The 144,179-nt window shown below is 41.2% G+C and overlaps 2 protein-coding genes across 4 annotated transcripts; both read right to left on the minus strand.

The window, feature by feature from the left end:
* Positions 1–10,591: 10,591 nt before the first annotated feature.
* Positions 10,592–53,240, minus strand: SLC38A1 (solute carrier family 38 member 1). Of its 2 annotated transcripts, XR_010438644.1 has the most exons (17): positions 52,964–53,240; positions 44,155–44,367; positions 36,337–36,412; positions 35,653–35,768; positions 30,654–30,727; positions 28,877–28,969; positions 28,479–28,560; positions 27,240–27,322; positions 26,286–26,344; positions 25,452–25,571; positions 23,177–23,256; positions 21,913–22,013; positions 18,655–18,773; positions 17,977–18,118; positions 17,771–17,868; positions 16,544–16,731; positions 10,592–13,411 (listed from the first exon to the last, which is right to left on the minus strand). XR_010438644.1 is itself a non-coding variant. In XM_064701825.1 (16 exons), exons 2-16 carry the CDS (start codon positions 44,271–44,273, stop codon positions 16,630–16,632), a joined length of 1,464 nt encoding a protein of 487 aa, XP_064557895.1. In that variant the 5' UTR covers positions 44,274–44,367; positions 52,964–53,240; the 3' UTR covers positions 10,592–16,629. The 2 variants fall into 2 exon arrangements, 1 of the variants encoding a protein (XP_064557895.1); XM_064701825.1 differs by having other exon boundaries at positions 10,592–16,731.
* Positions 53,241–79,061: 25,821 nt separating this feature from the next.
* On the minus strand, positions 79,062–95,239 carry SLC38A2 (solute carrier family 38 member 2). Of its 2 annotated transcripts, XM_064701827.1 has the most exons (16): positions 95,099–95,239; positions 94,255–94,439; positions 93,904–93,985; positions 93,666–93,781; positions 90,761–90,834; positions 90,573–90,665; positions 90,296–90,377; positions 87,288–87,370; positions 86,228–86,286; positions 85,942–86,091; positions 85,139–85,218; positions 84,936–85,036; positions 84,408–84,532; positions 83,679–83,823; positions 83,464–83,561; positions 79,062–82,677 (listed from the first exon to the last, which is right to left on the minus strand). In XM_064701827.1, exons 2-16 carry the CDS (start codon positions 94,371–94,373, stop codon positions 82,579–82,581), a joined length of 1,506 nt encoding a protein of 501 aa, XP_064557897.1. In that variant the 5' UTR covers positions 94,374–94,439; positions 95,099–95,239; the 3' UTR covers positions 79,062–82,578. The 2 variants fall into 2 exon arrangements, with proteins under 2 accessions (XP_064557897.1, XP_064557896.1); XM_064701826.1 differs by having other exon boundaries at positions 83,464–83,823.
* Between the last annotated feature and the right edge of the window lie 48,940 nt (positions 95,240–144,179).

Below are 144,179 nucleotides of genomic sequence, written 5' to 3' on the forward strand. Positions count from 1 at the left end.
TGACCATATTTACTGATAACTGAATGAGGAGCAGATTTAATCACCTGGGGCTGCAAGTATATGTTGTATTACTTTTCTTTCATACTTGCATGAGAGGAACACATCAGCACATATTACTGCACGTGGTACTGGTGAATGTGCTGGATAACCAAGGAAGAAGATGCTGGCAGCATCTGGCAGTGTGAACAGCCGAGATGCAAAGGAGTAGAAGGGACAGTGCTTCAAAGCCACTTCTCAAATCATTGTACTGATCTCTGCAATTTTTCTCCTCAAGCTGAAGGCAAGAAGGCAGGGTTCAACACAACACTGGAACGAGTCTAGATTTCATTCATGATTGATTTTGCTGTCTTGCTTACATAACCCACCTAATCCTGCCTCCTAGCTTGGTAAATCACAGCTTGCAGTGCTCTTCTTAGCCATCAACCCAGAGGATCATGATGAAAAGCAAATCTCATTAGCTATCAGCAGTGTAAGACATAGAAAAAGGAAAGTAAAGAGAATTATAATGTTACCACCTCCTTGGAACCGGTTTTATCTTCATTTTTATCAGATATTACTTCTCAGATACACAAATACACTGTGCCGGGGGGTGATAAATGAGGTAGGAATTGGAGTACAGGATTTTCCATTTTAGAGGAGCCCAGATTTCAGGCTGAAGGTGTGGGATTAGTGGGTCAGGGGCCATGCTTATTCCAGTGTCCCCAGTTAAGCCCTCAAGTAAGTAGGCAGGATTTACAAAGAGATATTGAACTTTCCAGAATAGCACTCTCACTCACATATCTTGGCCAATAATATCAATGTGAGGCACTTAAAAATATGCTTTTATTTATTGATCTAAGCAGGAGATGAACTCTTCTGACAATTTATTCCCAGTGGGAAGAAAAAATATCTGAGACATCTGACCTTATACACCCTCCCTTGGTACTGGGGAGGTGCAGTCTTTCATTGTCTTTCATTCTTTTGTGCAAAAGCAAGGACAGTGCTGAAAATATATGGGGCAGGAGAGGAGGAGGAGGTAAGGCTGCCTCTAATTCAGTCACTTCAGTCACCAAGCTATACGAGTAACTTTGGTCTTGTTTCCTCAGACAGTTGGGCTTTTTCTTAGAGTAATTTGCTGAGATTGAAGAAAGATATGGCCAAACAGGCCCACAGGGAGGAAGGGGAACGGTGAGCAGAAGGAGCACTAGGGTGGCAGTCATTCACAGCAGCCTTTAATCCTCAGTGTCTGAGGAAGTGATGCTAGCTAAATATTGGCTGCCCTCCAACAATCTGCAGCTGGAAAACTACCCAGCTGGGGAAGGGCTGAGCTGGGTGTGCAATGCAGCCCCTGCAGGCCTCAAAGATGAAGTAAAGTAGGGTCTCCTAGGGACACAGCACCATCTTTCCCAGGCCTTCTTTCACTGAAAGCTGGATCCAGCCCTTGACAAAGCAGGGACACGGGATCATTGCTCCACCCTGCAAATGACAGACAGAAGCAATGCTGTCAGAGTGCACATGACCCATCTCTCTTCGACCAGTTCTGATTAGGAACCTTGTGTTTTGCAGCAGTAGCAGAACAAATGCAATCAGGAAGGCCATGTGAAATCAATTTTTATTGAATTATTCATTGCATATTTCTATGCTGTACTGAGAAAATAATTCCAAATCCTATAGTACCCAGCTACTTTCAGCTGCTTTCCTGAAGGCAAGCATGTGACTCTGGTTTCAATTGCTACTGTAAATATACAATTATTTATAAACTACCTCAGAGGGACCATATGGTTCCCTTTTGAATAAAAATGCACAGACGGAGCTGAAAAAAAATCAGTGAAAGAGAGGCATAGTAAATTGATATGTAGGAAACCATCTGCTTCCATGTGCAAGTGATGTTATAACAAACTGCAGGAGGCACAGTTCAGACAACTGCAGAGAGCCAACTCCTCCTTGATGTTTGCAGACCTGCTGGTCTTCTACCTAGCATCAATTTTGTGTTGTCTTTTGCTCCAGCAATATACCAGGAAAGCTATATTAGCTACCTTCTACGTGCCTGGGACTAACAACCCTCTGTGGTTTCTCTTGCATATGCCTACCCAGTGAACACACTTCAGTTTGATTTAAATTCCTCTGATTTTTGCTAAGTCTGTGAAACATGATGGGTATCACTAATCGACTGTACTAAAATTAACATTTTGAACAAGGTTATTTCTGTAAAGCAGTAAGAAAATTGATGTAGACCCAATTTATTAAATTTTTTCCATAAAGTTTTTCCAAAACTTACTATGAATTGCTTGGATGATGTCAGAGTGATATTTGTGTTAGGTCTCAGTTATTACAAAGGAGCTGTGAAAGCTGCAGAGATCTGGTTTATGTAATTTCTATCATAATGTTGAGACCATAACTACCATAAATACAGGTGCCAAATGGAAGCATCGCTGATGTTTCACTTGGGTTACACTGCAGCAATGTGAACCCTTAAATGGGTTGCTGGCTCCTCAGGGAGAGAGTGGCTCAGTACCAGCACAAGAGCAGCAGAGTTGGTTGTGGGTGTGGGTGGGTTGTCCCATGCTTTGCTCCATTCAGTGTTGGAGGAGCTGGGCTGCTGGCAGTCCCTTGAAAGCACAAGGGCAGTGACTGAAAGCTAAGGGTTTGTTATGGCAAGAAAAGAATGACAGGCAGCACCAACCCCATGAGTTTGGAAACACTTCAGTGAGCCTGTCTGGCACATGCAGTGAGTTACTTTTGCTCCCCATGGTTTGTGAACTCATCTAGGGGCCAAGAAGCTGTGTCAGCCCTTCCTGCCCAGCCTCTGAGAGCAGGCAGGCAGAGATTGGGGATCACCTCTGTGCAGAGGAAAGGAAGTCTCATGTCTGAACTGCCCCCATGAAAATCCAACTGTGGCTACACTACCTGGGCAAGGGGTAGAGGGGAGACACCTGAAAATACTTTGGATCTTTATAAAAACACAACAAAAATGTCATTTTCTTTAAAAAGGCAAATGGAATGAACATTTAAGGAATACAAACAAAGCACATGTTCTGAATTATTATAGTTATCCTAATGTAACAATATTATGAATAATATAAGGACCAATATTACTAAAATTCATTCAAATGGCTTGTGGTTTTTTGACATGGAAATTCCATCTATGGGGCAGAGACTGAGTCAGACAGAAAAGGACAGAAGCATTAAGAAGGGAATTATAAATAAACTGATTTGCCTTATTCTCTTCCCCAATCCTCCCCAGGGCCATCAAACACAAGAGCACAGTCAAAAAAGCCATCGGGCCAACATCTCCTTGCCTGACCAACTCTGAGGAGATGTTGAGTCTCCTGGGGGCACTTCCTTCCTTTGCAATCTCTTTTGTGCCTCTCTTCAGAGCACACTGAACAGGGACTTCACCATCTTGACTGTGTACTGGGGGACAGCTGGAGACTGTCTCATGAGAACCTGCAGCATAGAATGCTGAGATGAGAGAGCAGCACATTAGTAAAAATAAAAGCATGGCTCATCTAGAGACCTACATTTCCGCACAAAGCTTTCTGTCCCTCTGTCCATCTTTCCTTACTTAACCAATAGTAAAATTGTGTATGTGCAACCTTGTCTTCCTACTCACCTTCTAGGCTTCCCAGGTGAGGTGCAGCTTGCTGGAGCATCTCTTTACAGGGTTTACCAAACTTCTTTGGCTGTAAGTCAGTCCTTCTAAAAAACATAGTCCTTCTAAAAGCACTATCTTCTGACTTGATGCAGAAAAAGCAGTAGACATACAGTGTCTGGCAGAGAAGTTAAGGCTGTCACAAGCAATGTCAACTGGGCTGCTAAATGACATGCACATATTAGTGCAGTGGTATGGCTAATTTTTTTCCAGCTGTTGAAGCAAAACATGTGACTGTCTTATCCCAGCCCTAATGGTTTGAAAAATTATTTCCAGTGGAGCTTGTGTTTGCCCTTCCATTAACTTGGTTGGGTGAGATAGATTTGTTTCTTGGGTCATCAGAAGCTTGAACATCAGAGTTTACACATGCACTTCAGTTTCTGTGTGTTCAGATGTAAAACAATGGTGCAGGAGGAAATACTTTTGATGACCCAGTTTCCCTGGAGCTGAGAACAGATAGATGTATTTTCTGTAGCATGCAGTATTGCTGCAAAGTGGTGAAATGCTAAACTGCTCGTGTCTGTGCTGATTTGCCTCCTGACTTAGATATGAATGACAAATTTGTGTGAGGGATTAGTCTTCATGCGTAGCCTGCAATGACAAATCCTAAAGGCAGTGATGGTTTTGCTCTGCTGACTGTGGAGATGAGGAAAAATAACTTCAATAACTAAGGACAGACTTATAAATACGTGTGTATGCAAAATACTGTTTGCCACAAGAACAGAGAGGATTTTGGTGCAAGTTGTGCAGTTCTCAGCGGCCATCACTAGCCATGTTGACTACCTCCTCACAGCTTGGGCCTTGTGCATTAAATGGTGTTTCATTGAGTTTTATTACCACCCTTGCACTTACCTTTAATTTTTTTTTTATTCTCAGTAGAGATTTGAAGTAATATTTTCCTAAGAGACCTGGAGTTTATGCAACTCCAGTGAATTTTCATCTAAAGATATTTTCCTCAGTAGTACTGTCTGTTTTCCTGGGGTTTTGTTGATCCTCTGCATTGTTTACTGAGTCAGTTTAGATACTTCTTCATTTCTTACCAAGGTTGAAACAAATAAAATAAAAATCCTTTATCAGCACTAAAAGAGACAAAGGCTTGAAGCTTATATAGCATTTCTCCTATCCACTCCAACTCCTCCAAGCAATTAATATATAACTTAGTAGGAATCCATTAAGGCAATTCTTCAGAAGTCTAAGATATTTTATCAGGTTATATAAATTTAAAGCTGATTCCATTGATCACAGACGACCTCAACCATTTCACAGCAGGGTGTGAACCTTGGAAAGTCTGTGGAAATAGTGCCTGGAAATAGCTCTGTCTATCTAATTAGCAAAATAGTCTGGCGCGCCTACCACTTAGTAGTGCTTGCTAGTATCCTTCAGTGAAATAAGCTCTGTACCAAAGCAAGATATTTGTGGCTAGATTTCTTTGCTCATAAAACTTGGCACTTGAAATTCTTGTGAGGCATTAATTAATTCTTTAAAAAATACACAGCATTTGTATATGGGTGCTATATAGCTCATCTGGCCTCTTGTAACTAGGCTGTGGGCTTTCTGTCTTGGACTCATCCATATCTTCCTGGAAGGCCTCTGGGATTGAAAATTTGCTGAGATGATCTATAGGAAGGATACATGAAATCTCTTTTGTGGCTTTGAGCCATGGAACATCCCGAAGTTGGTACTTGCCCAGCAAGGCAGCAGAGGTGCTACCAGCTGTGTGTTGGGACAATGCCGCCCTTGCTGGAGGCCACTGATGCAGCACCTATAAAGGCAAGTTGGAAACACTGCCTGTTCTTGGACAGTGGACAGGCAGGTTGGAAACACTGCCTATTCTTGCAGGTAAATGCCCTCATCCATAAATGCCCTCTTCCATGTCCCATTATGAAAAGTACCTCTCAGAGCTGGCTTCGATGAATCCTGCTCTTTGTGGGTGTTGTTTTCCTGTCTCAACTGTGCTAACCACGTTGTTTCCTCAAGGGTAAGTGGGTAGGTAAAGAGTGTGTTGCAAGACTTCTTTTCTAGCTACTAGTTTTGACCTATTTTGTTTATTGGTATCTGGACTGTTTGCCAGATGTAAGTAAAATAAAAAATACCCCAAAAAAGATGCTTTCCAATTTTAGACAACTGTTTTGAGACCTCTGAGATATTCAGTTGTCTGAGAGGAAGTATTACTTATTTCTGCAGTAAACAGAACTAGTGGTCTCTTGTGCTTGACAGAGGGTTATAATGTAAATATAGAAATGTTCTTGCTTGAATGAACTGATTTATTACTGTGCTCTCTTTTAGGATAGTGAAATTGTCCGCAGAGAGGTTAAGGTGTTGGTGATGTGCTTGCCTGAAGTGCTGAGGTGAAGCCTGACTTGCTCTGTGCTTTATCTGCCTGTGTGGGGTTTGCAGACTGCACAGAGCACATCTGCTCTGGTACACCTACTCATCATGGTCTATCTAAACTCATACCCTGGTCATCCACAGAGACAAGCTTTCTCCTCCCAGTTGTCCAGAGCATGAGTCCTACCAAGAGCTGAATTTGCCTTGGTGTGATTTGGAGCAGGCAGGGACATGCCAAAACACTACATGAAGGACAATAATTAGATGGCATGCATTTATCTGAGCACATTTCCTACTCCTTAGAGAGCACTCTGCATCTTGGTGGGCACTGGCAGCTTTGTACAAAAGATTTCAGGCTGGTTTTTATTCTTTGGCCCAGAGAAGGGGTGAGAATATCATTCCCTCTCTGGGTGAGACTGGTCTGAATGGTACAGCTGGAATCAATCACATGTTACTTTAGAACATCAGCATCCCGTGTGAGGATGACATGTCTGCTTTTGTAGTAATAAGGAATATGTTTTGAAGCCATCAACACAGCTAGGACTCATTTATTTTGTCTTTTTTTGTCAACTGAGTTTAATTGTTTCACAACCAGAGCTCTTTGAGAAAATAATTTCTGCATCTCCTAGTACCTGCATTCCTAGTGTTTATTCCATTAACTACAGGGATTGTGGATTCTGGTTAAAATAATCTGCCTCTGGACAGGGAGAAGTTGACCCTGCTTGTTCAGCACAGAAAGATGACAATTAGTTCTCTACTCAAGTAAAAATTCAACAAAGACTTGAATGTTCCTGTGCCTGTTGCTTTACAAGATTGTTTATCAGTTTACAGGGAGGCCACGCTGCCTTTTCAAAGTGCTGCTGGAGGGCTGCCAGCAATAGTAACAGAAACTGTGCTCATTGTTTAAGTGCCACTGGATGCAGGAATAGCAGACTGATGCCTGCTTTCCTTTCATTTTGTGATGATCTAATTGCAAGAGATATATAATTCCTTGTTATGTCAGGGAAGTTGTTTCTCCAGCATCTGGTACTTCTCTGATTATCTACAAATGGTTTCTGAAAATTAATAGGAAGTCCAGCTATTATGTAAGAAGTACTACAGGGAACTGCTGCTGCCTGCACTAAGCCTGAGAAGACTTCAGAGACAGCAAGAACTGGCTGTGTCAGTGAACATATAATTTTCTTTTTTTTTCTTTTCTTTCTTTTTTTTTTTTTTTAAACATCCTAGTAAATTACAGCCTTTGGTTATGGTTTGAAGAAATGTGTTCTACAAATGTTGTAGCATCTGTATGCTGCTGTTTTTACTGCAGCCATTGTACAGGTCATTAATCTGATCCCACATCATAAAAATTTCTCCACCCTCTTTGTGAGTTTCTTTGTTATCCTAACATTTTCCAATACCTTGACGCCTGACTCTGCTATGTTCCCTTATAATTACCTGGGGTAGCACAACAGGTTTTTTATCCTCAATGCACTTGACTCCTGCAGTGGTGCTCCCATCTCTGTAACAGATGGCACATCCAGCTCTGATGGGCTGGAGCTGGTGGCCAGGGAGACATCTGAGCACCAGACCCTCCTCTCTCATCCCCATCAGCTGCTTACCAGGATGAGCTCATGACAGGAGCCTGAAGAGGAGAAATGGCAGCTGCAGATGCTCGCATGTCTGATACTTGGTTTTACCCCTGTAATCACTGTCAAACAACTCTGTGCAAGGGTTGTTGCCATCCAGTGATGTGCAAGGGGAACGGTTAAGCAAACCCCTCCTAAGCAAGGTGAGGGGAGCTGGCAGGTTTGCCTGGGCTGTGGGGCAGGTCTATAGTGGGCAGCAACAAGGATGGTCCAGCTGTTGCAAAGCTTAAAGTGAGCACTGCTGGGAAAACAGTAGGGTTTGGGAATGATCTCCACCCAAAGCTAGGTAAATTTCACCAGCTTTTCATAACTAGCCAGTGGATAGTGCTTCAGGTTTGCTGCCCAATGGGCAAACATTCTCCCAAGGGTACATGTGTCCTAGGGCACCCAAAATGCTATTGTATCCCATATCTGTCTGTGTCCAAAAAATCACTACTGTCTGTTTATGGCCCAGCAGCACAGCCAGAAGTGCAACTGCAGTACAGTCAAGGGCATGAATCCCTTTCAAAGGGTCGGGTCTGACACTGGTTTCCCTTTGTCTCCCCATTTGCAGTTGGCAGTGGGGGCTGCTATCTTGGAAGGGGGCAGTACCCTGCCAATTTGAATGTCTTTTTGTTCCTGTGGAGCTTGTGATTTAGCAATTTTGTATTTAGTTATTATTCACTGCTATTTGTTCGCCTGTGGCTGTTTCACTTGTTAGTAACTCAATTTTTCCACTTGTATCTACTGGTATTAGTTCTTTATTGGTGGAAATAGATTGATTTGAACTAAGGGGAGGTAACTCATTTTTAGAGTGTCCACTTCTTTAAATTGTCTTAAACCAAGAAAATATGTCAGGGAGGACGAAGGGGATCTGGTTACCTCTGGGAAAAGGACCTGACATTTTAGGCCAGGTGGCATTTTTAAGGAGGAACATGGTTCTTGTCGCTGGGGTGCATTCTGACTCATGTTGATGATACACTTTCCTGCACTTTTCCAGGACAGCAGCTTCTGTGGGCCCATAGCTCAGGGAATTCCCAGTGTGGCTTTATCTGCAGATTGACTCTCTGACAGAGCTGGCCTGTGCCACCTCAGCCTTCACAGTTTACTTTTCCAGGCATATTATCTCAGCCTCAGCTGATCAACAGTAGAGTACCAATAACCTCACATTTTTCAGGCAGCAAGCCGTGACAAGGTTGAGGCACACTATGTCAGCAGCACCATCCCTTGCTGGTGCCATGAAATTTAATAACACTGACAGCTTAAAGAGTCTCCATTTTCCATAACTATAAGCTGAAAGAGAAATTCATGGAACTTAATATTTGCAAAACACAGATGCTGAGTTTCCTGAAAACTTCTAACCACACTGGGATTTGTGTTAGGAAGTCAGTATTTCAGCCAGAGGTCCTTAACACAACTGACTGCGAAAAAAAGGGTGCTGCTGTCCTGCATGGGGCTGAGAACAGGGAAGGAAGCTTCCTCACAGGAAACTAAACCCATATGAAGTTTGTGGTCAGAAAGTCTTAGAAATGGACTGATCATTTGTGCCTGTTCCTACCATCTCCTCTTTCTCCACACTTTCTGAAGTTGGCATGAGTTCTTACTCCCAGCGCTTAGTGTAGAGGAGAATGAGACATCTTAACAGTGGCTTGAATTTGGGCTTCAGCTTGAAGACTAAATGCAATTTTACATGAATTTAAGTCAAACCAACACCCCACCTGAGCAATATGGAGGAATGTCTTCCTTCAGATAAAAGCATTGCTTGCCCTAGGAAATAGGAATTCTTCTTCTTTTTTTTTTTTCCACTCACAAACAGGGACTGGTCAGATGTACTCAAGAGATGATGCTGACTTTGGGGATTCAAGCCAAAAGTAGAAGCATGTGGCTGGAAAGGAGATTGGTGTTTTTAACTTTGGCTGCATGGTTTTAGGTGAACTTCAGGTGAAGCTGTCAGACTGCACTGCAGAAGGCAACAGATATTTGTGGCAGTCTCTGCAAGCAAGGAGAAAAAAGAACTATAGCTTCTCTTTTTTTCCTTTGCTCCATTAATTATGTTCCTATGTCTTAAGATATAACTATGAGAGGATTAATTTTGGCTGGGTAGAGAAGTATGTGCAAATGTATGCCAAACAGAAGAGACTATTAGACCAGTCCAGTGCAGAAGCTTGTTCCTCTGTGCTCCCAGGTTTATGGCTTTAGGATACATCCCTGGGCCTGGGGACCAGACAATGGCTTCCAAGGATCCTCTGATACACAAATGGTCTCATCACTTCTGCAGAGGAGCCTGGGGAGCTGTACTCATCCCGTGCAGTCAGGTACACTCTTCAGTTGTTTGGACTCTAGCCAAGAAGCCGTTTTGTACGTGGTCACTATAATCTGAACACTAGTAAAATTAGTGGTCAAAGGCAAAAAAGGTAGCACTTTCCAGGCCCTTTAAAGCTTTGACAAAGGTACTTTGGCAGAAACAGCTGCCTAAGACATTACTGTCTTTGGGTATCCTCCTCATACACCTGCTAATGGCTTCTGCTTCCATAGCTGACAAAAGTCTGGCAGGGGTTCGGTCACTTCAGGCACCAGTTTGACATCTTAAACCCAACTTAACAGCAGCCCTTTAAGTTAAATTACCTGATTTGACCTTGAAAATGACTGGCAAGCATTCAGACAGTCTTCTAGAAGCTGGCAGAAACAAGTGCTGGCCTTGAGGAATGCTGTCATCTTCAGCAACCGCAGGCTATAGTAACCATCTGTCCAAGTTTCAGGCCCCGCTAAAACTATTTCAGAAACCTCACCTTAAGTTTCATAGCTTTTTGTTGGTGCTTTGCTGTGTATACTGAACCAAATTTAATGCTTTGCAAGAGCTGCATGCCCTAAATTCAGTGAAAATACTTGGATAAAGAGTAAGAGAGCATTTGCTGTTCAAGCCATTAAAATGATACATCGTCATCCCTTTGGAAGAATGAGTATGGTCCCAACATGAATTAAGATCCCAATTTTAATGTTTAAAAACCAAGAGGTAACAGAGAGATCATAGAACTTGATACATTTTATTTACACATAGAAACTGAAAAACTGTGTCTTTTATTTGGATATGAGCAGCACAAAGTTAACAGGTGTTAAAAAGAGCAAAATATTACCGATGACTCACTTCAACAATCTATTAGACATGAGCTTGTATGAAGCATACATCATTCAAACAACATTGTTTATACTGGATCTGTGTGAGCCTTAGCATATGTTGGGACACTAAAACCAGGTTTCTATAAACAATGAAAAGTTCAAGTCTAGTGGAAAAATACCTTTTCAGTTTATATTTTGTTGGCTATAACACTGAAAACAAAACATACACTGGTATTAATTTGAAAAGTTCTGTAGAACTGACTGTATATAGGGTTTTCCCCTCAAATTTGTGCTCATGATAAAAGCAAATGTTATTTCAAGTTTCATTTTCATCCAAGCCCATAAAGTAAACTTGGAAAAAACCCACAATTATTTTTAGATCCATTTCTTAACCTCCATTTTTCAGCAGTCCCGAAAAAACATTTCCATGCTTTACCAGTAAGAAAGTCTATGCAAGGCCTCTGATGGATGCCTGATGGGTATCTCAGGAGATACCCAGCCCTCACCCCTGCACACAGCTATCCAATGACCTCTGCCTGTTCACAGGGTGGGATGTGCGAGTAGTCCCTGGCCAGGGAAGCTCTTGGCAGCCTCAGGTGCCAGCATTTTGGTTGCATGAGAGCAGCAGAGCGTGAGGCAGACCAGCCACAGGACTCTGCAGGAAGGGAGGGGGCTGGAAATGGCACCAATTGCTCTGGTTGCTGCTGAACCCTGGCTTGCCATACTTTTTTTTCTGAACTACTGGCATTTCTGGTGGCTGAAAATGGAAATGCAGAAGCTCTGCCCTGACTTCTGTTTGTACTAGTTGGGTAAATACACGCCTGGATACAACACAGCATAATGCTAGGTCAAACTGCTGGCTGCAGTTTGCCATGGTTTCTTCCATAAACCCTTCTCAGCACCTTACTCCCAACTGACCCCAGCTGAGAAGGTAAGAGGGATTTGGGTACCAAAAGGGCCCTTTAACAAGGGAGATATTTTACCCAACAGGAAGACTGGTAGACTTGCTGTTGAGAAAACAGGGAGTCATGCACTGAAATTAATCCTGGCAATTTAACTGGACCTTTTATTTCTCTTTTTACTTTAGGGATGTAATTATAATTTCAAGTTTAGAATTTAACTTGTGAACTCTTGGGAGAAAGAAAAGGATATACATTTTGCTAAGAAGCTAAAGTATTTGTATTTCTATTAAAATTATTCTTAATATGCAGAGCCTATCTTAACACTTCCATTCATAGGGGATAACCAACTGCAAAAATATACAGCATCCTATTTATTTACAATATATATGTACATAAAAATGAAATTTCCTACAACACAACTGCATAGATTTGTCTTCAGAAACATAGGTATGTGTACAATTTGTGAATTCTAGACTTTCCAGCCCAGTACCTTTTATTAATTCATTTTCTTTTTTTTTGTTTTTCACAGTTCATTACAGAAATCCTTACATTAGATACAAATAAAACATTCTTTGCTGTACGTTACAGGAAATAAGGATTTTCTGACGCCAAGGGCTCTGGGGATTTGTTTATGAAAGCACCGTGGCGCCAGCTGATAAAGCCATCTCATGGAGCTGCTGATGGAGCTGAGTACATTCTGTGGTGCCTTTCTCCTACAGGCACTGGGGTGGGGCAGTAGGACTGGAGGTGGGACACCACCACATGAAAGTTTTGTTTTGACCAAGGTGCTCTTTAGCCTTAATGTAAGGTTCAAGCAAAGAAATGTATAAATTTATAGATAAACTAGACATACCATTAATTGTTACTGTTTAATACTCCATATCAGAGAGCTGTGTTGCGCTTATGCATTGTAAGGCAGATGTACAGACAAAACCCACACACCATCCAACCCACACTTGCATGTGTGACCTATTTCAGGTGGAGCACAGGCTTGGGGTTCATATGTGGCTCAGAAGAGCAGCCCTCAGGGTACATGAGCATTCTCATCCCTGACCTCGCAGGATGACACCAGCTCTTGTGCCCTAGGCTTGCACATGTGCCAGGCACCCCTTGGTCTGTGCCAGCTCTACAGAAGGTCTGTGCTGGTGCACAGATTTGGCACTGGCCCTCTGGCCAGGAGCACGCATCACCCAGAGAGGTCACTGCCCCGAGACACTGCTCCCAAATAACAATTTACTGTGTTTTACTACCTAGGCATGTTTGCCATTGGACAGAGAAGGGCAGCTGTATTACGGCTGCTGTAAGCCCATAACTATTTTCTTTGCAATGTGCTGTGGACTAGGAGAGGCAGCAAGGCTGTCTTTTAAGTGTAGGATTAACTCTTACAATCTTATTAGTAATCCCTGCTTCTAATTAGTCCTTCCTTGTCCCTCACCACTCGATTGTTGCTACTACACAAATAAGAATTTTAAAGATTTTTGTTGCAGTTATTAGGAGCAATTTTGCATACAGTCTATGACATTTGCAGTGCTCACAATAGTGATAAACTCTCTATGAAAAGAAAGCATGCTATCACCTACTAAGTAGATATGGTACTCTGGATCCTATTAATTTTACAACAGAGAAACTCCTACAGCATTTCACTGTGCTCTTAAAATCCTAGCTAAAATGTGGGACTCATACAATCGCGGCTACAGGTTCACTATTCCAAATGAACTGAATAACAGCAGTACATTTTACAGATAACCTCATACAAATATTGTCATCCATCACTGATGTTGACAGTTACAGCAGGGTCTATTGCATTCTGTTAAGAATGTATAAACCTGATGAGAAAACAAAAAGCACGTTATTTCACGTTCATTACCACAGACATCAAAAACACATGATTCCTTTCCATAAATATCTATAAATATGATGCCAGTAAATCAGTCTAAGCAAAATTCCTTTTTTTTTTTTTTTTTTTTTTTTTAACGAGACCCAGAAACAAAGTCTGTTTAAAGACTTAATATTTTGGGTATCTATTTTTCAGTATATAAAACATGCTTTGGTGGTTCAGTACCTTGGGTAATTTCATTTCTATGCACACTCAGCTCATTATCCCTATTTATTCAGTAAAACTCCAGTATACAAATAAACTGGGGAAAAGGAGAAGGCAGAATAGCAAAGAGGAGAGAGAGGAATGGTGATGGAGGAGATTTAGGAAGATGAACAATCACTGACCCAACAGCCCTTCAAGTCGAAGGAAGTTGGGTGCCAAAACTCAGTGGTTCGTATTTCAAACAGCAGACTACAGACTATTGGGGGGGTGGGGGGAAGGAGGAGGGAGATGTCACATATGAGATCTTGCTGGAATCCTGTGCAGCAGATCAGACCTCTAGCTCATGCCTGGATACTTGAAAATCTTTCCCAAGATCTTGTCTCTCACAACCCCCCAGTGCACAGCACTGTGCTGCTCATTAATCAGTAGCAGAAGAAAGACAAGGGGAGACGAAAGCAGAAGAGCCTGATAGCATCTTAAGGATAACACTGCACAGCATTCTTAGGTCTGAGTTAGGTTTTTAGGATAAGATCCAGAGAGATTATAAGGCACCTCAAAACCTGAAATGCAATCTCAGCAAGCTGAGTCAGAGAATGAGATGCTGGGCTTCTGCTGCAGTGACCACTGAGGGTTCGGTGCCTGCAAAAGGAAAACCATAAATTTACATCCCAAGCTGAGAATATGCCTGGAATGAGGCACAAAGAGATTGGAACAAAGCACAGGCTCTTCTCCCTAGAGCTCCCCAGCCTAACACCTGGTCTTGTAGGCTATAGTATGGGCTTCTCTGTGAATAAGGGCAGGGATCAGTCCCATAAGGAGTACAGAAAGAACCAGTGACCTGCAACATCACAGATAAGGGTCTGAGACCACCCACAGGAAAGTACAAGGGATCTTAGTGAATGGGCTCCGGGTAGCTCAGCTGTTTGTATGTCAAAGGCTGAGCTAGGGGGTGCTTGGGAGAAAGGATGATGCACCAGAGACCTTGCTGAGAGGTTTCCAGTTTTGTTCTTGCTGCTGGGCCACTCCAAGTAGTTTGGAAGCTTGTGGAATCCACTCTGCCTTATTTCTGGATCACAGTGAAGTAGCATCAAATGCAAGCACCTCACTGCCTGTGCTAAGGTATAGATCTGGCAGTCTGAGTTTAGTAGGTTTAGTTTCTGCAGCATGAATGATCTGCAACTCAATGCCCAAATTTCTAAGAAGGCCCCAAACTAACCTCTCTGGATGTTATCTTTAGAAACCAACTTTCAGGGTCCTGAGATGTGTTCTGTGATCTCAACTCTCAGTGATTTGAAGTGATGGTAAGGTGTTACATTACAAGGTAATGGCAAATGGGGCAATTCAGTAGCTCACAGAAATCCCTAGATCCCAAATACTCTATCCCTAACCTTAAAAAAGAGTAAGTTGCAATGGCAGGTTCTTCACAGCTGATGATGGTCTGTTTCCACAGTTACAAAGGGAGCTGTCAATGAAGCAGCTACTGAGAACAAGAGGGTCGCTGCATACTGACAGGTATGGTCTGAGCATACCAAGGGCATCACAGCCCTTGGGCATGAAGTGGGGCTCCCTCCAGCTCCCTCCAGAATATGAACGTGGGAGCCATGTTCATATTCTGAGACACTCCTTAGCTCACATGGTGAATGACATAAGGTGAACACGTTTATGCTGCTGGCAGTGCACTAATAGAAGATGCCTGCTCAGGACCGTGAGTGATCTGCTTAGCTTTTGAATCTCTACATGTGGTTCTCTACACCAGCTATAAGGCATTAGGCAAATGCTTATTCCGTGGGCAACTGTTCCAAGTTACAGTGTTTCTGCTAATAGAATATCTTCTAATTGGTATGCAGAACTAATGAAAAATGTAAATGAAATCTTTTAAATATAAAAAGTATTTCTGTTCAGTTAAAGAAATGTTGCAGATTTCAATTTCCATTAGAAATCTAGTAGTGTGAATCAAATCCTGCTCCCACTGCTGTCAAAGACCCCACTGACTTCAGTGGGAGGAGGGTAAGACATACGAGAGGAGCCAGTCCCTACAAGGTATGGAAAAGGCATGAGGTATGATGAAATGCGTAGGTTTTGATAAAACTGGAGCTTGGTATATTTTTTCTGAGACCAATGGGGCGTTGCTAAATAATTTAATGCTGAAGAAAATGCAGACTTCTTATGGAAATTTCCAAATGTCTGCTTCTCTTCAGACTCAAGTACTCATGGTTTGGGGACAAGTTCTGGTCAACCTCCAGCTCCAGTGTGCCAGAGGAATTGCGGCTGGTGGTGGTGGCTGTCCTTCTCCGGCTCCCTGCTCTGCACCACAAAGACACACACACACAGACACACCCAGTCTGTTCCCCAGAGCCATGAATGGACCAAGCCCCAGGCCTGGTTTGCCCCCAAAACATCAGAGAAGCACCGGATTTAGGACCTACGCTTACACAGCACTTGCTACGCTCTCGTGGTGCTTTTCATGCCTGTATCCAGAATGCTACACTTAACCCAGTGAGGCAAATGGTGCCTGGAACAGCAACAGAACAAACAAACAAACCAACAAACCAGATACATACAATTAGAGAGAAGAGTTTTGGCTAAAAGAGGGGGGAAGGATGTGAACGGACAACACTCCAGTTGGAATTGATAGCAACAGGCGCTGCTGCCCTAAAGGAGCAGAGCTTGTGGCTGGAGGGCTAAGGAAAAAAATGGAACAATGCAATTCATGGGTGGAAGAGGGAAAACTAATTGTGACGAATTTCTGTAAGTGATGCTCTATATAATATCATGGACAATTAACACAGACTTTTTGCTGATCAGAGAGTGACACGCCTGCTGGAAGAATGGGTCTGTTTTCTGCAAGAAAATACTCCCATGACAGTATTTTCAGTACTGGATAATCATTATTTGGATTTGATTTGAGTAAACTCACAAAAGGTGGAATAGACAACAGAACGGATGGTTGCGATTTTGGTGTGTAGCAAACAGGGGTATCTTCTTTTGGGAAGAAGGTGAACTTCAGTGGCCTTCGGCACTGCCTCCTGATTGTACCCAGTCATAGATGACCAAGGGAATGCTCACCAGGGAAAACAATACCCCCAGTGCCAAAAAAAGATAAGCCTGAAACAAGAAAAAAAAAGAGAGAAGATTAGCAAATAAAAAGAAAAGACAATTAATTCAAGTATGTTAACTTCTCTTAAGAAGGTGTACAAGGTGATGTAATAAAGTTATCAGCTAAAATGAGCTAGCACTTCTGGTAAAGACAAGACCAACAGGTAATTAAACAGATTAGTGCCATTACTAATTTCTTGCTGAACATGAAACTAATTTTTTTCTCCTTTCAATTCCCTTCTTAAACACTGATCACCTCTAAAGATGATTAAGTGAGTCTGTTTTTAGGACAGATCAGCTCTGCTCTTTCCAAAGCCCCACAGAAATCAGTATATTCTTCCCACTGGATATGTGTTCATCTAAGTTCAGCCCTTCCGTCATGGGATCTGTGGATGCAGCCAAAGTGAAACAAGTTTCCTACCTGTCTGCTCACAGAAGAAAAGTCTAACTGTAAATGCATCCAGTGCATGCCCCATTAGACTGGGAATAACAGGAATGCTGCATCTTTTCAGCTGCAGCACTCTCTGGAGCTCACAGGAAATCTTTCCAAGGTCCATTCCTATTTGCTCATGCATGCCAAATGGCTAGCATAACACTTCAGCTGGCTGCTTCGTGTGGAACCACCCTAGGTCTGACTCAGGTCCATTAAAACCATGAGGAATACTGCAAATGGAGCACTTTGCATGCTTTCTGGATCAACACACAGAAGCAGAGAGAGCTTGCTGCACTGAAGGGCTTGTTGAAGTGGGCTGGAGGGCTTCCTGCACCCTGCTGACAGCTGCTGCTGCGTGCCAGCCAGGGAAGTACCTCATCCCACAGAGAAGGGTCTCCCCAAAACACAAGATGCTGTGCATGGCACGGCCCCTCCACCAGGGGACTCCCAGGGTGAGCAAAGAAGGGCAAGAACAGCTGCCAGCTGACTGAGGTACAGAGGGAATGTAATGTAAAGGAGCTCACACATATGTTCAGACTAGGTCTGCTTTGCGCCTAGCACATTAAAGAGAATGACAAGATGGAGGTGTTGCATGGATGGGAATGGAATTCATACCCAAATCCTCTGAGTCAACTTTGATCCATCCTGCTGTGTAATTTTTATATACAATGACGAAGGAAGAATGAAGATCAGCATGTTGGCAGAAGTGACCCCTGCAAAATTCAAATGAAAGAGTTTTGTTAACTGTCAGCAACAGCTAATTATTGCGTTGCTGATTAGCAACTGTTTTTTATTAGCAGGACAAAACCAGGATACTCTACCTACAACTCCAAAAATATCCTTCATGGATGGGATAAAAATGACTAATAGGTTGATGATAACCAAAAGAACCAAAGTAACCACAATATGACGGCATAAATCAAATTTTGTTTTTCTGGCCATCTCGAATAATGACGAACGCACCTGTAGGGGGAGAGAGAGAGAGGAAGTTTTCCGTCAAGATCAGTCTATGAGCTTCCTATGTTTATTTTAACTGGTTATTCATGTGACAAGTGCTGCATAGATCTGTCTGAAATTTTGGGTTGCCTGAGGTAATGTCCTTTGAAATACCCCTTAAAATTAATTTTTATTTCAGAACTGTAGGGACATGTGCATGTGCAGTAGGATATTCCTCTCTTTCTAACATGCCTTTTTGAATCCTTCTGCACTTTAAAAGGAACTTCACCTCTGAGCCTGCTCCAGTAAAGTGATGTGACATCAGAGAGGATCCTTGTGGATTCAATTTAAAACAGATTTACCAAAAGTGATTTATTTATTTACTATATAGAGAACTTCTCCAGAAGTTAGTGGGCATCTGGCATGAGAAAAGACTAATCCAAGCTCAAGCTCTTTTTGTAGCTGCAACACTGTAGTCTCAGCCACCACTGGATTGTGGTTTGAAGAAATGTGCTGTGCACAGCTGTTACCAACTTCCAAACCATGCAGACCTTTTTACTTACAGTGAAAAACAGCACTGGCACAGTGAGAATCACTGCCACGATCACAGCCAAGCGCACAGTCAGGATGAGGATGTCATCTTTGCTCTGGTATTTGTGAAGCAGATCTGACTGCACATTCTCTATGGGAAAGACAGTAAGGTAAGTGTTCTGGCAAAAAGGCAATTAGTCCACAAAAATCATTGCTTAACAACAGCCTTCTTGAACAACAAGTGATTTATCTGTAAACAAAAGAGTATGGAATGAAACATCCTTGAGTTAATACAGCACTTTAAACAAAATCCCAATGATCCCATTATTCCAGATTAATTCTTTGGAGGCCTGATTTAGAAATGCATCTTAATTCATGACAGCACATGCCTGAGTCTAAGGTAATTTTCACTGTAGAAAAGACAACAGTGAGACATACACGAAAGCTTGCTTACATATATACATTTATACAAAAATAGGTAAAGTGAAATTAGCTATTTTTAATTGGTTCTGTGGACTTTTTTTAAAGTTCCAAATGATATAAAAATAAAGACATGCACTGCAATGGCTGAACTTAATATAAACTGCAAGGTCTTGAGCTAAATTCATTTAAACAGCAAATAAACTTCCAGCAAAAAGCAGTGCCCCTGTTCTCAACTGAGAACAAAGCCTATCTCAGGTCAGCTCTCAGCAGGACACTCTGACATTTGCACTCAAATCCTTCAGCAGCTCCTCTGAGGGCTGCCAGCAGAGCCTGCAGCTCAGCTCCACGCTGGCCAGCAGCCCCAGCAGCCAAGACAAATCACAGGGGGTGCTTAACAGGGAGGTGCTGGCAATATTTTAATACAACCTCCTGCCAAAATGTTTCCTTGAAGCTGTGAAAAACAGTGCAGAGCAGGTCTGCGTGTACTAACCAGCAGGAAAACCAAGTTGCTGAGGGACATACATGTTTGCTTTGTAATTTTTAAATATCCAGGAGCAATAACCTAAAGAGGTGGCTGTTAAGCATGCCACCAAACACACTTGCTGCCCCTTTTTAGGCCCTTGTTACTGCTTGCTAATCTTAGAAAGCTGGTGGTAAAACATAACAGCTCTTAAAGGGAACTCAGTGGCCATGTCTAATTTACCATCTTTGGCAATTGGGAAAACCTCATGTATTCCTGGAGGCAGAGGGATCTGTTCTGCGGCAAAATGCCTACACTCCCCCCAGGGCGCCCTTCTGGGTAGAGACCACAGGTCAACACCACCTAGGCAGTGCCTGAATCCCCACCAGGAGAAAGAAAACGCTCTCCCACCTCCCTGCAGATCAGGAGTGGGGTTTTCAAGCCGGGCACATGCACAGCTTCTGCAACACAGAGCTTACTCTGCTCCTGCAAGCACAGACTGCAACTTCTGTACCGCTCACGGGCTGCAGCCAGGTAGGAAGTGAAGGGCAAGGCTTACAGTTGAAGGTCTGTTTTCCTTTCAGCTAGATACACCACAGAGCCCAACCACACTGTGACCTTTTAGGGGAAGAAAAACACCTCTTTTCTGTAATTCTGCAATGTAAATATAGTCATCACTGCAACACTTTTGAGAACACAGCAAACAGACAAGTACTATTGGTGTAAAGAAGAAATGGTCACAATAAAAATACTGTTCTTACCCAGGTAAGGGTAGAGAAGAGGGTTAGAACACTGTAAGTGAACATATGAAAGGTAAGGTCTTTTTGGTCTCAAGGGAAAGAATGAAGGAATTTTATGGAGGAATTCTACATTCCCTCAGTGTCTTTTTTGCAGCCTGTCACTGCACTGACACTGCAGAAGCCCCAGCAGAGCTCTCCATAGCTTCCACCTGTGGGCTGTCAGTGCTGGAGAGCAGGGATGCCTAATGTGGGGAGAGGCACACAAGACACCCCAGGGATTCCTCCGCCATTCCCCCTCAGGAGGGCCAGAAGGACGCAGCCCCTACCTCCTCCATGGACTGCAGACCCTCGTCCTTGAGGGGTGTGGGAGCTTCCCAGAGAGGAGCGCCACAGATCTGCCTCCTCAGATCCCTGGGGCAATCACATCAGAATCTCCTCCCTGCCAAAGCGAAGGGGTCCATGCTGATTTACACCCACTTGCTCCCTGGGGCTGCTAATTTGATGCATCTCTACGAAAATGGGTTAGATGGGAGCAGCTGGATGAGAACGGCTGATGCTGTTGTCACTTGCAGCCTATTTGTGGGTTCATTGGGAAAATTAGAACAGATGACCTCAAGTTACTTCAACACATGGATACTCAAGGCCTCATAATCAGAATGAGAGTTTGAGAAAGCAAATATGAGATTTGGTACAGCTTTGGGGAAAAAAAAGCCACATTTCATATTTACTTATTTTTTTTCTCTTGCAATTGGTGGCTCACAAGGGACATTATCATGAATGAGGAGGTTGTAACAAAAGTGCCACTTAGAATAGGGTGGTAAAGACTGATGGGTGACTCTGAGGTAAAAGGCAAAAAACATCAGCTTTGTCACCTGTCTTGTAACCCCTTAGCAGTCCATGGAAAAAGACACTACTTTTCAACATTCTCATGATACTGGAATATGGGAGTTCCTGGGCAACATTTGTATTTTATCCTACTTTACTGAAGAATTGTGCCTTTAGGGCATGCATATTGTATCCTTTAGTGATACAATATAATTTGTTCGTTAACTGAATTGATATGCATGGAGAGAGACAGGGTGGGAGTCTCAAACACTGAGATAATCATCCTTTGGTGGCTGAGCTGGGACAACACTCAAAGCTTCCCCACCTTCACTGCAGTTTGTTTAACCAAGACCTTAAAAGGTCAGCTCTAGGGACACAGGGAAAACATTTGGTCTGTTGCCTCTATGACGAAAGCGTTACTAAGAAAGTGAAAAAGCTGTGATGGCCAATTTGTTACTCATTTCCTAGGACCTGCTCTCAAATCTGTCTCAACTTTTGCAAATATGCATGCTTCAGCCATTACCAATGCACACATCATTCAGGTGAGGACCTTGGAATAAAATAAAATCTTAGTGGGGCCCAGCTAATCCTCAATTCTGTAAAACAAATCTCTCCCTCATATTTTGAAAATGCCTTTTGCAAATAATACTTTCACTTGTGCATTTCATCCACAGGGAAAGAGGAAAAAAGGATTTATACCTACAATATGAGAACTACAAGGAAAATTATTTGGAAAAGTACTTTAATATAAGTGGATGGGACTTTCCTTTCCAGCTGGGATACACTATTGATTTGACATGTATCCCCTTTCTACTCTGATCAGTAAAGAACCCCATACTTACCGTAGAAAGTCAAATAGCCAAATATGGCAGTCATAAAGTACATCAGAAACATGGCAAAAAATGAGATATTTGAAACCAACTGCATTTTTTTCTGTGAACGGCTGGAGAAAGAACAAGAAAAGAACACATAAGAATGGTTTGGCTGGATTTTTGCATAGCTGTTTCAAAATGTATTAGGTGTTTGCATAAGCATAGTAATTCTGGGGAGACTCATAAATGCATTTTCATTTAAAACAGTAACTCACTGACAGCTGCACAAGGAAGAAAAGGACTGGGGAAAAGGACCCTTCCTGGGGCTTAAGTGAAAAAATAGTGGGTGTGACCTGTGGGTCTGCTCCATGTCTGTACCTGCTTAAACAGTGAAGCCATGTGGAGACAGGATGACCCTGAAACACTTTGGTAATTAAATTAAAAGGTCAAAATGAAGGAAGTATAAAATTATTCATAGAAAAAAAAAAAACCCAAAATGTTCTGAATGACTGCAGAGAAATATCTGTGTCCCCATGTGCAGAAAATACTGGATTTATGCTGACCTGTAAAATAGGTTAAGTGTAAACATTTAATCTTCAGATATTTGTTCTGAAGTATGAACACTCCAGTACCTAAGCTCAGACTTTTAAATCCACACAAGGTTGCCCTAACAGGTACCTGGAAACCTGCTCAAGTGACTTGAAATTTCAAGCACCCAGCAAGCGTCTGAGGGCAGTCATGGGTCTGACAGACCCTGACCTCTCCCTGGGGCTCCGCCATCGCCCAGGACCCCACTGCAGCTGCCCAGGGCGGTCAGCAGTGTCACAGCAGAGCTGGTCTCCAGCTCCCCACAGCCCATCCATCCCAGCTGGGGTGTCAGTGAGGCAGCAGTACCAACAAAGGTCTTTTAGTATCAGTAAGGCTGAAATCACTTTTATTTTCCTGGTACTGCAACAGACTTTCGGTTGCACTAATGCTGTGGAACAAACACTGTTAGCGGAACACACGCCTCTCCTGAGCCAAATATCAACTGGCAGAACTTGGCTCTCCCCAGGCTGCTGTGTATTTCCAGGGAAAACTCCCAAGTATTGCATTATTCTCCACCTCCCTCGCCCCTGCTCCAGGGGCACAGCATGCCTGGAGGCCAGATTTCCTAGCTGACAGCCATGCTTGATGAGTGTTACTAAAGCACACCTCTGAGTGGTACAAATGACTCAGAGCACCTCTGTGCTAACACTTCCCATGTAAAATGGGTCAAAACAATAAACTGTTTAAAAATATAAAAAAGGCTTACTCTTTAAGTTCGCTGTAAATCGGGAGGACTGATGGGTGGCACACAAATGCAAAAGCAATGGTGGGCAAAGCGTACACGGTCTGTTCAGAGAGAATTTCAGAAAATAAGTTAAGAAGAAGTATTTTCCCCAGTGGTCTGAAGAAATGTTCCACGTTCAACTACCTCAGCTCCAAGCTCTCTGGACTCTTCAAACAAACACTGAGAGCCTTTCTGAGAAGGCAGAAGACCTGTCCCTTAGCATGTATTTAACAAAATGGGGAAACCAGGGCGCTTTCAACAGGAGGACAAAGTCTTGCCTTGGTGGCACCAGTGCAGCACTGACTGTGCTCACAGAGCACAGAGCTGGCTTTGCCACGCTGCTGCTGCCTTTGCCCCCTGGGATGGGTCTGCCTGCCCAGCTACTGCCACCATCACTAGCACAGTGTCACGGTGTCACGCGTGAAAGGGACGTGTGGTGGGTCACGGCTACGCTACCCTGCCTTGGCATGGAGAGGGGTGCGCGCCCATGGGGCTAAGGCTGAAGTCCTGAAGAGGAAGCCCGTATCCAGACTGTAAGAAAAGAGAACAGGAATGCAGAACTTACAAAGAAATGGATATTTCAAGGTACCAGACTGAATCCCTTAATTTCACAGGCCAACAAAAGGACCAGGAGAGCTGTGGAGGGAGCATGCTTTTTCTTGGGGAAAGAGAAACACCATTATGTCACCAGAAAGGGCAGAAGGCCTCCAAGTGGGACCTCAGCCCCTTCTCCGCTAACAACTTGGGTGGGTTTCAGCCCTCAGCCAAACTTCAAAAATGGCATCAGTTCTCAGGCACTTCCATTCTCCTGAGGGAACAGGTATGAGCAGAGGTCACATACCTGAAATTATAGGTAATTATAGGTCCTCCTCTAAGGACAACATGAGTCTATTCTACATGCAGCTCTGTCCTGCCCTCTGAGATCTGCTTGTGCTGGTCACAGGCATCCCCTTCCCACACAAGACATCCTATGGTGCGCCTCAGGCCTGACAGATTCAGTAAATGTGCTGGTTGCTCTCCGGATGTCCTTCCTTGCCCAGGCCTTTGCCACCTCTCCCTCACTCACAGCACAGTACTGTTGTGGTGTCTCCATCTGTAGGATATTCAGAAGTTGCCTGGACATCATGCTAGGTGGCCTTACCTCAGCACAGAGGTTTGACCAGGTGATTTCCAGGTCTCTGCCAACCTCAGTTGTCCTGTTCTGTGAAACTGTCCTGTCTCCTCTCACACACTGAAGCTGCTAAAAAGACTGGCAAATTGTTGGCCCAGAGGGCAAGCCTCTGGAGTTCAGCTCCTAATTCAGATGGACTGATCCTTCCGAGGTGCCTCCATTGGCCCTGAGGCAAATGCTGACACTCACTGAAGAAGAAGACTACCCTTCAAAGTTTACAGAAGTATACCTACACCTAAGCTGCCATGGCACAGCAAGTTAACTAATTCTTGGTTCATCATGATGGATCTGGGGTGATAGTTACCTCCAGCCAAAGAAAAGTGCTTCACCTGGCTTCTTCAACTGAAGCTGGTGGGTTAAATTTTAAAAAAATATATTTGCACACCTCTGCTATAAATGTGCATTCCCTATGAAAGTGACTAAGGCCCTGAGGACCACATCCTGATGGATAAAGTGCTGTTTCACTGGGAGCACTGCATCCCAGCACAGCTGACAGGAACCATCCTCCTGCAGGTAGAGACAGCTGCCCTCTCACATTCTCTTAGACCAACTTTTTCTGCAGCTGTGTGGTGATGGAGGGAAGCATCCAGCTGAAGGGCAACCAAATTTTTGCTGGATTAACTTTCAACAATATCCTTTTCACAGTCCAGTTCACCACATGGCTACAGAAACTTGTACCCTGTTACAAAGAAGTGATTTGGGTGCAAGACAGAGGTTTTGGGCTTTGGATGGAGATGTGACCTACTCAGCCTCTACTGAGCAACAGCCTAAAGGCACAGTTGCAGCACGGATAATGAGCAGCAGTGGAAAGGAAAAATCTCCTGAAGAGAGCCGTTATTGTCCAGGGGTAGCTTGGGCTCGTAGCCTTAACACCTCTGTGCCAGGGCAGGACAAGACTGCAAGGAGCCACATTCCCCATGGCATCTCTGCAAGGCTGGGCAAGGACACCCGCTGTGCATTAACCACTGGGTCACAAGTGGAACCATGGAGAATCAGGCCCTTTGTGGTGCTGATCAGAATGCGAATATGGGGTGTAGGTGCATATATTATGTGAATTAAAAGTAAGTATTATAAAAAGAAACATACCTTGGAATTAAAGATAACATACTTTGGCTTACACGTATGTTCTGAGCTATTTGATAGGATAGATGATGTTGCATTTAGCCCTTGTCCATCACAGGGAATTTGAAACTTCTTGTAAATAACCTAGAATAAGAGGAGAAGACAGCTAATTGCTAAAATAATAATGAAAAGCAAATTGGAATTTAAATATCAGTGGAATTGTGGTCGTCCTGACCTGCATCAGCAATAGTGTGGCCAGCAGGACTAGGGAAGTGATCATTACCCTGTACTCAGCACTGGTGAGGCTTTCCCTTGAGTGTTGTTTCCAGTTCTGGGCCTCTCACTACAAGAAGGACATTGAGGTGCCACAGCATATCCAGAGAAGGGCAACAGAGCTGGTAAAGGGCTGAGAGTGAGCCATAAGAGGAGCTGCTGAGGAAGCTGGGGATGTTGAGCTTGGAGAAAAAAAGGCTGAGCAGGGGCCTTATTACTCTCCACAGTTGCTTGATAGGAGGCTGTAGCCAGGTGGAGCTCAGCCTTTTCTTCCAGGTAACAAGTGACAGGATGAGAGGAAATGACCTTAAGTTGCACTAAGGGGCATTCAAACTGGACATTAAGAATGTTTTTTTTAATGGAAATGGTTGTGAAGCATTGGAAAGACTGCCCAGGGAACTGGTGGAGTCACTATCCCTAAAAGTGTTCAAAAACACACAAGTGGATGTTTCACTTGAAGACATAGTTTAATGGTGGACAAGGTGCTCGGTTGACAGTTGGACTTTTCCAGTCTCTTCATCGCCGACACCTTAACAATCCTGATTTCAAGTGATTCATCCAACAAAGAAAGCAAGCTAAACTTACCACTACCAGGAAAAATACCATGCAGCTTAATGAAAATCCACTGGTGTAGCCAAGGTATCCTGAAAGAAATTAAGAGGAAGTCTCATACAGAATAATTTTATTAGTCTTATCTTGATTTTTACTGCTTTTTGCTTCTGAGTGAAAAATTAAAATGTATTAAACATTTAATATGTGCTGTGAACTTCTGGGCAGGACAAGAGCATGTCCTGTTGGTGTGGGAGTCTCCCAAAGTCTTTCAAGTCTCCCAGCTTTTGGGCAAGACTAAGCCTCGCCGTGACCTGTTGTGACTTCCTCAGGGTCACCTTTACCACAGTTTAACTAACTTTACTTTTAAAAGAGGCTGTGATAATTGAAAAAAACCTGAAAGTGTGCAATTGCCATCTGAATATGACTCAGGTTCCCTAAGTCATGTCAGCTGAGTTTCAAAAAAGAAGATCCCAAATGGACTTTGGTGCCAAATGTTACCAGCATGGTTTTTAAAAAATACACTGCGTACCTACTGGCATTGCAGTTGGATTGAAACACATCTGAAAATGCAATTCTCTGTACATATCTTACTTCAAAGTCCAATACTTCCAATTAACCTCACCAGTAAAATTTTCATGCAGATAGAAAAGTAACATTTTTTGTAATCTCACCAGTTGTGAACTTGTTTTTATAGGCCACACATAAAATTGAATTACCTTATGAAATGAAGACCCTCTTAACTATAATTTGTAAAATCAATTTCCACAATTGTGTGGATAAAGCTGGTTAATACTGAGCTCAATCACTTTGATAATTTAGGCCTACTTGTTTCAAAATGCTCAGAACACAGATTATTTCTGGATCAGGGAGGCTATTTAGATAACAATGAGAGCACATTTTTCTTATAGTTGAATTGTCAGTTTGGCCATCAGTGGCACAATATTTGGGTTCCTCTTTTTGATTCTCATGGTGGCATTTTCATCTTACCTAAGTTCTTCAGGAGACATAAAGGGAGGATTATACAAAGCGTCACTGCGACAACAAGAATCCGCCCATCCACGTACCATTCCCTGTATAAAACATTAAAAAATCCATACCATGAGCACATCCTAAACATTTTCTGGTTTTCCTCACCAGTCATCCTCTTTAATTGCTGTACTTACAGAACTATCTTTGGTCTCCTTACCCTACGTGTTTCTAATAAAGGACAGAAAGGATCACATCTTGGCTTTGTAGACTCGTTAGGTATCCATGGAACTGCTCTGACTCAGGTAGGGCAGATTTCCAGAGTCACCAAAGTATCACCCTACCATGGAGATCAGTGCGTGGGTCTGAGAGGCAGAACCACCAGCTCTGTAACCTGACACAAGCCACCCTGCCACGACAATGAAAGATCACACAGAGGGCCAGAGAGCGCAGTGGGGCTGGGGGGCCACCACGAGTCATTTGCCAAACCACCCAGGCACGCGACTGGAGCAGCAAACCAGGCTCCAGCGGGATGGCAGGCACTAGCTAGCCCAAGTCTGCATCTCCTCTACCAAAGTGCTTTGCATCCTACTGTAAAGAAAGAAAGAGGAGAAGGGGCAGTGTTAGTGATCTTCTGTACGGCCTATTTCCATTGCTTGGTCCAGTACAGCAGGAAAGCCTAAGAATGGAATCTCTACAACCTTCTCCTACACTGCAGCGCACCATATAATCCAGTGCAAGGGGTATTAACTGGTATAAAAAAATGCTACCCCTCTACTAAAATAGCTGGCAAATGCTAAAGAGAGATAAGGGGCAGAAATCTTAGTTATATAAATATTCTGCAATGGTCATATGCTAGTTGCAAAGAATTTCACTTTGTGGACATTGTTTCAGGGGCAAAATCATGTAAGAGACTGAGAATTCATGGAAACACATAATATCTTTAACTTGCATTGTTTACAATATTTCAAGTGTTGCCTAACACTGTAAAATATTGGATTCTATAAGAGTTTTGTATATAACGAAATTTTTCATGAAAAGCTGGTGTGCAAAAAGGGCAACTAAAGTTTCATTCCCTATCCATTGTCTCCTTCCCAAATTTATCTTGTCTTTTATTAACCCCCTAAGATATTCCTGTGAAAATCTACTTTGACAAACCTAAAGGCCATCCAATACTTCAGAGCTTTTATAAACATATTCTTAAAATTTACTATACATTTTAAATTCTACAATCTAAGTAACAGAACTAATTCAACTTACGAAAAAGTTTCTTCTTTTCCCATTAGAAACTTTATGGCAGAAGGCAACTCATTTTTGACTATGAAGAGATAGCTCAACATTGCTGGAGGAAGAATAAGATAATTTTAGAAAATGGGTAAAATAGTTTGTGGAACAAGTACCGAGAAGCATCCTTGACCTTCTCCCTCCCACATCAGTGTCTGATGATAGAAAACCCCAAACTATGACTGACTGTAAATCACTGATCACTCAGTAATGCAGTGTTTTTAAAGGGCTGCATGCAAAATGATAGCCACAGCTATACTGAGGACCATGAAGGTCCTTGGATGTCATGGAGAGAAGGAACCTGACTTGTTTGCAGCTGTAAAATTATTGCGATTTTCCAAGCCTTTTTTTTCAATATTCTTTATTTCCTTTACCTCCAATATTCTGAAGAGATGTAGATCCAAAGACAATCATTTTCCCTGGGGTGCCAAAGATCTGCTCACCAAGCTTTTCATACACCATGCAGCCTGCATGAGAAGAAGGGGAGAAAGGTAACAACCACACCACTGAAAGCTGTTGAGTCAAAGCATTCACGATTCCTTTTCAGCCAAGCACCTATCTATGCAGCCCAACCTGCCATTTGCAAGTAAATAGGGAGCTCCCTTGTAATTTCTAGGGCTGAAAATTATGTAGGTATATTTTCCTGACTTCTAAAAATGTTGTTGTTGGCTACCAGTCACTTCTGAAATGGAAGATCTTAAAGAGAGTTTTACACACTTTTAATGAGTGTGTCTATACCCTGAGTGACATGTTAAGTCCTGGTATCCTCATCCCAGCATATTAAGTTTTTCACTTGCAATGAGAGTAATGTAGAAAGGCTCCTCTCCAGAAGAAACTCAGCACAGCAGGATCCACAAGTCAGCCCAGGCAGCCTGGACACACACTACTGCCATTCTGCAGTTCTGCTTGCCTTGACTCAATGATCAGATGAGGACAGCCACTGGTTTAGAGGATCATTTATGGCTTCTAATGACAAAGCCTCAAATTGTGAATTCTCAGTGTTGTATGTTTTTGGTAAAGCAGGCAAAGGTGTAAAAGATAACTAAAATTCCTTTCCAAATATCTGTCAAGCTTGTGAAACTCCTCCATTAATTGGTTTGTGTTTATGTTAAATTTTTTTTTTTACTTGTCTGTGATGCAGGCTGATAAAAATGAGTAGTGGACATTGTGAAGATGGTGAGATACATAGGAACAGAAAGAGAAATACTGGGCAGATTATTTTTGGGATACATTTTTAAAATTATCCCATTATCTGGTTTTGTCTATATTACCTTACTGACATTTCTGCTTTAAAGTTTGTGTAAAAAGTAAGTCTGAGCTTAAATATACCAGCAACATAGAAAAGAGGACTTAGATTTTGGGTGTAATGGGACACAAATGTATCCACATTGAGGAAGCTGTACCTATCTGAAATAGGCAGTTGCTGACATTATACATATTATAACAGTAATCATGTCTGTCCAAATTGCATATTTAAATATTATTCTTATGCACAGATTATTTTTTAAATATGACATTGTTAACAAGGAAACATTGTTAACATTTAGAAATTGTTAACAAGGAAAGAGGCTCTTGGACTTCAGAACACAGCGTCATTTGACATAATACTGTAGGCAACTTCTAATTTTTGTGTTGAGATAGTGTATCTGTGTTACAGTTACACTTCTCTCTGTGAAGGAACTGTTCCCTTTTATTTTTTTCTAAGAAAACTCCACCACAAAGATTATCAGGAGTTTCACATGAACCACTAAGGACAAACTGTGTTTCCAGGTAAGTTTCACCATAGGCAAAGATACATTATATTTCATTTGCAATGCAAAGAAACTATATGAGCTGTTCCTTCTAGCTCACTGAAGATAACATTTCTTCAGTGAAACATTTCTTTCACTGAAGATAACATTTCTGGGCAGCAGAATTCATTCTTTGTCACAAGTATTTCTCTATACAGTGATGATGTTCTCCATTGCCATTCCATAAATTCTTCAAATTCTTGTTAATTCTAGGCTTCTGACTCAAAATGTATCAGGCCTTCCTATTGTGTCAGCAAAGTGATAGAAAATCCCCATCTTACACAAAGCACCTGGCCTCATTTGAACACTTGTCACCTCTTGATTTTTACATTCTGCTGAATGGTGTAGCATCTTAAATTACCTGTTTCCTTTGAACACACCAACAGGAGATGTATTGAATAAATAGACAGCAGTGTGACCGAAACCAAAAGCAGCCTAAAAAAGAACGGAAAATAAAGTTTACCATATGAGATGAGGTCTGACATTGCAATATTTCATGTCAGGTCACGTTCCTATCGACTCTGAGATAATTTTTTATTCCCCTGACAATGCAATAAGCCCTAAAATACATGTGATTCACATCCTGCTTGCAATTCCACCACGGAGGTAGAATACTCTGCATGTAGAGGGATACAACCAAATAAGACTTAGCAGAGATGCAGAGTTACATCTCCTCATATTGAAAAAAGCAAGAATAAAGATGTTTTATCAGAGAGGAATGAAGATTTAACAGAGCACAGACAAGCCAGGTATTTCACTCAAAATCCATTCCAAGGCGCTTTTTTATTTTCTGGAAACAGAGTGAAAATTTAAAGCAAAGTCTTTCATTTAAGGACTTCCATACAAAATGGAAGCATCTTTTCCCAGGACATGTTTCATATGCTACCAAAGGGGTGCCCAAATGGCTTTTTATGTACCTCACAGTGCCCAAGGAGGAGGAAGATGAGGGGAGTTAAGGCTAGACTGGCTTCCCTTGGGAATAAAGGCTGCAACCAAAGGCCTGTACTTTGTCCAGGTAGAGATTCGTGTTGCCTCACTGATGTCAGTCCTGGTCTGACATGATCCATAATTTAACTTCACACAGAAGAATTGCAGGAAGTAATGACCAAACTGTTTGTGTAGGGAAGTTGCTGGCACAAATGACAATTAGTCAGTGCCGGGGGCCAAGTGCATAAAAGCACATTTTCTCATTGCTCAATGTCTTTAATCTAAGCACCATGTGTGCCTTCCCCTCCAACACTCTGACACACAAAGACCTGATGATGTTTTCATGATGTGTGTGAAGAGCATTCAGACAATCCGTTGGCAATCCCTCCCTTTATTATGACAACTACCCTCCGGACACCGAGAAAAACACAACTAAAATTCAAGAGAAAACAAACTGCTGCCATAGATAGGCAGCAACAAATCTTTTTCATAGGAATACATAGAAAGAACAGAATGAGAAGCCTCCTCCCCCACTTTTTTATTAGTTTACACTGGAAATACTTTCGTGCCAAATAACGACCAACTAGTTTCTTGGGGTCAGAGGAACAGGGAGAAACATAAAGAGGTGATAGGAGGAACTGTCCTTAAGCCAGCACAGAGTGATGGCTGACAATAACAACATACTCTTTGTACAGCCCTAAGGGTGTTTCTCCTTGAGAAGGTGGAGAAGGAAAGGAAGATTGTACAAGCTGAGGTCAGTCTGGTCCATTTTTGATGGATTTGCTAAGCCCTGCTGGCCCTGCTGCTGCCCGTGTTCCCTGCCGAGCCGTTCCGCCCCTGTCTGCCTACAGGCACGGCGCTCGGCCCCAGTGCTCAGCTGCAGGGCTGACTCACTCCCAGCCCCAAATGGCCACAGCTCTGCTTGCCAGCATCCAGTCTGTCTTAATATTAAAAACTTCTGTTTTTCAGGCACTGAGCTCATGGAGCCTTTGCAGTGGTAAAAATAACACTCCCAAGCAGCCAGGTATTTATCTGATCTGTTGTCCTTAGCTCCCCATAGAGTTCCTACAGACACTTGGCATTTTCATTAGCACTGTATGAAAAACTTGTTTGTCCTAGGACTGTGGTATGGACAGGAATACTCGTGCCAGAACCACCCCTTGGAAAGGAATGAAAATGTCCATGCCACTCGCTCTGCACAAATTCAAAACAGAAGCAGGAGAGCTTGCACTGCAGTCTCAAAAGCACTCCTCTACTTTTTATTTTGTCTGCTTTCAAAGAAGTGCTGGTGGCTACGGAAGCCAACAGCAGATACAAAAGTTACCTTCCCCCAAAAGAATAAACAGTTTAGGCTAGGGGACTGATACAGTGTTGGGAAGAACAAATTGCTCCTGTGATGCCTTCTGCTGTCTTCTCCCAGATGCCACATTTACCAGGTAAACTGAAACCTGTGCTGTCCCTCCCCTCTGTGGAGTCCCAGGCTTTAGGGCTAGAACACCTGTGAGGATTATGCAGTCACAAGGATTATTTCACTGAGCAGTTCTGAACCCTCAAAAGGTGCAGAGGATGGAAGAGCAGAGGGTTTGCTCTCATACAGCCTCTCTGCAGGTGTGCCAGCTTTCCGTAAAACACTGCAGGAGTTACACTGCAGCTTCCTGGCCCCTTCCAGACACACCCAGCAGAAGTGGCTGCAATGTGAGACTTCAGCTGTAGTCTCATACTATTCCCAATCTAAGACGACCCTCTGCCTCAGCAAAGTGTTTCAGATCACATGCAGTGCTGCATTAAATGCAGGTTGAAAACACCTGGTGCTTGACCAGTCCATATTTCTCTGCAATGTGATCCATCACTTTGGTCCTGGCTCTCCAGGATGAAACCACAAGCAACAACAACTGCTCCTGCCATCCCCAGGTAGTCCAGCTCATCTCTAGTTTTCCAAACTTTTTCTGTTCTCTTTCCACAGCAAAGTTTTCTCTCCTTTTGCATACTGGAAATGATGCTGTCTTTTGGTCTAGGCAACAGCTACAATAACACTGGGATGAAGTTCCTCTGAGCTCCCACCCTCAGTAATTTTGGCTAGAAAGTATAATGCTTTGTTATGGCACTGTTAAGCAAATAAGATGTGTCATTGCCATGTTTGTTTTGCACATCTTTTGCTTAGGATATCAGATCTGAATTGATCCAGATGTTCATGGCAGTACACACTTCACACTTCAGGAGCCCAAAAGTTGTGAGAGTGGAAATCAGGCTGGGTCTGCTTTGTTAGTGCTGAAAATGCTCCCTTCATTTTTCTGCATCTGCAGAATTTTCAGCGATAGTGCACGTCAATACTAGATAAAGCAACCTAGAACCTTTCCAGAACTGTGCTAGTCAAAAGCAGTGAATTTAAGATCTTTCTTATGTGCAAAAAGTAGTGAAAATATTGTTAGGACTCTAATCACCTGCAAAGCAGAAATGATCTACCTGTGACAATGACAGCAGAACTATACACTTATGGGAAAAACGAACAGAATTAGCATGTAAGAAAAACATCTTTCACTAATGGACTAGGTTTAACGCTGAGATTATGGCATGAGAGCAGAACATTCAAAGCAGTTCAACTTTCAAGCCTAGCTACAGACACCATGTTAGGATCCTGCATCTCCAGGCTTCAAAGAGGGAAGCTCTACTGCCTGCTCAGGAAGGTCCTGCTAACTTACTGCCTTTGATCTCAGCTGGCTGCTCTATCTCAAGGCCAACAGATCTAAAGGCATCATAAAGCTAACAAAAAATATTATCCACTTTTAAATACACACAGCTAATTCTATAGAGATCAGTGCTGTCATTTACTGAATGAGACCTCCACATCCATGTTTGGCAGTTTTTTGTACGTGTTGGTACAGATCTACACACTCACTACTCGAGTCACCAATACACCTTGCTAGAAGTTTCTCTGGTGTTCAGGTCACCTTCTCTGATGTTCTATGTCACTTAAAAGAAACTGCATTTTTACATCCTTTAGAACAAACACATGTCACCTAACGCTCATAAAAACTGCTGAAAGAATGAGAAGAGGATGGGATTATAAAACACTAAAGCAGTAAAGACAAATTGAGGCTGCTCCTCTGCTTAGAGCCTGTTAATCAGCCTGTATCAGGTGACAAGCCTGAAAAGATGCAACTTCTTTTTCTCTCCTTACAGTGATGCCTTTTCAGGACTACCTAAAAACAGAGGCCTAAGGCATCAACAGCAGTTATTGCAACCATCAGTTTATACTCTCAGAGATGGAGCATGGGTGGAATATTACACCCAGGTTAGAACACTAGGTAAAAAAGCAGGAAAAATAAAATAAACTCTGTCACTTTGCTAACGAAAGATGTAAAATTACAGTCCAGCCCAGCTTAGTGACAACACAATAATGAGACCTTCTACACTCCTAAAGTAAATGGATTAACTCCTTTGATTACTCCTAGATTTTACCCAGCCACAGCAAACTCTAAGCTAGCAGCATGGATCTATCCTGGCACAAAACTCCAGAGCAGATGGCTATATGTACCCCTTTGGCCATCTACTCTGCTTTGTACAGGGCTCAATTAATTTATTTCCCAAATTCTTAAGAAATGGCAAAAGTTCTATATTTTTAGATTTGACCTTCAAGAAATGACATCTCTTTAGAGCAATCTGTAAACTCAATTACTATGTTGAATTGTTCTCAAATAATGTAAATTATTGTATTTCCTTCCTCAATGAACATTTATCATTGAAATCTGCACACAATTCCCAACTGATTTCTTAACAATCACTTTTCAAAATGAAGCATCTCATACTGAGATCCAGAATAACACTGTCTTAGTCATTCAATGGCGCTGTTTCATTTTTAACTATGAAATTCTCCTTTATAAAAAGTCTCATTTCTTTTTTTTTCTGGAGTTAAGTAGTCCACCTCAGCTCTTTTCTGTACTAAAATCATGGCTATATTTATGTTGGCTTTCAAGGACTCATTAAAGAAACTGTGGGAGTGAGACAGAAATATATGTAACATATAAAGGAAATAAAAACTCTTGGTTTAAAAAAAGTGTTTATTGCACCATGCTTTGAAGAAAGCTCTGGAAATCCTATGACAAAAGTAAGAACTAGGTGCTAACTCACTGCAACTATTACTATAGAATATTTTTGATGTCTATGTAGCTTGCAGAGCACAGGAAAAATCCCTGTCTAGGCCTGTAGTAAATAACATGGACTTAATTTTCTCTAGCACTACAAGTAGTGTTTTTTCCCACAAAAGCATATGACTGAAAAAAAGATGTCTGAAACTTGTAACTAATATTTTCAGGCTTGAATGCTGTAGTTGATTACACATGGACTATAAATCCCTCCACTTGCTGGCAGTGCATGCATTCTTTAAACACAGTGAAATTCCATGGAGATCAGCTACTCACCACATGAATACTTACAGAAAAAGGAGAATTCCTGTGTTGGCCAAGGCAAAAGCAAGACCCAAAATCCCACTGCCCATAATTGCATTGCTAAGGTTGAAGACAGACATTCCCAGTGAAGTAGTTCCTGGGATCTGGAGAAATAAGACAGATGTGTCAGCAACAGCCTGGAACAGAGCAGGGAAATGCACCCCTGCTTCAAACCCCATGTTTTGTGATGTACCAGATGTAAGTAACTACTGCTATGAAAAGGATTTAATAAAAATTGTTTGAAAGAGGAGAAAGTGTTGAAGAACTCTGTCACAGCTACGCTGCTCGCTGCCCAATAGGTTTTGTAAACTGCCCTAAATGGCACAGGCAACACACAGCTCATAGTGCACTTTCAGTTTTAAACCCCATCTTCCACTACACCTGAGAAACATCTTGGGTGTGTAATTCATATATGGCAAAGCCATAAGGAACCACCACAACTTCCTGCCCAACAGAAGCCAGAGGGATTCCCTTGCCTCAACCCAACCAATATGCTCGGGGGTTTTGTTTTGGGGTTTTGTTTAAGTGCTGATCCCAGGCAGTTCCTATTGGAAATTGATTTCAGTTATAGTTGTGTGTGCCCAGCACTTTTGAAGACAATATCTAAAGGCCTTGCACGTACACAACATGCAGCTCCTTTTGACAGGGAACAGAGCAGGGAGAGAGACTTACATATTCATCACATTTCTTCTTCTCGAGGTGGCTGTTTGTGAGACTTCTTCTGCTTTCTCGATCGGAAATGAACTTGCTGAAAGAAGTCAGAGGATTTATTTCCAGCAAGTGCTTAGAAAATATGAACACAAGGTCCTGTGAAGCAAGTACAACAAGAAACAAAACAGACATCTTCTTCCCCTCCCTATCAACCTCAAGACTCCTGGGCACCAGCTCAATTACTTCCTGCCTTGCCAGGCTGGAAGGTCCCAGGCACATGGCCCAGCAGGCAGTGATGCAGTGATGACCCTCCACAGAAGTGGAAAGAATAACAGCATCCTGGGCACTGAGGATAAAATCAAGCAGCTACAAGTTCTAAGTGGGGAACTTGGGACTGCAGCTGCCACTGGCCAGAGACAAACCCCTGTCCTCTGCGTCCTCCAAGGATTGTGGAAGAGGCTCATATTCTTTTACATGATTTTTGAGTTGAGATTATGTTAGTGTACTGATACAAGAAACAAGTCAGATTAAGATCTGACTCTATCTGCTGAGCATCCAGTTGACTAGAAACTGTAAGCCAAATTGTACTCTAAATTCTGTATTATGGTACTTATAGATTGCACTGCGTTAATTCTGCTTGTTGAAATCCTGTGCCATTCTAATAATAAATTCTGTGCTACACTAATCATAACATCCTGCAAAAAATAAACCTTTAATTGTAACTATGAATTACTGCCATCATCATTCTGCCAAGGATCCCTAAAAGATGTCACTCTCTCCTCACTGTCACGTGGCACTGCAAAACCCTACATTGCTACTGAAACCTTAAGCTGTCTGTCCTGGTTTAGGGCAAATTTGGGAGAAAACCTCCAAAAGAGTGCTTCTAGAAAGCAAATTCAAGTGGGCCCGCCCCCAACTGGTTCAGGAAAAGATTTCCTTGGAGGAAAGTGGAAAAATCTGTTTATTTAACAGACAAAGTATTTACCAGCACAGAAAATGAACAATATTAAACAATAAAATTTCTTGCCAATCTGAAGAGATGACAAACTCAGAAAGTCCTTTTTGTGGGCTGTAGCTCAGCTCCCCCAGTCTGTTAACAATCCCTCTTTGGCTGGAATTGTCGCAGGCCAGGCCCGGCCCCGTGGGCCACAGGTGTGAGCTGCTGGTGCTCCTGTGGGTGCTCAGTCCCGAGCAGGTTTAAACAGGTCCAAGAAAAAGAAAAACCACAGTCCAGGGAACTTCTCTGCCTCAGCGAGCTAAAAACTGGCTAAAAGCAAAGGAGAGCTCTGTCTTGCCATCTGTCCATCTGCAGACAACACAGTCCAGGAGAAGGATGCAGGGGAGCAAGTGCAGTTTCTGACAACAAACTGCACACTTCTTCTCTCCCCCTCTTCTCTCTCAGAACCAGTCTTAAACCTGCAAAAGTTATTTCTGGGCTAAACAGACAGATGGGGATACAAGCATCATAAAGACACCCAGGACACTGCCACATAGGGCTGGTATGGCTGGAGTTAAGAGGAGGAAGCTGTGTCATACATGCCACTGCTGGCTGGACAGTCCTGAAGCAGGCAACCTGCTCTGCTGGTACACTGCTCTGGGCTACTGGATTTTCATCTAAGTGTCTTTCAAAACTCAATGCTGAATTCATCATACTGCAAAATTAAACACTTCTGTGCAGGGAAACATAGAATAAACAGCTTTTCTTTCTCTTTACCCTTTGCTTGTTCTGTGTCCTTGATGTATCCACATTTAGGAACTTTCTGTCCCCCCGTGGCAGTGTTGGCATCCTTGAGATTTACGACACTTCTGATCTGGATGTGCTGTAACTTTCTCACAGACCTTCTCTTCAGAAAACATGTTAGTTTGTATAAAGCATTCTTTCAGCTTTTCATCTTTTGAAGGTTTATGCACAATTAAGTCCCTGGCATCTTTGCTAATCCACAGATGGTTCTTAGTCTGCGCTGGCTAATGCCTCAGCCATGGTACACGTCACATACCTAACCAGGGGCTGTCACCAAGTGTCAGAGCCCATTTTAGCTGTAGCTACATTAAGCTGGCTCTTCTTAAATTGAAGCAGACAAACAACACTGAACACAAACAGCAGCACTGCTGGTCCTTTCCCACAGTGGGAAACATCTACTGGCCAGGGATGTATAGTTCAAACTGTGATTCAAAACTTTGCGTCATCTCAATACATCCAGCAGTATTCAGGCTGGTAATAAATCTGTGAACTTGTAAAGACAGAGCTCGAGCAAACTTCCCTACTGCCCCAGCTGTGGCCTAATTACTGCTGATATGTATGCTAGCACAGCTTCTAAGGCTATGCCAAAATCATGCAGCTAAAATGCTGCTGACTTGGCTTCCACAGCTGACACACTGGGCCTTGTGTCTTCAACATTTTGTGTTTATGCCTTAAATCCAGGCATAGATGGCAAAATGTAAGTAGTATTCTAGCTGGGTTTTTGCAATTTTGCCTCCTGTCCATTGGTCTGCTTTGACTTCCTTTAAATCAATAAAAAAGAACTATAGGCTTCTCCTGTATTTTTAAATACTAACTTCAGCAACTAATTTGCTGAAAAATATAGATATGATGTCAGATTTACCAGCTCTAACACAGTTGAAATTGATGGCTGAACCTCCCCCATCATTTTATGAATTGAGAAGCAACCACTTCTAAGATAGACTGATCTGAAATTAGCTTTCCAAAGCTCACCTTGTAGGTATTTCATCCTTGTGGAATAAAATCTCAACCTGATTCAGAGCATGTGCTTTTTCTCTTTCATGTCTGTTAAAGCCCATCTCTTGAACACAGGCAGCAGAGTGTGAATGGCTTGAAAAAGACATTCCAGCTCTCTCTCGAAACACCCTGCAGGCAATTTGTACAGGCAGGAGCACAGAGAAAAGTTTTGTCTCTTTTGGATTTGTAACTGCTGCTGGGAACATCTGCAGACTTTGCCTTCTTCTGTCCTTTATGGAGATCATGTGTCATTTTAGATTTTGTCAAGAGTTATGATAGGAGTCACTAGTCTGCTCCCCCCAGTTCTGCTCATCCCCCTGCAGCCAGCTCCCCCATAATAATTACAAAAATAACAAATTTGTGCACACTGTTATTATTGTCTTCTGGTATTAAACTTCCATGAAAATTATTGTTAAAAAACGAATACAGGATAAAGACAACGCTTGAGTAACATTGCTTGAATATAAAAGTGACCACGGGACTTTCCATTAGAATACTTCTGACAGAATAAACAGCTTCTGCAAAGCTGGTATCTTCCACAGCCGACAAACATGTTATTTCCTTCTGGATGCAACTTTGAGAGAACTAGTCTGATTTGATAAATTGATCCAAAGTACTTTCTTCTGAGCTAGCTCTAGGGTAAAAATGGAGTAGGTTTGTTGCCCAGCTAGGCTCCTCATCCACCCCACATCAAACTGCACATTTTTCCATTTTTCTGTGTGATGTGTACAGAAGGGCAGAGTCAGACATGGGGATGAGGGTACTGGGAGCCCAAACAATGAGGAACATAGCACTGAGCCCAGCTTTGTTATGGGGGACTTCCCAGCCCCAAGGCGGCTTGCCCAGACAGCCCAGGGGATGTGGGCTCTGCCTGTGCTGCATTTGCTGTTGCAGGCAACTTAACCTGCAGGTCCAGAGCAGAGGTCTGCCTTGGGACAACGCTTGGTGTGGCCAGACCATATGCCAGACAAGTTTTCCACAAATGAAAAATATTACTGATCTTAAATGAAATAAAATGAAAAGAAAAGGAAAGTACAGTGGAAGGTAATCCAATGAATTCAGCAGAAACAAATTTTATCAAGTTATTGCTTTTTATAAACTTTTTTTTTTTTTTATTTTAGGGTGGTTTTTCTCCCTTAGAGCATATGAAAGGAAACATATGCTGGAGTACCGGAATTTCTAGTTAAACTGTGCCATGCATCTGCTCTGCTTAATGGACATGCTTAGAAAACAAGCCATTCATTGTCACAGAATGCTGCATTTTTGACCTTTACGAATATGACACAAATTAAGTGAAACGCCTGTTTACACCACCTCTCCCAGCCCTCCCAAGGAGCAGAGGCCAACTGTGAGAGGTGCTGTGGCAATGCACTGTAGGACTGTCTGTGCCATCAAAGCCTTGAGACTCCCTGACAAGCATGAAATCCATTTGCACTGTTTGTTGTCTTCATTTCAAATGATGCTTTACCCATCACTGAAAGACATAACCTGCTCTTACATATTTCTGCTTTCCTGTTGTGTTTTCTGTACCATAGCTGAGCATGAACAGACTATACAGAACTTTTCTGATACATTAATGAAGTATCCTGGCCAAGATACAATGAGCTCATCCTTGTGATGCATGAAGCCTCACAGCTGGCCTGGAAAGAATATCTTAATCTAATTATTTTCCTGGTTTGATTTAGTGCAAAGTAGAAACTTAGCCTTATTGATAAAGTGGTTTAAAAAGGATGATGTTTAACTATGGTTTTAAATAAATTTAATTTATTTAAGGACTTCAATGAGAAATGTTTGATTAAGGTGATACCCCCAAGCTAACCACTTTGGCAAAGCAGAGTTAGCCAAAAACCATTTAGCCATCTCAGATACGTTTAAACATAATTAAATTAAAATGGTATTTTATAATGCCTTAAACATTTGTTAGGGAAAGCTAGTTTTGCCAAGATGACAGAACTCTATCCTTAGGCAGCTTCTTAAACTGCATGCTAACTTGAGCAGTGGCAAAGATTTCCAGGGCAGGCATGAACAAGAAATGCAGAGGAAATCTTGATCTGACTTACACTACGAAACTCGGACCAGATCTTAGCATACCTACTAATAACCTTGTTAACTGTACAAGGGGTGCTGATAACTTATTAGCAGCTGTAAACCAAGACAGACATCAGCTTCTTGAGAGCATTGTCATAGTTATAGTCAAGGAGTAGGTTATCTAAATACTAATTTACAATTATGTGCAGAGATGGCAAGGTTTATAGCCAGGAGACATAGTTAAAAGTCACAAAATCCATGTCTGGGTTTCATGCAAATCTCTGAACTGACATTTTCAGAAGACATTCCCATTCAACATCTGCATACAAAGAAAAAGCCCTCTTAGTAGTACAGCCTCTTCAAATCAACATCCCCTCCCTACATATATTTAGGCCCAGAAAAGGCTGGAAAGCCAAAGGAACATACAGGATTCTTTTCCAAGATTAGGAAATATTTGGGAGTTTACAGCCAGCTTTGGAATCAGCTTGTGCCTAGTGTACCATCTCCAAAAGACCCTTAAAAAGTTGCTCTACATTGAGGTTGAAAAACTATGTCCTGAGAGAAAAAAAAAAATTAAATTAAATACAGAGTGTAAAATCAAACAGGTTGAAACAATAAAAAAAGTGAGTTGGTTGAAAATTAGAGATCTAATCTAAAGCTCAAGTGAAATCAACAGAAAAAGTCCCACTGATTTTGATGGACTTGGGCATTTTACAAGGCCTCACATCATGTGCCAGGCAGCACAAAATGTGTTGCTCCCTGTGCCTGTTAACCTCTTACTCCATGGAAAAAAAGGTGTCTGCCAAAATAGCTATAGGAAGGGACTAACCACATCCTTTCAGGATGCACGGGTGCAGAGCAGGATATGCCTGCTTGCTCGTCACACAGGATGGCATGGAGGTTCTTGCAGCTGTGGGGGGCTCAGGGACAGCCTCAGCCCCAGGGCATGCTGGCAGAGTGCACTGGTGCCAATGTGCTGCTGCACTGGAAACTCTGGTCAGTGCCAGCTGCCTTGAAACTCTTGGTTTGGACATGGAGGGGGACATGAACAAACTGGGATATACAGGGCAAAATAGTCACGCATGGGATGCAAGTATCTGTCCCATGAGTGCCTGGGCAGAGGACTAAGAGAACCATAATATGCTATATGCTATAGAAAAATGATAGATCCTCTTCTGCAGAGGAGGCAAGTTCTCCAGAAAGGAATAGAAAATTGTGAAATATGTTAACCTGCCCTAAGAGCCAGAACAGTAATCAGAAATTCTGCCTCTGAGTTTCTGACCCTCTTTCGTCACTCCACTTTTCTTCTTCATTTTGCAGGCAGTCTGGATCCAGCCCAGCTCTTGCCACACTTACTATGCCCTAACTCCAGAGCACATGGTGACCACAGAGGACCAGGCACATACACCACGCTCCTTCCCCACCCTCCATAAACATTCACTGACAATGAAGCGCCAGCAGGGATTTTCCCCATAACAGTTACTGATGGCATCAGCCAAAGTGCTGGGAGGCACAGCCAGCCCGGTATAGCCACTCCTTGTCTCAAGGATATAAATCCTCAACAGCCTCCGGGGAGTGAATTTACCACTGTCAGCCCCATAGCTCCTCTCCTTACAACATGAACCAGCAGGAAAGCAAGCAGGTTCATACTAGAACTGTTTTGTTTTGGCACACTTGGGAGGGTTTTTTGTCTTTCTCTTGCCTTTTTTTTTTTTTTTTTTTTAACAGAAGTGGTTTGTGTTTCATTTTGGCACTTTCCATCAAAGCAGTTGCATCAGAAAATTCCTGACCAGCTCTAATCTTCATCAGCGCAGCTGCGCTGCGGTCGCAGCACCACCCGCCCTGCCGGTGCCGGCCCCAGGACTTCCCCTCGCCGGGGCTGGCACCCTCCTGCCCCCACCCCTGCTGCTTGTGCTGCCTGAATGGTGTGGACAGTGCTGGGTGCTTATTCCCACACCTGCCACCAGGATCCTTGTCCACCCATGCACTTGCGAGTGTCACAACTGACTCTAACCTCGCCTGGGAAAAAAACAGCTCTGAATTTCAGTTTAATGCTAGAAAGTGAGTTTCTCACGTAGCTGGAGAGGATGCTGCCAACAGGAAGAAAAGGCAAGACAAGGAGATTTTAAAGATCATAAAACAGGTGGTGGCAGCCCCGCAGAAGGGATCACAACAATGTGCTGGCACAGCCTTCCCAGCAGGGCTGGATCCCAATGCAGGCACTGACTGGCCCTGTGCTCCACCTTGGTTTGCAATATTTGAACAGGAAGTTTGATCAAAACAGAGCTTCCTATTTTACAGCTCACAAAATACAAACAGGGTCTGTCAGCAGGTCTTTGCTGTAAACTGGATGGCTCAGCACCTGTTGGAGGCTGGCAGGAAGGGCTGGAGAACTGCTCTCTAGAGAAAAGGCAGCTCTTCAGAAATGACTGTAAGCTTATAGAAAAAGCCAACAGCCTAATAATTGTATTGATAATAATTGTAACTAATAATTTTCACCAATATTGATGCATTTTTTTAACCTTGATCCGAGTTAGGTGTAAGACACAGTTTTACCCTCTTCTTGCCACCTCTGCCTCAAGGGAGCAAACCGCTGCCCAGTTTATCTTGTCAAATTGCAAACACAGACTGGAACTACAATTGCTGCCAACCACACCAGCTGTAACTCCCCAGAAGCTTGGATACATGGAGGTGGCCAGACAAGCTAAAACTGTCATACCAGAGATGAAAAGTCAACTAAGAGACTTCTCCAAAATTATGCCATCATATTGTTATTACTTCTTTGCTGTGTGGAAACAGACATCTAAAAATTTTGGCTTTTTGCTGCATTATATGTTTATGAATTTTATTAGACTAATTTGAAAGATTCAAAATGATGAATAAATTTCTACTCTGTTTGCTTTATCTGCTATTGCAGCCTATGCCCAACAGATGTTACATATGAAATTCAAATTACATCTTCAAATGGAGCATGACTTGGTAATGAATAATTCAAGATATATACTGAAAATTAGAATGCTGTTTTTAAACAGTGTGTTTCTTAGCAGAGGCAACGTCAGTGGAAAAATACTCACCTATTTATCTGGCCATTTTCCACCTCTGTGAAATCATTTGAATCATTGCTGATGTTATCATCTTCAGGGACAGTCATATTCTGCAATTCGGTCAGTTCTAATCCAGCTTTGAATGGCATGCTGGGTGAGGAGCTGTGCCTATCCAAGTGGATCTTCAAATACTAGTGTTTGGTTGGTATCTTGTGAGTAAACTGGAGCCACAGTGTCCACAACCTAAATAAAACAAAAGGAAAAAACCCAAGATGTATACCAAAACCAGCAGGCAGTATCAAATATCACCAGGAGAAAACAGTGAAACCTGCATGGGAGGGACATCCATACCCACCAATTTTGTACTGTTAGATGACCTCAGGTTATTATCTAAATACATTGCTGAACAATAGTAACCTTGTATGTCTTAATGAGATCAACCTCACTAACCTTATAAATTTACCCTGTCCTGCAATCTATTGCTGAAGACAGTAATTTTTTTTAAACTTGTGAGCAAGACCAGCCTGGTGGTTTCAGGAAAAAAGATTAACCTCAAATTAAGGAATAAAAACTATTTGCTTGTCCAAGTCTGTCCCAATTCAATATCTGGTGTTTGTCCTCTCTATGCTCTCCATTCTTACTTAAAAATATAAAATACATGTCCATGCTGATGCTAAGTGGGATACAAAGAGGGATAGAGTTATCCTGGTACTCTGTGCTACTAGCACATGCATTCCAACTTGTTAAGGATTTTTGGGAAAGCACAGGTCCAGTGGACGCTTTGTTCAAATTTTTGGATGGTTAAACTTGTTATGAACAAGGAGAGAAACAGAAAAAACCAAAATCCCTAAGCTGATGTATCACAGAAAGAAAGAGCAATGTATACCTTGTGTCAAGCAGTTACTACCTAGAGACCAGGTGATGTCTCTTCAGATAGATGTGTTCCATAAAAGCACAGAGAGGAGCGCCAAAGGCAGATCAGAGAAGCCTGCTACAGTGACATACTTCCTCATCAGCAATGCAAAGCAACTGAAAGACCAATATTTTCCGGAGCCCAACCACCCTCGGCTGAGCTACAACTCCAGGGTGGTAGTGAGGCAACAGCATGTTACTCACAAACAAGCTCCTGCACCACAACTCTCTCAATTCCCATTTTGTGAATGAATTTCCTGCAGTATTGCCAAACAACTATTCAGCCTGGGGTACATGGTGAACCCTCAGACACCAGATTAATTTGGGGATATTTTAAATTCTCAGGGCTACCTCAAAGCCATTGAACTGCATGCAACCAGAGGCACGAGCATCCCCAGGCTCTTGCAGGGCGAGACAGGAGGATGTAGTTCACTTGTTCAGTTATGACATCTGCCTGTTTCAAATTAAGTTTACAGAAGCCAGTACTTCTGTTTTATACCACATCCCCACCACACAGAAGATAGCTTTGCAAATGAGCAGCTTTTTCCCTGTAAATTCTTTCTCAGAAACACCATTTTCAATTCCTCAAGAGCCCATCCTGTCCAAAGTTCAGGTGCCAAGTTTAAAGGCTACCCTCGAGGCTAACAGCAGGATCCCCTCTCTTCAACTGAAGGAGCAGCTAGGCATGTGATTATAGTGGCAAACACTGCCTGGTGCAAGGGTAGAGTTTGGGGTGTGTGAGCTGGGTACTTTTCAACTCCTCTGCAAAAGAGATTTCCACTACAGATAGCAGGAGAAAACTGCTCAGGTATTAAAATGTTGGCACAATAAAATGTTAAAAAAAAATAAAAATTGATTTAGGCTACTGATAAATAAATGCAGACTGGCAAGCAGAGGGTGGTTTTAGCATTCTGGAACAGTCTTCCCAGAGGCTTCAGGGATATAATAGTCTACCTATTTTGGAAGAGAAGCACAATCTTTTTATAAAAGGATAAAGCCACAGGAGACAGCAACTGCTGAGGTGGCAAGGACCAACCCCACTGAATTCTGAAGTTTCTTGTGACCATGAGCTCCTAAAATAAACAATTTATTAAGAGACCCGGCAACCTCTGTTCCAGGATCTGGGTCCCCTGGCATTTTAAAGCCTGTATAAAGGTTCAGCTGAGATTCAAGCAGAGAAGCTTTTCCTTTGGCCACCGTTACGCATCATGATGCCCAAGAGGATTTTCAGAACTGCCTTGACATTGCCTGTGCTTAATAAATTCCCCATTAAGTGTCTCAAAAGCAGGTGCTGAAATTAGCAGCCGTGTGAGGTAAGCAGCGCACTGGAGAGCGGCTGCACAGCTCACTGACGTGTGGCTCCAGCTTCGCCCTCTGCCCCTCTGTCCCTGGAACACTGCAGCACCAGACTGGCAGCAACACAGCTCCCTGCTTCATTCCCAAGGAATCTTCGCAGCACCAAAGTGACAAGCTTTGTCTGTTTCAATCAAAACCCTGCCTCTACAGAAAACTAATTGAATGAAGACTCTTCGAGGGCATGTAGTGATAGGACAAGGGGGAATTGCTTTAAACTGAAAGAGGACAGGTTTAAGTTAGATATTAGGAAGAAATTCTTCACTGTGAGGGTGGTGAGGCACTGGAACAGATTGCCCAGAGAAGTTGTGGATGCCCCATCTCTGGAGCTGTTCCAAGGTCAGGCTGGATAGGGCTTTGTACAACCTGGTGTAGTGGAACGTGTCCTTGCCCATGGGAGAGGGGTTGGAATGAGGTGATCTTGAAGCTCTTTTCCAACACAAACCCTTCCATGATTATTCCATAGGACAGAGCAAAATCTTAGAGCAAGCTGAAGCACCAGCAACCATTTCAGCAGATTTCATGTTTCAGACAGACAAGTTGCTCCTGAAGCATCATGACAGTGGGCATATCTCTGAATAGGTGTCAGGTTCTTGCTAGGGTAAGTGATTTACTAAAAAACCACCATAACAAAAACAAACAAAAAAATCTTGAATGAAATGATGCATAGCACTGCCAAGTATGAGAAAACCTGATCTCAGCGTCAAAACATGAGGTGGGTAAGGAGAGAGTGGTGGGGCTGGGAATTGAGGTTTTCATTGTCATGGCATGAACTCATCACAGATCTCTGGCAAAGTAAAACCAACATGTCCTCTGCATCTCCACCTATAAAATTAAGATGATAATAGCAATACTATTAATACTCAGTTTGTGAAGTGCTTGAAGATTTAGAGACAAAGGGTGATACAAGTGTGATACCAGGAATAAAACACTATGCAAATCACAAAATTTTTGCAATAACTTTATCTTAGACATATACAGAGAAAACCCTTTGTCACTGCTAATTACTCCGGGCACTCTCCACAGTCAATGGAGTATAGGTGGTCACATGAATTTCATCCCCAAATCACCTAGTCTAAACTTCAAGTTCACTCATGGGACAAATCACAGAGCCTAAATAAAATCTAAAATCCCAGAAGGTTAGGGGTCATGTCAAATAGCTTAATTCCCTACAAATCCAGTGTCCACTCCAGACCTGTCACTTGGCCTCTACAGCAGAGCCTGCTGCTGGAGGACAAGCCCCTGACCCATGGGAGGGGTCTGCAGTCACACTGAGCTGTTCCCTGCAATTGCAATAGCTTTGCTCCCAAAAGGAGATTCAACGCTGGGATAGCTGAGCAAGTTGCCACCTCAAGTGCACATGCCACTAGTGCTGTGAGAAAAAAATCCCAAAATTGCTTCAACTAATAAAAATTCACCATATGTTGATACTGAGCTATAATGGAAGCAGCAGGGTAATATTTGTACTTTTATGGCCTTTTCATTCAAGAAATGTCTTAAAAGACATGCAAATAAAAATGCTATGTTGGCAAGAGTTCTTAGGCTGAGCTTTATTCCTAATTCAAATTGAAAGACAGTAAATAATCACATTAATAGTAACTGCAGAAATTCCAATCACCTCAGCCACTGTGCCTACTACTCTGTCCTACTACTCAGCTTTTAACTTCTTGACAGGAAAACCTCCAGACTCACAACCAAACCTCTTCTTCCAGACAAATACTTAGTAAATCATAAAGGACAAATCTGAATTTTGCTCTTGCTTCAAATCTTTCTACTCAAATGGGCAAGCACCTCTTCTTGTAAAAGGCATCAGCCGGAGAGAAGATCAGCAAAGAGCTAATGACTCTTCAAAACAAACCTCAAGGATCTGTGTTTGGTAGCTGACCCAACTCCTCTGTTTAGTAGAAAAGCATTGCTCTGGCCTAGCAACTTGGCTTTCTCTTTAAATCTGTCATGATATGTCTTGTAAAAGCCATTACAGATAATTTATTTGCTGTGTGCTCCTTGCAGAATATGGGAAAGATTACAACTGGTCACAACTTCAGGAGGACTATGAGATGACACAAGAAGAAAAAATGAGCTTATTATTTTCAAGGACACAGAGACCTTCACAAGCCATTAAAACATATTCCAAGAACTGTAGTAATTTTTTCTGTTGACTTGTGAAACATAAAAAAAAAAAAATCCCTGCAACTCCATTTTCCTGGACTGTTAAAATTCCACAAGAGCAGTAATGGGATCAAAAACTTTATGTTTGGAAAAAATATGATAATACAGACAATCTATTTCTTCTGTTTCATGCATGAATCCTTTCTAGGCCATACGTGGAAGAGTTATAATCTCAGAAAATACTTAGTCAGAAGCTGTCTTTCTAAAAGGAACATCATCACTCCTGGTAGTAATCACAATGGCTTAATTCATGTTTTTTTCATATCCTGTAAATGACACTGTACCAAAAGTGTAATCTTAAGGCACATGGCTGCTCAAAAGCTGACCCAATACATGAGAGGCATTTGGGCAAGTGGTCAATCTGGACCACATCTAGTCCATCTCTGGGTATGGTTTTTGCAAGATGCCCTTCCACTGGGCACTTCATTCACTGCACACTTCCTGCAGTCAAATGGTCTTGGGGCTGGTAAATATCCAAGGCACAATAAGCACTTTGAACCATGGAAATCGAGATAATTTGCTCAAAAGACAAAATGTGACTCAACTTTCTTCTCAAAGAGAGTATTGCCAAGAAAAACTTGGTTGGTTACAGGTCATCAGAACCCTGCACTTGAGTTTCACTCAAGCTGTTTTTAGCCCTGCAAAGCCTGAGATGTGATTCTTTGCTGATACTTTTGAAAGTTTTTCAAAGAGCAATATGGCCAGTAAGACACCATGGATATAAATAATGAAACACAGAGACTGAAACTCTGCGTACGAACTATTCACTTAAATGACAGAAAGCAAGAATAGGCTTTATACGTAACAGTATCACACTGGGAGGCAGGGAAGCAACTATCAGCTTTTTGTTCTGCATTGGTGACACCTGACAGGAGGGACATAAAGCTCCAGACTTACTCCTCATCTACAGAAAGGACAAAATGGAGAAATGACAGAAGAGCCACTGAGATAACAAAGAGCTTGGAAATTAGACTGACTCACATCCACTGAGCAAGCATCTGCAGTGCTTGAAATGTCATTGCCTCCAGCTCCTCAGCTCTGCCCCTCTGCAGCAGACTGCAGCCACAGGAGCAGTGGAAGGAACCGGGCTCACCCCAGCGCCAGTGGTGTCCCAGCTGGGTCCAGGTGCCACACAGAACCAACAGGGTGCTGGCAGTGCCAGGATGAGGGCAGCACGGTGGCCAGAAGGCCTTGGCGCTGCTGCAGCCATTTGCCTGGTGTCTGCAAGCCACCACCTCTCATCCCCAGGCTCCTCTCTCTCACAACCCCCGCAGCATGCAGGATGGAAACAGTTACAAGATAAGATAGGGGGTGGGAAAACAAGTGTCAGAAGTCTTGGGAAGGAAGCTCAGAAAAGGGTGCCATAAAACAGAAGTGATGAGAACAAATGTGGATAGTCAGCCATTCTCTTAGTAGTGCACGACCTTGTGCTGCAACAGGAAAACGTTCCTGCTCTCCCCCATCACTGTCCACACTGCCCTTCCATGCTGCCATGAAGACAGGGAAGACAGTCCCAAATTAAGTTTCGACAGGCTACTCAGCTGATCAAAGGCAGGCAAATAAGAAACCATAAAATCCCAGTCTGATTCACCAAGTGATTCATTACTTTAGGCAAAACACTTAAAGATGAGCCATAAAGGAAAATGGTCTTAAGTACATTTTTGTTTTGAGCCCTTCCCAGTCAAATTAGGAAAGGCATTTGGCAGAGGAATACAGTCACATTTTTTCCTAATTATATTTCTTTGTGAAATCCTCTCGACAATCTTGGTTTTCAGAAGAGATCCCACAACGCACCGCCACAAATAAACTCGCTCTTGTCTTCCACAGAAAGTGGAAACTCTCTATGAGTGGGGCTTTATGGGTCACTGCAACAAAACAAAATATCCAGATGTATTACTAAGGGTTAAACAGCAGCTTTGAAATTCCCATTTAAGTAAACTTTTGTACTACAAAAGGAAGAATCCTTTGTATAAGTTCATGTGCAACTCACTTTTCCTCTGCCCCAGTTTACAAGTAATTTCTCTGCCTCAGTTTTCTTGACTGTAAGAGACTTGAAGCAATATTTACCTGATAAGCTTGGGCAAATATTTTAAGTGCTAACTGCAAAACATGTAAAAGCTGCCATTTTTCCCAAGAGCAGCTGCTGAAACTTCTTGGATTGGATTAAGGTCACAGCAGTAAGTATCCATCAGAAAGAAAACTGAATTGAGGCTTAAAATATTTAAATATTTCCATAACATCCACTTGTCTTCACAATACAAGTTTGTAAGTGATGGTTATTATGTTAGTTACTACACAGATTCCAACAGAAATGAGCAAGATGCTAAAAAGAGAGAGAAGAGCACAGGAGAGAGTCCCATTTCTGCTCGGTCACCACACTTACACTGCTCAGAGCAAGCTCCCAAAACAGCAAACACAGACAAAATGTAGGACAGAGACCCAGGATGAGCATCCTCCAAGCAGGAAGGCTGAGAGAGCACTGCCTCCCCTTCCACCCTTTAGAACCCTTGTAACAAGCAGGATTTGGGCACGAAGGACAATTGATTCTCCACATTTCACAGCAGTCTGCAGAAAGCCTCAAACTCAGGGGATAATCCTCTTCACACGGGTATGTGCAGCTTGGTGCTCACTGCCAACAGCCGTCTCCCATCCTCACCCAGGCTGGAGAGCCCAGTTGGTCCAACTACAGCATAAATAGTCTCAAGTGACGAGACAGAGGATGCTGCAGTGTGCTTCAGTGAAGTGCTCTCTCTATGGTGCCTCTTAAAAAGAAAAAAACCCGACCTTCCGAAAAGGCAAAGTCAAATAGGAGTCATTCAGCACGACAGTGAAGCAGATCCCATTTTAGTCAGTGAATTTCCACCGAGCCTCAGCAGAAGGCCCCTGCTCACCAGCAATATGGCAGTTCGGAGATTTCATGCAGGTTTTGCAAAGCGGATTTCAGCGCCATTTCGGCATGGGCTGCTAGCCTGGAAAGGGCAGTTATTGATACCTATAGCCTTCAGCAACAGATGGAATGTCCTTTTGGGGGCTTTTTAAACGAGGTTGGTGTTTTGGTAGCAAATGAAGTAAAATTTAGGTGGAGGATGCTGTTTCTTTCTCCTCCTGCAGCTGTTTTTATTTCTTCTGATCTATGAAGGTTATTCTCAGAATGTAGGGGATTTTTGCTTTGTTATGTTTTTTATTCCTGCAATATATTTTATCAACTAAAATGTATCTTTTTCTTACACTCTACTTCTAGAACAATGTTCTATGTTATTTTGCCTTTCATGCACAAGTAAAAGCCAAACAAACCCGAAGGTGAAGGAAGAAGAGCACAGGTTCCTATTTATAATTTGGATTAAAGGTTGCTAGATATGCCCCACAGCAGTCTGGGATTCTGAATAGCCTGCGGACATGAGGCGAGTTCAGCTGGTAGCTCAAGAAAACTACAGCTTCTCCTTCCATAAAATCAGCTGCCAGATCCAGGGTTTATTTCAGTCCTTGCAATGTCACATAAACAAAGCACGGCTTTACACACCTCATGGTCTCCTCCCTCACAAGGAAACAGACACATCCTAATGCTACAGGTTGCATTACGAACTCTGCAGAACAATGGAACAAGCCCCCAGCCACAAGAGCGTGCTGGACGCACACACACGTGAGCCAGTGCACCCCGGGCATTCACAGGGGCCTCTTTTTGTTCTCGCCTTGGCTCACGGAAAGCGACCACCTCAGCTGTTACTATGTATTTACGGGCACCACGCACACGCGTGCGCGCCATGGGCCCGGACTGCATTTTCCGAATACCGTAAAACTTGCCCTGACCCCATGGCAGCGCTGGGTTTAAGGGAAAGGCAGGAACGTTCCCCGGGCACGGCCACACCGCGGCCGCGCACCCTGCCCGGGCTGCGGCACCCGCCACCCGGCCGTCATAAGGGGCAAACTCATTTATTATTACTACATTTTTTTTCGCTGCCAGCGGAAGCCCGTAGCCGCAGACTGCCAGGTTTCTGTTTTATTTCTGCGGGTTTTGTTTGTTGGTGGTTTTTTTCCACAAACTGCTGCCCGCCTCAGTAGTCGGCGAGGGCAGCATCGCTCCCGCCTCCGGCGCGGCAGCGCGCCCCAGCCGCGGGAGATGCCGCATGGCCGCCCGTCCCCTCGTCCCCTCCGCCCCGCCGGGCTCCCCGAGCCCCGCCCGGCTGGCTGCTCGCGTTTTTAGGGTTCGCACTGGGCAGCACCAGGAGCGGACAGACACGTTTGGCAGGGAATGGGGGAGGGCTGCGCACACGGCGGGGACAAAGCGCGGGCGGCGGCGGGCTCCGGGCTCCGGCCCGCGCTGCGCGGCCGCGGCGCGGAGACAAAGGGGACGCGGGGAGCCGCGGCCCCATCCCTCTCTCCCATTGCGTTAGCCGCTGCTGCCTACCTTCCCCAGGAGCCGCGGGGACCCTCCGAGAAGCGATCCGCCTTTTCCGCCGGGATCCGACTGGAGAACCCCGACAAATAATTACAGTGATAAAAATAAAATAAAATTTAATTGAAAAAAAAAAAAGGAAAGAAGAAGAAGAAGAAGAAGAAGGAGAGAAAGGGGGGAGAAGGGGGGGTAAATGAAACTGGCGAAACGAAAACGACGAGAAAGATGCCCTTCCTCCTCCCGCCGCGGGTGTGTGCATGTGGAGGTGGGCGGGCTGGCGGGAGCGCGCAGGGAGCGCGCCGAGCGGGGCCGGCGCCGGGGCCGCGCCTTCAGGTGCTGCGGGGCGAGGGGGCTCCTCGGGGTGGCCGCTCACACGGTCCGGGCAGGGCACCCCCGGGACCCCGGCACGCACCGCTCCCCCGCCGCATGGACCTTCAACACCTTTCCTTAAAAAAAAAAAATAATTTTTTACTCTTTTTACAAAACACAGCAATTTTTTTCATGCCACGGTTGGAGAACCCCTCCTGGCAGCCAGGCTGGATTTTTGTGACTTGAAATGGCTACGGAAGATCTACGGCACTATTGTGTTAGCCTATTTCCTGTTGTGTCATGCAAAAGGTATATGGTGAAAATGCTGCAATTTGTGCAGGAGGTCGGAGTATTTCCTGCTGGGGCAAGACGCCTTCCTTAAAATGAACGGGGGAATTCAACGCACGGATGATTTACTGTAGCTTGTTATTTCCATCCTAATATCTAGAAAGCATTGCATGAGCTTTTTGGCTTGGAAAAAACTTTTCAAGAACTAACCTGAAGCAAAATGGTATTGCAGCTGTCCTTGGCTGCCCTCCCCTACAGAACACATGACTTGCATGGGGTATCACAAGGCAAAGACTGAAAGGGTGATGAAGCCTGTGGGTTTGGGTGCAGTTTGCCTCGCTACCCATGGACGGTAATGGCTTCTGGGAAGCTTTCATGGCAACTCTTTCATAAGCTTCTTAAGGTGCTTGCTCTGGAATTTCCACTGCTATGTCTCATAAATGTCAGGCCAAAAAAGGCAGATGACACACATGAAGAACTGTGGTTTTCAAATTACTGATTTGCATACAGAAATTGGATTTCTGTTTCAGAATTTTCACAATTTTTAAATTTTTTCCCCAGTAGAGCAGTTCACAGAATCCTAGAACAGTTTGGGTTGGAAGGACCTTTAAAAGCCATCTAGTGCAACGCCCAGCAATGAACAAGGACATTCTCAGCTATATCAAGTTGCTCAGAGCCCCATCCAGCCTGTCTTTGAATGTTTTCAGGGATCCACCACCCCTCTGGGCAACCTCTTTCAGTGTTTCACCGCCCTCATTTTCCTTATATCTAATCTAAATTGACTCTCCTTACTTTAGACCCTTGTCCTATTGCAACAGGCCCTGCTAAAAAGTTTGTCACTCTCTTTCTTATAGGCCCCCTGTAGGTAGTGAAAGGCCACAATAAGGTCTCCTTGGAGCCTTCTTTTCCCCAGGCTGAAAAACACCAACTCTTTCAGCCTTTTCTCATAGGAGAGGGGCTCCATACCTATGATCATCACCAGGACCCCACTGCTCCAAAGCCCCATGTGTCTCCTGTGCTGAGGACCCCAGAGTTCTCTGAATGTGAAGTGCTGTGCAAGCAGTAACTTAATTAACACCTATTGCACCCTGCTAGGACAAGAGCCACAGCATCCCAGAATTGAGAGTGAAGCCTGAGGAAGAGGTAGCTGAACAAGGGCATTAGGGCAAGAGCTGATCTTTCAACCTCACCCGTGTGATTAAACATCTCTCATCAGAATCATGTGCAGCTCCAGAGAAATTTAAGATTGTCAAAAGATGAGGGACTGGATTTTAAGCCAGAGGCTTCACTCCACACCCAGCTCCCAGTGCAAGCTACCATGCCTGAAAGCAGAGAAGCAAGTATTTGCAATTCACTCTGACTCACTTATAAATGGTAAACTGAAAATCAATCTCTCCCCCAGATTATTGAATAAAAATGTGTATTATATAGTGGATGAGGTCTGTCGGGTTTTCTTGGCTGTTTGAGGGGCCTGGAAAGGCCCGAGGTGGCCTTGGGGCAGCCCGCGTATCGAAGGACGAGAAGAGGCTTCAGTTCTTCTTTCGGTTTTTATGTTTATTAATTGTTTATCTAAAAGATGTTCTTTCAGCCGAACAGAGATCTGCTCAGCAGTCAGCCATGAGCACACTGTCTGCCCTCCGGGGCAGCCACGTATCTTTATACCCATTGTTACGTGTACAATATTTATCATTTTTCCCCAATACCATTTATTCTCATTGCTGGGTGCACTCTCAGTAATAACCAATCCAAGAGTGCCACCATGGCCAAAGAAGATGGAGGAGAAGAGGAAGAAGAAGGAGGACAGGACACACCCCAATTCCTCCATCTTACTCCTCTAAACCCCCCTGTACATAAATCCTAAACCCTGTTTCTCACCCTCTAATTAACTAATCCCTTCACCATTCACCCCGGTGAAGCCCTCATCCTTGTCGTCTCCTGTGTAGGGTCAAAGTCCAGCCACCAGACACTTCTGGCAACATTCCAGGACTCCCGAGCCCCCCAAGGTGGTCTCGGTGGCTCAGCACCTCAGGACTGAGATCCTGAGATCCGACAGAGGTCAGGTGGTGTTGCTGTAGGGAATAAGAGGAAGCAACTTTGTTTCTTTAAAACAAAATATATATCAGGTGAATGATCATTGATTTGATGTGTTCTGCTACCTCCTTTCCTTTTATAGTTATAAAGGCAGGCTATTTGATTCTTACCTTGTCATGTGCATTCTTAGAATGGAGGTAATTATTTTTAATAGAATTTCAAAAAAAGTCTTTTTAATATATTTTAACCAGCTCCAAAAAAATTATAGTATTTCTCTATGGAGAAATGGAAAGGATTTTACTTTGCATCTTTAGTAGTTTAAATTTCTCCAATCTCTCTCTCAATATCTCTCTGATTTTTTTATCACTGTTGGTTCTGTTTGCCTTGATATGCTGTGAAACTTTGATGCTTGTGGCAAGCATATTCTAATTCTAGTTTCATGGTTTCTTGTAGGCTTTTTTCCAACAGATTTTCATGGCAGTGACTCCTTATTGACCCTATTCACTCCTCCTGTGTCTTTCTCTTTATTCTTTTCATTCATTATCTTGCTCCTATTCCTATTTAGAGATATACCACAAAATTCAGGAATTTTCTGTAATATTTTTCTTTGCCCATATTAAACTGGTATGAGATGGTCATCCATCTCAAATCTCTTCTTGGATGTCTTTCAATGCACTTTTATCTAGTCAAAATGGATCGTCTTTTCTTTCCTCTGAAATAACCCCGAGCCTTTCTCTGTTTGTGGTATCACCATTCTCATCTGCTTTTGTTCAGACTTGCAACTTCCAAATATCCTTTAGATTATATTTTGCCTGCCTAAAATGAATCAGCAGCCATGTTCATTTTCAGAACTACCCTCTGAAGTGCAATGTTCTTCCAGAGTCTGGAAAATTCCCTTCTGTACTCTCCTTCAAAAATTTATGCTTATTGACTAACTTATACTTACTAATGGAAACTGCTGGTATGCAACAAAAAATATATCTACATAATAAAAGTGAACTTAAATCAAAAGACACCAAATACTTCTTTGGTTGACTAAATTATTGAATGTGTGAATATTTGGCAATTTTCTTCATGCAGTTTCAGAATGCTGTTTGATTTGGCATGCATTTCATTGAATGTGGGGCTTGTTTGGCTTCTTTGTTGTCTTTTGCTTCCAAATTGCAGCAAAGCCTACCAGACATTCCAGACACAATTCTTGCACCTGAAACAAAGCTGATGACAGAGCATCATTAATTTTGTATGATTATCCGTTCAACTATTTTACCCTCAGGCAAATATATGGCTGCAGCCCAGGGGGATGGAGTTGCTGGAGTTGGCTGTGCCTGGGGCAGAGGAATTCACGGCTGATGTGATGGGGCTGACAGGTGGAGCTGGAGGTGCTTACAGAGTTCTCTTCACCTCTATTTTAGTACATCCGTCACTGGCGTGCTTGAACTCATGTGTTAGTGCTTGTGTGAAAGAGAGGAGAATAAAAGAGAACAGATCAGAAGTGTAAAGCCAGCTGAAGGACAAAATCCTGTGTTTTTCAGAGAAGGTGCTTGCTGCCAGGAGGTGACCTTGAACTTCATCGCTATTCTGACTGCGGTTCAAGAATAGCGATGAAGCAAAGGGCGTAAGCAATGGCTATTTTTGCACCTCAGTACTCCATCTAAATCAAGTTGAACTAAAATGCACATAGAATTTCGTGCCTTTTTCCCCCCAACTATTTTTATTTTTTTTGGAAAGAGGAATTCATGTCCATTTCCTGCAGAGAGCCAAGAAGCTTCGGTTTGATAACGCAGTGTCCTAGCCATGGGACTGCTCACAGGAGGGGGCAGTACTGGTCCTCATAAAGGAAGAAATTAGACAGGGAGATCCCTTTCTTACCAAAGCTTCATAGATACTGTGTGCTCGAACAGTCTTGGAGATGTGCTGCAAGGACAAACAAAATACTGACACCTACTTGGGCTGGGTGTGGTTCAAGCCCAAACACACGATGAGGTTTGCTGAAGTGAGTGAAGGCTTCCAAGGTGGAACAGCTATTTACTTCACAGTACAAATTTATTCCTGGAAATAAACTAAATGTTTCAACAAATATCTATGGTTTCTCTAGTGCTGCTGCTGTGCCAGGATTTGCTAGCAAATAAAAATATAGGTTTTGCTAGCAAACAAAAATATAGGTTTTGGGGATATCAATCACCACCATGTTAAAAGACTTCTGGTACTAGCAGGGTCCTGACACTGAGTCTGTGACATTAGCAGAGGAGGATATTTTTCCTAGCAGCTGGGCAAGGCAAAACATCCTTGACTGTGATGCATAATGTACGATCTGTACATGACTGGTCTTGCGTGATACTCCGAAAAGAGCTGCCCACACTTGTCACAGATTTTGTGAACACTGATAGCATCAACTGTGTTTAAACATGTGCTCAGCCGCCTCCAACCCTGCATGTTGAGACAATCAGTTTTCCAGGGCTGTGAAATCTTGCATGCATGTCTGTAATGCTGTGACCATGAGATGTTATCACTCGTTAGTTTCCTGGCCAAAGTACGGTATAGGACTGATGATGAGTAATCCTGGTTTAATAGGATTTGTCCTCTGCTCTTCCTCTTTAGATTCAGGAATTCACACAAGGAACCAGGTAGCTGTGCTTTTTCTCCTTAACTCCTGATCATCTACTCTAACTCTTTTTTTCGGTCAGAACAAGTGTTTTACTGTGATACAAAGTTTTCAAACTTCTTACATGAGGCTAAGGAAATAGCAGTGTCTAAAGTAAAAGCGATTTATAATACGATAGATGCCTGCAGTGATAGTAGAAGTTTCATTTAAATAGATTTTAAAAGTAGGAGTAACAAGATGTTCTTTTATTTACTTGCCTTTAAGGTGTTGTTCTTGACGTCAGTTTATAGCACTATAGACCAATTTATATGATCTGAGTAGACCATAAAACTTTGATCTTTTTGAAATGAGTAAATTCAGATTTTGTGGTGACCAGGATGCTGAGTTGTGTTGCAACATAAAGATGAGATCCTCTCTTCTTTTCCCCAGAAAAGAATGGGTTTTGCCATTCCATTTGTAGAGAGAACTTCAAGGGCTTGCTTAGCATTTTGAGAGATAATACCTGTGATCTCCTGTTGTCAAAAATTGTCCTGGCAAATTGCAACTCCTAGTTCCAGCATATACAGCATAGCTAATGAGAGTGGGATGTGTCTAGAAACATGAGAAAATTGAAAACTGTTGTGAATTAAATTATACTAAAAATACTTACTTATGTATTGTATTAAATTATACTAAATATAATTTGTTTAATCTAGGACTGGCCTGCTAGTGCAGAGCCCAGTAATTGAATTCTCCTCTTTTAAAGAAGATAGATTAAAAGGTAGATAGATAGATATAGATATAGATATAGATATAGATATAGATATAGATATAGATATAGATATAGATATAGATATAGATATGAAAGAAAAAAGAATGAAAACTTACTTGAGAATTTAGGTGCCAAATATTATATATCTAAATCCATAACATCAACTAAAAATCCATAACATCAATAAAATAAAACATTTGAAGTTGATGAGCATATCTCACTGCTGCTTAAATACATGGACATGGAGGAAAATCAGTTTCCTTAGAAAGCAGAGTGCTCATTTGCCCGACTATGTGTGAAGTTAGATGCTGACTTGTAAGTATCCAGGTTGTATGTGCTGATCTTAGTGCACCCCTGCAATAACATGACCTGCTGACATCATGGTATCATGAAACATCATGAAATGGGAGAATTTGGAAAAAAGGAAAGAATTTTTTTTTTGACAATTCCTATGTAATAAGATGACATAAGATTTTCAGGATGGTGGAAAAATGGTGACTTCTTTAAATCACCACAGTAAACAAACTACTAATAAAGCTTAGATTTACACACAAGAAATTCAGACTCAGGGAGTAGAGGACTAGGTTTTAAAATTATGTCTGTTAAGAACAACTTGATGGCCAATATTTTTAAAAGAATAAACCAAAACAAAGCTATTGACATGTCTGAGGGCATTTCAGGAAGGGTGGCTGGAATCTGACAAAAGAAGTCAATTTATTTAAAATCTGATGTCATTAACACATCTGTAAGACCAGAGAGATGTCTCATGTGGTACTCAGGACCCATCTCATACTTCTTCTGGTAATTACATTAGCTCTTGCAATTCTGTAAAATACAAACAAATTCAATATTCATTAAACGTAAATTAAATCAGTGCAAGCAGAATTTATCCCATCATTTACAAGGCTTTGGGTATTGCATATTCCATGCAAGTCCCAGATTGTGACAGTGCTATAGGCCAAGGCCATGCTATGTGCATATGTGTTCAGTGGTTATTATGTGTGCATGTCTTTAATGACATGTTTATGGAGGAATAAAGTTCCATAGAAAAAGCATTAAATGAATAAAATTAAACACACTGGAATTTCATGTTATAAAAATAGCAAGGTTTCCTGATCTGCCCAAGACAGGGAAGTTTCAAGCCTTGCTGGTGTGGCAGCTTCCCCTGGGTCAACACCAGCCTCACAGACAGGTTCTGAGCTCGAGCTGCCAATGAGGAGAAAAGGCAAATAGCAGACAGAAATGTCAAAGTATGCAGCTCTATTAGCAGTCATGCTTAAACACATTCTGAGGTACCTGTGTGGTAACCTATTTCTCTCTCTGGTTTTGGGCTTCGTGTAGCAGCTGTCATTACAGTAATGAAGTGATTAGATCTGCTCTGTTGCCTAATTACAGGACTAGAAATGGCATGCGTTCCTGCAATCTAGTTAAGTACTCTATATCTGAATCCTCTGATTTCAAGGATAGTGTTTGGGAAATTATCTTTAGAGCACATAATTTTTTTTTTAAGTGCACTTGATTGAAGTGAGGAGTCTATCATATTGTAGAATTATTGATTACATTAAGTACTTTGAACTTACACAGTGTTTTTCATCTCAGCATCTCTTAATATTTTGCTACAAGGGGCAAGTATTATTAGTCCCATTGCAAATTGAAAACTTGGGGAAAAAAAGAAGAATGCATTATTCATTTAGGACTCCCATCAAATGTTACAGCAAGACTAGCTAGTTAAAGACTAGATACCCTTTTCTTCAATGTCCTCAAGAGGATGCAAGAGACCTTTTTTTGCATTTCTTTTGGATAAAAGGATCTTCCGTTCAGGTCCTGGTGCTATAGGTTTTGGGTACAAAATGAGACTGCTCACAGTCTCCAGATAGATACAGCACCTACAACTTTTATTTCCCAGAACATGCCCCACTCTTCATACAATTCTATATAGTTATATTAACAATAGAAGCACAGTGTTACAAGAGAGAAGACTTCACGTCTGCCTTAGTTACCTCTCAGAAGGGCTGCCTTCATAGCAGCTCCAGACTTCTTTGGGATGGACAACTAAACCTGCTCCTTACCAGCATCTGTTTTATTGTCTTCCAGCAGCTGTCTATTTGCCCACCTAAAATGTATTTCAACACTGTGGGCTTGAATCCCTCTCCTGTCAGGGCTTACATCCCATAGTGTCCTGTGTGGAACAGTTGGTGTGACCAGAAGTTGAACACCTGAGTGAAGAGTGCCTGCCTTGTCCTGCAGCCCCTTCAGACAAATCTGTATGTACTAGCACAAGATGCTGTTCACTTAGCAATGCTTACAACTAAATGTGTACCCTCTTACAGAAACAAGATGATCATTATCAGTGGAACATGCACAACTCAAGCTTTGGCAGAGGCTCTTCACACTGGAAAAGGAATTTGGTAGTTTTGATTCCCACTGCTTTCACTCATCTACAGGTCCCTCCTGTTTCACCATCTGTTTTATGTTGCTTAGTCAGAAGATGAAGAGAACAGGTAATGGTAACTTTTTAACAAGACTGTGTCAGAGGCAGAGTGCAATAAAATTTCAAAGACTCATGTAAGAGTCTAAATGTTGGTTTAAAAAGAAGTATCCTGAGGAAACTGATAGTAGAAAAAGTTCTTAGAAGATCAGAGTGCAATAAATGCTTTGCCAGTAGATCTGGTGCATAAAACTCTGAGTAACCAGAAGGCAAAAGATGTATTACAATATGTAGGATATATAAATTAACATTATTATTTTATAGCTAAAATTTAAAGATATCCAATATATAATCTATATTAGCTGATCCAATGTATAATCTATATTATCTGATGCTACTATAGCTCTTATAATAAATACATTTTTTAAAAAATACTGAGTATGGGTCTAGAACTTGTATTTCATGCAGGAGCTTGACTGTAGTTTGCTAAGTATACCTAGTTCAAAATGGCCATTTGAAAACTCTGTCTTCCTAAAGCCTTGCTTTGGCAGAAAGCCATAGCCTGATCCTGCAAATTTTGTGCATTCAGGTACTGAAGTCACATTGGAAATATTGTTATGGGCTAGTGTACAAAGCCCAGGGTGTTTTTAGTATTAACATCATGGCTTAATGCAGATGTAAGAGGAAGGCATAATTGCATTTTGCAAATGTGTTCTGAAATATTCATGTTCATCACAGATGCAACCTGGTTCAGTTTGTGGATGCTTTTCTAGAAGATTGTAGTCCAAAACTGGTGTTCTCAGAAAAAGTTGTGGTGCCGGTTTTGCAGAGTCCATCACCCCTCTATGTGTGGGCAGGGGGGCTGTGAGAAGTGGCCTCTTAGGCAATCTCAGTTAGTGTTAGGGCAGGCCAGAAGATAATGAAGGCAGGGAGATGCATAAAACAAATGCTGTGCTGAAGCACTTTCTGAAATACGGTCCATAATGAGGAGTCCAGGATGTAATGGTGTAAATAATTTCTCAGAAGATACAAGGGCCCAGGGGCAAGGAGCAGTCCGTGAAGGAGCATGCCTACCTACTAGGCTGTGGTTGCAGAGCCATCCCATTTCCTTCCAGCCAGGCTGGGGCACACATCCTGGTTAGCAACCACATCATCCCAAGCCTTGAGCTCAGATCTGTTCACAGAGGGGCCATTGTAAAGGCAGAAATGGGCAGGTGGTGCACAGGCAGCTTTGCTTCCCTGAAGCCTGAGCTAGCACTTTTAACTCATTAGAGCTGTCTACAACAACTTGTCTGGGACCTGACTTCCCACTGGAAGAGTTAGAACAAGAGATTTTTAATCCCTCCCACCTGTTCTATCCCTTCCCAGACTGGGTGCTTGAGAGTCTCCACTGCTCTGCTGTTTCCCTTCCCCAGAGCAGGACCCTCCCTGGGACCCAGGCAGCCTCAGGGGGAGCTCACCATGGCTGGGGCAGCCCTGGGGTGCTTGGGATCAGAGCAGGGGGACATGGCTCTCAGAGCTGGTGAGGGCTGCCTCCTAGCATAGGGGAATGGGCAGATGATGCTGGCCTGGGTAAGACTCAGAATGGAGGCTCTGAATGCTGACCTGGAGGGAGCATGGGAGCTCACTGCAGCTCCCTGCAGCAGCCACCACAGCCCTACAGGAGCTACATAGCTCTCTGGGTTATAAAACTGTACCTATTCCTGCATTCCAGGTAAAAGGCACTGTGCTGCAATTTTCCTTGGGTTCTGCACTTTTTGTTTTCGCATTAAAGTCTGTGGCTTAGTGCAACGTCGAGAATTGGGAAAATCTGGATGCCAAGAGGCAGATTTGTGACAGAGGTAAGTAGCCAAGCCCAGCCACAAACTCTTCTCCTCTCCTTTTCGTTGAGACAGGACAAATCCAGTCCCACAACTCCCCCCAAGCCACCCAGTGCTTGGAGCATGCCTGGCATAGGAAATATCAAGAGTTTGATTGCAATTTTAAGAGACCCAAATCAGGACCTTAAATGAAAGAGGGGTTTGGGACATGCCCACTGCCACAAACAAAACCAGAAGCCTGTATTGCAGGGAACCAGGAAACTAAAAATATGGTGTACCAGAACTTGACTCACATGCATAATTCTGTTTGAAAATGTTTTGGGTTTAACCAGGGGAGTGTCTGATTGTCAGTTACTGAGAACCTCACCCTGAGCTCAGTAAATATTCTGCAGGCAGAGAGGCAGTGTCCGTAAATGATCAAGAAGCTCTCGAAGCTTACAGCACTATGCAGTTATTACAGTCTGAGCATTTTTTAAGCAGAGCAAATATTTGCTTTCAATTTCATGGCTAACTGTTGCTGGCAACACACGCGGCCTCTATGGGCACAAGCACTCACTGGCTCATTGTTTACCTTTTGGGTTCCTGTCAGAACAAGAGTTTGGTGCCAACATGTAGTATTAGAAATATAAAACTATTTGCTCTTCTCTGACGTTCATCTAGTTTGAAATGGCTACTGATGCTTTTAATGTAATTTCTCACGTGGATTAAACAAACATTTAATTTGTCATGTGGATTAAACAAACATATGCCACTCACAGCAAAACCTTTCTGCTTATGACTCATTAAGTTGTGCTTCCTAACCAGGTAATCAATTGCCTGAAAATGTTGCGACAACAGAGTTGATGACCTGTGTAATGTGAAAACAAGGGTAACACAACCAAGGGCCGCCTTCTTCAGGCCTTTTGCACACAACAGTGCTGCGTTGGGACTTCTGAAAATGGAGGGGTTTTTTCCTCATCATTTTAATCTCATGCTTGGAAAATTTTTGGATTGAAATTTATGTTTTTCTCCCTGCCCTTTTCCTTACCCTGTCTCCCTTTATTTAGGCGAACTTGCACCATACATAACATAATGTCACATTACATAATGAGAAAGGTGGAGCACCAACGTCATTAATTAGGGACAGACAAAACTTTCCCTTTTCCAATACCTTCAGTCCATATCTCTTTGCTAATTAAAAGACCACACTTCCAGCTCACCTGCATTGCCCTATACACCGATCCAGACCTCATCCCAGTATGCCGTATGGACACAGGGACAGCAAGCACACCTTGCACCTTCCCTCATTTTTGTGATAATATGCAAAGTCTAGATGGTCTGTCTGGGGCTGTTTGAGTATGGACACTTATTGTGTGCTCTCTTAGAGTTTTGGAGTCCACACTACATATTTATAAAATGAAATTAAAATTTTAAAAATAATTATTTATATATATATTTTAGGTATAAACGTATTGATTTATTTATTTCTATAGTTATTTCTATATATACTTATAAATAACATCTAGTGTTGAACTGTTCTTGCAAAACATTCGTCCACTAACAAAAGTGACTGCCATCCCCCTGCATTCATCCAGTCTAAAAATACCGTGTCATAGAGAATTCACTCATATTTCATTTGTGAGTCTATAATTTTCTCTAAGAATTTATTTCTTGCTGTGGAAGTGTTTATTTTCTCCTATGCCAGTGACGCTAGTGCTTGAAGTGTTTATGTCCTTGTCATGCTGCTGCAGTAAAACTTGCCCATGTTTTTCTTCTCATCTGGATTATTCTGTGTTAGCACATCATGAGAGATGGCAACAAATTGATGGAGATGGGGTGCACTAACACACTCTGGCAAGAAGAGGTTTGCACACTGAGTAAGACAAACTTTTGAGCATGCATGGCCATCTCTGGTAAGAAGTAGAAGCAAACTTCAAAGCTTGGCAGAAGTAGAAGGAAGCTGCTCTAAGCCAAATTGGGTGTATGTAAGTTTGGCCACACAGCAGAAAAGGTAGCTGGTACTTGCTCAGCAAAATGGAGAGATTTGATAAGTTTGTCCCTTGAAGTGTGGGGAGGGGTAATGTATCACCTGCCAGATGTGAGAATGGGAAAGGAGCAGTCAGTGATGTGCAGTGAAACTTAGCTTCATAGCAAACTTTGGCTTGCTGCTTCTATTTCAGATCTGTACAAGAGCTTGTGTTCATGGCAACTTTTTTTATTTCTAATTTTTTTTTAATTACACCAATTCATCTAATAAAAGATATAATCCCTACTTACCAAACCTCTCTTGTTTATTTCTTATGCCCTTTGGCTACAGTGATGCTACATCTTTTGATACAAATATGTGTTGAATACAGCTTATTTTGATATATATGACAGCATATTCTCAACTTTCATTTTAAAACATATGAAGGAGACAATATATTCTTGTGAAAAAGTTTATGGAGGGAAGTCACAAAACTAAACTGTGATTCCTATGATTTTGTAATGGGCTTTTCTGAGAATACATGTTCCTCTGCTACACTGCAATTTTTCCACAGTTCTGTTTGCAATGTACAGAAAGATTTCAATGTTAGTTTGGCGTCCAAATTGAACAGTCTTCAGTTTATTTCTGTTTCCCCTGTATTTGGTTTTGGATGTATAGATTTGTCTCATTTCTCTTTTGCTGTTCCAGGAGATAGGTATGCTCCTTTCAGACAAGTGGGAAGTGATTTATCTTTGATAGAAATATGGTCTTACATATAATGCTCTTATTGATCTATCATGCTGTTATCCTCAGATGTGCTTTCCTTGCAGAACTTCTTTCTGTGTTAAAGAAATGAGCAGCTGAAATTCTAATAATCCCAAGCTAAATCTGAATCAAGCTCATAAATCTAAATATAAAACTAATAGCGAGATGTGATCAGAGTTTGCATATGTCAGCTTCATTTGAAAAATCAAATTCTGACAGGAAATGAAAAACAAGAAAACCATCTTCAAGAGGATCCTAATTTGAGTATTTTCATCTTTTTTCATTTGATCCTCTTTAAGGATTGATACAATACATCAGGATGATGCTTCCTATGCAGGAAACTTAAGAGACAGAAAATAATGTTAAAAGGTCTTGCATTACATCAGAACGAAAAAAAATAATTGCAACAAGAGGAGAATGAGAAGTGAATTTAAAAGAAATAGTTGCTTTTTCATAACTTTGCTGCTCAGCAGCAGCAGGCAGTAATTTTCCTCATTTTCCCCGAAGTATCAGTCCCTAAGTAGTCGATGGGAAGGAAACACAGCAATATTGTTCTGTGTGCTGTCATATGACTCTGCCCAGCGGAAAACGGTGGCTTTGCCGGCCCGCGTGAGGGGCCGCGGGGCGCTCCGGCATCCACAGCATCACCGCTGCCCCTGGCTCTGCTGCCCCCCGTGAGCACAGGCCAGAGGCAACCCCTGAAAAGCACTGCTCCAGCAGCAGCAAAGCACTGCCCCAGCAGCAGCAAAGCATGCCCTCAGTAGCAGCAAAGCATTGCCACAGCAGCAAGAAAGCATGCCCACAGCAGCAGCAAAGCATTGCCACAGCAGCACCAAAGCAAAGCATGCCCACAGTAGAAGCAAAGCATTGCCCCAGCAGCAGCAAAGCATTACCAAAGCAGCAGCAAAGCATTGCCCCAGCAGCAGCAAAGCATTGCCGCAGCAGCACAAAAGCATGCCCACAGCAGCAGCAAAGCATGCCCACAGCAGCAAAGCATGCCCACAGCAGCCACCTTGAGTCAGCTATCCTCATGTGCCACATTGTCCTGGTGAGAAGTCTCCTTCCAAAAGTGGCCATGGCTTCCCTGAAACACCTTCAGGTCCCTTAGCTGAGAAGTTCCTTGAAATGTTTGCTGTGAAAGGACATCTGTGAGAAATTCCTCGACTGGTGCAGCTGAAGGAATGTCAGGGAATATTTGTAAGGGCAATTAAGCTAAAAAAAGAAAAAGGTGTGTTCAAAGATCAAATGCCTGGAAAATGCATCCCAGTGGCACAGTTTGTTTTTGCCATGCTGGGCCCTCCTGGCCATGCTGATGCCGTACCCTCTCTTATGGGTGCCATGTCTGATGAAACACACGCAGTTATTTCAGCCTGGAAAATATCATGAGAACAGTTTTGGTAAGGATTCAGCAGAGTTTGTAATAGGTTTAGGTGTGCATATCCTGGATAGGCCTGGGAGCTGGGGTAGCTCTTCTCATGCTGCAGGGATTCTCCCTGTCACTTTTCCCAGCACATGTCCCAGTTACTTGCTTGTTTCAGTGCAAAGTTTGAGCTCCAATTTCTTTCTTTAGTTTCCAAATTAATTCTGTATAGGAGGTCTTGAGAGAAAAAAAAAAAAACAAAAAAGAAAGTCTTGTTTTAGGCTTGAGTCCAAACCTACTTTAAAATAAGCATTAGTTAGTGAGATTGCTCCAGCTACTTAAAGTATATACTTAATTTGGGTCCCCAGAGCCCAGGCACCGTGCAGGGAAGACCAGTTTTGCCTTTAAGTTCAGGCAAGGCTGGAGCAAGTGCTCTCCTCTCCTCCAGCAGCACCGTTGGATGGGGAGTACAGCTGCTTGTGATCCTGCAATAAAAACAACCTTAGGAATATAATAATGATGCTGTCAGGTTTGAAGATGGTTTCAATAACTTCCAGTCACTCTTCTGTGTAGAAAATTTTGTTAGATGATAAGTAACGACCTTCACTGGAATTTGGAGGGGATTTGCAGGTCTTCTTCTGTTTGTGCCTCAATTAATCCTCGTTAACCTCGTGATTGGTTTAAAAAAAGTGAAGGTAAATGTGTGACTAGTACTAATATCACATGAGTTCATCATTGTTAAAGGTATAAATCTCTTCAAAGCAAAGAATTTATCTATTTTTGTGTCTTCCAGATAAGTGTATAATTTGGCAACAGCAACATGATCCAAATTAATTATTCAAAATCTAAACTTCTTGCAATTTCTCTGTTGCTATGATCTTTAAAATAATTCACCCCTGTCATCTGCCTTTGATGCAGCCAGCTGTAAAGAAAAATTAAAATGGCCTCACATTCCGTTAACATACTTCTTCACCTTGTTATTCTTTTCAATAGGCAAAGCTATCCTTCCTCAAAACACAAACATAGTTCAGACTATCTTTTTTGTTCCACAAAGGGTGTTTTTAAATGCCCAAGAACAAAGATAATTTCCTATGAGTCAGGGCAAATTCCTCCCTTCAAATGTGTCACCATCAATCTTTTGGCCAGAAAAAATACTTACTCTCTTTTCCTTCCTATCTGGTTCCTGGAAAATTGCATCATTTCTACCACTTAAAAAAAAATAAAAATTCAGGAAGTGATGTTTCTAACTCAAGGCCAGAACCTTGTTTACGACTTTACAATTTTTATGAGATCCTTGTGATTCAAAATATTGTAATTGACTGTTAGTAGAAAAGCCTGCAGCCTGGTATGTTTTGGTACAGAGTGACAATCTTAGGATCCCTCAAATATATGGATCAGGCTCACTATTTGCCTAGGGAAAACACATTTTATATTTGTTACACCAAAACTCATCAGTATAAAAAACCTTTTACCAAGCAAGAGGGCCCTTTTCTGGAGAGAGGCACACATATGCCCGTGCATTTGCTCTGTAGCTGCTGAGGAGAAGGAGGAATGCTGTGCCTGCAGTTTGCCTGTTGTGGGGCTGTTGTGGGGCTGCACCAGCCGCTGCTGCCCAGCACAGCTTGGCTGCCCTGAGACACCTGGCTGTGCCAGGAACCAGTGCTTCTTTGTTTTCCAGCATTGGTTTCCTCATTGTCACCTTGAAAACCAGGACAGGAAAAGATTTATGTATTTTTGTTGGACAGTTAGAAACTAGTAAAGTCTGAAAAAACTTAGCCATCCCTTTTGGCTTATTTGTGAGTTATCCATTCTAAGAATCCATGTTTAAATGGTGAAGTGGACCTCCATGCTACTCCAATAAGCTACCTCCTTGATTTCACTGAGCATATAAATACTGGTAATTGCTCACAGTCAGCAGGAAAGGTTCTGGTTTACAGCGATTTATTTTATTGCTTATGTTAATGTGCCAGTGGGATAGAAGATAGCCTTGTGGGCACAAAGTAACAAGAGTTAAGTAATGACTCAGGTTGCCCTTGGAGACTGTCAACACATACAGTTTTCTCCACTATTTTTTTCACATGATTTTGAAAGAATTCCAGATTATTATGAACACTTATCAATTGAGCTGCTTTACAGGCTGGGTGGCTGATTTTCAGTTTTTCGTACTTTCTGTTATATGTGTCTTATCCAGGATTATTTCCACAAAGTTCTATTCCCCTTTCTGTTCAGGGAAGGCAAGGACACGAATAACCATGAAATAACTTTAGGATTTCTGATATTTTGCACAGGCATTCTTCTTATCTCCCTTTTCATTTGTTAGCTAGTCTACTTTCTGTCTTCACCATTCTTCTTTTCTGTTTTTCTCTCCAGGCCTCTTTTCTGTCATGTGTTTCCTCTGGGTGCTTTACTCCCCTGTGAGTTGTGCTTCAGTGGCTCCCATTGCCAGCTCCAAAAATGCAGTTGTTGTCTACATTTTCACTCCTGTTTGTGGGAGCCCTCAGTGCCACTGACCTGACTGTGAACATGCTGGGGAGGGTGGGAAGAAGACCTGAGGGAGCAGCAGACCCCACCGTGATGGGCACTTGGCAAACAGTGGCAGCTCCTTTGCCTGTGTGGGATGACTGGCTGCTGCCAGCTCTCATTCCCACCCTTCAGCCACCATGGTCAAGCAGCCCTTTCGTTAGTAGACACTTGAGATTTTGTCTTGCACACCTTTCTCTTTTGGGCAGCAGCCAGCTCAGTGGCCTGACCACGTCTTTGCCCCCGCATCTGTCAGCTTTCCACATCTTCCAGCTCCCTGGAAGGCTGCAGGAAAAGTCAACTCATGGCTAAAAACAACACTGGCTCATGAAAAAAGGCACAAACTGAGGATTTGCAAGCCAGATCATTATGCAGGGCAGCAGGATAGCATGGCCAAGCTGCAGCAGGAGGATGCAGAGAAAACTTTGTTCAGTTGCATTTTCAGTTATGCTCTCCAGTGCCAAAGGCAATCCATAGTTTAGTAACGTTAATGGATCAGTTGGCTTTCATAGCCACTATCATGATATTGCAATACGTCTCACTGTTTCTTTACCACTGAGTCTTTCAAATATTTCTCCTCTTTTATATTTCCATAAAACATGTCAGTCAATTTGTCAATTTGGGTGGAAAGGACCTATGTACTTCCACTTGGAAATCTGTTCATCTTTACAGTCTATAGCAGACATGGTGATATAGCAGGCATGGTTAGAGCATGCCAAAATGCAGGAACTATTGCTAATAACACTAATTCTCTGGCAGCAGCTTTATCTGTGCATTTCTTTGTTCTGGTGACACGGATGGGTGCTATTTTAAATGTGGTTCAATGGGTCATTTTAAAAGGGATTGCCCTCAACAAGGGGACGGGACAAAAATGCCATCCAAAGATTGTCCCAGGTGTGGAAGGGGAAAGCATTGGGCTGTTGGCTGCTGTACCCAATACCCTGTCAAAGGAAAGGCTACACAGCCGGGAAACTTCTGGCAGGGGGCAGGCCTACACATCTTGGAGAAGCAGAAAATGCAAGAAGAAACATTTAACAAGTGTCCTGGTTTAGGGCAAATTTGAGAGAAAACTTCTAAAGGGGTTTCTTCTAGAAAGTAGATTTAAGTGACCCTTCTCCCAACTGGTTCAGGAAAATATTTTCTTGGAGAAAACTGGAAAAAGTTGTTTATTGAACAGGCAAAAAGAGATGAACAATATTAAAAAATAAAACACTAGCACAAAAAGAGATGAACAATATTAAACAATAAAACTTCTGTCCACTTTCAAGAGATGACAAATTTAGAAAGCCCCCTTTGTGGGCTATAACTTGGCTCACTCAGTCTCTTATCAGTCCCCCTTGTGCTGGAAATGCTGCGGCCCAGGCCCGGCCCTGTGGGCCACAGGTGCGAGCTGCTGGTGCTTTTCTGGGTATTCGGTATAGAGCAGGTTCAAACAGTTCTAAGAAAAAGAAAAACCACAGTCTAGGGAACTTCTCTGTCGCAGCTAGCTAAAATTAACTAAAAGCAAAGGAGAGCTCTGTCTTGCGGTCTGTCCATCTGCAGACAACACAGTTCAGGAACAGGAATGTGGAGGAGTGAGTGCAGTGTTGGAAAACAAACTGCGTGCTCCCCGCCACCCCCCGCCTTTGCTCTCAGAATCAATCTTAAAGGTGCAAAATTTATTTTAGGGATGCAAGCATCATAAAGTCACCTCAGGACATTCTACACTTATACCCATATTGTCAGCTTACTACCAAAAGTAATATATATTTTAACTCCACAAATACATACATTATACACACACGTATTTATATAATATGCAGCTTTACATAGACAGTAGCAGTAACATTTAGCAAACAGTGTTTAGCAAACTTTTAGTAAACTGCTTACACATAGTTCTCACTCAACAATTAGATCTCCTGGAGGTACACATTGTGTTGTTCTATTTGTCTGTATTATCTACTGTGTTCAACTTGGTCTTTGAGCAAAGACAACTCTATGAATGGGTTTGTCTGTATTTGAGGCAGAATTTATTTAAATTGTCTTCTTTAGCAAACTTCTGACATGTACTACTAGGACTTTGTTTATTGTAGGCAGGGGTTCAGACTGGGCAGGGCCTGCTCGGTTGGCGGAACTTTGGGTGTTAAGTAACTAGGTGGCCTTTGTTAGATATTGCTTCTCTTTTGGTGGAACTTCCTCTCTGAGCCTTGTTGTTCTTTAATTTAAGCACCCGTGGTGCCAGAGCAGCAGTAGATTTTTCATCTCGCCTCTTCATGTTTTTTTCTATTATTATGCAGGTAGAACTATTGTTCCCCTGTCTGGGAGACATCTCTGTTTGGTTTTAGAATCTCTGATCTGTATTGCTGAGATTTGGAGAAGGTCCTCTTTAACCTCCTTCCCGAGTTTCTTGTAATCCTCCTTTATCTTATCTTCTAATTTCTGCATACAAGTTTCTAAACCTGCCATTCTTGCATGTGTTGGGCCATGCACAGCATCTGCATATGTTCAACATGCAGTATAGATGGCAAAAACTTTAACATGCACTATAGAGGGCAAAAAATTCAAAGGGCTTGTTGTTACTGGAGCTGATGTCTCTATTATTATTAAAAGCAATGAATGGCCTAGTAATTGGCCCGCAATCAGCCCCACATCAGCCCTAATTGGGGTAGGAGGAATGCAGCACCCTAGACCAACTGCTCATCTTTGGCTTGTCCTTGGCCCCGATGGGCAAACTGCCTGAATTGTTCATTGCCTATACCATGCACATTATAGGGAAGAGATGTTCTGGGACAATTTGGGACAGCCATACAAATAGATTCAACCTCACTGGAGGGCCTTTTTCATAGGGGCCATTGATCAGTGCTTCCAAAAGCAATACTGGATGTATGTAATCTCACATGGAGGACTGAAGACCCTGTGTGACTTCACCAATGGCCCCTATGAAAGGAATGGTTACTAAACTTAAATCAGCTTGTGGAGGAGCAATTGTCCTTAGGCCATATCTGTCCATCTTCTAGTCCCTGGAACACCCTTATATTTTGCATACCCAGGCAAAATGGCATGTGGTTGTTATTACAGGATCTACAGGCATTCCATACTTGCCCACAGGTCAAGCTATTTTGAGCGTGCCCATAAAACCTTAAAATTGATGCTTGAAAACCAAAAAGAGGCGGAGATTCGGTACCCTCGTGAAAGTCTAGCTAAAGCTTTGTATGTTCTCAATTTTTTTAAATTGTGATGAGATGGGACAAACTGCCTGTGAAAGGCAGTATTCTTTTGTCACAAAGGCTGATCCAAAACCTCCTGTGATGGTGAAGGACTTACTGACTGGAGAATGGAAAGGACCACTGGACTTGGTGACGTGGGGCAGGTGCTGTGCCTGCGTCTCCACAGGCCATCAAGTGGAGTGGATTCTGTCAGGGTGTGTGCAGCCTTTTGTTGAGCTGTCCTGAATCGATGCGCACATAGTTACTGTGTTATAAGCCTGTATTACAGTTTTTGAAAAGTTGTTATAGTTATTACTGTTGTCACTGTTATTACTGTCTGAGGAGTTGTTTCTGTTTTTCCCAGTAGGTTTTCATTGCTTGATAAAAAAAAAAAAAAGAGGGAGGAGATGTAGGATGTGAGGTAATAACTATTAGAGTGGTCAGGGCTTAGCTCACCAGAGGGCCCCGTGGGAAAGGCACAGCCACGGGCTGGGCAGGGGGAATCGGCTGAGGGTGAGAGGGAATTATGAGTGAGGACAGAGTCACTTGGGAGTGAGATTGTGAGTGGCTGTGGGAACCAGGGACGGTGTATGGCAGGAAGCTGATAGGATGGTAGGACGCAGGGATGGCGGCGCAGCAGCTGGGCCAGCCAATGGGCACCTTCCCTCTGCTCAGTTCTGCTGTGGATCGGTTTGGTTTCAGTTATGTCAGGTTAAACCAGAGGTATAAATATTGCAGAGTTCTACAACAAAGCGATCTCCTTCGGATGCATAAGGGGGTCCGTGTCACTTTGTTCCCCACTGCTACACCGAGAGTTTGTAAAACCTTGGGAAAATTAGACAAGTGAATGGTCTTAGGTGTCTGTACTGGGGTGGGAAGGGAAAGCTACAATACATTATTGTGCAGAAGAGTGAGAGAAATGAAAACAGGAAAAATTCTGCAGAGGAACTTCTGTAGTTTATCTCTGTGTTGTTGAACTATGTATAATAACTCATTGTGCACAAACAAGGAAAGAACCATTCCAGTAACTTCTGCAGGGAAAAGTCTGAATCACATGGGCAGCTTGATTCAGATAACAGCAGAACAGACAGAAACAAAACAAACTGTAAAAGTACTTTAGATTCCATGTATTTAATTTACTCAGTATTTTTAAAAATAAGAAGACAATAAAAGTAGTTATTCTAAGTAGTTGTTGATGCCTTTTTGAAAAGGATTTTGTTTCTTTAATGATTCCGGAAGACAGAGATTGTGTCTGATTCTTTCTAACACTTATCCATATTCAAGTAAGAAAGGAAATACTTCAGAGGTTTAGTTTTGGTAAAGCTGCTGCTAGAAAATGCAGAAGATGAAGACTGATGTTCCCTGCCAAACTAAAATTTGCAGAGGAGGACAGCTGGATATTCTAGTAGTTGGCCATGCTCAGACATAATAACCGTCATAGGACTTCTCTACTGGGACTTGGAGATAAGCAGAGTGTTGATCCAAGATACTGATTGTTTAAATGTGTTGAGAAATTTAACCACAAGTTGGAAACTGGCTCTGTTAAGTGCAGTAGTGTTGTATTTGACCTACCACAATGGGTGGAATTCTGTGGCAGCAAGAAAACAAAACATTTGTTTTATGTTAAATTACAGCCTTGGTTTTGAAATACACTGTGACCCGGATGGTGACAGGGTCTGTATTTTCTTTGGTAGTTTATAGGAACTCACTGCAGTACTTAGGGCTGGGTCTTGGGGTAAAAAAAAAGGCTGCTGCAGTTAGGTCTCATAATCAGTTCAGTGTTCACATGAATCAAATAAGATCTGAAGGAGCAAGGATGAGCATATGTGAGATGAATGCCCTCATGGAGGAAATGAAGATTAAAAGCCAGCTTGCAGTGGATGTTAGAGTGAGTACAGGCTTCCATAGTACAATGTGTGAGAGGAATCTGAGAATCATGGATCTTTCTGGCACTGAGAAAAAACAATGTTAGGTGTGGAAATCAGTATTGGCTCTTGTCTGGTTTACTGGAAGCGGAAATTGCTGTATTCACTTTCCCATTTGATTTTTTACTGTCTTTCCATATATGTGCAAATAGATTGGAATGGCCCTTGTAACCCTGTTCCCAGCGTGTCAATCAGACAAACAAAGATCATCACATTAAGCAGGACTCATTTGCTTCAAAATATTTCCTGAGACACCCATACTTTTAATGATCTGTTTAGAAGAATGGAAGCCTTGCTTGTGCCTGGAAATGTCATCTTTGCAGTAAGGTGAGAGAGAGACCTTTGGAATCTGATCTTTGAGAAGAAAGCAGGTACCAAAATCTGACACAAACAGAAAACATGCAGCCCCTCTGAGCTGGGTGATGGCAGCAGGCTACAGACAGTCCCCATGGATGGTCAATCTGTGTTAGTGCAGATTTCATAATTTTCTGCTCTCAAAATATTTTGGCTTGATTTCTGCAGGCAGGATGGAGGATGCAGCACTCCTGGCACAGCTCCTTGGCAAGAAATAACTGCATCCAGTGCTGGCCCCTGGTAATTTCTTGTGAAGTTACAGCAGCTTCTTGTGAAAGCTCAGCTTTCCGCTGCTGGGGTTCTTAGGAACTTCCTCACTCATTCCCCAGAAAAACACATCCCTCATATGTAATTTTCATTTAAGTCCAGTAATCTTCACAGAGCAACAGTTTCATAGTGGATGCCTCCCCAGTCATGTCAGTAAAGCAAGCACAGATATAAATATTTTAGGGGCAGCTATTTTCAAACCTGTCTTCTGAAGGTCTCCTGGTTGCCATTGTTTTCTGGTGGAAAAAGAGGAAAACTGTTCATGCTCTCTGTGGCTGCTGTTCATATTTCCACAGAGCTGAGACTCTGCTGTGGCCTTTTTGATCCCCATCTTAGCATTTTCCTCAGCCACGGTGCCGGGGCTATGCCTTGCCCACAGCAGAAAGTCCTGCCAGTTTTAGTCATTGCCCAAGTGCTCAGTGGGGTTTGAGCATGAGGCAGGGTGAGAGGGTGGTTCAGAGGGTGGTTCATGCCAGCTCTCATGAGACCTGTCTGTCTGTCTGTCTGTTCTGTGTAGTCACCTGGGCTCCAGCCCCAAGGTGCATTCCACCAGCACATTGAATCCTTTCTCTGCAGTGAGTAGGAAGGAACAATACTGGAGGTTCAGGAACTGATATTTATTTTAACAGAAAGTAAATGTGTGATTGACTACATTAGCCCCAGCTCAGTAACTCCTGAGCATTTGGGAATACCCAGAGCACCTTATTTGGCTCCCTTTAATTTTGCTGCCATCTGAGCTGTTTGAAGATGAAGTGAAGGAGACTATTAAAGCACATGAAAAAGCTAGTTATATAAGCTACATATCCCTTCAAGGACCCATACTGAGTTTCTACATTTTTGCTAGTACCTGTCCAACATTTATCACCTATCAGTTTATGATCTGCAACTGGAAAACTTTTTTTTTCTATATGTGAATATTAATGAAAACAAAAATTACCACTTATTTCTAATTTAATTTATATTTTCCAACATGGCTGGTTATGCCGCCTGTTACTGAGATTACCTGACTGTTCTCTTACTGGAGTATGTTTCTGTTCTTTCAAATTGTGCCTACTTCAGATGATTCTCCTGACATTTGCTGTCATGAGTGACTGCAGCAGGACGGTTCTTTTCTGCATCTCTGTGGAAAACCGATCAGATTAAATTATTTAGCCCATTTGAGAATAAAATCAGGGAAAAGGGTATGTTTTTCTGTAGTTAAAATAATAATAATTCATATTTGCTGGAAAAGTTGCCCCTGCCGTCCCCTACAGTGGGGCCTGGGCTCAGCCAAAGGCTGTGGGTGTAAGGGTTGCCCAAATGTAGCGTGGAAGTGGCCCTGTCTGGGCTGATGAAGAGCTGCAGGGTGGCCAGAGAACATGAAAATAAGGCTTATAGTTACAGTGGTGGCCAGAAGGAGACAAGGTGGGCAGAGACTAGGAAAATCAAAGGATTATATTGCCAGCTGTGGCTGGGTAAAGAAAATGTGCATGGATTGGTGCTGGGCTGGGGCAGGCACACAGTCAGAAAGGTAGTGGGATGAGAAGGTGGCTTGCAAGAGGAACTTCAAGAGGTGATATTCAAGGGGAGCTGGCAAACGGGGACAAAGGTGCAAGCAAGAGTGACAGAGCTGAGCAAGAGTCCCTTTATGACAGCCAAAAGCGGCTGTGCAAGAAGAGAGAAGGAAATGCATGCGAAAGCAGGTGAGGTCTGGATTGTCACACTTAAGAGACTGGAAGTAGAAAGGCCAAGAAACTGCTGCTGGGCACATCTACCCTGGAAATGGGATGGTGTGTCCACGTTCCTTGAAGGAATGGAGACTGCCTCATGGTATCTTGGTTTCTTCTGGAGCTGAAATTTGGGCACACACTGGCCATGCTCTGTTCTGTGTCTCCAGAAAGGAAACCCGGGCACACATGGGAACTGTGACGCCCTGCAAGCAGGGATATGAGCAAAGCCACAGGGGACCTGAGGACATGACTTGGTACAATCCAGCTGCTGCATGAACACTTGGAGGTGAGATGGCTAGGCACGACCTTAGGGCATGACAGACTTGGCAAGGCCAGGGTGGAAGAAGGAAGCAAATTTCAGAGGAGCTACAAGAAAGTTGTCATCTGCCTCCTGGACCCCGAGACATTCACAAAGCTCAGCATTGAGAATGAACTTGAAGTGACAACTTAACCCTCCTTTGGAGCAAAGACTTTGTGGCAAGCAAAGAGGCTCGAAGCACGGGATTTTAGACACCATCCCAATGTAATTTCAGTTTCTTTTTAAAAAATCATTGCACCATCTCATTCATCTCACAAGATAAGCAACGTTCCCATTCTTGTGAGAAGTAAGGTGTAGAAAAGACTGCTTCTCATGTTATTTAAGTTGATGGAATTGCCTGATTGTAAAGGTGAGACTAATGGTTAGCTTGTCAAGCAGCATTCTAGGGGAAGGGCTTCTGCACTGCTATGAAGTTCCTGTGTGAGGGCAGACACCTTATGAGACTGGGGCCCTTCCAGACATGATCACTCTTTCCTAATGGATAGCTTGATTTTTAGGGTTCTTGTTCCAAGAATGATCATCATGAAAAACCTGTTTGAAGTTATGCTTCAGATGCATGTAACCAAATGCTGAAATACAAAATAAGCAAGTGGAAGACATTAAATTGTGGACTCAAGTACATGGTGGTCCCACAGTACTTCCTCTCCATGATCCCCAAGAGCAGTATACTGATTAACACCTTCTTAAAGGCCTGCAACACTGTAAAAATGAGTAATTCAAGTTACACAAACATGACACTAAAATGAGGACTAGAAAGGAATGCAGGCATTTATCCCTCACCAGGATGGGCTTTGAAATTTGAGCAAACACTGTGCACACACAGAAAGCATCTTAAAAAAATAAAATAATGAACAGCTACTAAGCAAGAATTCCAGGAAAACATGCTATGCAATCTTATAATTAATGCAACCTTAATTAAGGATTTCCTAATTTCAGAGCATATAACTACCCTTCCTAAGTATTCATTTTGTAGTGTTTTGCTGAACATATGACACACTGAGTTAAACCTCTAGTGTCTCTCAACCAATTCTGAATATTTGGGACAGATATTCATATGACATGATACAGATTAATGGAGAACCAAGAACACATATGCTACATTGGTCTGTACCCAGTTTCCAAAATGGAAGCAAACCAGGCATACCAGTTTTGTAACTTTTTATATAAGCAGTTATTCTTCTCCTGGAGATTCAAATGAAGGGAAGTGGCATAGGAATTTAGGAAGACTCAGTCATTTATTACACTTACACAAGATCTAACACATTGGGTCTTGTCTCCAGCTATGCCTTTTCCACAAAAGAAATTACTTAATGCAAGTTCCTTGTGGAATTTGATCTCTCATGCCCAGACTCGTTCTCTTAAACCTTGTAGTGTCATAGGTTTTGGATATAGCTGCATACCATTTTCCTCCCCATCTTTTCTGAAAAGTGCTCAGTAAGTTAAATACACATGAAATTAAAGGTACACTTTTAGCATCATCTCTAAAGAAAATCCTCCCAATGCCTCCCCCAAGAAAAACATCACGCCCTTGCTTAGGATTATTTGTTTATTTATTTCAGTTAAAACAAACATACAATGTTTCATTGAAACTGTGCTGCTGGCCACCAGTCTAGCCAGCAGTGGTAGCTAGGCTGCTGGCCTCTCCCAGGAGGGTGGGTATTTACATATGTACACGGATGTACCGCGGGAGGGACGCGCGTGGATCGCAGAGGTGGCAACTGCTGCATTCAGGGAATCCTAACATCCATGGTGAATCAGAGAGAGAAAGTACACATGAATCTCAACAATGCCTTCTATGGACCCAAGTGATTCCGGTGTTTATTGCAACATATACATTTTTAATAAATACAGTCTTAGTGTTTTCTTACACACCTTAGGCATAACACACTCCTTTCATCTCTGTAAGCATTACACTGTTGATAAAGGCTCTTTCCTTTGACAGCTGTTACACAGATGTACAACATGGACAACTCCTTGAAATGGTGTAACAATCAGTAATGAGAGAGGAATATATACATAAATCCAAACCTACATTATATACATTATACTTACAGTATATACACACATACAATTTATGTACATAGACTATCATAAATATTGAAAAATAGTTTTAGTTTTAATGGATTAATGCTTTATAAATAACATGTTACATTTATGACTGAAATATCATGGAAGACAGTAATGTCTAACTGAGGTGACAGAACAGTGGTTTAATACTGAAGCTGCTCTTTTAGGTGGTTTGCAATGTAGGTAACTTTAAACAGACAGGTTTGGAAAAAACAATAATTAAAAAAAAAAATCACATGTTGGAAATCGACCCAGCCAAGTGGAACTCAACTGTTGCAGGTGAAGAGTCAGTCATCAAATTATATAACAGATAATGTATAATCTGGAAATTGCTACATTCAGAGAATTAGTGACATGTACAATACACTATGAGGTGTCTTTGCAATAATCTTCTTCCCTTCTGGTTGCCAAGAAGGACTTGGTAGTAACTTCTCACTTACAACTCCTTCCTCTTCTATGGTTGCTGTGAGAAAGGAGGATATTTCTCACTTTCTTTCCTCTTTTTAAAGGGAAGAATTTCATCCCTTATGTGCTACAAATTGCTCAAAGGTAGACAACATTTTAATCCTCTTCCACCTTTACACATTTGTGTAGGAAGAAGAAAAGCTGCCAAAGTACTGAGGAGGCACGTGCTCAGCACTTCTGTGGAGATCAGGTAACATGGGATAGTTAGCCATGGATGTACAGTACCTGAGGCAGAGAAGTACCTACAGAGCATTAGTCAGTGCTGACTCCAGGATCATTAATTGCCAGTTGAGTACCACTGAATTAATTATACAAATAACACATGAGGAATTAACTTGTCATTACAGTTTTACAATATAGTCTTAGTGACCAGTACTTACAGTCATGCAGAAGTATCAATACAAAATACCTGCAGTTGTTTTTCCATAGATTTTAAATGGCTGGGCAGAGCTTGACATTATCTGCCAAATGGTGACTATTGTTTAGATTTATTTCTGATTAATTCTACAAGAGCAAAAAAGTCTCAGGCACTGTTTAATCAACGGATTACAGGCCCTTACTTGGTCTCCCTGACACGATGACTGAGTGGGACTTCATAAATGAGATTTTTAAAGCATCGTGTCAGATGAAGACAGTTGACCACATTGCCATGACTATTTCATTAATAATCTCTATCTAGGCTTTTGTACCCAATATTGCTGTTTGAGAACCTCTTATAAGCCAAGTACACTGTTATACAAATGCTACCTCTCTTCAACCTGGGACAAGAATGAAAGAGCAAACATGCACTAGAAACAAAATAGCTCATCACAACCATACAGCACCTGCTTCATCAGATAGGGCTCACTAGAAACATGTCTATTTCTGAAGCAAACAAGTATGAGATGACTATCCAGTCTATGAGGTTATCTTTAATACTACTACACAGTATAAATTGGAAGAGGAATCCCAGTTGTGTATGTGAAGAGAGTTTGTACCAAGCATGAAATATTGGTGCAGTTATTTTGTGAATTTGACTCAGAAACAGAATAATCAAGTAATTCAAAATCCAATAATGGATAAGGAATTTGAGAAATACTGTACAGTTTTTAAATATTATACAACTAGAAGACTACATTAGGACTTTTTTGTTTTCCTACAGAGTGTTTCAAGATAGATTGGATAGAAAAAAATCCCAACAAACATTGTTACAACTGACAATGGACCTTAATAATAAAAGGAACTTGAAGAGGAAATTTTGTATTAATGGCATCATACGCTCCAGTGCCATTCAGTTTCTACCTATAACAGGAAAAAAAAAACAACCCAAAAAGCAAAAACCCCAGACCCTGTTTTACTCAATTGCACTACTGAGTACCTCAAGAAGGGAAATGTTAATGCCATCTTTACAATTTTAGATTACCTACCCTTTTCTCAAATGTACCCTTTTATAAAGGGTGGGTTTTTTTAAAGTTTGAAAATTTGCATTTCCACACCATTTTTGGTAACTCTAGTTACTTATGTAAGTCTGAAATGATTTTCAGGATTATTTTCTCTAAAGGAGCTTCACGGGAAGCACTTAGTATCAGAAAACTTTGACCTGAATTGGCTTATTTTCTGTTTTGGTCATTAGAAGCATTTTAAAAATAAAATTTCTTCTAACTATGCCTCTACAGAATCATAAACTATGTTGAGGGAAAGGACCCATCAGAATCACCATGTCCAGCTCCTGGCCCTGCACAGGACACCCCAAGAATCACACCCTGTGCCTGAGAGTTGTCCAAACACTTCTTGCACTCTGTCAGGCTGGTGCTGTGACCACTTTCCTGGGGAACCTGTTCCAGTGCCCAACCACCCTCTGGGTAAAAAAACCTTTTCCTGATATCCAGCCTAAACTTCCCTGATTCAGCTTCATGCCCTTTCCTTGGGTCCTGTCACTGGTGACATGAGTTAAGAGACCAAGAAAGTCAAACTAAGTTTAATTTAGGACACTAATTAAATATTTTTCCAAGCTCTTCTATGTTATTTTTTCATTCTTTTTAGAAAAATGTTTCTTAAAGTCAAAATAGTGCTTTTGAGGTCCATAAGAATTTTTGGTACAAAAAATAATAGTGTTTCTCTCTTTCTCTTGCTCTCTCATTGGTTATTTAAACACTTTGCTGTAAATTAAAGAGTTCTTTCTCACATCAAATGGTTCCATTAGGCACATTCAAGTAAAATAACAAAATATCCAAGTAACAATGACGAAAGCCGAACATGGCTTGATAGAAGTCTACAGAGAGTTCTGTCCATTCTCTGGAATGGAATAAAGTTGTCACTTCCTTCAGCCAGACACTCACGTGGTTTGATGTCAATATCCACTTCCATCATGCAGAATAGTTTCTTAAAGACACAGTTCAGATATTCTACAATCAGAAGAACCATCAACAAAGAATCTGCCTTTTAAAGGAAGCTGAATAGCTCGTTTTCATTCCCAGTAGGTATCTGAGTGAACACTGGCATTTGAAGTGGTGTATTACAGAGATTAAACCAGGGCAGTTAATGGCCATCAGATTTAACATTCTGGATCCAGTCTAGAATAATCAGTGTCATACACCCAGTCATCACAAGTATACCACTTAGAAAGAAGAATGAAGCCTGAAAAAGAAAACATAAAAGAAGTATTTCAGATTCTGCTATGACATTGTTGGTAAAACACAACATTCACTTATAAATTCATGCCCATGAACTAGCACAAATGCCATTGCTCACAGAGCACAAAGTAAAAGAGACAAGAGACCAAGTCAATGACAAGGAGCTAAGTGTCTTTCTCATATTTGGGGTCCTTTCTCAAATCAGAAAGTACATTTATTTTCAGTATAGCAGACCTCACCCTCAGCTAAGGGAAGTGAATGTAGCTGCTGATAACCAGTCAGGCTGTGCCACTGTGCTAACTTGACTGTCTCAGTATATCTGACTGTATTATGAGTCAGTATGTCTACGATTAGTAAGAGCACCAAGAACAATCAAGATAACCCAAACAACTGGCAGATATGAGCTTTTATGCAGAAAACTATGTAAATAAGTCTTAAAAGAAAATTTGAAGAATGTTAAGGTTTTTTAAATGCAGTTCTTGGGGTATTCTGTTGAAATCTGGCTCTTAGCAGCAACAGAATGACCCAGCTACTGTTGAGATTTGGGGCCAGGGGCTGAGAGAAGTCACTGAAGTGAACTTATCTTGTGATGGCCAGTTCCTTGGTTTTGAGTTCCTGCAGCTCCTTGCAACTACGCAAGATAACATTAAATGCTAATTCATTGACTACCTTCAACAGGACTTCAAAATTCATAAATCATGAAGATACTTAATTTGTTTTGTTTTGAATTAGTAAACAAATTCTTAGTTACATAGTTGTCTATAGTAGTTACATATTTGTCTATACATACCCCAATCTTTTGCACTGACTTCATTGGTTCCTTCTTCACTAATTTGATATAGAAGGCAGAAGGAAGTATAAAGATCAGCATGGCAGCCGCAGAAGCACCTGTAGAGAAAAAGCATGGAAATAAATACTGATAAACAGGTGAATATACTCTAATTAGACTGGAACTGCTTTTTCTGAAATGCAAAAGACTGCTTGATCTGACAAGAAAATGCTTACCAATGAATCCAAAGATGTCTCGAATAGTAGGGACAAAGATAACGAGCAGGTTGGTAAATGCCAGGAGAGAAATGGTGATGGAACAGTGACGCCACCAGCTGAACTCCTTCCCTGCCCACAGCAGCTGGGTAATGGAACTGCGGATCTTTGGAAGACAGGGGAAAAAAAGAGACAGTTTAGTCTTCATTTTGGAAGACAGTGATTTGGCACCTGAATTGGACCTCCCTTCTGAAAGTATTTTAACATAACTTTCCTGAATGCTTCAGATTTTAATAGAAGGTGAAAGACAAAAGTAATATGGAGGAAAAAACCAAGGAAAAGTATCTGGTTTGAAAAAAAGTCCAGGAAATTTTGTGCCATCGAGGGACGCTGCTCAACAATATACACATAAATGGCCAGATTGCCACCACAAGGTATGTACAAAAACATGCTGGCTTCTGTAAGCTGATTATACAACAGTGTAAGCTTTTTTACAGAGGGGCAATCTGTTTCATTTCCCCAATATAATCATACCAGGAAAATTGTATAACTGAATATATTTGTATTACTGTTTAGTAAATGTTACATATTTATTGAATTAACAGTATAGCTAAAATTTATCAAGTTTAGCAGAATAAATTTCCTTTTTCAGTTAAGAGAAAAACTCTTCAGTTTTTCAATTAATAAACAGGAGTTGCCAAATCACTAAATGACTGCAGCAGTATAGTTGTTTAAAAAATAATTACTTACAGGGAAAATAACTACAGGTACAGTGAGGGTGACAGCCATAAGTACAGCAAGACGCACAATAAGAAGGAGAACATCAGCACCCAGATAAGCAGAGTAGGTGTGAAGCAGTTCTGGCTCAACTTTTCCTATAAAGAAAACAGTATTTTAGTTAGATTTTGTTGACATACCTCTTAAACATGTGTTTCTGCTCTAGATTCCATGCAAATTTTACAGTTACATCATCCATATGAACTGAAAGCCTCAAGAGCTCCTGTAAGAATGTATCCATTTTACACAGGAATGACTTGGAGGCACAGAATCTGGCTTAATCCAATTTTAATCCTATGTATTGGGCCTAATTCTATTAGTGATCTTCTTTAGGGTGTGCACTTACAGAAGTACTAAAAAAAAAGCCCAAGTAACCGTGTATATTTAGAATGCATAGTAAATGCTTGCTTATTCTTTTTTTGCTTCCTTCTTCTATTTTTAAAATAACACTGATTTTGCAGAACATAAGTCATTCAAGGAAAGCAGAGAGACAATATTTACCATAAAATGTCAAGTATCCAAAGAGAGCAGCCAACAAATACATGAGGAACATGGCAAAAAATGATACATAGGACACATTCATCATTCTTTTACGGCTTCGGCTGTAAGAAAAAGTAACATTGTTAGCAGTGAGAACATACTCTATTTGTTTCATACTCTATTTGTTTGTTCAGTGAAATTACAGATCTATATCTAACACTTACCCTTTCAGTTCTTCATAAATAGGAAGAATTGCAGGATGACAGACAAAGGAAAATGTTAGGATTGGGACAGCATAAACAGTCTGAAAAAAAAAAAGTTCTTAAGTATCTCAACAGACATTAGAGATTTATTTTACAAAATCATCAGGAGATTCTTCAGTTTTGGCCTTATTTGGTAATAAAGACCAGCTATTCTTTACAATGGAAACTGCAGAAAAAGTTTACACAAGTTCATATTTTCTTAAACCCAGATCAAGAGGTACCAAATAGTCTCAAATTTCACTGAATTCCATGGTGAGGTGAATGTATTTGCATTCAAAATTATTTTCAGCAACTCACAGGCTTAAAAGTGATTAGATCTTGAACTTGCTATTGTGTATTACACGTGGAGATTCATCACTGTAATTGGGAGCATTCATGAGTCAAGTATTTGTGACTGGGAACAAGTCAAACATCCTATTTGCACACTTCTACAATTTTCTTCATTTTCTTCTGCAATCTACTTATTAAAATGCTTCATTAACTTTTTTGAGAAAGCTTGAGAAATGCTGCACTAAAGAATGAGAGATGTGTTTTTTGCCACTCGAACAGGCACTTCAAGCTCCTCTAATTTCTGTGTATTTGGCATGTGGAAAAACCCAGTCTCCATGAGGTAAAGAGTGCCCAAGTCTACTGGAACAGAAAGTCTTAACACATCCCGATTTTAAAACTGGGCAACTGCTTGAAGGAAAAATTATCTTATTTATCTACTGCATAATTATTCTCAGTTATTCTCCACAGAGTATCTGATTTTTTCGGTCAGTTACCTGTGAATTGAAGATGAAATATTTTGGCTTGCACATATCCTCACTTGTTATATTTTCAGCTACCAAAGGTGCCACTGTTGCATTAAGTAATGTCACATTCATGATGACACTGTCTGCAGGACAAGGAATCTGAAACATCTTCCAAATGACCTAGAAATAAAGCCATGTATTTATTACTTTGACTAATGCAAGATGTGAAAAATTTTAGAAACTGCTTAATTTCACTTTGAAATGCAGTTTTACAAGCACTGTAAAGTTTACAACAAGTTTACAAGATTATACTTACAACAATCAGAAAGAAGACCATGCAAAGCAAGGAAAATCCACTGGTATAGCCCAAATACCCTGTGATCAAGAAAGACAAAAAAATCTAAGATATAATTAACAGAAACATCATTCAAGTCAAAACAGAATGGCAAAATATATTCTGTCAAGTGATCTCTTTAGATTGTCATTTCCTTAGCATTACACAGAACAAATTAATTATTCATTGAGTTTCTGCTAATCCCAACCAGATCTGAAGGTTCTGAAAGACATATTAGGGTCTGTACATACAGTGAGTCTGTAATGTTAAACTTTTTAACAAGAAAAGGAAGCAAACTAAAAAATCTCACAGCAGCAACAATATGAATTGTTTATTGTATATGAAGAATGATATAGGATTAATTTTAACAGCACACACAATCGGGTAACTTAGCCTTTTTCCTTCTGTTTTTGCTGATTTACTTCTAGAAAATAGTAATTTGAGAGAGTAATTCACATTAAGACTCTCAGTTATTGAAGTTCCACTACAGGATTCTCTGAATAAACAGCCTGTTATCTGAATTATTCACATATATCACTGAATTACAGCTATTTCAGATAAAGCATCTGGCATGAATATTCTGTTACTCCTCAGGATCTAAAATGAGAAGATGCTGCCCAAAGTTAGCAGCCCTACTCTTTGAAGGCTGTTACAGGATAGCTGGTAAAAATATTGTACTATTTCAACATTGACCCAAATAGGTCAAGTTTTGTGATAAGAACAGAAATAAAGTTAAGTTTTGTTGTTAAGTTAAAATAAAGTTAAAAAATAAAGTTTTGTTGAGCTTCGTTCTGAAACCATCCTATCTGCTGTCTTTTCATCTTCCACAAACACATCTGTAATTTCGTATACTTGTCTTGGTTTCTTTTTTCCTTTCTTCAAGGAGATTGAGAGCAATTACCTAAATGCTAATTAGTCCCAAGTCACAAGTTTGGAGACAGCTATTAATTCACACAGCATTTCAAGACTCAAACTTTGCATCAAAACATTTCACCACAGTTCTTCCAATGGGTTTTTATTTTAAGTGCTCTCTACTACTTACCTAGATTTTTCAGCAGGGACAGGGGAAGAATGAGAATGACAGACACCAGCAGCACTAAATAGTCACCATTGAGATACCATTCTCTGTAGAAAAGAAGGTAATATTTGTAAGTAATCAAATATTTAAAAATTGCATTTGCAGTTTAGTCTTCCCTCTTATTTTCTACAACATATGGCTCCTTAAAAAAATGCACTACCTGATGTCACAAATGACAGCATTTAATTTCCTATATGGACCTAACACCCTACAATAGCTTCTTATCTCACCCCAAACCTGCATTGTGCCTTTCCTTTAGTGTCCTTTTATAAAAATAATAACATCTGGAAGTCAGAAGACAGAAAAGTAAATGCTTGGTTAGAAAAAAGTCAAGTGGGATCAATCACAGAAAAAATATAATTTTCTTAAGTGCTGGTTCCCAACTCTCCAGATGTGTTAGAATACTGCAGGGCCCCGGCAGGATTTCCATTTTTAATGGAAATAAAATTCTGTTGGGTGCCCTGTGGGAATTAAAGAAAAACAGGTGAGGGCTGAAGGTAAGGCAATAGCTCAAGCCCACTGGCTGAGAAAACTCCAACCAGCACTGGGAGTCTCTTGGAGGCACATTTCGTCCCTTTCAGTAGGGAAAACATGGTAAGAACTTCAGGGGCTTTTTCCTACAGAACATTTCTGCCATTTTTTCTTTAAGAAGCAGAAAAATGTTTTCCACAAAACATTTTTGACCATTAGAAGATTAACATCTTTTTTGAAACACATAAAAACGAAGTCCTACAGGACCATCTCATATGCTTTAAGCAATTAAAGTAACACTAAGTTACACATTTATTCCCAAGTATTAATACTTTACATCCTATTATGATATAATTTAACAGTATTTATTTTAAAATGTACTGTATGCTATTTAGGTAAAAAATTTAATTTGAAATTTGTATATGCAAACTCAGTTGCTGAATTATAGCCTTTTATATGGTAATGGAAATATGGAATAATTAACAGACTTGCTCTGGATTTACATAATAAATGCAAAAATGATGTAGTCATCTCTTTCCTCAGATGGTTACCTGGGATAACTAGATGTAAAAAAGGAGTATTTTAAAAACTTCAGATGTATAGGACATTGACACCATACACCTTTTGTTGTCTTTTTTTAAAACATAGTAGACTTTTGGCAAATTTAAAAGAAATCACAACAAAGAAATTTCTTGCAGTTGATACAATCACAAGAACATGCACTGCTATTGTGCATACCATAGAGAGGCCATCAGGACTTTCAGATCAAGGACTTCAAAGTTTTTCCGTCCTGAAGAGTAAAGAATGGGATTGTGCAGTTTTAAAATATAGCCAAGTACTTTAGAAGTTGCTAAACAAATTTTAATAATGGAGCTAGTATTTACAATATTGTCTCAGAAGTCCAGAAGTTTTTTTACAGTAAACATTAATTTGGGACACTCAAACAGGTAAGTGCTTACATTTCGGGCCCCAGGCTGCCAGAGTGGAATCCATGCCAATGGTAGCCACCCAGACTCCCCTAAGCAATGCATGGAGAGAGTCAGTTAAATGGGGTTCACGATTGCCAGAGCACTGAGAAAATATTTACTTTAAATCAGTGTACCTAGTGCCAGCCAACAAGAAAGCATTTAAGACAGAGATGTCAATTTCTTAATTTTCTCTGCCAGATTTGCAGAGCAGCAGCTGTATCCAGAGAGATTCACAGACTTTAACTTTCCCTCTTGAATTGCAACCAGTTTTGAATTCTTTACTGAAGATGGGACAGTTAAAAAATATTTGCCTCCGAGCCCCCTTCTAAATACTGGCTACTCCAGGGGCTCTCTTAAGAATCGAAAAATACGGACTTGAATTCAGCCAAAGGAGAGAAATTAAACTTCCCAGCAAAGAATTTGTAAACATAACACTATTAAGTAAATAGGGTAGGTGCAGTATTTGAGTACACTAAAAAAAATTAAAAGAAAGGAAAAAAAATATGGCTAGCACTGTTATTATGACAGTATTTATCAGCAAGCTGAATGAACACCACCAAATGGCTTGAACCCCTTGGGGAACACGGCAGAAAAATGCCTACCTTCTGAACTCAGGCTTAGGTGTAAGTTGGAGTCTTGAGCTGCTCAGCCCTCTCAAGACTGGGACACTTCAGGACAAGGCACAGAAGTACAACTCTGAAGAGTGAGATTTATAGCACTTAACTCTATCCATCTGAACTCAGGCATCTTGTTTTTACACACCCTCTCAATACAGAGTGATATGATCACCTGTTCTTTGGAGACACACAAAATGTGTCTAAGTCAGGTGCACCAAACTGATCACTACAGAGGATCACCCTTCTGCCCTGATTGCACTAGGACCATTGTAATGGTGAACTCAAAACAGGGTTAGATAAAATGAATCCTCTTTTTAAAGCCAAGCAGGAAAGCCATTCTGGAGTCAAGATGTCTCCAGGGCTAGATGGCAAGGCATCTACCACTCTAGTCGTAGGTATATAAACTCTGGTTTAGGTCAATATTTAGTCTCTGAATCTTTTTGAGAACTGTTCCTTAAGACATTCCTTCCATAACTGCACCTTAGTCTTACATTTAATCACTTGCCACAGTATTTATACTAGAAAACTAAATTAATCAGACCAAACAATTTTGAATGCATTAAGAAAATAAATTAAAAAAACCCAACAAAACAAAAAAACAAAAACAACCACAATCACATTTATCTTTCCTCATCAAGTGTATGTACTGACCGGTACATACATTAACACTTACCTGATGTTCTTTACAGAACAGCTTTCTGCAATATGATGCAATACCTGTATTTTTCTACCCTTTCCCCAGGTCAGGCTGGATCTAAATGAAGTGAAGCACTCAGGGGAAGGGAAAACTTACTGTATCTGTCTGAATAAGAAGCTACCCTATGGTGTACCGAACGTGGTCTTCATATAAAAGTATATACAGTCTCCGTATTTGTTTCTCCTAATAGTTTCTCTGATGAGGAGTTCTAACACCTACCCTGTGGTCTCTTCGATGTTCATAAATGTCTTGATGACCAATGGTAACTCATATTTCACTATGAAGAGGTAGCTTGACATAGCTGTAGGTGAATAACATCATAGATCATTACAAATATAGAATATGCCACACGATGCAAGAATCACATAACATGTTTCATAACTTCACTTGAACACAAGTAGTTAATGAACACATGTTGTGTGACAAATAAGTCTCCAAGAATAAGCAGGGAACAATTACTATTGACAGTACAGATATTTTAAGATCTTGTCCTCACCTCCAATGTTCTGCATTGTAATTGATCCAGAAGCAGCAAGTTTTCCAGCCATACCAAAAGCCTTCATTCCCAACTGTTCATATAATAAAGATCCTAAAAGAAAGTACGATATCCCATTGGAGGGGTGTATTTCAAGAAAATACCATAAGAAACAAGTGCTACGTATTTGTAAGAGTAATTTGCCATACCTCCTTCATTGGCAGTCTTCAAAAGAAGATGCACTGAATACAAAGAAAATATTGAGACAAACAGCAGGAGAATCCTGGGGAGACAAAAAGACAAAAATTTGTAATAACCATAAAGACTTATTGTAACCCTATTAAATAAAAATGTATCAAATATAAACATTATCCATATTAGGATATTATATGGGGAAGGATTCTAAGGTCAGCTAAAAGTGTTCTGAAAACTCAATTAATGCCGTGTGTAGAAAGGATTTTATACTAAATTGCATTACAGAAGCATACAAAGAAATTCTACTGTAGGCTTGAACAACGATTCTATTCAGTCTAAAGTAGCATAACCACCACTGAGAGTCAGGCTATTATAATTGGCTACATTTGGTAATAAATAACTTAACAAAGTATCAATGGGAATGCGTGCAGGTGGAGGGGAAGGTTTGCACCCTTGTAAGAAACTGTATATTTCCCGTCTTCCTGCCCCTGTTCAACACTGAGGCTGAAGTGAAGATTATCTCTTGGTCTTAAAAAAAATCAGCTTTTCAGCTTAAACCTGTGTTATGTTCTTTTTTTATGCAAGGATGAAACTGCAAAAGCCTTAAAAGAATTGACTGAAAATTCAGACTCATTGAGAGCTATGTTTTCAAATGGAAATACACATCTATTGTCATTTAAAAAAATTCTTTCCTCAAAAATTAACTCTTCAGATGTGCTTACATGGGAATCGCTAGTGGCTTGTTTATCTTCCCCACAGCTTTTACAGGCAATGCATATTATTTCCAGAAGCACATTTGCATCACCTAAAATTCGGGTCTCTCAACAACAAATCTCTCCCACAACAAATGCACTTCCTGGAGTGGCACGCTAGGGGGGACTTCTCGGCTGCTGGAGAACACAGTGGAAAATTACAAGGCATTAAATAAAAAACCCCGGTCTTTCTTATACCAATACAAGCATTTTGCTTAATAGGAAACCTGAGAATCAGTTTATCAAAAAATGGCTTAAAAAGGGCAAACTTTGCTTCCCAGAATACCTTTCCTTTTGTGTCCTTTTTAATGTTGGTAAAGTTAGCAAATGCAGCACAAAGAACTGGAAACAAAAAGATCTGAGAAGCTTCACAGATCTGCGTAGGAAACTTACGTTACTGTGCCAATTCACTAACACTAACACATGCACACAAATATACCTCTCTATTTCTGACAGGTAGAGATTAACTAGGATTTGACTCAGCCATCGTGTAGAAACAGCTCAGCTGAGATGTGCCAAGGTTACACTACTTTAAAACGGCACAGACCCTGGGCCTCTCAGTCCTAACATGGAATCGCTGCCTCTACAGTGCAGACAAGATCAGTCAGCAAACTCATCTTCAAGCTCTCTGTTTCTGGCTTCCAGACCATTCTATTCATTTATTTAGTGCTGACACAAGTGACAAGTCACAGCACTTACACAAGTGCCTCCACAGTCTTCGAAGAACTTACTGCCCTAATCAACTGCATCTGGATCTGATTCTGTAACCTAGTTATTAAGGGCTGCCTGTAATGCCCTCACTGTCATCATAAATCCTCAGTATCATCTGTGATTAACTGCTTTCCTGCCTCAGAACTGTACGATCTACAAGTTTGGAAAGGTAACAAGCTAGTTTGTCTTTGAAACAGCACTAATGCAAACAAGATCTGAATCCAGCATCTGGAAATAAAAAGCAACTAAATTGCCTCAGCATCCAATTGGTAAATTGACGGTTTGAAACATTTTTTTCCTCAGAAAAGAGGACCCTCTAAGTCTGTTCAAATAGCTAACCTTACATGCTCTTTTTTCCTCTCCTCAGAGACATTCTAATGAGCATTATATTGATTAGCTTTCACGTGCTGCAGAACATCTTTAGAGCATGAATAACTATTCTAGACTCGAGCTAAGTCATTAGCTCAGTTTAGCATCACCTAAGCAAGTGAAAATCTTACTAAAAGATTAACAAATCACCCTGTGTTCAAAATCCTTTAGGTCCGAAATTCACACATAGGTAGTTTCCTCAGGAAACTTGAGTACCACCCCATACACTGTGAAACATCTGGAAGTAAATCTGACCTACTTTCTGGAAATCTGGCAGCAGAGTCAGGGAAATTTTGAACTAAACATTGCTCTTCACATGTTCTTGAACATTCAGCACATTCATCTATTTCCAGGATAAAAACACAAAGCTCCTTTAAACATACCCATGGATACTCATTTACAGTCAAGTCACTGATAATACATGTTTTCTGAGCTGAACTGCCTCCAATACATGAAAAATGTACTTCCCAAGACATTTAAAAGCACTGTACATAACTGGATCCTCATGTCATTTCCAATTACATTTCTGTAGTTCTGACCTACACCTCAAAGCTTTCGCCAATGTAGACAGGCCAATAAAGACAGGCTGGTTATTCCACACCCCTCCCTTACAGGCAGACAGAAATTTTTATAGGTGTAACTGAAACCATGCCCCTGAAGAGAGTGAGAGCACAGCAATAAAACAGACTTCTTTATTGGTTCAGTACATTGTAACTCTGTAGGCACAGTGATGTCAGCTGAGGAGAGCGAGACCACATCCCTGATTGGAACTTGGACAATAAAAGTTTCGGGGGAAGCCTACCAGTTATTAATGGAGAAACTACATCTAAGTCAAGTAAAATTCACTGTAAAATGTTTTTGAGGGTTGCAGAACTTGCAATGAATCGGTTTAATTTTTGCAGGTTCTTCTGAATGTATCACAATCCTTAAATTCAAAACAAGCCTAAAGTGCAATTCTGCACCTATGAAAATGACTGGGGCATTTTTCTATGGGGTCATATCCTTACACCATGTATTTTTCCATTGAATATGAATATGAATTACACACCAGAAAGATGGGTTTTTTGATGAATCAGAAGATACTTACACAAAAAGAGCAATTCCAGTGTTAGCCATGGCAAAAGAAAGACCAAGGATGCCACTACCCACAATAGCATTGCTCAGATTAAATACTGACATTCCAAAGGAAGTAGTACCCGGATGCTGAGGAAAGATGGATAGGTAATAGTTAATAGAGAGTTATTAGTCATCCCAGAATTAAACATAAAATTGGCAGTACATTTTTGTTTGTTTGTTTATTTGGAACGTCATTGCTGGGTACTTACATACTGAGTTTCATATTTCTTCTTTCCAAGATTGGAATCGAGCAAGAAATTTTGGTTTTCCGGATCAATATCTGCATAGTGGCTGCAAAACAACGTTACATCATTAGTGACTCTTACGGGAACCTTGCACATTCACTTCCCGATCGGCATTTCCGATCCATTTCGAAGGGAAAAGGAAAAACCGACGGAATGACCCCGAAAGAACCACCCCACCTGCGACGGTGTCAGCGCGCGGGGCGTTGCGCCCGTCCGCGGCCGCAGCGATTCCCGTGTTTCCGTACGGATTTGCCGACAGACGCTCGGCACCGCCGGGTCCCCGGCCGGCGCTGCCCGCCGCGGGAGCCCCCTCACCTCTTCATGGCAGCCGGCTTGGTGGGGTAGGGGTAGCTGAAGTCGTTGCTGTTGGAGCTGTAGCTGCTGCTGTCCTCGTCGGGCGAGATGTTGAACTTGCCCATCTCGGCGCTGCTCATGCTGGCGGGCGGGGGTCGGGGCTCGGCCGCTCTTTTGTCCTTGCCGGCGGGACGCGCCGCGCCTGCCTGGGGGCGGGAGGCGACGTCAGTGCCGCAGCGGGCGCGAGCCCGTCACGTGGCCCCGCGGCCCCCGCCCGCCGCCGCCGCCGAATGGAAAAGTACCAGGCGCGCGGGGCGGGGGGCGCGCGGACAAAGGTGAGCCCCGCGCGGGGCGGGGGCGCGCGGCCCACACCGGCACCAACACCAACACCGGCACGGCCCGCACCGGCACCGCACCGAGACAGCGGCACCGAGACAGCGGCACCGCCACGCCGCACTCCCCCCCCTCCCCCTCCGCCTCCCCGCCCCGATAGCGGAGAGCAGACTGATGCAACACCGATGCGCGATTGTCACATCGGCTGCCGGAGCCTCCCGCCCCGCGGCTGTCCCTCCCTGTGTTTACCTCCCGCCCCCCCGCCGACGACACGGCGCGACCCGGCGTTTCCAACGGGAAAACGCAAACCGGTCGCGGCACCGCGTCGCGCCGCAGTCGCTCTGCGGGTTTGCCGCCTTTCCGGGATGCGGCGGCGGCGCATCCCTACGCGCGTCTCGGCGGAGCCCGGCAGGGTCTTGGCGACAAGCCGGGGCGCTGCCACCGCACAAAGACGCGAAGGACGAGCTGCGCTCCGTCCGAAAAGTCACCCCGTTCTTCTTGGCGGCCCGGTAATAGCCAGCCCCTGCCGTACCTTCTACGCACGAGCTTGAAAGCGAGGGTTTCTCCCGAAGCCTCGGAATAACGAGATTCTCCTGTCTGCGCTGCTACTTCTCGCAAGGGAAAAAAAGAGCCCTTAACTATGAAATGTCAGCGAAAACAAACCCCTAGGTAAATAAAGGTAGAAAAAAAAAATCGCGTAAAAAAGTCAGAGGTATCAAAAGGAAAGAAAATTTCGCGTCTGTATCGCTCCGGCGTCCCTCCCGCTCTGACGGCCCCCTCGGGGCGCCGCGGCTCTTCAGGCAGGAATGTGGGCGTGTCACGGCAGGGGCGCGGCGCCCGCCCGCCCGCCCTCTGCCGTGCCGCCCCCCGCCCTGCTCCAGTGACCCCCTGCCGCCGCCCCGGCCGGGGCCGGGGGCACAGCGGGCGGGGGCGTCCCCAGCCGAGGGCTGGGAGCCGGGCACCGGCGGGGGTCGGGAGCGCGGCCGCTGGCACATGAGCCGAGCAGCTCTCCAGTGTTTACATTGGGGCACTGGTTTAGACAGGACGCTGCGGTGCTTGTCAGACGCGCTCTGCCTGAGAGGCGCTTCCACCGGCCCAGTGCAGCATCCGCAGCGTGACTGCAGCACCCGCTGGCCACCGGTTCACCCGGGATCTGCCTCCCTCTTTCACCCCGCGGCTGCCCCCGGCGCGGGCCGAGGTGCCGCGGACCCACCATAGCTGCCCGGTGCAGTCACTCGCTATTTTTAACACCCGCAGCAGCGCACGTGCGAGCCCGGGGCCCGAGGGCAGCCGACAGACCGACTGCCCGAACGCTTCCTTTGGGAAGTGAACCGGAATGACAGACTCCCCCCAGTGATGTGATTCACCATAAACCTCATGTAGAGAAGAGAGGGGGAAACAGAACATCCTGCTTCCTTTACCAGAAGATTTGGAGAGCTTTGCTGCTCGGCCCCCTGTGGAAGCGGACGGCGGAGTTTTACTGTCCACAGGCACGGTGCAGGGACACGGCTCCAAAGGAGGCTTGACAGGGATAGGGCGGGGCCCGCTTGGCTGCTGACTCTGGCGGGACAGGGGGGTGCAAATCAGCCTCCCCGGCTCCTGTCCTCGTAGCACCAGTGCACTCCCACGCCAGGCGGGGGCTGCCAGCCTCGAGTGTGGAGGATGCCCTGCCACCGAGTCGCTTGACCCCCTGCGTTATCGCCCTCGCTCCCTTCTTCTGCAGCATCGAGAGCCCGTGGAGGGTGCGAGGGCCGGCTGCCTGTCTGCTGTGCCGGGGCAGCGGCGGCCGCCGGGACACGAGAGCAGTTCACACCCTCGAGGGACCGCGAATCCCTCACCACCATCCCCGCTCCTGGGCCCCCTGCAGTGCCCGCGGCTCTGACGGGGACACGAGCCTCCCCAGGGCTGGGACGGGCGGGGGGACGGCGACTCTGTCCCGCGACTGTCGCCGAGGCAGGCGGGCGGGAAGCAGGGGGAAGCGGGCGTGAAGGCGCCGAGCGGCGGCACCCCACCGCCACCGCCGCCGAAGATTCTGGACCGCCCCCGCCGACGCCGGGATGGGGGGCGGGAGTGGAAGCCGGGAAGGGGCGGGGAGCGGCGAGGACACGCCCAGGAGATGCAGGAGCCGAAAATTTTCCATCGCTGCAGTGGTCCCCCGCCCCCATCCGGCGCGGCACGTCGGGCGCCCCCCGCAGCGCGGCGCTGCGGGGCGGGAGCGGCAGCGGGAGCGGGCGGGACGCGCTGCGGCGCCTTCCGCGCAGCCCGGGGCGCACAGGGGCGGCGGCGCACCTGCTTCCGCGGCTGCGGCGATTGCAATGACCCTCGAGCTCAGCGTGCGGCGTTCTGGGCTGGGAGCGGCTCCTGCCCTGCGCTCCTGCCGGTGCGCGGCGCCCGCCTTCACCCGGGCTGCGGAGCGCGGCTCGGGGTGCTGCAGTCCCCGCAGGAGCGCCAGTCCACCGCGTTTTGGTCCTCCGAAAGTCTGACTGCACCACGGGCAATTTACAGAGGCTTCGACAACGTGCCAGGTTAAATCAGAAGGCTGCATCGCTCGCCTTCCCGGCGCAGTCACGGCCGTATGTAAATAAGCACTACTGCGAGGAACGCAGGGCACACTCTTTTTCCAATGGGAATGGGAATGTCTGGCACCTTTCTCAGTCAATCCCATTCTTGGGGTGTCAGCAGTTCTGTGAAATTACAGAGTACATGACAGAGGTCAAGGTGACCTGTTTGTTGTGGGTTTTGCTAGTGTAGCAACAGACGTAATGACGTATTCGTAACGTTTTTAGGACTGTATCTCCATTTCGAGGCAAGCACACAGATTCCGTGCATGGTAAAGCGCCCTACATGCGCATGATAAATACGGCAACCATCTTTATAAATGTGATCTGGTTGTCGTGGACAGTACAGCTTTTAAAGAAGTTTAAATCAGTTTTTTAGCAAAATAAAAGTTCTACTCTACAAGTGCTTGATTTTTTTTTTCTAGAACTGTCCTCATTTTATATAGAAAACGATGATGAGGCTTTGTTGCTCATTTACTAGAAGAAAGATTGGTAAAATGCACCCAGGAAGAAAAATTGCTGTATTTCTAATGGCCTCATTATTGGAACTCTGCAACATGTGAGTGCAATCTGCACTGCTCCAGAATATTGAGTCTGTAAAATTTTACCCATGCAGTCTGTTTGCTCGTTCAAATGATCTGCTTTTTTCAAGTGGTTTTAAGTAATGCCTCACTGATTGAATTATAATTTTCCTGACTTTGTAATTGCCAAGAATGTCCTTGGCAAAACATACACAGAATGTATTTCATCCAATTTTGAAATGTATTTTGTAATCGGAATAATAAAAGTTAATATTCATCAGTTCCTCCCACCATAGTTTCAACGATTCATTTGTTTTCATTGTCATGCTTTTTCTTTCTCTCTTTTTTAAAGTGTTCTTTTGTTCTTTTTCCCCCCTTTCCTTTGTTTTTTCATCCTCCTTATCCCTAACTCACCCTCATTTTTATACCTTCCATTTGTTTACTTTTTATTTTGTTCTTTTGTGTGCCTTTACACACTGGAAGGTTCCTTACAAAGTCTGAGCATTTAGAATAGTTAAGAACAAATTTTTTTACTTATAGTCTGGAGATTCTCTTCCTGCTTTATGTTTTAAGGCTGTTGTAAAAGGAAGTGTAAGTTTGTTAGTTTGTTGTTAGTTAGGTGTTGTAAAAATTGAATTGTGTTCACTGACACACGTAGAAATTAACTAGAGTTTTCAATTTATTATATGGGGAGATAATGCGGGTTTTGTAGCTGAAGAACTACCTGCTGTGTGCTTCTAATGTCAGTTTGCAGTGGAGAGCTACCTGTAGATTGATGGCTCACTGTAACATCACCTGTAATTCTTCATCCTGTGAATGGTTTCCTTTAAAATTTGATTATTTGTTTTTATATTTAGAAAAAGAACTAGCTTTCAAGTGCCTTATTTTTTCCTTATGTTTTAGCGAATGAAAGGCCTTTATAATATGGAAGGGTTTTTTCCATGCTATTTCTTCCTACATGTATAAATAAATCTTGAGAGATACCATAAAACTATCTGTAACATACATCCAGTAGAATCATTTATGTTTATGGTATGCATGGAAAAGTTATGTGTACAGTAATACTGTTAAAGTCAAGTCGTTCACAGGGTTTTTAGATGATGCTTCCTAAATTGCCCAAAAGATATCTAATGAAATATGTAATATTTCAAAGCACTCTGTACTAATAGCTACATAACATTCATTTTGTCTGTGCCCAGCATGAGTAATATAAAAATCCCAACAGAGTAGAGATCTGCATCGGGTGAAACCCACAGTACTGCCAAGAATCTGGGGAAGGATGGTAGTGCAGAACAGTAACAGAGACCTGAGAGCTGTGATGTGTCCTGAGTGAAACATCTGCACTTCTGTCTGCATGACAGATGCAGTCTGTCATGAGGAAGAGCTGGAAGTATGGGTGAGTAGGGAAAGCAAGGATTCATGGTTTTGCTGCAGAGACTCAGTGGTCCACAAAGATGCAGGCGGAGCTAATGGGTTCCACCATCCTTCCAACCAGTTTGGTTCATGATTCTTACCTCACATGGACTGCCTGTGGCGTGCAATTAATGAAATTATAGGTTCTGATTGTATGCTTTCTTAAACAAAACTTCCACTGAAGCCAAGAGGTATTACGAGTGCATAAGGAATGCAGGATTGCATATCCTGCCTCTTGGGCTTTGTGATGGTGTGTTGGAGCTACATATTAAACTTGGTTTAAGCCTTAATTTTTTCCCTCTGTGTTTATTTTAGTCTAGTTTCAGTTTTGCAATATGAAAACAACAAGATCACTACGTTAAAATATAAGCAGCACTATTCTTTCAAAAAATTAGTGCATTTTTTATAATTATAACTTGGATTTAAGCCAAAAAGAGGGATCAATTCTGAGTTGTAAAACCATCAGATTATGCTGTTGTACTGCAATAAACTCAGAACAGTGAAAGCTGCATGTGATGTGTAGTACTAATCAACTCCAAGAAATTGTCAGCCTTAAATGGACATTGCCAGCTGCTATAAAAATAGTTATTACTTAATATTTTTAACTCTGTAACATTTTTAGGAGTTTTAAAAATAACATTTCTCTGTTAATCTTGATTCATCTTTTCCACTCAGCAAACTCTGATGTTTTTTCCTGTGTGAAATTTACATAAGTTTTTAAGGTTGTGGTGTTTGTTTTGTTTTTGATTTTGTTTCTGTTTTATTTTGTTTTAGTTTTAGTATTGTTTTAGTTTTATTTTGTTTTTGTTTTGTATAGTACAAATCTAGAAAAACTTTGGAAATGGTATTTGTTAATTAACTGAAACTCTTGTCATTTTATATAAGCCATTCCACATATTTTTGTTTAGATTCTTATGGGAATAAGAGCTACTATTTTTGTTCTTTTACCATTTGCTGGTGGCAGAGAGTATAAATTAAGATATGCATTTGGATTCCCAGAGATGTTATTGCCATTACTACAGCAGTCTGTGCATCAGTATCATTTATTGTGTCAGTAGATCTTGGAGGACATTGTTTGCCAACCAAATAATGCTTCACATCTTTGGAGAGTCACTTGCATTTTTGTGTCTCCCTTAAACATAGTGTAAGTTTAAGAAATTAATGAAGTTATCTGGGCAGGTTGCTATGCAAGAGGTGTATGCAGAAGGAAATAAAACTGGAACAACTGTGTAGTTATGAAAGGGTTTCTGTGCTTTTACCAGACAGGATAATTGTGTATGCGCTGATATGGCAAAGAAAAAGGCCAGTTAGGGCAGGAGTTCAACAAGCACTGTATTTTGATGGATAACAAAGTCCCAGTGAACCAGGAAAATCATCTCCTCACTTTGTATTTCTTGTCAAAAATACCATGAAAACAGTTAGCAATAAAAATATATTACAACTGGATCGCTATTTTGTAAATTCATGAGTGTAACTTAGTATGCACTGTTTTGGTAAAATTGCTGCTATTCCTAAACATGTTGAGGACTGGATCCTACTTTGTGGTAGACAACCATTACTTACTGAACTTAAAATTCTGGTTTTTATCTCCAGTGCATAAAGCACAAGAATCATTATTTACAGTATCAAAATATGTCCCTAAAATCTGACACTTTGTGTCTGGCAGTGGCCAGTAGAGGATTTTTCTGTGGCAAAGGTAGGAAAGAGGATAGGACCATGCAGCTGAATGTTTGAGCAATATGATGTTTAGGATTTGGGATTTACTGAAGCAAAGGTTGTGTTGGTTGTATTTCAGAGTTTCTGGTACTATGAAAGGAAGTTATTACTTCCTTTAAAATCCTCATGAAATTGTTGAATCACTTTTGAACTCAAGTTTGGTATTTATCATAAGCAGTGACAAAACTTACTTAGGCATTTACAAAAGCTTCTTCCATTTTTAATTTTTTTGCCCCAGACTTCTTCCTGATCAGTTTCTTTGATATCCCCATGTTTTGCACAGTAAGAATTGGGTTTTATACACCTTTATTCTACATTGTATGGTTATCATTCTTGAAGTCAAAGAGTCCTAGTCAATCTGAGAGAAACTTCGGTTCCCTTGGATTCCTGTTGTAGAGAAAATGAAGATTGTTCAAGATGTTTTAGGTACTCTCTCCTTTGTAAGAGAATGAAATTTAGACCAGGAATTTTTCATAAAATGTCAGCAAGCAGCTTTTACCTTGACTTTTTTTGCAGTTGCTCTGTTCATGTTGATGTGTTGGTGTTCTGAGGAAGGACTTCTCCCTCACATTTTTGGACTGTTTGCTGTAGGTCTTGAGTATTCTAAGTGGGCTGGTGTCCATGTGTAGAAAATTTGTAGCCATTTATTTTTTAATTTTGAAAGATGGTTTTTAGTTGTGAATAATTATGACTTAAATTTATAAACCCATTTCTTGTGGGAAGAAAAAAATCACTCTCCTACATTAATGTGTACAGCTTTTTGGTAAATAAAATGAACATCTTTAATTTAATCAAAGAAATCTTCATGGATCAATTCCTGGCAAAAATTAGGACTGGTTAAATAACCTAGTTTATGTCCTGTTCCTTGTATGCAAAGAGAAGATTTGAAATAAATTAGTGAACAAAATTATTACATAAACTCTGTATGGTGGTAAGGACATTTTTGTTTATATACATACCAGAGAATTTATGTGCTTGGAAAGACATCCCCCTCCTGTTTATCTCCTGTGTGCAGAGGGCTTTTACAGACTAAGGAGCTGCTGAGTCACACTTTCACTGGATGACTGACAGCCCTGCTCCTACCAAGAACTGTAGATTTCCTCGCCTGCGTATCAGGCGAGCGGCGTAACGCCCCTCACTTAGGAAATGAAAGTATGACACAGCATTATAAGTGACTTCATTGAAAATGCTGTGAGCAGCTGAATGGAAAAGTGTTTAGGCAGCCATGTAGGGCAAATCCGAATCTATCCACATTAAATTATTTACTGGCAGTGATGATTCGCTGTTAAAGAAAGCAATATAATAGTATTCATTTCAATGTGCTGAACTAGCAGTTTTGCAGTGCAGTTATTCAGAGGAAATTTTATCTGAATATATGAGTAGTAATAGATCTGAGAGAGACATGGAGCTCTCTGTTTGCAATGTTTGCCGAGTTTGGAAAGATACGTACATAACTAGAGTAATTAAGTCTAAGCCTAAATAATCTACAATTTATAATACCATTATAATACCAATATATAAAATGTATTGAATAGTTTGTGAGTCCAAAATAAATTAGAAGGAGTTCAAAATATTGTCTTCCTCTTTAAAATGTAGAAAGATTTTGTTGTGGAATCATACTTATGTTCAATACCTTTATTTCCCCTTCGTATATGATGTTTTAAATTGGCATTTCCTTGAATGTTTAAGTACATGCTTGGAGTATGACAAGCAGAATCTACTTTACATTTACAGAAATATCGGCAGTTATTACTTCCTTTAAAATCCTTTAAATAGTTAGTTTGTGTTGCTATTAGAACAGAATTATTTCATAAACAGCACAGATCTTCACATTTCACTTAGCCATTCATTTGCTTTTTTTGTTAAATGTATAGGTATAATCTTTTAATGGAGATAGAAATCTACCTTTAATCAATACCAATTTTACTGTCATTTGGCATGTAAATACATGTTTTTTTGAGGTTTATTGCACTACTGTGGTATTCCATAGAAAGTTTTGTCCAGGCATTCAGCAGGGAAAGAGTGACTGCACTTATTTGGTTGCTGCTGTGGAGGTGCTTATTACATCATTCTCCTGATGGCCTTCTTTGGATTGCAAACAGATTATGATATGATTCAGGTACTTTGGATTTTCTTGTAGCCCATAGGTACCTCACTTGCCATGATACAGAGACTTCACTGTGTGAGAAATGTAGTCATCTGAATAGTCAAATGGTCTTTGGGTGCATGATTTTGTGCATGTACTACAGTTTTTGCACCATTAGATTTGATGGATTTCATGTTGCTGTATTTGTAATGGAGGATATTGAAATAACGTACCTGGAATTTGACACAGGATTTTGACATGCATAATAAGCGACATTATACATTCCTTGTGTTATGACATCAAAAAGTAACTATAAATTGTGCAAACTGTCTGAAGAATTTTAAAATACAAGTGGTTCTATAAGTAGCCAGCAAGTATAGAATACATAACAATGGGTTTTTTTAGTCAACTCATGATTGGCACATATGTGGAACAACATATATAACTGTCACTACATCAAATTAAGAAACACAGAAAATCTAGATCACAGTCTCTTTTGTATTCCACATACAGACTTGCACAGGTAAGTACATGCAGACAAGCTTAAGGAGGTGATACTGGCCTCTGTTAATGAATAAGGAAGATACAGGAAGGAATAGAATCCCTTCATTAGAAATTTAACATAATTTAAAATACAATATGGTTACATATTTTTAAGTAGATGCACTAATTAATGTCAAAATAGGTAATATATTTAAAAAGGGAAACATGGTTTAAACGGAACTTTGGAGTCAATTGTGGCTAGTTAATGCTATTATGATATACAAATTTTTCCTTTCTGTTCTGATTGCCAAGGTATTTTTAATGTCATGTTGGTTTACAGAATTCCTCAAGGTCATGATCTAATTTGATATGATTTTCTGATAACAGTCTGAAATGGAAGAGTCTCACAGAGAAACAAAATTGTTGAGATAACATAAAACAAATATGCTACAGGATGAAAGAAAATTAGGTTAATTATTACATCAGTGTACTAGACATAGTCGTCATTTATGCTTTTCTCCCAAACTTTACATTCTTTATTTCAATATTATTGGAATTGTATGTAACAAATACCATTTGTGGTCAAATAGAAACTTGGTGACCCTGATTGTGACCAAAATTATCCCAGAAAGTATAAAAATTTAGAAGTTTTTCCTCTAACAGATTTATAGGGCAATATCTCTGTAGAGAGAATAACTGACCTGTGTTTGAAATAACTCACCTATGTATAAAAAATTTCTATCATGTAGAAATTTAACGGGACTGACAATGTTGCTTTTCCACCCCTCTCTGTCTGATTCCCTTACATGTAGGCAAGCAATGTTTTGTTCTGTTCTTTGCTGCTTCACTTTCATTCTGTATCAGGTCCAGGACCATTAGTCCTCAGATCAGATTGGCACATTGCCAAGCCTTAATGATACAGAAAAACTGCTCTATTGTTTCTGATTTTATGAAAAGTTTTGAAATGAACCTATAGAAAGACTTGACAAAAAAAAACAGTGAGGAAAGAGGTGGAGGAACCTTTTTAGGAGTCACAGAGAGGTTAGAAACTAATCTAGAGACCAGATCATCACTTTGTTTACTAAATTTCCATTGAGATTTTGTCATGGACCCTGTACTGCAGTGCACCCTAGGCTGAGTTCTCTCCTGCATGTGTTCAATCTTGTTGCCAGTCACTGGTGCAAGATGATCGTACACCATCTTCCCAAAAACTGAAGGACCGTTGAGTGTAAGACTAGCTGTGACTGACACAAATCCCACTTGGACTCATTATTCCCAATGGTCCTTAAGGTCTTTGCAACACAGAATGGGCCACACCTCTGCATACCCCTTGTCCTGCCAGTCCTTTGCTGTTGTAGCAAATCCCTCCAAGGCACAGGAGGAAGAAGGACAGGGCAGGAAGGACCTGGGTGCTGCCTGGCCATGAGCTAGTACCAGAGCCAGGATGTTGGCCCTTTGCTTGAGAGTTGGCTTCCCTGGGAACCTCCCTCTGTAGGTAAATGAGTGGTGAAATCTATGTTTTCTACAGGCTCTAGCTGCCCTGCCCAGCTTCCTTGGGACTCCCACCCACACTCTGCCTGTTTAAGCTCATGCCTGGACATCCCATTATTGGTTGTGTACGTGGATCTGTGTCCAGCTCTGTCCCTTGCAGTGTGGATTTGCTGGCTGCCTTCCTGGCAGGCCCTTGAACTACTCTATAGCCAGCCTTGCCTCCAGCCCTGTTTCCTGACTGGACCTTGAACTCACGTGATAGTCAGCCTTGGCCCTGGTGCTCCTCTGCAGGAACACCTGCTGCCCCTCCTGGGTGGACCATGGACCGAGTTCAGAACTGTGACCCTGCAGGGCCAGGGTGAGGGACTGCCCTGCTGCTGGGGGTGCTGGTGGTCTCTGCCTGCCTGTCTTGGGGTTCCCATAAGCTTCTAGCTCATCCTCCCTTGTGGCAAAATGTATCTGTGTTGTTTCTTGATAGTGCCTAACTTCATTGACCAGCTTGGCAAAAGCTTAGCCTCAGATCCAGCTTCTGATCTTTGTGATATATGAACATTTTGCACTCTTTGACAGATGGTACAGCTTCATACTATGTGGCTGTACCTTTCATGACAACTTTCAGTACATGTAGCAGAAATAAATGGTATTTTCCAAAATTTTATAGCCCTTCATGATACCTTTTACTGCTGTAAGGATTTTTTATTTGCATAGTAATATGTTGCTCATAGTCAAAGACCTTCACCAAAGATTTGGCCCCAAACCCTGCAGTTAGAAAGAGAAAGGTGTATGACTCTCTCTGTGTGGAGTCACTACAAGCTTTTACAGGTAAACAAAATATTACTCAGTGCTACATTTGAAAAAAAAATTAAATAAGTCTGAAGCTCCAGCTGCTTATGATGAAGATGATATGGTAGTAGATTATGTTGATCTATTTTTAAATGCATGCCTCCGTTAATAGGTTTCTATGTGAGCATGTAAACCCCAGCAGTGAGGAAACAGACTTTGCATAAGAAAATATAGCTGTTAGTCTTTCCAAACAATCATAAATCCACAAGCTCAAAGTATTGAAGAATAGTAAGGTGTTACATTAGTTTATAGAGTGAAAAACATGCCCAGTACATTTATTGTAAAATCTTATTTCAAGTTTTTTTTTCCTTATTATGGAATGAATTAAAGATGGAGAATTCTACTCCAATGGATTAACAGTACTGTGCAAACACATTTTTAAAGCACATAGGGTTGAAGAACTTTAAAATATGGTCTTATCAGGTTTCATGATTATGTTCACACAAATAGATAAATAAACACTATCATATGTAGATGATCACTGCTGTATGAGACCATATAATTATTAAAAAATATTCCAGTGGTAGAGGTTACAAATATTCTTGGTTTTGTGTGCCTATAAAATGTATGCAGCTGCAGTAACCAATCTGTGATTCTTTTAGACTTTATCAGAACTTGTATGACTAATTTATCCTTTTATCTATCTGTGGATAATCATGTGGAAGCTAGGCACACAGGAATGCTGAACAGATAATATAATTGGTAGTGTAAATCTGAGTGGGCAGGCAGTTGGATTTCCTTCAGTCAGTTCTTCCTAGCCACTGTCTTTGAAGCTGTAATCCTTCTGAGCCAAGCAAGGTCTCAGGTTCCAAACACACATTAATGTCATGATAAGAAACTTGCTGTGGAAAGGTTGTGCTGCACTGGGGTGTTACTGCTCCCACAGCCAGACTGGCTGGGATGTTTCCTCATTTGCTTCAGTACAAAGTCAATAGCTTTCCAGGATAATTTTAAACAACACAAGCTGTTTTGCATGAAATGCATGAAGAAAGTTCACATGTCTTTCATCAAGGCCAGCTCTGGGCAGAGTATCTTTCACTGAATTTGTGATCACAAACATCTGGTTAGTGGTAGCTGTTCTTGCAGCTGGGCTGAGATACACGGTGTCTGCAGGGGTGCAGATGGTGGGAAGAGGAGAAGACACAAAGGATGATGGGAGCTGCTTTACTGTTTTTATGGTTTGACTTCATTCAGCGGGGCATGTATGTCCTGACAATCCGTGGAGCCAGCACGTTCCTCACAGGCATACAGACATTAGGATCAGGACCCAAGTTCATGTTTTCTCATGCCCAGTGCTCGGTAAAACATTCTGAACTTATCTTTCTGTTTAATTACTCAAATACAAATAATACCTTCTTTAAAACTACTGAAGCTGCAAGACAGTGAAGACTAACAAAACTCTTCCTTTTCTTCTGACAAATGAACAAGTGTTGCTTATGCCAGGCAAGTTTAAAAGATGGGGGGTAAGAACTCTCAAATTTAAATTTTTTTTCTAGTATTTTTCATTAATTTCTACAATCAGATAGTGTTAATACTGTGCCTAAATATACAAGCAAATATTTTCCTGAGATGAGCTGACATAGGCTTTCATAATGACGTATGCATTCTTAAGTGTAGTATTTCACTGTTCTCCTGGCCTATAAATAAAAAAATATGTGGGCAGTAAGTGATATTCTTGTCTCTCTCATTTTATAAATCTCCTATTTCCAATGGAAATTAAACATTAAATAACTAACCTTTGGTCTTCCTGAATTGCTTCTGATCTTTATGGTAGTATATTATTGAAGAAGATGTTCTATATTTCAGATGTAGTAAATAGTTGCAGTGAAATTTGAAATTTATTTATGTGCTTCAAGTTACACAGGAGCTTGGTCAACCAATTAGTCTTTTTTTTTCTTTTTTTTCTTTCCCTGCATATGCCAAATCTTAAATTCGGACTCCATTAACTCCATTTTGGTGGTCCTTCCTTTTCTTTCCTTCCCTTCCTTTCTTTCCTTCTATCTTTCCACCTGACTCTCAAACATATTTTCCACTGTGTATGTCTTACAGACTTTTGTTTTAAAGCCCAGCTTGAATGTTTATCAAAATAATATCGTAAACTTTGTCCTTCACCGTTGCAAAGCACAACATACTCCTCAGGGGTGGTTCTCTCCCAAGATAACAGTTGTGTGAATGGAGTGCAGATCTTGGCTAACATCGAATGCTACCGTGCCTGTGGTGCAGGGCAGAGTCCATGCTGAGACATATTTTCTGCTCATAGACTCTTATTGCCTGTAGCTGATCACAGATTTTATTCCAAACTATCTGTGCAATCCTTGATCTGAATTAAAAAACCTGATTATGACTTCCTGTGCATGGGCACTTGTGAATGAAATCAGTGACAGAGATGTTCTTTCTGTACAGGAGAAGTGTTAGAAGTGTTTGACACAAGGCTTTGACAATACCAGGAAATATTTTCCTATGTAAAGACATAATTAAGTTAAAACCCTTGTTAGAATTTTATCAAAATGAATTAAAAAAACCCAAAAAAAACCAAAAAAAAGGGAATACCAAGTCTTGAGTCCAAAGAGCAGGTTCTGGTTAATTGGAAGCCTAAGGAGCCAGTCTCCTTCCTTTAGTGGGTGGTAGGAAAACAGTTATAATAATTAATTTGTTTTAACACTGTAGCTAAAATTCTTCAGAGGGGAGAAAATGTTACTTTGAAGAATGAGGTAAATACTGAATCCTAAAATGTTTCGTCTATGGAAGAAATAGTTATTTTTGCTAAAATTTGTGGATTCATTTTGTCTTGAAGCAAATTCTTATAGGTCCTTACTGTAGTATTCATATCCAGCTGTTAGGCATGAACAGTGATGAATGCTGTGAACAATCATCTTGTTAGTGTTTCCTCTCTTCATTTTTTTTAAGTTTTAAAAAAATTTTTTAGAAGAACATTATTCTTCCTAAGAAGTCATATTTGTTTTCTACCTTTTCTCACAGTTGGTGTAGACATGTTTCCCTTTTTTAAAAAAATTAGAGGTAGTAATTTTCAATTGGAGAGTATTAGGTTAACTTAAGCATGCACTGAAAAAAAAGTTCCAAATGTGCAGAAATGTTTGTATTTTGCTTCTGGAGCAATTAAAATGTTTTATTGAAGGTTGCATTAAAGGAGTAATAGAAAACAAAGTAGCTCCTAAAAGACATCTAGTTCATCCTCTGTTCTCAGGACATGGATGACTAAATCATTCTTGGCACAGATTAGTCTGGTTCTCCCTTTGTTGTTGTAATTTAAGTCCACTTCTGTCTGGTCTCTCTGCAGTCACTTTTTACATATCTGAGGACCATTATCATGTCTCCCCACAGTCTTCTCATTTGTAGGTGGTAAAGGGTCTGGTCCTTTCAATGTTTCCCAGGCTCAGGGAACTCTCCCTGTTTTCTTCTGTTCTCTCACCATTTGATTCCTGGCATACCTGGAAATAATGATTCAGACTGAAGATAGTACTCCATCAGAACAGAGTCCTTCTACTGACCCTTTCTGAGGATAATATTTACTTTTCTTGCAACCTTGTGACGTTGCTGGCACATGTTCTTCTCTGACCCTTTGCCATCTCTGATCCCATTTCTAGAACTGCTGTCCATTCAACCCCATCTTATATTTGTTCAGGCAGTTATTCCCAAGTGCTGGAATTTGGACTTGTCCATAGTGAAACACATTCCATTTGTTTACCGACCACACGCATCTTATTTTGGTAATGCATCCTCTCTAATTCTTCAGTTCATCCTTCTGAACTCAAATCCTGTGGCCTGCATAGGTCTAACAGCTTTTCCAAGCACTGCATCCTTTGCAAACCTGACATGAGTGCTATTAATTCCATTGTACAAACCACTAATGAAAATACTGAAATGCCATATCTGGGACAAGTAAGGGAAAATGTCATGGGTATGGAATGTCCTGGTCAGTGACTCTTCATTGCTGCAGCTCACAGGACAGTGTGGTGTGGACAGATGGTTGTGCTACTGATGGGCCATGACTTGAGTGTGCTCAAGTGAAATTGCATCAAACCTTCCAGATCTGGGGACGTCTGCGTCTCTTCTGCAACAGCGCTGATGAGGATCCCCATAAAGCCCAAAGCCAAAATGACAATAGCCTGAAGCATCAATGACCTTTCCACAGGATCTGAAGAGTTATATTTGCTCTGGTCCCTCTGTCTTTATGCTTCTGGATGTAGAAATCATCTCTATATAATCATGCTAGAACTTAAAAAAAATAAAATTCATAATTTAAACTGTTTAGTGAAAAATTAAATTGAGTTTGGCCTAATTTCTCTAAAAAAGAAAAAAAGGAATTCTTAAGTGCGGGAAGAGACAAAGAGTCAGAAATGTGAGCAGAAAGTAGGATTATTGTTGGGACAAACATTCAGAAACTAGAGTTGTGCTCAGAGTAAACCATGGTGTTTAAGTTTTCCTATTCAGGGAAAATCTTGTTAATTTTTACTTTTGAAAATATAGATTTAATTTTGCTCCTCACTTTAATGCTATAAATGGTATGTTTCATTAGGAAATTGTATTTTTCTCAAAAAATATTGATGAGGTTTTTTTGCTTTCATCTCTGCTTCTCCATGAAAATAAGCCATCATATATACTTCAGCTTCAGAGTAGGTTTTTTAAATTTCACGTGTTTTAAACCATATTTCTGTTACAGTTGTTTTTTTCAATAACTTCCAATAAATAGATACAAGAATGGTCCCAACATATTTTGTTGTGAAAACTGCCCTTTTCTTTCTTTGAGCTTCCTGTAAAATCTCTCCTTATCCAAACTCATGATAAAGATGAATTTGCTGTTCTTTCTAACAATTATTGCACTCTTTTCCAAGGCCAGTTACATGAAAATAAATATTTTGAGCTGTATGTGCATTTACACTTTCTGCCATTCAGCTCAGCATATGAAACAGTTGAGATCCACAAGGAAACATTTTAATACGTTTTGCTCTCATCAGCCTTGAAATTAGCTGCAAAAATAATGCACACTTATACTTAACTCCTTTGTTGTAGGCATGGCATGACAGGATTCCTGAGACCAAACTCAGATTTTTGCAAGGGCTCTTTAAAAGTACTTGCTCATTTAATGGAAGTTACCAAATACCACACCTGCTATGTATTACATGGTTTCTAAAGTATAGCCCTATATTTCCTTTGAAAGAGGGTAACGCATGGAAAATTTTCTTTAAAAAATGATGTGTCAGACAGGTAATTTTCTCTTAAGATATAACTGATTCATAGAGGCTGATTCTTGCTGCTATGTTACTCAGTGAACAACACAGCCTGATATAAAGCATTGTTTTGCTTTATGCTGATGTTTTTCTTGACTGAGTGGCACTGCATTGTATCAGCATAATAAAACCAGAATCATCCAATAGTGTCTCAAACATTAGAATAATTAACAAGTGATTTGGGGCATAAAAATACTGAGTTCTTGCATAGGCACAGTTTGAATGGATTGACCTGGATTTAACTCAAGGTTTGCTCAATACAAGACTAGTTTGAAAGAGAGCAAATGTAGTTACCAAATCAATGACATATGACCACAACAGAAGCAGATTTGATGGAAAAAGGAAATTGAGAAATCCAAGACAATAAGATAAGGCAGTGGTCTCTTCATGGTTTATTAAAGTTAGGAAATGTGTAACCTAAGAGACTAACTTGTCACATATTTTTGCAACTCTCATTCAGAGGTGGTATTTTGCATTTCAAGCAGTATTGTTACTTGAAATGAAAAGTTGAAACTTAAATTAATATTTCCATCTTTTTTTTTTAATCTTTATGATGTGTAAATGAAAGTTCAGACTTCTTTTTGTTGTTACTCTTCCATCTTTTACCCCAAAACTCAGATACTGCTTGGACTGGAACATTCTTTTCTGCTTGTTCCTGAGTACCAGGTGCTGTTGACTGACTGAAAAGCATGAGTTAGTAACAACTGGAGGGTTAGGCCTGTTTTTGTTAGCCCATATGAGACTAAGCCACCTATTTATGGCATCTTTTGATGGGGTGAAGGGACTGACTTACAGAGTATTTTTTCACCTGCCTGCAACTTTCTTCTAGCTGTAAATATCCCCCTACCTAGCTCCAATCTCCACCAGAACTGAATGTCTGGTTACTCACCAACATTATTCTGTCGAAATGTTTTGAGTGACTTTAAATACTTCCTAGTGGGAGATTATAAAACAAAGGAAAAATAACCCCTGAATCAAATTTGACAGAACCGGGTTAGAGGAGGCCATGCACGCAGTGGCACCTCGCCGGGATGGAGGCCTGAGAGAGCAGTTTGGGGGAGCCTGGATGGGACACCACTGACCCTGAGTGTGCCACAGACGGAGAAGAGACACAGAAGTTTGTCTGACAGGCCTTTCTTTAAATCCAGCCTCATCTTCAGTGCATTTTTCAGTTAAGAAAAAAGTGTGAGGTGACAGCAGCATCAGTGAAATAGCAGCATCAAAGCATCTAAAGGAACAAACATTCCCAAGAAAAGCAGGTATTTTTTAGCTATAGTTTTTTAGGCTTTGGAGTATGGGGGGATAAATATGTAACCTATTTTAATGTATGTGATTAACTTGCCTTTGGAAATCACAGCTGTTGCTAAAACCATGGTGACTTCTCACCTCACTGAAGGTTTTATTCAAACTTGGAGCACTTTTTCACACCTCTGCACAGCTGCTCCCCAGCCACTGGAGGGTATTTCTCAGGACATCAGTCTGTGCTAAGAAGATAATGCCAGTTCAAGGAATCCTGCCACCTCGCACTCCTCCTGCTCATCTCTCATGCTGCCCCTACAGCACAATGGATTTCCCTCTCCAGGCTTCTCATGACCTGGACCCTTTCTGCAATTCACCTCCTCAAAGAGCCTCACTAACAGCTCCATGAGGGTGGCTGTGGGGGCAGCAAACTGGTGTGGTGAAAGAGGAGAAACCCAGGGCTCTTAAACTGGTTTTGCTGTGGAAGCCTGTGAGAAGTGAGACAACCATTGAGACAATAATATCTAAAATTACTGTAGAATAAATATGTTAAAATATTCTAGAAATTATTTGGAACACTGAGGATGACTGGGTACAGGAGGGACTTTTTTCAACTTTTCAAAGGCAAATGATCTAAAAATATGCACATTTATTATGCTTTCCAGCATGACAAAACACAAGCATCCAAATTTTGTCTTTGACTTTCAGATCCAAAGAGCACTGTGTATGATGTATTAAATCTAATTATTGTGGCCACTTGTGTTTGAAATTTTCCACTTAGAAGCATAAGAAGTAAAGCATTGAATTAGCATTTTAGCATCTGTAAAAAATTGCTCTTATAAAGCAGCTGTTTTAACCTGGCCAAGAGCGTGGGAACCACTGCAGCTTTGTTCATTGGTGAAAGTCATGTCATTTCAGGTAAAGTTTTAAAACCTGTATAATCCAGGCAACAGTGAGTTCTTTTGTACTGTCTCTTCCTTATTTGTGAAGCTCCTGCTGCAGTAGAATTCCAGGAATTTGAGAGTGAGAACATTTGAGATCACCTATAACATGAGTGATAATCATAGTTCAACTGGCCAAACACTGATTTATAGCATTCTGTGTAGGAAGATTACTAACAGGCAAGAGTCCAAAATACTTCAACCATCCTAAAATATTTCCAAGAAAATATCTGATTTTAATAATGACTATGCAGTATGTAGGAAACATGAATGCTAGAGGTTAAGAGATCACCAAAAAGTTCTCAGCAGCACCGATTTAACACAGGAAGTATTGGGAAAGTCCAAGATTAAGCTGTTCAGCTAAAGCCAGAACGGAAGCTGAGGCAAGAAAAAGAAAACATGGGTTTGTAAATATGATGACATCTCTGTGCCAGGAATATGAGCCACAATAGTTGTAAAACCTAGGTACAAAAAGTTCATTATAGATTCTAGAAAGTAAGTCAGAGTTGGTAATTGTGTCACCATAGATGTATCTATTTCCCCTTTTGATTAAAAAGTCAAGGGAGTGCAAATGCAATCAGATAAAGCACACGGTAAATCACATACTCAGAGTACCACCTTTAATGGAACATAATAATGTGTCAATGAATTCTTTTCAGGTTAAGCAGATAAGGGGTTTTCTTTAACAGGTAAAACATTGCAGAGTTTTAAATGAAAAGAAAAGCATGTTGTCCTAACATGCTTAGATCTAGAACACATCAACTATTTAAAGAAGCAGAGGAAAGTGTCATGATCATCTCTGTGCTTTTAAATGAGGAGAAATACAAATGCTGCGAGAAGTTGAATTCTGTGGCTTTCACTCAGGAAAACTCTCAAGCATGTTCTTATTTTTAAGCTCAAATATTCCAACGAAAATCACTGGTGGTGCCTCAGCAACTTGCAGTATCAAGTTGTTAAAATGTTTCATGTTTTGGTTATTTTCACTATCTTGCATATGTGTTGTAGGTTCTCCTACTGCAAAGCAACAAGCTGCTACACGTCTCTTGCAACTGTGGGAACAGAGGAATTTACAATGTAAGCGTTTTGTTTCATATTTTGTGAACTATGTGCCTTCACCTCAAGTCTTTGCTGTAGATTCATTGTAGCACAGAAATACTGCAGAACTAACAGAAATTCAGTGGAGGGGATGGGGGATAATGCTTCTTTATTGTCAAAAGACATTTATTTGTGGGAGACTTTATGGAGCAAGAACAATTTATCACAAGTTTTATTGCTTTGCATGTGAGGTTGGGTAACGATTTAATGAAACTCTATTGTTTGCTAACTGGAGTCATGGCATTTTGTAAAGGAGAGGGACATTTTATGTAGTAATACAAAAATAGTCTGGCTGTCATATTTGTAAAGGAAATAATCTACATTCACCTCTTAATAATAAGGGGGCTTGAGGTTATGCAAGTGCACCAATGTAAGACGGTGTTTAGCTATTTAAGAGACAGAGTATTGCATTATTTTCCCCCTAGTTCTTCCTGTTTTGTTCATAGTAGATTTAGCATTTGTTTGCACTTGAAGCCTCCTGCTTCTACAGAAAAAGAAATAATTTTTGAGACACAGACAGTTTACTGCCTGCAATATATAAAACTGTGGTTTGCTCATATTTTAGTGCAGCCTCTACCCATATTCTGTGTTAAGTTAATACTTTATGAAGGAGAATAACATCCTCTTCTTCTTCATTGTTTCTGTTGATTCTGTGTCTTGGGATTTTAACAGGAAGAGAGGCTCCAGTTTAAAGCCAGAGTTAGCAACTAAGGGTTTCATAAATACAGGCTAAGCAATTACTGCAGAAGTGGCCAGAGCAGCTAGTTTGACTGCGGGTATAAGATTTTCCAAAATTTTCCTTTAAGCAGTGGTTCTGGTTACAGCTGACTAATAATCACAGTTAATACTTATTTTCTTCATGGCATCCTGTTTGCAGCATCTGGACAGGCAGAATCCTGATTTCTGCCAAGGACTTCCAGGCAACACAGTAACAGGCAAATGCTAACTGCTGTCAGTAACAGAGAGATTACCACTATAATTTTAAAGACTGCAAGCTGAGAATAGGTTGACCTATATTGTTGGACTTTTCCATAAAAGTGCAACAGAAAGTAAATTCTGATCCAAAATCTACTTATTTGGTTTCTGTGTGTTGTTTTGATTCAGCAAATGCTTCTAGATATACACAAATCTAAAATAAGTGTGCTAAAAATCAGTGCAAACCTTACAATTTTTTCACCCCCCCCCCCCCCCCCCCTCATGTTTCAAGCAGGGCAGAGTGGCCAGCACTGATATGCTCCTGATCATCTGCTGCTCTGCATTGGAGTGCTCTGCATTGGGGCACAAGAAAAGGATTTTATTTTGCAATCTGGAGAAGCAGTTGCAGTACTTCTTTCAAAATATGGAAACGTGAATCACTGCAGCCTGTGAACTACTCTACATTTTGTGACTCAAGAAAGAATGAATAAACTGCAAACTCTCTGCATACCAGGCTTTGGTGCAACAGCGTTTGCTGATATGAGAATGCACCTTCTGTTTACTCTTTCTGTAAAAAGTGTATTTTGTTATATTTATACCTCCAATAACACATTTGCTATTCTTTGGAAATTACCTTGCTTTATAAATGCTCAAGTTTTCTTCAACTTGGAAGATGCTGATAGACTTTAAATTACTTGTCTCTAGGAAGGAAGCCAGTAAAAACCAGAGACTCTTAATCCATCTTTCACACAAACATTATGAGGTTATTCCAATGTCCTGGAATGAATAATATCAAATAAACCTCTTAGATTTCAAGATGGTTTTGCATGAGGAGGGGTAAGATTTGAGGCGTGTGCCATTACTGATGATGTGCCACATAACAGAAGCTGGGTTTAAACTTCCTCCTGCTGCTGGTGATTGCTGGCCCTGGAGGCTGGGCTGTTACTTCAGAGTAGCTGAATGAGCCAGTATTTCAACTGTGTTTATGATGAGGAGAATGCTCAGTATTTGTGCTGAGTATTTTACAATATGCACCTATGTTGATTTTTGATTTTTTTTTTTTACGAAATCCCCATAAACTGATTACAGCTGTCTCAAATTTCTAAAGAAAATTTTCTGATCTCTAGGTTCTTCACAACTATTGAATTGCTTAGGTATTTAGTTAAAATTAGCTCCTTAGCCTAATCAGTTCTGTCATCATTGTGCATATTTGTATATTAATGGTAAGTGAATGCAAATGGAAGCATGATGACACCCAAACAAATTTAAATTGTAATTTGCGTGAATCCTGTTTGAAGGTTTTCCTGGTGTTGTTCAAAATGCTGTGCTTCTGAATCAGAAGCCATAAACTTAAAAGAGACGGTGCTGGAAATAATCCATGGACATCTTGTTCTTATTAGACATGGGCTAAATCATTCTGACAGATTTCAAACCTGCTGAAATACTGTTCATTAAAATCTTGATGTTGATTTCAGTATTACTGGGAGCACATTTTACTTTTATCTTTAAGGATGAATATCAAAAGGGAGAAGACAAGTATATATGATGAAAAACAATGTGAGAAGAGTCAGAGAGCTGACAGTGTGAAAAAGAGACCCACTGGGAAAGCAGCAGAGAAAAAAATCACAATTTTTGTAGTTATGTCTGTTTAGGACTGAGCCTGTGCCAAACCTTGGACCTGGAGGCTGTTCTGTCCTTAATACATTGCACATGATTGTCTGTAGCTAGAAAAACATTTTTTGTGGTTTTAAAAAAATTGAATTATCCTTATATGAAATAACATAAACTATGAGTTTAAATGACAGAGTAAAAAGAAATTAAATTATTTTGTAAGTCCTCAGAGAGTTTAAAAATCCCTTAGGTTCACAAAACCTCAAAATCCATAACATTCATATATTCCCATGAGTAGGACACCCAATGAAGTTAATGAAATTTTCATCCAACTTTTTCTATTTAGCTAACAGATTCTCCTTTTAAGACATGTTTGTGTTAAGGACAAGATCCAAAATACCCATTGACAGTTTCTGTGCAATCTAGGTAGAAGTTAGCTAAGGAGAGAGATTATAAAACCTGGGTAACTTCCAAAGGTACAAGACCATGGGCAGTTGAGTATTATTATGAATGTTTATTTCAACAGCTATATCTTGTTCCAGGTAGGCTCATTTGCCTTTTAGGATCTGAATTTTTATCCACTGGAAGCATTTATTCTGTCTAAGCTCCAGAGAGGGTGGTCTTCAGTGTATTCCTGATAATAAAATTATCTCCTGCTGGCTGCTTGTAAGTAATTCCCCTCTCAACAGAGCTTTTAACTTGTTCCTCAGGAATGCCAGTCTCCACCCTATATGATGTCCAGGCTCCCAGCTTAGCACCTTAACAGACTAACTGTGTCCATTTTCAGACCTTGGACTGCTGCTGAGCACAGTGGAGCTGTCTCTCTCTAAGTGTTACCTCCAAAAGGCTTGTGGCACTCCAACGTGCAGTGCCATGTGTCCCCAAGGTAAGCAGTGCCTGACAAGCGGGTGCCAAAGCAGGGGTGTGTGTGGGGTTAATGAAACAAGCGGATGTGAATAGTCAATATCAGTAGACTCTGATAATCTACAGAGATACCATGGGGCTGGGTGAACACAAGAATGGCTGTGCTAGGTCAGAGCAAGGATTCACACTATGGGTCTGTGATGCTTATCTGGCAGGGAGGCGTTCTGATTGTGAAGGTGGTTTTTGAGAGGGAGCCTCGTTACTAGTTACTAGCACTTCAAGAAGTCTAACACCTGCAACTTCCCCAGTTCCAAGGAACTTGACTTTAAAATTTATGATGTGGGAGATTGCTTTGTTCTTTTCCTGAATTAGAAAAGAGTCCTACCTCCAAACTAACAGTACACTCAAGTGAATGTTTTCATTTAGGAAAAATTTAGGAAGAGGCGATCTGGTTGCCACTTAAGTCCATATCAACTTTTAGCATCTTTCTGTTCCTTGCAAGGAATTCCACCCATTTAATGAGAACTACACCTTTTAGTTCAGTTTGAATTCTTATTTGGAACCTCATTTGATAATGCTCACTTTTGAATTGGTAGATGCAGTACAAATTTGGTGCCAGACTACCCTCTCCATGACATTGTGGTTTTGCACATTTCTGGCACATTCCTCAGTCATCTGTTTCTCTGATGAGAGTCCTGAGTCATTTGATAATTGCTTTATTTGGAGCCATTTCAGACTTCTGATCACCTGTCCATTCTCTTTATTACTTTTTATTTATGATGATGATGATTATTATTGATTTTGTTTAGACCTCCATTTCTTTATTCAGCTTTGGAGGTATCTCTAGTTTGTAGGTGGAGCCTTCCTCCAGTCAGAAGTCTTCCTTGGTGACTGATTAGACAAAAATTATATGTAGTGACTAATTTTTCTTAGGACACATTTATGTACATGCATCAGTGTGAGTATATGTGAGTACTTGAGATTTACTTCACCTGCTCTTCTACCATGGATAACACAAAGCTGTTTTCACATTACTGTACTTGGAGCAGGTTTGGAAGCTCAGGTGTCCTGCTTTCCTGGCCAGTGTATGACCCAATATGTGACTGGAGACTCACACAGGCTCTTTCTCACACTCAAATTACAGGATCATCACTTCAGCCATATGCAGTGAGACTGCTTCAGGGACAGCCTTACTGCAGCATGGCCTTGCCTCCTGCTTCAGGCCATCTGTGAGAGATGGCAGAGGTGGGTTTGTGTTTGCTTGGGATCTGGGAGCAGGTTTTCCTTATCATCTGCAATTGCTAAACTATTGCATAACAGGACTCCTCCTCCAAGTGAAACATCTGCTGCAATACTTCCTCCATGACTTACTCCTGTAGTAGGGAGTGTGTGCATGTGCCACACAGCCCTGGGAAGTGTGCCCAGCAGCACTGCAGGTATCAGAGGCCGTGGGTCATAGAGCAGTTTATGGAGACTTTGGATCACGTGCAGGTGATAGTGTACTGAAGAACTCTGCTGACAAAGGCATAAGTGCATAGAGGATTAGAGGGCAGAAAAGACTGAATCCTAGTATTTATTTGTGAGTGAATAAGTGCACAAGGTTAACTTGATCTCCATAAGATATTGATATTGCACAGAAAGTTGTTGAGCAGCAATTGCATTGTCATCATCTTTATCAACATCATGCAGCACTGTCAACCTGCATAAGAGGTCAACAATATTCTAAGTGCTTGATGTGAACTTAGTAGGAAATAGCTATTTCACTAGAAACTATCTCTTTGGGTTCACAGAGGTGGTATTACTGTTATTGCTGTGTAATTCATGGACTTGGGGAGCAGAGGGATTTAGAATTGTCTAAGACAAAATCAGTCAGAAAGTCTCTGACAGAGCCCAGAGACTCTGACACCTGCTGCCTCGAGTCCCAGCGTCATAACTGGCCACCAAACTAACTTCCCTCCCTCTCTCCCTACCTCTCTCCCCACCTCTCTTACGCTTTTTACCATTCTTCTGAGAAGAAAACAAATCACCTGTGGGGAACATAGAGGAAAGTGTTGATGGTTCATGGAGCTGGTTAGAATCTTTTTTTCAGTGGTTTCTCTTTCCCTCTAAGCAGGTCCAAACCTTATTGCTTTCATGGAACAGTTTTACAAAATAATGGATCAGTCATATCATTTGTCTGTGAAGAGAAAAGGCTGCCTGGTCTTCATTAGAAGAGGAAGTAAATGAACTGTCACAACCTTTTTTGGGGACAGCTGATTTAAAATCTAGGTGATTAAAATTGGAAATAACTGGAATAAGGGTCCTCAGTTTAGAAATGTATTAATAGAACACTAAGGTTGGGATTTATACTATACCATAGCTAACAGAAGTTTCATGTGTGTGTTTCTTGTGACATTCCTACTCACTGTTATCAAGTACAAGAAAGGCAACTTTCTGGTCAAGTATCTGTAATGTAACTATGAACTAATAAGGATAAAATAGTGATTTTAGTAGAGGGATGTGTCAGATTTTCTTGGTTTGAGTGTTTGCTCACCTGTTGTTCTAGACAGAAGCAAGGAAGAGATGGAGGGAAGGAAATTCACCTTCATCTTTTCCAGAAGACGAGAGGTAATGGTTTAATGTGATTACTGATTTAATGGTTTCATGTTCCACAGCTGTCCCAGACAGAGCAAATCACTCTGACCTCAGCTCAGGGGTGTCACAGAAGCTGGAGCTGTGTGGGTGCTGGCCCCTGTGCCCCCCGAGATCCTATGTGGTGGTTGTCAAAGGAAACTTTTCAGATGGAACTTGTCTTTAGATCTGTGTAATGAAGTGCATTAATGTAGCCTGGCAATGGAGCTAATTTCTCCTGGGAGGCTCTGGTACGTTTGGAAGGATGCTGTGTTCCTTGACTGGTGCATCGCTTCTCTGCCCACCTGAGATCAGAGTGAGAGTGACAATGATGATGGCAGAGAGACAATTTAAGTTGCATAACCCCACATGGGAGCTTCCTTCTTCTGTGTATGCAAAGGAACAAGGGCTAAAATTCATTTCTGATTCGAGTAAACTGAGAAGGTGAGGACATGAGAGTTTGTATCTGAATTTGTCTATTTCAGTTTGCAAGTATAATGAGTTGTGAATAAGAATGTTCAGATAAGGTTTTTTTTTAAAGTGCACTATTACCATACAAGAATACCACCCAGTTTTGTACAGTTGTTTGAAATTAGTAGACTGTTGTTGAATAATGAAATAAAGACATCAGTAAATTAGCTAGCTGCAGATAGATATTCCTTTCTATGAGCAAAATAACAGGTGCTACTCTGGTTCATGGAAATCAGTTATCAATGCCTACTGATACATTATAGTACCAGGGTGACCTGTGAAAATGACAAGGATTTTGTTTGAAATCTCATAGTGAAATTCCCAGTAGGGGAGCTTAAGCTAGAAATCCAGAGGTATCTAGAAGTAGCTTTAAACAATGAGCAAAAAAAAAACCAAAAAAAAAACCACCAACCAAACAAAAAAACCCCTATGTGTGTTTCATGTATATGAAAATCAGTTTATCTGTTGTTTTTTTCTAAAATACATAATCTCCCATGATATCCCTCTCAGTAAGGTAATTTAACCCTTTTGATGTGTGAAAATACACGTTTGTTATGGTCTGTGCGAGTATTTTTTGACCATGTGTACGGAAAAAAGAATTTTGCTCTCAAAGCCTTACAATGTCTGGTGCTAGTGAATACATGAGAATAATGGTGCTAACAAAATTCTCATCCTTTCTTCACCCATGGCCTCTTGATCCCCTTTTGAGTGACTAGTGTTAACATCATTGTCCACATGTATTCATGCACAGGAGCTTTTAATCTCAGCTTTTCTGCATTGAGTCACTGTGCATATGTGAACACACAGTCATGTCATGTTAAAAGATGACAAAATGACTTTTGCTCCAAGTATTCTCCTACCATTTACTCTTTTCTGCCAAGTATTCACATAAGTGATCCTTCCAACTAGCTTTATTTTATAATGTGTAAGAACTTAAATCATGCTATTGAAATGATTTTTTGCTTTATATTGAGAGACTGTGTATAATATGCATAGGGACTAGTGGTTGTTAGTTACTGTTTTCCAAACAAGTTATATGTATATATTTTTTTTTCAAGTTACATAATCATTAATGTCTGCCTTGAGCATTGTGCCCTGCTAATGTCGAAATAGAAAGCTGCATGTTTAGTCTTGCAAAATAGTAATAAAGGAGTATAACTACCAAAAATACACGAACATAGACAAAGATGTAGAATCAAAACAAATTCTCAGCTATGTTAAAAAAAATTACTGGATTGAACTTAAGGGTATGTTCATGTACGAAGTGAGAGATATATGTTAGTTCTGAAGAAATTTAGTAATTTGTGCTTTATGAATAATTTTCAGGCCATAAATTGTATGGTTCATTGTTCATATTGATTTCTTTGCATTATGATTAAAATTATCTTTTGGACGGTTTGTGACTAAATCCTTCTGAAAATATTTTCCATTTTTGTGTCTGCAAAATGAGAGTTGTTTTTAATTTATGCATGATGCCTAATCAAAATTGGGTATAATATACCTCTGAACGAGATAAGGATGTAATATTTTTGGATGCAATTGTGTATTTATTAAACAACAATAATTTGCCTTATTTTTTGTCTAAACATTTATTATTTTCATCTCATTTTCCAGAGACACGTCATTACTATGCTGCTTGTTTTATTGCTACTGCAGTATTAAAAAAATCTCCTGTTACTTATAAATAGAAACTTAATATGGGTTATAATTCTGACCAAAATTGAACATAAACTCTAATTAGATTATGGCACCGCATATACAAAATTATTAAGGTCACTTATGATCTGATGAACGAATGACCTGTGCATCCAAGAGAAATGGGAAAGGGCAAAGGCAACACAGCTTGTTTTTCTACTGCACCCCATTTGTAGGCAACGGTACGCAGACGAATATACAGTAAAAAGAAACAAAGTCTGAAAGTTAATACCCCAGGCGCCAAACACATGTCTGTGAAAGAGGAATGCAAGCAGACATTTCTGTGTGCAGTACATTAATTCCTAATGGGCTCTTTTTTACAAAGGTCAGACCATTGGATGGAACAGAATTCCATCTCAGCAGTGTATTACCTGCCTTGGTGTGTGTGGAGTAATGGCATAGCTGGGTTTCCTTGCTATGGGGTGAACACCCTGCAGTAAGTGATTAATACTTCTGCTGATAAGACATGGACAGCTCAACAGGTCAATCCTATTAATGCTGGCTGTGTATAAATTGGGCTTTTTACACTGCCAAAATGTTCTTGCCCTCAAAGCTCTGGGTGTCTCTGTAACACTAGAAGGATGGGATGCTAAGGAAATGTCTGTCTGCATGGGGAGCATATCTCATCTGGAGTTTTGTTCATATGGCCCTAAATTTAATAGCCTTCTTTCCTTTTTAATTGCTGGTGATGTGATGGAAAACATGAGGTTGATAACTTTAGTCTCCTAAGTGGGGTGTAACACAGTCATGAGGTGTGAAATCAGTGCAAGCCTTGCCCTAGCCTCCAGTGAATTTTGCCATGGGAGAAATGGAGCCTGGGCAGAGTCAGTGAAAGGGTAAATAACATGCACTCAGGGAAGAATGGAGTGACTTTGTAGATGGCCTCACTGCTCCTGAACAAATGCACAAATCATGGCAAACTGCAGGGGTATTTTGTGGCTGTGGCCATCGGTCCAGCAGAGACCACCAAACCCACCCCTGCTTCAGCCACCAAACAACTGAGAAAATGTGTTGGCACTCACAGCTGAAATCATACAACAATCTGAGATGTTGAAAGTAAGAAGCAAGTCCTTGAGCCTTTGCCTCTTTTAGGAGGCCTTTCCTTCTAAATCAAGGCTCCTAATTTAGATTTTGGACTATTTTGTACTTCTGGTCTCACATACAAACAAACAACTATATTTATTTGTCCTATATAACTGTAGGACTGCAGTTTGCAAATTGGATATATCAGCAATCCTCTTGGTTTCAAAAGTCATTTTTTCTCAACTAGGAACCACAAAATTTCATAAAGAAAGTTTATGCAGGATTTAAACTATGATTAACAGGTAGTGTCACAGTATTAGGTTAACTTTTGTCAAGGGAAGCCAAGTGGAAGAAGAGTAATTGAGACTGGAATTTCTCACTGTCTTTATTATCCAAATATTTGACAAAAATAAAGCTGATCTTTAGATAAGTAAGTAATTTTTTCCCAAGAAGGAGGTTGGTAGCACACAGTGCTACTGAATTTGTGTTTCAATGACCCCTGAACTATATAAACAGTTTATATACCTTGTTATCATGGTGTGAGTACTATAGATATTGCATAGGTAGTAGGACTCTGGTTACAAATGCACCTTCAAGTTTAGCAACAGTCATATAATCATGAGCAAAACTTCACCAACTGCAGCGGTGTGGGGTTGTTCTCATGGTCCACAATGAATCATTGGGTCAAGACCCACTTGTATAGGACACTCTTGAATCTTCAGCATTCATGACATTGGCTGTAATGCTGTTGTTGCTGAGAGAAAACAGAGCAACTCCTAGAATACACGGTTTGAAAAACTGTGGAGAAGTGAGAAAAGTGAAAATGCTAATGCTTAATCAACAGAAAAAAATTCTATTCTTATTTCTTGGTTATTTTATGTATTCCACTATATGTAGAGAGAGAGCAAAATCTTTTGGGAAAGCAATTCAGCATGTTATCACGATGTTATTCTAGAGAAAAAAATTACACTAGTATGTAAAAAAGTGGAGAACATAGAGAGCAACAATGGATTTGAAACAAATCAAGTCCCCAATTTCTACCTCCACATGAGCCTACTAAGTACACAATGCTTTCTTTAGCATTCAATGTATTTTTTAGTGGTACAATGAGTAGGATAGATTAACATTCATACTTCCACTTTTCTTACTTAACATAGCAATCCAAACAGTTTAATTAATTGCTGGTCACATTTTTCAAATATTTTGTAAGAGTTACCTGTTTTCTATTCTTTTACTCTCAAGCTTTTCTCTTTCAACTTACATTATACTCTGTATCTCTTTTATCTCCTCTGTTTCACTTTGCTGAATTCCTTCCAATTTGTAGTTGTCATTCTGGTGTTGAGGTAGTTAGATCTCAGATATCTCCAGATGTCTGAGAAATATCAGCATATCCTAGTTCTGTACCAACAGCACAGAATTTTCAGGCTTATAAACATTTTGACATTCAGTATCAACTCAGTGTTTTCTAGTAAGGCTGCCCTTTCTCAAAGGACTTAGTAGTTAGGACTTAGTAGTAGACTTAGTAGTTTTCATACAGGCATTTTTTTCCCAAAAGTGTATCCCACTTGCTTGTTTTCCATCAGAATTTTTTGTTTCATGGTTTAATTTGTGAACACTAATCCAGTTTTGATGTTCATCTTGCATCTCACTCATCTCTAGAAGAGCAGCTGCCTTTGGTGAATGTCATTACAAGGTCTAGATTTCACACCATTTCTAGAAGGGAATCTTATGTTGCTTTCTAGTTTCTTCCACAATTTAACCTAGAAAACTAAATATAAATGAGCTTTCCACTGATTCATGTGACATTCATAAACCACCTCCAAATTTTTAGCACTTCCTAGTCTTTCAGGAGACTTGCTGTCTACAATCAAACCAAAGCCAAGGCCAGTACAGAAATTAGAAAATAAAGAGAAGGGACAACTGCTCTCAGCTTTGCATGAATTGCTCTTCAAGGACTTGGAGGTGAGAGATCCTAATGCAGTCATAATCACCTATTGGTGACCGACACTGCGCTTCCAAGCTGATGGAAAATAACCCCAAAATCCCACCTGCATAGCTTGTAGAAGATATGCCAGCACTGCCCTTGATGAAGTGCTCCTCCCCTATCAGTTGCCTTGCAATAATAAAGTTGTGACCCACCACGGAGGAGCCACAAGCAAAGGGGACAGGTATAGCTGCATGGTGAAATGTGTTCCCAGAGACGTATGGATGGCCATGAACCTCCTTACTCTCAGGGCTAAATACAAAGCTCTTTCCTTGTTTCCTTAATTTTGTACTTGCCTAAGACCCTCTCATATGCTACAAATGAGTTGTTCTAGTAGCTGAAAGGGGAGGAAAGGGGATTTGTGTTTAAGTATTTTGATTGTATTTTGCTATGGTTGTGTGGCTTTTGTGCTTACCTAAACAACAACAAGAAACATTCAAAAATAACCTGGTTAACTGAGCAGTTTAAGAAGTCTTTAATATAACACCTGCTTTTTGAGGAAACATCTTTTTCTACAAATTAAACAATGCAGCTGAGCTCCTCAACAGATAGGAAAGACTGCACAGTGTTCTAAATCTCAGGACTACCCGAATCCATGTCATCCTCAGAGTTGCATGGTGTGTAAGGCTGCTGGGATAATTATCCATCACCTCCCTACTCCCTGCAGTTGGTGCCCACTGGGCACTTTGCCCTGGGTGCAGGCTAGGATGCCAGCCATAACCCACCTACCCAGGGAGCTGAGCATGGAAGTTTCCAGCCTTGTGTGGGAGACCAAGGCTTCACTGCTCTTGGGAGAGCAGATAGATGTTAAGGGCTGAGCTGAGACTCTCACAGGTGAGGCTGCTTTTGATTGTGCTGATCTTGCCTTTGTTGTCAGGAGTAAGAATGATGCAACCCCTCAGAAATGTTGAAGCAAAAAACCCCTGTCTTTAAAAGTAATTGCTTCCTTGCTTTGTAAACTGCCTACTCTTTAAGCACTACGAATCACTGTAATTAATCCTTAATTCAAGCTGCTGTATCTATGTTACATTGTTGTGTTTACTTAGACGTAAAATGCATTATTCTTTACAAGATAATGGCATCAGTCCACGCAGTGTCTGTGACAGGCACAGGCAGCTCTCGGCCGAAACATTAGGTGGAGGGTTATAAAGCTAGTTATGTGCCAATATGTTAATTAATTAATCACAGGCATGTTTTCAAAGCATTCTTCATACCTCAGGTGGGGCTGCTGGGCTATTATGAAATGCCAAACTTCCCTTGGGGCTTTGAGGATTGCACTTCTAAATTCCTCAGAAGTTCAGGGAAGTAAAGGGGTATGTTTTTGGTGTGAGTCACTGAAGTGAGGCTGGAGATAAAGATTTTTTTGCTTTGTTTTATAGTGGGGGAGGAGGGCAGTAACCAGCCAGCAAGCAAGCACTTCAGGAAGGAACTAGGTGGAGGGCAAAGCTGTATTTTTCTAACCCTATGAGCCTATTTTTTCTAAACACATCAAATCTTTAATTTAATTTTCTTTTAGTTTGATTTTCTGTACTTTCTTAATTTTGAATTCAACTCTTCAGTATATATCAGCCAGACTTCTCTTGCCTTCTGGTTAGAAACCCAGCAGCTTGTGCAGTACAGGGCAAGTTAATATATGCCTCTTTCACAGTTCAGCACCAAGGACTTGAAAACAATGTATTTTATCCTGTGTTTTCACAAACAAAACATTTCTGTTTTCCTTCAGCTTGTCTGTGAACCTGTGAGGTAGCTGCAAGGCTGTATCTGTAAATCCCCCCACAGCTTCTTTTTTTTGTAGTGAAAGGGGACATGCCTATCAAATAACTTCATTCCATTTCAGTGTAGGTCTAGGGTGGGCAGGAAATATGAGATTTGGGAAAAAAAGAAAAAGAGAAAGAAAAAAGAAAGTATACTTCATAGGGATTTGCTCACTTTTTAAGCCCCACAGCTCTAGATGTGTTTGTATTAGAGCAGTGTAATCCAGCAAGGGAATCTCAATGCTGTAGCTGCCTGGCCAGCCCTGTGCCATGAAAGCAAGGAACAAAGAGACACCTGAAACACATCCTTGGTAGGTCTCAGTGAGACTGCCATCTAAAAAGGACCATGCCATCTGGAGACTGGAGTGTGTCAGAGACTTGAAAAGGGCTCTCAGCAGGACTGGGCTGAGCAAATGTGGCTGGTGATGTCTGCATGTGGGTAGTGATCCGCACTGTCTCATCCCAGCCTCTCATGCCAGAGGAAAAAGGTTAGTGAGTTGTAGGCCACCTGCTCTGCCTAAAACTTTCACTTGAATTGGCAGGAAGAGTAAGTGTAATGGAATTTTTTAAAGGGTTGGGCAATTCTGTTTATATCTGACTCACATTGCATGTAGATTCATGAAATGTAAAGTGATTCCTGGATTAGATACAGAAGAGGGGTGCCTCACATGTCAGGACAAAACTAGTACTATGTGGCATGTTGGTGCTGAGGGAAGGTCACTCAGTTTCGAATTTTTTCTAATTACCATTCCCACTCGGTATCTCATGCTTTACCTGCGGCAAGGTTGTGTAACACCCTGGGAACGCATTTATGCTTTCCCAGAGAAGGTGCAGAGGAGAGACTGTGTTCAGAGAACCCCTCCTAAGTCCTGCACAGCTCAGCCTGGAATATGTTCAGGCAGGACTTTGGGAGTGCATCCAGTGCTGCATAGCTATCACTAATGGAGAGAAAAGACAGCCAAATCATTGGTCTCTTACTCTGATTCAAAGAATTCTCAGTCCACTGGAGAAATGAGAAAAGCAAGAAAAGTTTTTCCTCATTTGGAGACTTTACAGAAACTCATTAGAACAAGGTCTTTGATATGCAGTGTGCAGTTAAAGTGCTTTGTGAAAAGTGCCTTTTTTTCTGAAGAAACAAAAACTTCAGAACAACTTCAAATATTTTGCTTGAATTTGCTAAGATTTCAGTTGCTGATTTAAAAACATATCTTCAGGAAAAGGAGAAAAATTCAGATGAATGCTGGTGTGAAAGAGGATCAACCTTTCACCTAGATTTGTTCTGCACTAATCATGGGAATACGGGCATAAGCTCAAACAAATATGGAAAGGGAGTGGCTTACTGAAAGCCTTATAAATAAAGTACAAAGGTATCGCAATGGAATCTTTAAAACTGGTATAGCATTTTGTAACCAGGAAAGATTTGGCAAGGACCTCTTATTTACATTCTACTGGATTCAGCTGTTTTTAGCTGTTCATGTGTTGCTTTCAGCTGAAACGGCTAAATGCAACCCCACAAGACAACTCTTTTATTGATTTTAAAATTAAGGGGTATTCCTCTTGAGTGTGGTAGTAGAATATCTTGGATTATAATGTTAAACAAACAGTCCAAAAAGAAATTAACTTTATTTTTCTTTTTTCTCCCCTTCTTTCTCCGTTATGATGTTTGAAAAAGAAATGTACAACAAATACAAGGGAATAAAAAAAAAATCAAGAGTTTAATAATGTAGAAGGAAGAGATGAAAAAAGAAATCTGCTTTATGTAAACAAGCTTTGACTTTTAATACTGTATTTTGTTTAACTTTTCTAGGACTCTGCTGCCAAGTGGCCCTTGATTTACAGAGCTGTCATGCACTTTAATTCAGTGGAACAGCTTGTTTGGAAAAAACTACAGGACAAAACTTGGTTTTCTGTTACTGGAAAGATGTGTGCTTTCTTTTGGTATCAGCAGGCGATCGGAGTTTCTATGGACCTGGTGCTAACAGAGTTATAACAGCATGAAACCCGAATGATACGGTGATGAATGAGCCTGCAGGTTGGGGGAAACAGAATCATGTTTTGGAACAAGATGCTTTGGAACAGGATGGTGTTTGGTAGCCAAGGAGGATCCTGCCACTATATATGGTCACTATTTTGTTCATGTCCTGAAATTCAGGAAGAGCCACACCTTAGACACTTCATGGCTTACACTGCAGGATGATAACTGACTGTCACTTTGCATGTGGGATAAGCACTCTGATATAATACTCTGGGCTGCACTTGCCTGTTTGCATGTTGCAGCTTGTGTTGTGTTTCAAACTTGTGATCACAAATAGGAGCCATATTTCTGCACCTCTGCCCATTGGTATTGATGGAGTAGATTTTCTCAGAAGCTACCTCTGAATAATTCTGGACGGATTTGTATCTCCAGAGCAACAGCTTATTTGCATTAGTAAATAGTCTACCTTTATGACTAATTAGTATCTTTATCTGTTACTTAAGTCTTTATGCTTTCTTTCCTTTGATAAAGACAGGGAGACCACAAGTTCTCTGAAAGCCAGTGGGAAATGCCTATTGATATAGTGGAGTCAAGAATTGACCTCTGTTGCTAAGCACAGGCAGAAAAGCAGACAGACGAATGAATAAAATGGGAAAGAGGAACAGTGGCTATGTGTCTTGCAGGAAATGAATTATTATGTAGTAATTTACACTTAAAGCTTAATTATTTTAATTAGATATTACATAGATATCTACTTTGCTCTTTAAAAGTGGCCTGGAGGATTTAAGCTGTTGCCATTTTCATTTGAGCCTGGCAGACACTTAGGGTCCTGCACGCCCCAGCAGGCACTCTGGCTCCTCCTGAGCTGGAGCTTTACTCTTCTACAGGCCATGAGTGTGGCATTGATGATGGCCTGAAAAGACAGCCTCCATTCACCGATCATACTTCCCACATTAATCACAGCATGAATGCAGGAGGAAGCAGAAGGTTTATCTTCCATTTTGCGTCTCCCTCCTTACTGTCTGATAGTCCCAGTTACACTTGGTCTTACAGGAATCTAGCAGTGGTGCTCTGTTGCTGCCATGGACCCTGGCTCCACCTCCTCAGCATGTGTTGAATGCCCACAGTAGAGTAAGCCTTGGAAATAGTGGGCTTCTGTCTCTGAGATCAGAGCTTGGACAGTATGTGTGTAGAAAGATGGGTGAAACATTTCACCAAAACTTGATTTTACTGTGATGCCAGCCCTACAGAGAGCAACATAAGAAGAGGGGACTACTGCTCTAGCAAGTACCTCAAGTAACTTCTTGCATTCCCTTAAATAACAATACAGAATCAGCTCAGTGATTTTATTTTAGGGTATTTCTGTATAAGAATATATGGAAATGCTGTCAATTCTAGGCTTATGTAGTCTCTGCACTGAAGACTTGCACATTTATTTGGATTTTAAAGTTTCCTTCACATCCAGAGAGTATGGGGGTATAGGAATACTGAGAGCATGGGCTGCATGAGTGAAATGTGGGACATGGGCTGCAGGACCATGAGCTGATTTCATGGTCTGCATGAGTTCCTAATTTGTACTCACATGAAGTTCAAAGACCTCTTTACTGCTCAAAATTCTAGCAAAGCTCTTTTTGTCTGGTTACCCTGCATTTGCAATGTCATGTTTCCCAGGACATGTCCAGCCAGCTTGGATGAGAAATGCTTTTTGCAGAAAGCATTCCCATCATCACCACCAGTGGTTCTCCAATTCAGCTGCAAGTCTTGGACTACACAGCTCGACTGAATTTCTTCTGCATGAAGCTAATCCTGTCAATGTTCTCCTGGAGCACGCCTAATGGTACACAGGGCCAGGATGGAGCTCTTCTGAAGGAAATCTACAGTTGCACATGGTGTGCCAGTTGGAGCCTTGAGCAGTGACTCTCTTGTGTTACAAATCTTCTTCTCTTGGGACTCAGGGCTTGCAGACAGAAAGCTCTTTGCTATTATGTTTCTTCCCAATTCCTATTACCTTCCAGTCAGTTCTGTTTTCTGCTTGCAGTCTTCAAATCCTTCTTCAAAATCTCACTTTACAGTTTTCTTCCACTATCACTTTCCAGTCATTGACCAAGTTAGCTCTGAACCTAGGGGAAACATGAAGTAGAACACAGGTGGCCCAAAAGCCACAGGTCTGGTGTCTCAATTGTCTGGGAAGAATTACCAAGCAAGACAAAGATGAAGACTGGGATGTTTAGAGTTTTTTTTCCTATATCCTGTTCCCAGTCCTCACCAGCCATGAGAGCTCCTCTCTCAGCTGGATGAAAGTTTTCATAATTTTTTTCAAATATGTGTATTTTATTAAATTTAAAAGGAGCTAGTTATAAATAGGATACAGCACTCTGGGCTGAGAAGTCCTTTAGCCAATGTACACATAGAAGGGTGTGTATGCAATTTTCACTGTCCTGCATGACCAAAGTGTACATATTTTTGCTGATGGAAAAGCAGTTAATCCAGTGAAGTTGAAGGTGGTTGCAACTCAATTTCTGCTCCTGAAAATGCTGGGGTGCATTTAATCTTGTGAATGGCAGTGGTAGGGGTATAAGTGGCCTACTTCTACTCTTATGGACTTTCAGGGGAGCAAGGTGGTTAATTACTTAAGGACAAGCATGTGCACATAGAGCAAGAATGATTAAACTTGGCTGTGCAAAGGCCTCCTCCCTTCCCTGCTCCATCTCCCCCCACGTCTTCTCTCCTAAAGTGCATTAAACCACTTCCAAACTGCTCACGCAGTTGGGGATTATCATGCTCTGGGGGTTGTAATTATTTGAGATCTGTATGCTTCCCAAGTTCTGGAGGCAATTATCATTTGGCCTTATCCTTCAAAGAGTGCTTGCAGAATGTGGAGCTCTTACAACTGTGCCTCTGAGATATTCCTTACATAACTCCCAAGTTATGAAAATACAGTGTTTAATTTTTACAGGCAATGAGACTGCTTGGTCTATTGTTTCCTGTTAAATTCACCACACCAAATTCCATCCCATGGGAACTGAAGCCTGTCAGTAACTGAGATGAGGATTTAGTCCATTCTTTTCTGTCAAAATTGGGATATTTCACACATCTGATAGTGCATCTGTTAAAGGAACAAATTCCTTACAGTGTGTTGACCACTTCTGTATTAAATCTTACCTTAGATGTGTTCACATTCCCATTCAAACTTGTCAAGTTATTTAACTTATTAAAAAAACCCCAACAAAACCATGCTTTTTTCTGTACTCATTGATCTTGTCTTTTGATGCCATGCCCATTATGCTACAATGCATCCGGAAAATAGCCCATAATTTTTCTTAAGGCAGGAAAAAGTATTTATGTCTGTACAATAACATTTTACAGTATATATGATCAAAAGATTGCAACTTTATTTTCAAATCAAGCCCAAACAATAACAGAAACTACCAAGGTACTGTGCTTTGTTTCCCATTTCTCAGAATATCCCTGGAATTCTGCCTTCATTAGGCATACTTCCCACACTGCATGATTTGGGGTCTGAACAGATGTACTACAGCTTGAGAAAGCACAAAACGAAGTGTGAAATGAAATAAATACAGAAGTGAAATATATCTGTGGGGAATAGCTTTAATTAATGGAACTCTGCCTATATGTTGCCCTAAAAGAAGCATTATGTTGATCAAGGGTGAACAGAAATACTTGTAGTTCCTTTAACCATAAATGATCACAAGTTACATGGTTTCCAGTAGCTGAGTTGAGGATGGTTATTCAAACAGTAATGTTTTCTTTTATTAGAAAGTGCAGTTTGCTGCCACTCTGTATTTTAGAAAACAGTGGAATTCAGAGAATAGATTCAGCAATTCATGTGAAATTTCAGGTAGGCAACTGGCATGTAGCAGTATCTTGAGAGACAGCAGCAATGAGTGCAGAAGAAACATTGGGCTGTGAAGAAGTCTATAGTACTCCATGCTTATGAAAACCACTGGAAAGTAGGACCCTTACATCACTGTTGTATATATTTTTTTCCCCTGCTGGAAAAAAATATAAATAAAAATTATAAAATAAAAATTTGTTTTTACTGCCCCAAAAAACATATTTTTTGGTGGCAGTACTTGAGGGTAATGAACAAGTTGATGTAGAGATCTAGTTTTGTATTGACAATATGGTGTTTAATTTTTTTTCCTTAATTCTATCAATGAAAATGTGTCATTTTGATTCTACTGAGGGAGGGTTTTGTGCAGCCTTCACAAGAATTGTAACTTATTGGTAAGCTGAGGAAATTGAGGGAAGCTTTCTCTTCAGGATACAGAAAAACCAGCATTAACTCTCATCTCAGACTTTCCTACTGACAGTAGAAATCTATGACTAAACTGAATGCAATTTGAGTTTGACATAGAGTCAAGTTGTTCTAAAAGGAATTTAGGTATCTCTTATTTTCTTGATAATACAACATTTACAATATTGGAGCAGTTTAAAGTAAGAAAGTAAGATATTGGTGCTGTCTGATACCAATAGGCGACTGATGATGCCGCAGTGAAGCTATTCCAGTTGTGGGTAGCCATGGTTGCCCTCCTCCATGACGTTGCAGTGATAAAAACATGCTCTGCAAATGCTGCAGGGCTTCACTTTTTCACTTGCAGCAGGAGGGAAATGAAGCAGTGCCTAGAAACCAGGAGCCTTGCAGTCCTTGGCTTCAATTGGCCAAAGCCACCACTCTTATGCTGTGACTGTCACACAGCATGCGCCGGCACAGGTAGGAGCTTCTCTCTGTGATGTACTCCAGAGTCCTGGTGGAAATGAGTGCATCATTGGGGAGGAAGCTGTCAAAAGTCTCCTGGAAGCTGATGATTGTAAAAGTCACATTTGCCTTAGAACAAATGTAAAAGTCCTGAAAAGATAGAGGCTGATGGCCATGACACAATCCATTCGAGGCCATCTGGGAGGTAAGATGGATCACTGAAAGGGTTTCAGAAGAGGATAAAAGAAAGGAATGGGGTATGTCTGGGTGTGAGCTGGATAAAATGGTGTGTAGGCAGTGCAGCTGGGATACCACAGAAGGAGGCAGAGACCATTGCAGAAAGCCAAGAATGGTCAAATGAGCTTCAGTAATGGGGCCTTGGAAGGGGAAAAAAAATAACAAGGAAAAAGGTCATGCTTTTTGGGTGAAGTGCTGGCTGGTGAATAAAAGGCTTGAAATAAAGAGCAAAGAAATTCCTTCTTGCTGTTTGATGATTAAGAGAAATACAATTTAATGCCCATTTTCAGTAAATAAACAGGGTTGCTACCCTGTTTGTACACAATTCAATCTTCAGTTTCCTCAAGAAAAACAGCCTGAACACTAGCTAAGGACTATGGCCCAAAGGGATAATAGTAGCCTCTAATGGGAATAAATAGAGGGTAGGCAGCACTCTTTCAACACACTCTTTGAAGAGTGAACTGAATACAGCCCTTAAGAAAGGTACAGGTACACAAATATTTACCCATTAGGTCTCTATTCATGATGGGCTCAACCCTATTGTACTCAGTTGTTGCTTTCCACAGGTCTGTCCCCTGACGTGTGACCTGCATTTGCAAGCAGGAGTTAGAGAACCAGGTGACTCTGCACAGTCACAGGGTGTTTTGAATGGGGGATAAGAGCAAGTTGAGTTCTGCCAAGTCAAAGTTCTCTGTATGGTCTCCAGAACTCGGGGCAACTCAGAATTTGGGCCCAGAACAACCCAGGGCTTTTGTTACTGATTTACATTCTGGGAGCCTGCAGTAACACTAATGAAGGATTAGCGCTTCATTACAGTACTTGATGGATAGAAAGTGTCATCTTTTGGAAACACCTGTTGACAGAGCTGCCTTTCTCATTTACCTGCCCTGTAATCAGGATACTAGGGAAGGTCTTAATAACTGTCGCTTTCATGTTGGGCCAGTCATGTAACTTGATCTTGGTAAACCATTTTACAGGATTAATTCAATGTAATATTGGATTTGAAGTTTTGTGAGATTAGCGGAAATGGTATTTTTTTTTACAGAAGTGGGCAGATGGACTAGCATTAAAGGAATTCTCCTCCTGCCAGGTCATCCTGAAGGAATAAAATACATTGTTCTGGAGGAATATTTTCCTCCTTGGAAATCCATGACTGCAGTAAAAGCACATTATAAGTGAAGCTATACTGGCCCTGTGCAGTGTCTTGCAGTTTGTTTCTCTGGTTGCTGAGGGCTCTCTGTGGAGCAGAAATACACACCGATCCTGTCCAGTGTGTGACTGGAGAAGCCACACAGCATGTCACTCTCAGAAGAGGGGCTGGGGAGGCAGGCACCAGGACTGCTGGCAAGAGGCGCTCCCAGGTGCCACCACTGACCCCCACGTGGCAGCCAACAAAAGCCCTATTGAGAAGGGACAGGGAGGCAGGGCTGTGGTCAGGGTGGAGGAACTTGATAGCAGCCTCTTGAGGCCAGGGAATCTGTAAAATAAACCGCTGGGCAGCGTGAACGTGGAGGTGAGGAATGTGAAACCAGAGTCGAGTTATTTGGGAGCAGTGCCAGTCCAATGCTGCGCAAGGCATTGCTGGCCAACGGAAGAGGCATAGCTGGTTATAAAATACAGCAGTGACAGGACAAGCTCTTTGTTGGTATAAAGAACTTAAATTCTAATCAGATCAACTGCCCACTTGCACCAGGGAGCATGGACAGCACCTGTGGCTCCCTGTTGCCTGGCCACTTTCCCCACCCTGGGCTTGGCCAGGCTGATGGAGCCTGTCAGCTGGGGCTGTGTTTGGTTTCTGTGACCTCTTTGTGGAGGCGCATGGCAAGATGACTCCTGCATCTCAGCCAAGCCTATACCCTTTCCTACTCGTGGTTACATCCCAGACACATTCTTGGCCCATTTTACCCAAGGATGAGGTTTAAGGCTAAATTAAGGCTGTGTCTGCTGGGAGACATGGTCCTGTGTTCCCTCCTTGCACTATGTTTGGACCCTTGTTTTCAGATTTTCTGTACTGTTCGTAGTTATGTGTCTTGGGTTTTCCTTCTGCCGGGTCAAGTCTTGTTCACCACAAGTACTGGTCTTGGCATAAAGAGAGCTTACAGGCCCATGCAGGCAGGGGGTAGAGGGCCAGAGGGGCATTGCCCCTTTCTAGGGAAGCATGAAAACCTTCTCATGCTATTCTGCAAACTGCTCTTTCGGGGTTTTCCAAGCCTCTGTAACCCACCTTGTAGCTATAGTTTGCAGATGTCTTCAAAAAAAAAAGAACTTACAAACAATTTGTGCAGAAAAAACTGCTGATCAGAAGGTAGGAAAAAGGTTAAAATATAGAAATGGCTTTACAAGCACTTTCTGTGGAGCAGACAGCAGGTCTGGTCTCCTCATGCTCCGCAGTTCTGCTCTTTCTCTGCTAGATCAGCTGCTGACAGAACAGCCCAAAACGGCAAAAAATAGAGACTGGGTCACTTCAGCTGAGGATAATTAGAGAAATAAATGAAAATGAAACTTGGATTGGGCAGTCTTCCATCAATCCCTGTGTTGTGCTACTTCACTCCTACAAATCAAGCAGTGCTAAGTGTTAGGGAACGCTGCCACTCAGAAAAAGAAAAAAAAGTACCAAAAAGAATCAATTCCTTTTGGTGCAAACAAGCAAAGTATGAGGTTGGCAATGCATGTTATGATAACCAAGTCTTCCTATATGACAAGTTTTGTATTGCATTAATTTAATTTATAGTTTGTAACAGTATTAAATGGAGTGTTGTGAACTGCAATTTTCTGTTTACAATCACAGCAAAGGAACAAACAAACAGAAAATAGAACGAGAACTGTTTTAAAAGAAAGAAGCCTGATTAATATTAAGACAACTGAGCTATTGTCTACACAGTGGTTTTAAACTTGATTTAGCTTGTAACAAATTGTAAGAGTGCCTACCACAACATGTCTGATATCTAATGCTTTCCGTTGGGATGGAATGGGGGAATAATTCATTCTTCTAATTTGATTCAGATATAACAATAATGATGTCTTTTACTATTTATGTTATTAATAAAAATTTTTATGACAAATCACTGTCCTGTGCTATGTCCTTGAAGAACCTCTGCACCACTGTGGAACATGACCAGCAGTTTGTTAAACTGGAGGGATGAAGAATACCCCCATAAAAATCTGTTATGAATGACTTATGATTATCTCCTTAAGTCTAATGTGGCTTATTTATGTGCATTTCATCAGCCTAAATTCTAATTAAACTGAACAATAAACTCTAACTTTTCAGTCATAATGTTCCTGCATCCTCTCTTTAACAGCAATATTTTAAGGAACATATTTGAGACTTCTCCAAGTTCTGGATCTGTTCTTCTTGTTTAAGAATTGGAATGGAACTAACTAAATATTTGTAACCAATAAAGAGTATTTGGCTTATTTGTGGAGTAATTTTATTCATTCTTTGTATATACTGAGATGACTTAATTTATACTGAGGTTCTTGAACAGATGTTTTCACAGAACTGGCCTGAAGTTTTAGTTCAAACAATTATTCCTAAAAAGGAAACAATGGCTTGCTATTGGCTGATATTAACTCTTTGCTGTTCTTGTTGTTCCTAAGTTTGGTTCTACCTGGACTTTACAACCATGCTGTGTGGCTTTGATTACCTGAATGCTGTTATTTGGGAAAAAGCAAAATGAATACTTGAACTGTAGATTGTGTTCTTTACCTGATCTCTGACATTTAAAGACAATCTAGCAACTTAGAAATCTGAATGAACATTTAAAAAAATCTAAGCAGAAGAAAGGAAAAGCAGCTTACAATATAGAGTGTCTCATTCCACTGCAGACTTCTCTCACTTTAAGAATTTTTGATTTTAGCTGTCATTGAGATCTGTTGCTTGTAGCAGTGTATTGCCATAACCTCATGTATGTGTGTTGGTTATTTTGCTGTCAGTGAAACACGAAAATGTCCATCCACATTCCCAGGAAAGGGGCTTTCTTAAGAAGTGCTTATTAAGTATCTGTCTTCCCCAGCATGTCGTATCTTTTGTTCTTGGCTGTAGCTTGCTGGCCTAGCAATAAGAGTTGAAATTGGCTCTCACCTAAGTCATGCCTATTTGTGGTAGAGCCTTCATTTAAAGAGTAAAACCTTCCTTTCCTCCTTTAAATGTAAAGCAGTGCCGTGATATATGACAATCTTGATGAAGTGTCTGAAAGATTGGCTTGTAAAACAACATGTGCACATAAACAGAATAATTTCTGTCTTCCTTTCTAATATAGAAAACCTATTTATTATGTAACTTTCAAATCCTTTTTTAAAGATAGACTTGCTTGTAAAAAAATGCATAAAGCATTAGAAGCTGAAGTGCTGCAGTTGCTCCTGTGGTGTTTTGCTTGTTAGCTTCTGGTAAGGGCACTAGGGATGTAGTGATGGGACAATTCTAGACTTTTCTCTGAGAGACAGGAAGTTTTGTACTGTATGTATTTTCTGCTGCTTCGCCTGTAACACTTCTCTTCCTCACCTTTCCTCTGTCCCAATTTGTTTGTCTGTCCAGAAAAAGCTCTATTGAGATCATCTACCAGCAGATGTCTGCTGCTAATGATTTCTTCCTGTTCTGTACTTGCTTGGACTGCATGTGAAACAGCAAAGCAGAGATGAAATGACCCATGTTATGTTTGTAATCTCCTCTGCCATATGATCTTCATTTAGGAATTTAGATTTAATTGTTCTTGTGTAGGCTGGTAGATATCAATCTCAGAGATGAATATATGTAGGATAAGCAGTGCTTAAAGTTTTTTGGATTATGCATTTCAATTTTTGCACTCTTCTGCTCAGAATATAGGATGTACAATGAATGCCAGATCTGACTTCCATTAAAGTGAAAGCAGCAAGGGAAGAATATAACTCTTATATAAGAATGTATAAATCTAAAGTAACAATTTTTCACCCTTATTCTGTTTTGCCAACTTTTAATATTATCACATTAAAAAAAAGAAAAAGAAAAACAATGAAAGAAAAAGAAATTCCTCATATATAAGTACTTGTATTGAATATGTACTACAAACTGAAATGTTTTCCTTTGAAACATCATTCTTACTGTGCCTCTGTTCCCAAACATTTATGATTTCAACCAGAATATCAACACAATGTTTAATAATATGAACATTCTTTTGAAGTACAAGATGAAGAGATGAGGGCAAAGGGAAAAATTACATTTTTTTTAAAACAAAGTACTGTATTGTGAGAAAACTACTGTACTCACTCTCTTAGTTCAGTTGGAAAAAAATCACAAGTCTTTCATGTCAAAACTGAAGGGGTTTTTCAACTCATCTATTATTCCTCAGAGTTGCTGCCCAGGAAACGGAATAAGAGATTAACAAAGTATCTGGCTAAAGCGATGTCATTTAAAAAAATGTTCCACTGTGTTTATAGTAGGGCAAGACCAGCCAATAGATTGCCTGAAAGTGTGGAAAATGGAAAACTGCACTCTCCAGTTACGGAAAATCCCATTGCTCAGAATTCAGATGTTTTGTAAAGGAGGGAATTCTCTTCAGAAGATTTGGCTGAATTTTTTACATTCTTGTATTATCTCGTTCTGCTCAAGGAATGTAAACAGTGCTCATCTGTCAATATAGCTGTTGCAGCTGGATGGCCTTTAGGACTGGGATTTTTAAAAAATGAAGTTGTATCCTGAATGTGATGCTTACAAACTGTCAGCTCTAAACAATAAAATTTCCACTATGATGGGTGAGGTATGACAGACATTCTGCTTTGTCTTGCCCCATTGCTCTGTCTATTGTGACTTGCTGAGGAATTCATCCCAGGCTGGATATGTAACCAGATTTGATGCCTGACTTCCTGCTCTCCTAAAGTGACCAATTAAGATGCCATTAATTAGAAGTGAACAAGTATGAAAGCCAAAAATAAAATCCCCTTTTTGTCTTTTTCTAGTATTATTTATTAGAAGATTGAAAAGTTTTGCTTGTAATGATTAGAAAACATTTGCTTTTCCTCATCAGCATTATCTACAAAGCAGAAATATTGTAATCCTGCACTACCATGCATCTCTGGCTACCTTGCAGAATACAATTTTCTCAGCTGCTGGGGGCTTTGGACTGGGAATTGCATAGATAATAGTCACCCTTCTGTTTTCTTATTCTGATTCACCAGAGCCACCCTTAGCCATACATTCCTATTAATTCCTTTTCTAAATATGTGATTCTGACACAAGCAAAAGTCAGTGGAGATACCTGAATTCTACTTAAAAAAAAGCTGTTTCTGGAAAACAGTCCAGAACAGTGTATCTAACTGCTCATCTCAGTTGCAGCTTTCAAAACTTGTCCTTTATACATCTTGTATTAACCAGAACAGGACACACAAACATGACCTCAGGACTCAGTACAGGTCAGATGTCCACTTGTTTGGCCTTATACTTTGAATATTGCATTCTTTCTTTCTATACACCAGCTCAGCTCCAAAGTGACAATCTCTGCCTTTCTCTTTCTAGTAGTACAATTTTTAAGGCTGGACGTGGTAGGTGAGAGTGCGGCTTCTGTACTTAGCAAGAATGGGAAAAGTGGTTGAACTTGGTATCCCATTCTGTGCTCACAACTACCATGTTTTGGACTAAGCTTAACCCAGTTCACAGGCAGAGTTTGAAAGTGCTCAAAAAATGCATGAGAGCCTGAGCCTTATTTGGCTGATGAGAGTTTGGACACCCCACAGTTTAAGCAGCAGGGTGGAGATCTTATGGACCACTTGCTTGAACTTGCAAACACAGATTTCTCCCAAATTGCTCTAAGTAACTATTTATTTATTCATTCAGATTAGGCTCTTCCTTTTGCTCTGCTTCTGTCTTCATCCAGAAAAGAATAATAACAGCAATTGCTGCCTCTCCAGGTTGTTGTGTAATGAGTATTCAAAAGCTTGGAAGACACCTACCTATGGTGACAGCAGGGGTTAGTATGTAATGAGCACACCTAATTTACCTGGTCACTGCAGGTTCTGGTCCAGTAGGAGTAAACTGAGGGAATAGTTATTTTTGCCACCTTCTCCAGTTGCTTCTTTGTATTGATGAGAATTTTAATGGATGAATACTTTTTCTTCATGCATATAAATTCTTGATTTCTGTCTTATGTGCACATTCTCTGCAAACTTGCCCAGTCCAGGTGTAGTGGACAAATTTATTTATTGAAACTTGCTGCCATTTCCAAATAAAGTGGGATTTCACCGCCTCTAAACAGTCTTACATAGATGTAGAAGCACACTTATCTGCCAAAACTAAAATGTATGTGTACACATCCCCCAGTAAAAAAAGTGAGGGTGATTGTTGTGGATGAATTGTTGTGGATGTGTGAGATCAGCTTAGTCATACGCTCCTAAGAGGTCTGTACATAAAGTGTTTTAAAAAAGCATATTCCAATTGTATGTTTCATTAACAAAATGACTAATCTCAGTAAATGTTACAACAGTGCTGATGGTACCCGAGCTCCAATCTATGAATACAGCATTATAATTTTACAAGAGTAGCTGTTCTTAATAAACATCAAAGTGCATGTAATTATTATGTGACTTTAGCCCTTTTTTTCCCACGATACCATAGTTAATCTTGACAACAGCTAGCATTAAGTGCAGTGATTTAACTCCCCTGATGATAAAGTTTAAAAATAGCTTTGGTTCAGCTTGTTCCACTCTGCCATTATCCTCCATCACTTGGCTCAGGGGGGTGACCTTCATTCTCTTGTCTGGAGGCAGGGCTTGGACACGCTGGACATTGTCCTTCAGAGGCTGTTCTTCCTGAGTTTTGGGAAATAGAGCTGGAACAGGGAACTGCATGAAACATCCCCTTGCACAAGAAGACCAACCAGCTAAGGCTGTGTTAGTATTTGGAGGTTACCTTTATATTTCTCTGAAGTTCATTGATCTCAAAAGCAAAGAAAAGGAAAACAAAACGAGATTTTGGAGCAGAGAATGCCTTCCTAAAAAGGCAGATGTGGAGTAATGGAGGTGCTCTGTTGTGGCTGGAATTGGGTAATGTTTTGTCTTGCTGATGGGAAGCTCAGAGCATGGCTATAGAACCTGTAGCCTGCAGCTGGGCTTCTGCAAAAGTGTTACTCTTTTGCCTAAATAGTCTTGATGGAGGCTTCAATAACAACTTGGGAGAAAGTGGGGAAAATTTAACTTAAATCTTCCATGACTGAAAAGTGCTATAAACAAGGGTCTACTTTTAGGGGGTTTGAGGGACTGTCATCTTCCAGGCAAAGGCAACAGAACAAAAGTTCCCTGAACAGGACTGGGACTCATTATTTGCCTCTGCAGATCTCAGATATATTTCACCTCCTTTGCACTAATGTTATCATCTGCCAAGACCAAAACTGAAAGAATTCTTTGAGAAATTTCCTTAAAATACAGACGAGTACATTGCGTACAAAGATTTCATTCCATTTGCTGACATTTGCAGTCTTTCCTTCTGTGCTTTTTTCACAGCCTTGACTTCTCAAGCTGCTTTGAACAGGCCATTTTCTGATAAAACATATTACAACACAAGTCCTTGTAAAACTCTAAGAAGAAAATACAGAGATGAATCATGAAACTAGTGAAAGTAATACTTATTGTACTCTATGGACAAATAGAAATACATTGGTAACAACAATATTGTTGTTGCATTTACTGAAATCTTTAGTTTATTTTCAGTCTTAATGGGCAGATGCATTTGCTCTTTTTGCAAACAAAAGAGTATTCAAAGCTCTAACTAGAAACAAATGATCACACACTGTACCTGCATTTCCTGAACTAAGAACAGAACAAAATCAAATGTTTTTGTCGGACATGCCTTATAATTGTGCATTCCTGCACATAGAGGCCCAAGCAGGATCCTTCTCAAATGACACAGATGATTATTATTTTCTTCCCAAGGGAAAGTGGTATTACAGCATCAGTATTATCCACTGGTAATGAGGTGCTCACAGATGGAAAGAGGAGGGGTTAAGACAGATATAACATGAGTGACTACCCTGTGGCAAATGTTGCTTTAAAAATGTTTTCATAACACTTCAAAGAGTCTGAGTGAAGGGATCATGTGGCAATACTGTCTAACTCTTGCTTTAAACAATAGGGACTTCCAACCCCAATCCTGGATAACCCTGTTAATATTGCTAGTAGTTTCTTTTCTTGGTACCAAGTACCCGATTGAGACACTGATTGAACAAATCAGAGGTTATCACCAGAAAGCATCATATGATAATGAAAGGCTTCTGAGAGGGAGCTCTCCTCACTTCTGCAGATCTACTTTCTGTTCCTTTCTTGCCACAATCTCACCACCACTGTTAATATCGGCAAAGAGCTCTAAAGAAGAACTCTGTGGCAGTGGTTAAGCATTTTAACAGATGATTGTTAGACGAAAGAATGGGTGAATGCTGCAGGTGACATGAATTTGCTTTTTGTTCTCAGATGTTATGGGGTGACATTACCTTTTTTTTTATGGCCAAGAGAACAGCTGTAGCAGAATCCCAGACCTTACTGTCTCTTTGAGAAGGCTTCCTCGGAACTTTTGCCTGCCTGAAGACTGAAAGTGTTTACTGATTTGCACAATTGTAGGAGCACTTCTTCTTGTTTCTCTAGCGATCTATTATGGAAAATATTTCTGAAGTATTCCCTTTGCTTGTAACAAAAGCGGAAATATAATTAAATAACTTGTAGATAGAGGTAGTAAAGCACCATTAACTACTTTTTAAATGTGAAACCTTCAATGTTCATAAAATAATTGTCTCTCTGCACCCAGTTAATACAGTAAGCGCTGATATGCTGCTCCTTCACAACTATGGGGTGAGTTTCTCAATGTTTCTCAATTAGACTTGTATATGAAAGACCTTTTTTCCTTTCCTTTTTTCTTCACTTTTTTTTTTTTTTTTTTTTGGTGTGTGTATGTGTTATGTGGATGGCCACAATTTCAGTGTGATGACTGCTTCTTATTCTGTGCATGCAAATTAATGATAATTTTCCTTTTTAACTGGGCAGCCAAATTGAATGCAGGAAAAGGAGAACTGTATGGAGAAAACCTAGAGAAGGAAATGTGTTTATAACTCCACTAATTCCAGCTCATGAAAATTTCCTGATCAAAGCCTAAAATCTGTTTCC

This window comes from Zonotrichia leucophrys, chromosome 1A, assembly GCF_028769735.1.
Source record: "Zonotrichia leucophrys gambelii isolate GWCS_2022_RI chromosome 1A, RI_Zleu_2.0, whole genome shotgun sequence".
In the NCBI taxonomy this organism is placed as follows: domain Eukaryota; kingdom Metazoa; phylum Chordata; class Aves; order Passeriformes; family Passerellidae; genus Zonotrichia; species Zonotrichia leucophrys.

Coding starts and splice junctions, on each gene's coding strand:
- SLC38A1 (XM_064701825.1), bottom strand. CDS start 44,273: ATGCCATTCAAAGCTGGATTAGAACTGACCGAATTGCAGAATATGACT. Junction 28,561..28,876: donor ATCTCTTCAGAATATTGGAG/GTAAAGGAAATA, acceptor TTCTTCCTCCAG/CAATGTTGAGCTATCTCTTC. Junction 18,119..18,654: donor TGCCAGTGCTGTTTTTCACT/GTAAGTAAAAAG, acceptor CTCCCCCTACAG/GTGCGTTCGTCATTATTCGA.
- SLC38A2 (XM_064701826.1), bottom strand. CDS start 94,373: ATGAGCAGCGCCGAGATGGGCAAGTTCAACATCTCGCCCGACGAGGAC. Junction 90,666..90,760: donor GAAGACTGCCAATGAAGGAG/GTATGGCAAATT, acceptor ACTTTCTTTTAG/GATCTTTATTATATGAACAG. Junction 84,533..84,935: donor TGGATACTTGACATTTTATG/GTAAATATTGTC, acceptor TTTTCTTTATAG/GAAAAGTTGAGCCAGAACTG.